This window comes from Liolophura sinensis, chromosome 7, assembly GCF_032854445.1.
Source record: "Liolophura sinensis isolate JHLJ2023 chromosome 7, CUHK_Ljap_v2, whole genome shotgun sequence".
Classification (NCBI taxonomy): domain Eukaryota; kingdom Metazoa; phylum Mollusca; class Polyplacophora; order Chitonida; family Chitonidae; genus Liolophura; species Liolophura sinensis.
In genome coordinates this window covers 16,911,805-17,033,443 of record NC_088301.1, presented here as the reverse complement: position 1 = coordinate 17,033,443, position 121,639 = coordinate 16,911,805, and the positions used below count along the sequence as shown (strand labels likewise).

The 121,639-nt window shown below is 38.6% G+C and overlaps 5 protein-coding genes across 10 annotated transcripts; 4 read left to right on the top strand and 1 right to left on the bottom strand.

Annotated features, from left to right (window-relative positions):
- Positions 1-14,264: 14,264 nt before the first annotated feature.
- Positions 14,265-17,323, bottom strand: LOC135471956 (uncharacterized). The gene is made up of 4 exons (XM_064751421.1): positions 17,114-17,323; positions 15,651-15,803; positions 15,147-15,259; positions 14,265-14,396 (listed from the first exon to the last, which is right to left on the bottom strand). The coding sequence occupies exons 1-4, from the start codon at positions 17,281-17,283 to the stop codon at positions 14,320-14,322; spliced, it is 513 nt and encodes a 170-aa protein (XP_064607491.1). The 5' UTR covers positions 17,284-17,323; the 3' UTR covers positions 14,265-14,319.
- A 378-nt stretch (positions 17,324-17,701) lies between these two features.
- Positions 17,702-23,128, top strand: LOC135470694 (uncharacterized). The gene is made up of 4 exons (XM_064749729.1): positions 17,702-17,874; positions 18,574-18,726; positions 22,158-22,270; positions 22,990-23,128. Exons 1-4 carry the CDS (start codon positions 17,702-17,704, stop codon positions 23,058-23,060), a joined length of 510 nt encoding a protein of 169 aa, XP_064605799.1. The 3' UTR covers positions 23,061-23,128.
- A 1,964-nt stretch (positions 23,129-25,092) lies between these two features.
- Positions 25,093-28,428, top strand: LOC135471976 (uncharacterized). The gene is made up of 4 exons (XM_064751445.1): positions 25,093-25,252; positions 25,830-26,006; positions 27,545-27,663; positions 28,239-28,428. Exons 1-4 carry the CDS (start codon positions 25,116-25,118, stop codon positions 28,292-28,294), a joined length of 489 nt encoding a protein of 162 aa, XP_064607515.1. The 5' UTR covers positions 25,093-25,115; the 3' UTR covers positions 28,295-28,428.
- A 4,755-nt stretch (positions 28,429-33,183) lies between these two features.
- LOC135470693 (selenoprotein N-like) lies at positions 33,184-47,228 on the top strand. Its single transcript, XM_064749728.1, has 9 exons — positions 33,184-33,429; positions 35,633-35,743; positions 36,638-36,969; positions 37,721-37,872; positions 39,526-39,725; positions 41,128-41,233; positions 43,275-43,443; positions 45,035-45,145; positions 46,037-47,228. Exons 1-9 carry the CDS (start codon positions 33,184-33,186, stop codon positions 46,110-46,112), a joined length of 1,503 nt encoding a protein of 500 aa, XP_064605798.1. The 3' UTR covers positions 46,113-47,228.
- Positions 47,229-50,514: 3,286 nt separating this feature from the next.
- On the top strand, positions 50,515-90,287 carry LOC135471182 (uncharacterized). Of its 6 annotated transcripts, none has more exons than XM_064750282.1 (17): positions 50,515-50,649; positions 67,370-67,603; positions 70,017-70,289; positions 71,906-72,050; positions 72,965-73,143; positions 74,617-74,762; positions 77,443-77,596; positions 78,173-78,264; positions 79,357-79,570; positions 79,849-80,003; positions 81,439-81,616; positions 82,840-83,004; positions 83,933-84,082; positions 84,732-84,825; positions 85,791-85,866; positions 88,017-88,169; positions 89,046-90,287. In XM_064750282.1, the coding sequence occupies exons 2-17, from the start codon at positions 67,507-67,509 to the stop codon at positions 90,264-90,266; spliced, it is 3,492 nt and encodes a 1,163-aa protein (XP_064606352.1). In that variant the 5' UTR covers positions 50,515-50,649; positions 67,370-67,506; the 3' UTR covers positions 90,267-90,287. The 6 variants fall into 6 exon arrangements, with proteins under 6 accessions (XP_064606352.1, XP_064606354.1, XP_064606350.1 ...); XM_064750284.1 differs by having other exon boundaries at positions 71,906-72,056; positions 89,061-90,287; XM_064750280.1 differs by having other exon boundaries at positions 71,906-72,056.
- Positions 90,288-121,639: the final 31,352 nt, after the last annotated feature.

Genomic DNA, 121,639 nt, shown 5'->3' with positions numbered 1-121,639 from the left:
TTTTTGGACGATGCATAAATGAAACAGTTCAAAGTAAGAAAATCGCACACATTGACGAAATCAAAGCGCTGTATAGAATTATGGGCTCTCTTTCGAAAAACCAAGCTTAAATTATTTGTTGTTTTGTCTTTCCAGTATTTTGTAACCACATACCTGTTGGAATACAATGTTGTAGGCCAGAACATGCAGAACACTCCACAGCGAGCCATGTATCACTCCAAGACACCCTACCAGCATTTTGTGGAACTGCTACAAATTATAGTGCAAAGTGTATCTTTATTTTTACGAGCTTAGGTAAGATAGCCAGTGGCATACACCATAAAACGTCCAAAAAACTGCAAGTAGGGCGTGCCTCAGACGAATTATATGTACAAGTCTACTGCTGCACCATGTAATTCACGCCTTTATATCAGAACCGGAAAGAGATCTACACGTTTTAGTCCGAGCTATTGTCTTAGCAATCAATGTATATATTGTGTCAATTCTCTATGTGATAAGGAGTATTTAACTAGTCGTGAGATGGTCAGTCTTAAAAAGACACTAGTCGTGCGATGGTCAGTTTTAAAATGACTCATCTACAAATCCCCGGAATATAATTAATGACGCACAGTATTGAGAGTAAAACTAGAGCATAGATATGTGATGTTTGGGAAATGTTGACCCGTAACCCGTGATATACGACCTCTTGTCAGGTTCCTTCAGTTAGGGTTTTATTTTAACTGTTCATGTAAGTACATAAATAATGTAGTAGCAAATTACACGCCTCCTACCACCATAGCTTTAGCAGAGTTGTGTAATAAATTGAAATTAATATCGTTGCATTTTTTTACCTATCAGTGATCTAGAATTACTTAAACTGCTGCAATAGCATCACCCTTAACATACAAAAAGACCCAAACAGCTATTATATTATTTTGATTATAAATCATCCTTCCCTGTTAATCTAAAGACCCTTGGTACCTGAATCGATCTGAATTGCCCATATTTTAACTACACTGTTGACGATAAAGTTGGAATAAATTAATTCGACGACTCAATTCGGAGTTATTCTAATTGTACGCGGTATTGAATGCTTGATTATGGGGTAGATATCAGCATAACACCAAATGTTGGTCTTTTCTACACATATCAGCCTATTGTAATCTTTAATGGATCGATTATAGGCTGTAGAACGGCGTAAAAACAAAAACTGGCATTTCATGACGAAAGGATTGAAGGCTTTACTGCAATGTCTCCATATCACAAACATAAACGTATTTGTTCCCTTCGTATTATAAGTTACAGACAATACAGTTTGTAAGAGAAACAGTCATTAATATCTCGTATGACCACCCCTGACACGAATCAATGCGTCAAGACTTCGTTGCATGCTGTCGACCAGATTGTTAATGAATTCAATGGGCAGAACGTTCCACTCATTGATCAGAGTCTGTGCCAGTTCTTGCAGATTTTCAGCAATATTGTCGCGTGCGTTGATGGCTCGCCCTAACTTGTCCCAGGCATGTTCTATTGGGTTCATATCAGGGGAACACGATGGCCAAGGTAACTGCTCCACCCCTTGTGCCCGAAGAAATTCTCGTGTTGCAGCGGCCCTGTGTGGTGTAGCGTTGTCGTCTTGCAAACGAAAATTGTCTCCATAAACCCTTCGTGCGTATGGAAGGCAATGGTTTTCAAGGATATCAATGTACACGACGACGTTGACGTTTTCGTCGGGTACCACCAACGGCGTTTTTCCACCACAGTGAATACCGGCCCAAACCATTACTGAACCGCCACCCCGTTGATTGTTTTCCAGCACACAGTTATCTCGAAGGCTTTCTCCTCGCAAACGACGAACCCTTTGCCTTCCGTCCACAGGTTTCAGGAAGAAGCGACTCTCATCCGTGAAGAGCACATGTCGCCAATGCCCTAACTGCAATTGTCTGTGCTCCCTAGCCCAGCGAAGCCTTTGGACTCTATGTTGGGCGGTTAGGCGGGGACATTTGGTCATACGTCTTGCTCGATAACCATGCTGAAGTAATCTGCGATTCACCGTTGTTCGGGAAACATTGATTCCGTAATGCCTCCGCCACAAACGACGAAGATGGTTCGCAGACATTTTCCGGTTTGTGCGAGAGAGATTGAGCAGTCGGCGGTCATCCCGTCTCGTAGTCAGTCGTGGTCGTCCTGGAGTTTGACGTGGCCGCAAATGACCCACGCCTCGATGACGTCTGATGATTTTGCTGACTGTACTTTGCGATATGCCTACAAAATCGGCAAGATCGGACTGTTTGTAGCCTTCTTGATGGAGGGCAATCACTCTCCGGCGTATTGGCATTGGAGTAGCACGAGGCATAGCCGGAATCCCTGCTACACTACTTTTTGTTCCATGCGAAACCGAGAACTCCGTTATGCGCGAGGTAATTTGACCTCTCTCTGAATGAAGATCACTGGAGAAGCACCAGGCACAGGGCTTTTTATCACTACCATCAGAGCCTCTTATGTAATTCTCATATTAGCATAGAATAAAACATTTTTGTACACGTAGTAGAGAGAGATTATGTATCAATTCGTGTCGGCTTATATTATTTTTGAGGCGAAAAATAATATTAAACTTCTGGGATTGTGGCTAAAATATTTTATTCCAACTTTATGGTCAACAGTGTATAAAAACACAAAGCGAAAGATTATTGCTTGTAATCAAATTATCTTTCAGAGTTAATTTTTAGGGAGATGAATTAAGCCTACATTTTTGAATCTATCTGTCCCACTGTTTGATATACTTATGTTAAGCGTCTTCCTTGCTTTCATAATTTAACAACAACAACAGCAATGTATTTAATTTTTAAACAATGTACAGATCCCAAAAATTTCATGTGATTGTTTGTGACATATAGAAGTCGAGGTCAGGACGATGTTATAGGAGTTCCCAAAAACAGTTTTCCTGTCGGATTGTTAAATTTATCCGGGGCAATCTGGTTTCTCCGGATAAAAAATAAAACTTTCTGTCTCCGTATATATTTGAAAAATGTTTACGTATGGCGTTAAGCCACAATTAAATCAATCACTAAATAAATAAGTAAATCAATAAATTAATACAACTTAAAACCAGGATTTATGCAATATACTATATATTACAAAAAAAAAAACGATTTCTTGAAGTACTTTCTCCACTCCAGTTTTGTCAACTGCGTTTCGAAAATCACCCAGCCAGGTCAAGGCGATGTTGGTCTTTCAGTGTTTCTAATGTCTTCAGGTATTTGTTGGCTACGGATATTTCTGATGAAAAAAATACAAATTCCATTCATTTTACTTAATCACTATTAATCAGACACACACTCAACAATTTTCCCTTACACCAAAACCTCCTTGTCCTGAGGGGGGGGGGGGGGGGGGGCGGTGAATGAATTCGGAGTGCCACGGGTAAAACAAACACATCTGGCAAGTTACTGATAAAGCATACTTGTAATTCCTGTGATATACTCAGCTTTGGTGGCGCACACGAGCTTCTTCAACTGGCATTACACTCCGCCAACGGCCACATAGGCGATGTCGAAAAGTTAATGTCACCAAAACAGTGAAAGCGAAAGACAGAGCAGATTCACTGCTGAATATAAAAGACTACAGCAATGGGAGCAAACCAGAGCATTGTGATACTTGGCAAATGGTCACACGTTGAAATCTGGCCTCTTGTCAACTTACTTCACAAAAGTTTTGTATTAAAATTGCTTAATCTTAGCAATAAGTGCTTAATATTAGCAACGTAGACTCCCCTTGCACTAATACTTAATTCTTTTTCAAAAATGCAACGATTTTAATTGCAATTTATTATACGCCACTGCTCTAGAAATAAAATTCCATGAAAACAACAGAAAGGGACAAAACTTCATGGATGCTTAGGCCACGCATCAGCAGAATCCTTGTTTGTGCAGAAATACAATGTACTCCCCTTAGCACCATTGCTTAAGCGGAATTAGGTTTCAGAGATACAGTGATGTGAATTGTAATTCATTATATGTCTCTTGTCTAGACGTAGAACCACCAGAAAACAGTCAAAGGGACCAGGTCTGTGGAGGCTTATGTCACGCAGCAGGGCCTAGTTTCACAAAGATTTCGCACATGTACGATAATCAGATATTTAGTATTTATTGATTGATTGATTTATTTATTTATTTGATTGGTGTTTTTACGCCGTACTCAAGAATATTTCCCTTATACGACGGCGGCCTGCATTATGGTGGGTGAAAACCGGCCAGAGCCGGGGGGAAACCCATGACCATCCGCAGGTTGCTGGCAGACCTTCCCATGTACGTCCGGAGAGGAAGCCAGCAGGAGCTGGACTTGAACTCTCAGCAACCGCATTGGTGAGAGATTCCTGGGTGATTACTCTGCTCTAGCGCGCTAACCAACTGAGCCACGCAGACCCGTCACCCATTTTGCAAAATATTGCACCACAAATGTTTGCTCCAAAATGTCGTTCGCCGCTTTGTAAAACTGGGCCCAGCAGAATCCTTGATTATGCAGGAGTACAATGCAACATTAAAGACTATAGCATAGAAAATAAAACCACATCAGCAACAACACTGTGACTGTAGGCCAATGGTCGCACGTAACAAAGCTACCCTTCATTACTCCGACATTCGCGGTAGTACTCGTTATATTTTACTATAGACATCTCTGTTGACACATACCCATGCAGTTCCCCGCTATCTCCACATTGCCTGGACAGCACTTTATGTCCTTTTCAGCACACTTACTCTTGTCTGGAACCGTGTAGTACGCTTTTGAGTATGTTACTATGTTCCTGAAACAAAGGCGGTAGTTTTGTACCTTTATCATTTCCACATAATGTTATATGCCGCATGAACACGTGCGGCAATGTTTGCAGCCTTTCGGTTTCGGTTGAATTAGATCGCTACGAGGGATATAAGAACAACTGAACATCAAAGCATACCTGAGATACGTATTTTGATTATCGACAACTTATTTGGACACTGATTTCATTCGTTTGCCTGGAACATTCATTTTGTCTTCATTTCGTCATTGAAACCTTTGACTGCTTCTGTTTGTATGAATCCTTTTTTATCTCCTTGTGATTATTGCCTTTTCGGTTGACAGCTGGTATATTGATGTCTGTTTTGACGCTTAGGCTTACACTAAAAATGGCCGGTAAAAATTTCATTTTGGGTCAGTTGGTTTAGTCTTAAGGTTTTGCGAATATGGAACTCCACGGTTAAATGTCATAGAGCCCATCGGAGTAAACCCATCGACCATTACGCCTGGGAAACATACATGTATAAACACGTCTGCATGGTGGACGCCAAAATAAGAGCATGAGGGAACGACTGCAAACTACCTGATAGCATCTTTGTACATCTGTACTGTAGTTGGGACATATAGCGACGGAATTAGGCCGGCATGAGACATGTTTCGTCATGTACATACAGCGTCCATGTCTGATCTTCCAGTTTGTCTTACCCATGTCTGTTTTACTCACACTGTCCATTTACTGTTTTGGGTAAGTATAAATGTCAGTATTGGGTTAAAACAAAATCTAAAAGTCATTTGAACACCACAGCATTAGGTCTAGCTGACAACCTACCTAGTATGTACATTTTGTTCAGTGTAATATATAGCAAAGCTATCATACTCACTGGTATCTGACGGCATAGGTTCCGCATCTTTTCCATCCGCCAAATCCACATTTTTTGTAATCCACGTTGACACTCATCGCCCCCTTAGTCGTCTGTGACACAATCTTGACTTCAACGGTTTCTCATGTGCACAGCACCAACTACAGGTAAAATATGAAAAAGGTAAAACAATGTTACGGTACAAATTCAGAAATAATTACTCTATATCGACTCACTGTGGTTGATGTTAGATCCGTAAATGTGGAAGAGTTGAAATTTTAGAACGAGTCATTATTTCTATTCTATATCCTATTTATACGTACTTTAAAGTTCCATATTTATTTGACACAAAAATAAAGGCAAGTCCAGGGCAAACTGCACAATCGTAGTCCCCCATTTCGTTGCAGTCTCTCTTCCGCTGTCAACAACTGCCTTAGAGAGTCATGAAAATTACAACACACGCAAAACAGAGGACTGAAAAATGTTGGCAGCAAATCAGTTTGTTTTTAAGTATTTCTCCCATTTTTAATCCGCTTTTTTATATATCAATTAAGAGCTGAAACGCCAGAAAATACATTTTGTCTTGTTTATAGATTAGTGTGAACTTGTTGTCGCCTGCGTTAATGATTGTGTGGCCTGAACACCTGTAATAACCCACTACTTGGAAATGGAGTTGCCCAAGTTCGAGTGACGCAAGGATATTCCGAAGTGTACGTCACAGACTTGACACGCTGACGCCCAACGTTGCATGAAGTAGGAAAATCCTAAGTATACTAGACATATAGTCAACCTTAAATTTGAGTGGCCATGCTTGTGGGAAGAATATAAACGTGCGATGCAAAAGGCGAGAGAATGGAGAGTAAAACCAAAGCACACGTGTATACTATGATAGTAGGCATATTAAATGTTTACATTTAACAGTTGAAATTCTACTTTTTGTCAATTTACCTCAGCAAGAGCTTTACCCTCACTGTTAATGTAAATGCTTTAAAAAGCAGAATAAACTTCCGTTAGACCTATCTTGATAAAGGTAGAATAAATTTAGATTATATATGGTTCTAATACTTGCTTCAATAACTTTTACTTCAATGGTAGTGATCAATACTTCATTGTTTCCCATGGAATGTCTAAGCTTTATGCCTTACCGCCATACCATGAAATGTTTCAGATCACCTCAAATGTACTAAACTATTTATAGCAAATCTTACATGCGTGTATTACCAGCATAGTTAAAATCCCCGTACTTCACTTTGAAGTCAGTCAGTATTTCGTATAGTTCACATACCCTGACACACTACTTCTTTCCTTCTTCATTAAGGCAAGTTTCAGGTCTTGAGGCAACTGTTCAAAGTGGATTTTTTTAAACAACTCTCGTTCATCCTCTGTGAAGACATGGGCGCCTGTTAAACAGACGATGCAGAAAACAGCGAAAAGGAGAGCGGCGAACGTCTCCATTGTCCCACAAATGAACGCAGCGTAGAGATAAGAGCATTGATTCAGTGTGTCCTGTCTGAAGATTAGCTCTACTCATTTAGGTCAAGGCAGAGCGACATATATCAATAGGCAGGCGCGATAAAAAATGTCTGTGGTTTATATATTGCCACCGCAAAAGGGAGATTTGAGGACAATTGCCAACACAAATGGAATAAAATGACTTGCACACGTATTCTCCCTAGGACAGTGTTTTTATGTCCATTGTTGTCATTAATTTCGAATGACGTTCATACCATTATGTTACATGATTTTTATTTGCCAAAACTATTGAAAATACTGGAGCATATTTTTTTCATTCAGTTGTAGTTGTTGTAGTGTTTGTTTCTCTCTGGAGCTGGAGATTCAGTGTTGCTCGATTCTTGGTTTCGTAACAAATTCCTCTCCCCTGAGAAACATTTTGATCCGTTACAAGGTAGTCATGGTTAGTGATACCCTATATGTATATTTTTAGAAAGATACTCCACTTTGGGAATACACATGTGACGTTCTCATGTCTCAAAAAGATAAATACTTTTGCCGGTGGCATATATTTTGACCTGCGCATAATCACCCAAAGTGCATTTCATTCGTGACAATTCCCACCACAATTTTACACACTGATATATTAAACGCTAATATAATTCTGAAAAAATACAAAAAATAAAGAAGTCATATAAACGGGCGTGAGTGTCCACCAGCCTCTGTCCAGTTTCCTCCCACCGTAATACTGGCGGCCGTCGTATAAGTGAATTATTCTTAAATACCGCGTAAAACATCAATCATATAAATAAATACATATAGGCAGTGTTTTGTAGTAAATGCCGTCTAAACTCTTCATATGTTTTTCAACAGACGCTACCATACCAGGACATGATGAGCGAATAGTTTTCCTATAGTTAATCTTGTTTTTCTATGTGGCGCAAAAATCCAAATTTAATCAATTACATAGCCCGGGAGAAACCCATGACCATCTGCACGTTGATGGAAACCTTCCAACGTACGGCCGGAGAGAAAGTCAGCATGAGCTGAACTTGAACTCACAGCGAGAGATTGGTTAGAGACTCCAGGATCATTGCCCCACCCATCGGCCAAGGGGGGCCTCTGAACACATCGATGTCTTGGCAAAATAAGTTTTATCAATAATCAGCTCGTTTTCATCTGTATGCTATTCCTGATACTCAACACTGTGACAACCATTGGTTCAACATTAAATCGCCTTGATTGGTCAGTTTATTTGGCTGGGTGTTGCCATGGTATGCCGCAATCTAGTTTCTAAAACTTTCTTAATCTCTGAGTATGCAATTTAAAGAATGGCAGACTAGTCGGTGTCGAACTTTGTTCGCTGATGGGACCAAAATTAATTCTTAAGACATCCATTCAAAGCGTAAGAGATTTTTCGAAATGTATAGTTTCATTCATAAATCGTCACCATTAGACAGTCAAAGAAGAACAGTTTGGAGTCCAGACCAAAACTCGCCTCAATTACTAGAGACGACACTGTATGTCCTAACTGCGCTTTAGAAAGTTTCAAATTTCGTTGCGAAAAGATATTGCGTTTGGTGAATTAAGTGTTGCGTGTAAGGGATGATATAGCGCTGGCGATGAATGTCACATGATAAACGTAGTCCATCTCTTGTACATCTGGCGTTCAGATTGGAGACGACATGCAGTAAAGACGGGTCCCTTTGCATTGTGTTTGTATTATTGTATGTTAAATATGATAGACAACACAGCGTTTTGAGTCATTCTAGACCAGAGAAGCCCAATAAATTACAATTAACAACAATCGTTTGTGTGTGCTTTGTTTGTTTGTTTTGTTTTGTTTTTTTTTTTGGTTTGTTTTGTTTTTTTGTTTACCTTCTTCTTCTTAATCCATGTTGCTAGGGGACGTATAATTTGCTACTGATTAAGCATTTACATGAACAGTTAGAAGAAAACCCTGACGGTGATAGACTGAAAAGAGGATGTATTTCACCGGTTAAGTATCTGCCATTTGCCAGATATCACACTCTCGTCGCTGCTCTAGTTTTATTCTCCGTGCTGTAGTCTATGTTTTTAATTACATCGTATTCTTTGATAAAATCTCTTTATCGGAGATGTGACTTTGTCGATTTTATCACCTTAAATGTCCCATGGATGTAAGCATTTCTATCAGAACTCAGTACCCGGTATCTTAATTTAACCATTCATCTCAAATGTGGAATGGGGGCCTCCGTGGCTCAGTTGGTTAGCGCGCTAGCGCAGCGTAATGACCCAGGAGTCTCTCACCAATGCGGTCGCTGTGAGTTCAAGTCCAACTCATGCTGGCTTTCTCTCCGGCCGTATGTGGGAAGGTCAGTCAGCTACCTGCGGATGGTCGTGGGTTTCCCCCGGGTTCTGCCCGGTTTCCACCCACCATAATGCTGGCCGCCGTCGTAAAAGTGAAATATTCTTGAGTACGGCGTAAAACACCAATCAAAAAAAAAAAAATCAAACGTGGAAGAGGACAGGACATTATTGTAATGAAAATAAAATAAGAACACTCCTATTTATAATGTTGAAGTCCATACCATGGTTTTCGACGGCAAGAGCCCATTGCCTAGAGTGACGTCATAATTATTCAACGTATAGCACTTATGTTGTTACGTGTCTCGGATTATAGGCATTTTTGGTAGCCAGAAAGACTGATTTTACAGACAGTTGAAAATAGGCCACCCTGTAACAGAAATAGACCACAGTATGAGCTATGTGTACAAGATGACCCAGAACACTAAGCTGTGGTTAAATCATAAGGTTTAAACGCAGTTTAAAAACAAATTCCTAAACTTTGCGAGTCATGCCTCTGTTGATATTTCGGAAGATTCTAACAGCTTTTAACCCAAGCCAGTGCAGTGTAATATTTTGGTGTCACCCCGACCTGATGTTACAAGCTCATTAATGTGCCAGGAAAATTCGTTGGTGTAATCTTTACATTTTCTGCAGATAATTCATAATATGCTAAAAGAGATTGCCTAGCCACCAATACATATATTTATTTATTCCATTGGTGTTTTACGCCGTACTCAAGAATATTTCAGTTACTCGACAGCGGTCAGCATTATGGTGGAAGGAAACCAAGCAGATCCCGGAAGAATCCCACGACCCTCCACAGGTTGCTGGCAGACGTTTCATTCGAATATAAACAGTAAAAACAGTCTTAGTAAAAATATTACGAGTGTACTATGTAAGTGTAAGGAAGTGCTAATGCTGACGTTTTAGATTTTGTTACAGCCAAAGTTACAATAATACGTCAAATAAACATCAGACTGTTATTATCTCTTTATGCTCTCCAACACAGCCCACGTGTTGACAACATCGGCAAGGCGTATTGCAAACCTGTGGTCCGGAGCGGCTACTGTGCCAAGTCCAACGTCTTCGGCCTTGTTGGCACGTTGATGCAGGACAACGTCGTAAATCCTGCATGCTGAATAGAATTCCCAACGACTATAGAATTGAGATTAGAGATAGAGGAACGGGTTATTGGTCTGATAGGTTTTCAGTTTTTAACCAAGGTTTTAAAAAGGCTTTTAGGGTACTTGGAAAGGTTCTGTTTCTATAGGTGTTCGCACTGTTTCCTTCACACAGTGATATCTGTTGAATGTGATATTAGATATAATATTGATACAAACATTAATAATGGTAATTGTCATGCTTTTCTCTGACGGTTAAAGCGATGGCACTTTGCTATTGAGATCGAATGTTCGAATCCAGCTCTTGATAGTTCGGCTGAGGCTTTAAGTCAGAAGGTACAAGGCAAAGGGCTATGGTTTATCTTGGATAATCCGGTTTCCTTTGACTGGCAGCTTCACCGTCGTCAGACGTGAAAAAGTTTTGAGTGTGGTTCTACATACTAAGTAATTAAATACATCAACAAATATCTCTATATTTTCATTTTAGGTTTTGTTGAAATGGCGAATATCTTGTCCTGCAGATATCTCAAGTCCAACTCATGCTGGCTTCCTCTCCGGCCGTAAGTGGGAAGGTCTGCCAGCAACCTGCGGATGGTCGTGGGTTTCCCCCTGGCTCTGCCCGGTTTCCACCCACCATAATGCTGACTGCCGTCGTATAAGTGAAATATTCTTGAGTACGGCGTAAAACACCAATCAAATAAATAAATAAAAATCCTGCAGATATCAGTCACCATGTATCTGTTTGAATAAACAACTGGTTGACATTGACCTCTTACGACCTACCGCATTCAAAATCATCTTTGCGTAGAATTTGGTATCTGAAGATTTTGTATTTAGAACTATTGCATGTTCAACAATTAAAACAACACGGGAATCCGATTCCACAAAGTCATTTCTCATATAAGTCAAAAATTGAAATACGATCATAAAGCTTATTTTCCGACGTTAGAAAATAAAATTTTGTCCACCTCATAACTATTAGCTGAAGACAAATGTCCAAATTTCCACTTTCAGAATACCGGAGGAAGAAAGCGGGGTGCCTGGTTGAATGTGGCAGCGTACAGATATGCACACCATGTTTATTTGTGGAAGACAAGTGGTTATCAACGATGATTAAACTGAACAAGCAGACTGGATCATCTCCGGCCGCTATTTGTTTGCATAACTTTAAGAATACTTTGATGGGAAAATGTCAAAATTCCTGACCAAGGCCGGGATTGACCTCGCACTTCATGTGTTCTTGCGAAGACATGTATCATGGCCTTGTAGGCAAACAAATATTATATAACAGTACTATCTTCCTCGACAATGCCAATTCTAGATCAGTGAGGTCTAATAAATTGTGATTAACATCACCGCTTTGTATACCTAATTCTGCTTAAGCCAAGGTGCTAGGAGGCGTGTAATTTGCTACTATTTATGCATTTACATGAACTAGTAAATAATTCTAATAGAATAAAAACTTTAATGAGGTAAACTGACAAGGGACCGTATTTCACCAGTTACATGTGACCATTTGCCAGCTATCACATTGTAGTCGCCGCTCTAGTTTTTCTCTCTATGCTGGACGTCTTATTAATATAGTATAATATTTCCATCAGTGAATATAGGCCAGTTTTTTTAACACAGCGTCACATTTAGCTTAACCATGTCTAGTTCAACCAAATTATGCAGATTGCTGAGGTGTGAGAAATAATTCAGTGAAGTCAAAGTTATGGGTATAAAAAGAAAATCGCGATAGTTAGAGAGTGGGAAGGAAAATCTTGTCATCGTTAGAGTTTTAATTCAGAATGTCGATCCAGTCCTGATATCTCGCCTTCTAATAGCACTTCTATTCCATATGCCTGTATATACATATGTACTTGGGGCTTTACATCTTACTTCAAAATTTTTCAGTCATATGACGTGGAGGAGTCAATCGGTGTCTTCTCTTGGTAGAGCGACTCCAAGCTGCCAAAGTGCTGCCACGACGAAGACACAAGGCATGAGGAAGACCTCTCCCAGTAACATTATACTCACACCGAAGAAACCAACCAACCTGTCTTGTTTCCTTGTTTTAACCTCTCTGTTCTGAGCGCCAATCCTGTGGTATAAAGTCTGTGGTATAACCAGACAAGGTTTTGATCCCAGTTCTCCCGACTTTGAAGCGGTAGCTCTAACGTTGCATTAAGCCACCGAAGCGGTCTTATTAAATATGAGAGAATTTTGACGGGACGCGCCCTAGACCGAAATGGCAATATTGAGGAGGTGTTCATACAAACGTATAGAGTGGTGTTGATGGGAGATTTTTGAGCCGACTTTTGCAACTTCCGATTGAGGTGACACGTCCACAAGATAGACACACAGTCTTTTAATATAAACATGATCCACTGGATATTCATAATAAACAATATATGACGTTGCGGAACCCAAAAAAGTTCATTCGACAGAGAATGAGGTGACAATTTACAAGGCAATTCATTACGATATTATTGTTGGTGTACATATATTTATACTGTGTCTGGAAATATTCAAGAAACTATGTTCAGGGCATTTTTGGCGAGTGTCGCAGCGTCAGAAATTGGTAGTGTTTTATTCAAAACCGCTCACCTAAATACCTAAGTAGTAACAACTTACACTCACCAGCAGTATACACTCTCTAGCATCAGTATTACATGTAGATAAAATTCAATCTGTTAAGGACGCGGTCCAGGCTATATAATAACGTGTTATCCACTATGGTACGTGTAGTCCTCTGCAAACAAACACTCAAAAATGAAAAAAGATAATTAGATTTAAACTTGAGAGTGCTACGTAGGACATGCAGTGGGAGTTTTTCTGAACCAGTGAGAAGAAAGAACTCACGGTTTTCTTATGTCGGCGCTATTGTATTTTACGTTTCATCTACACTTAATCAAAAGTTTGGCGGTTATCCGAAAATAAATAAAAAACGGTACATGTGTCATACATTTTTTTTTTGATTTTGTGTTATTCCCGCGTGTTCTTCCCGGTTTCTTCTAACCATAATGCTGCCCGCCATCGTATAAATTCTTGAGTACGGCGTAACACACCAGTGAAATAAATAAATAAATACATATTTTTTTAAAATGTCGGCAAATTTTCGTACTTTCTCCCGTAAAATCTTGCAAGTGTTGACATATTTCAATTCATCGTACAAAGTGTCATCACATGAAATCAAATGTATATTATTCTAGAATAAAAATAGCGAGAAAACGTGAAAAAAAACTATAAAAATGTCTCATGTGGCCTGTGAAAAATGGCTAGAAATCGCAAACTAGCTTACAGCAATTAAAATTATATGTGATTTAGTAAATAAGGTAAATAAATGTCAAATTGCAGAGCTTCGGAGTTTAGTTTGGGCATCTTTAGCCGTTTTGGTGATATCTGAGCTTTAAATTATCCTAACATTTTCTATATGCGCATTTAGTCCAGGAGGAGTTCCCAAGAGGAAACCAAAATCCACACATGTTTTACTCTATCTCTGAGAGGTCAGAAATTGATATTAAAAAATAAACACTTAAGCAGATACATGGCCTTCAAGCATTGCAACTTTTTTATTTAGGCTTTCCGAAGATTAGTCGTGTCCCCACGACGCCATAAGCCGAGATGCGATGTTACTTCAACCTGTATAAAATTAAACTTTTATTCTCCATAATGAAGATTCCATGATTCAAAATTCTGTGTAGAAGAAACTATGGATGGTGTATGCGTTAAAATAAACTTAAAAGGTAAGTGACAGAGACACAATGCAGTAATTTGAAAGCTTTTATTCGATTTTTTCACCACTTGTTACACTTTATTATGGCTTATCCAAGGAGGTCAAGCAGGCCGTTATCCTTCAGTTTGGTTAGGGTGTCTACGTATTTGTTGGCTTCGGACAGCTCTGTAAAACAGAAGTTATCTTTATGTAACAACACCAATCAAATAAATAAATCTTAATGTAATATTTTATGACTGAAAAACGCACACACAGGTACGCCATAACGACTTCGCGGTTTCTAGTAGAATCTAGTAGAATAATACTATACATGGAAATCCAGCTCCTGGTGGTGTGTGTATATATATATATATATGTTGTCAAACTGGCACATTTAAACGTTTGTTGTGATCGAATGGCGAAAGGCAAAAAATTAAGCTACTAATTCTTCCGACGTCTAAAACAATATAAGGGTTTGGCAGATTTAGGAACTATTTGTTTGTTTCATTTATCTACTTAGGGTTTTCACAACACAATATTATATTTATATCTGCTTTATGGTGGGTGGAAACCGGACAGAGCCAGAATGAGTTGGACTTGAAGTCATGGCAATCGCATTGGTCAGAGGCGACTGGTTCGTTGTGCTGTTCTAGCGCTTTAACTACTAGGCCACGGAGAGCCCGATCTAGGAACTATTTAGTAACAGCCAACGTTAGGACCAGACTTGCAGTCTGAGACCAATCACTGTTGTCAAAAGCTATTTAGACAGAGGTTTCAAAACAGTGTTCACACCAGATAAAACCTGAGAAAATCACGTGACATAGACGTAGGTTGATAAGCATCCCCATTCGACAGGAAGATGGTCTTTTTTAAAGGCTGTTGTAAATGTTTTAGAGTGAAAATCACTATATTGTCAACCCAGATACGTATACATACCCAAGCAGTTTCCTGCTATTTGCAAATCGTGTTCACAACACTTGATGTCCTTTTCGGCACATTGACTCTTATCCGGAACTTCGTAGTAGGTCACGGCGTACTTCAGTTGGTTTCTGAAACAAGCGGTGAGATGATGTTTTTTCATTCTGGGTTTCCATATTCTTGATTGTAAAATTGGGCGCAGCTAATAAAGGTGTACATGTAATTCTTCATTTGTGGAAATTCAACGGTGTAATTTTTTCATTTATTGGATTCATGTTATACTAAAGAATATTTCTATTATAAGACACCGGCCAGCAGAGAATCCGGAGATTGCTGCCAGACGTTGTCACGTACAGCTGGAAAGGAAGGCAGCATGAGCTGGGCCAACTCACGGCGAGCGCACTGGTGAGAGCTCTTTAGTCACTGTGTTGCACCAGACGGTGTAAATTCTTACAGAGAATATAAGTGTAGGTTTTTCCGTTGATGGAATGGACCTGACTTCCGCAGTATGCCTATACTCACTGGTATCTCACGTCATAGGTAGCGCACATATTGGTGGCCAGGAAACCACATTTTGTGTAACCGACCTTGACCCTTGACGTCACCTTGACCGTTTCTGACACAACCTTAGAGTGTTGGATGGACTTGATTGGCTTGTCGTTCGTACAGCACCAGCTGGAACAAAAGAAGGGTTCAGATACAAAAGCAGATTAACGCCATTCATTCCAAGACAATAAAAAAAAAACATTGAATTCATGGAATTTGAACTTTTTCGATAAATTTTTCTGCATTCCTAAAAACAGGAGGTAAATAGAAAAATAAATTGGATTCCTGGATTTGAGTGTTTTTGGGCCTCAATCCTAATTTATTATTTACACCATAAAAAGTGCTCAAGGGAAAAACAAACAAGATGTTCTGTTCCCTCCCACTACCATGCCTATTTTTTATGACGGAGTGAGCGTTTCAGTGAATCTTAAATTTACCGGATTTAGTTCATAACAACAAACATTTGCCATGCTTATAGCTACATGGTAACTGTAACTATGAATATTCATCACGACATAATCACAAATATCACCACTTAAGTAAATAAATATGTATGCATGCATCTAAAATAACAACATTTTGCTGGCAAATTTGGTGATTTGCCAATTATTTTAATTTCCATGAAGCAGCGGACGAGAGGGTTCTCCTGCACCAATGAATTCCGCTAAAAACAAATATGACCAGATTCATGTCCACACTAAGTTCCTCATCCCCGAATGCTCTCTGGCGTAAAGGTAAAGGCTTCTAAAAATCGAAGTAGACATCACTAATTAAACCACTCAAAACTATACATAAATAAAGTTTCATTTTTTTAAATATTTTTTTTAGATTTTTGTGAAAAGAGTTATTCTAAGGGGAATTCTAAGGTAGATTTTCTGAATCACACTATCAGAGGTTAGGAATCCTGGCGTCACAAGAAATTTTTTGAACTCTGATCAGGACTCTGGATGTTAGAATAACTCTTTTCACTCATTAGTGAAAGATTATTGAAATAATATTTCCAAAAATTTCTTCCTTCAGGTGAACACCAGGAAAAGAGGCGATGTGGAGACAAGGTTCCCAGATACCGTCAGTATAGCGCATACAGTCCACCATAGTTATGGTATATAGTCCAACATTTGAATGTCTTTTCAACACTCTTAAAAAATTTGAAAAAAACGAGAAAGTATTTTTACCCATAGTTTTCAGTTGTCTGTATGACGAACCTTACTTCATATTTTTGTTTTCTTTTTAAACAAACAATGAAAAAAATGAATAAAAATTGTCTCGCCTTTTGCCTCCCTCACCCCAGGCTCTTAACAAGGCCAAGCCCTTAATTTCTGGAGTATTTTACACATGTATTTATAAATATTATCGCCCAAACACAAACGTTTCCACATCATTTTCTTATATCTAAAATATAATGGTCAGGATTTTACTGCCAGTACTCAGTGACATACCTGGACACCCCATGTCTTGTCCTCTTTCTCAAGGCAACTTTCAATTCTTGGGGCAACTGGTCAAACGTGAGCTGTTTGAAGAACTCCCGTTCTTCTTCCGTGAAGACATGGGCGTCTGCTAAACAGACGAAGCCGAGAGCCACGAGAAGGAGAGCAGGGAACGTTGACATTGTTCCACAGAGCCTGTTTGTAGTGCAGAGCGAAGCTCAGGGGCTTGAGCGTGTCTTATCTAAGACCTAAACTACACCTGTTATAAGGAAGGACGCCATAGCTGATAATAATCAGCCTAATTATGATAAAATACTTTTTAGACTGAACACATGCTCTTTCCTCAGGGCCACAAAGATATGTCTTGATCTTGCTTACGCTGGCATTCATTTTTGGAATTTAATTGGCTTAATTTGCAATTAAATTAGTAATTTATTCCGCTGTACCATCTAAACTCACAGTAGAGAATATATCTGAAACATGTATAGCGTAAGATGACTGAATTCCCTTTTTCACATTTTCCAAAATTTCTTATCACTAAAATCTCGCGGAAAATAGGTGAGAAAGGACGAGAGAAGACGTGAGAGGAAATCACCAGCCATGGCGGACTTGGTGCGGATAGTTGCAGGTCTGCTGATCCCTGTGTGCCTTAGTCTGGCAGAGATAGACGACATAACATTCCTCACCGTTGGAGAGAAGCGCTCTTTGGCGAAAATAGACATAGAGAAGTTGCCAGAATCAGTGAAGCGAGCAGTTGACGTGGTGAACGCCAAGTAATTAGTTCTATGGGCAATAATTAGCGAGTGTAAAAAAATCCAGTCTTGCATTCGTTCCTGTTTTGAGTCATCAACTTACTAAAATTTAAACGGCATTATAATACAACCTTGTGGCTTTTGCAAAACTTGATATGTTGGATGTGTGAATTCATGATTCACCGGACATAAAATTACATATAGGCCTACTTACCAGTGGGTACATACACAGTATATTTTGTTTTTGTGCTTAAAGTAAAAGAGCGCTCAAATATGAAGTAAGGTCCATTGAACAGACAACTGAAAAACTATGCGTAAAAATTCTTTCATTTATTTTTCAGATGTCTTTTAGGAGTGTTCAAAGGCATTCAAACATTTGAATACCATCATAGGCTTTCTGAGCCAGATGAAGGTATCTAAAACCTCTGATGTCATATCACCTTTTTTTCCTGATTTTCACCAGAAGGAAGGAATTTTGGGAAACATTATTTCAGTAATCTTTCATTCATAACATTCCAACATCCAGTGTCGTGATTAGAATTGGAGAAACTATCCACTGATAGTATAGTTTATAAAGCCGACCTTAGAATTCAAATGTTTGAGAGCCTTTAACTCTTTTCACAAAAATCTAGATTAATATATGAAGGCATATTCACGTGTAGTTTTAAGTAGTCTCATTAGTGATGCCTGCTTCGGTATTAAGAGGTCTTTTCCTTACAGAGAGCACTGGTGCTGTAAAATCCATCCAACCAAGGTGGTGGTGAACTCTCGGGCTGTGCAACAGTACATCAAGCAATCTACCCAGCACACGAACTACGGCAAATGTGGCTTGTGGGGGTGGAGGCGATGTTCACGGCACTGGGTTACCTATTAGTAAGTGTAACACCCTCAAATGGAAGAGGAGACGAGGTTTATGGCATAGGGCCTCATATTATTTAATTATTTATTTGATTGGTGTTTTACGCCGTACTCAAGAATGTTTTTCTTATACGACATCGGCCAGCAGTATGGTGGGATAGAACATGGCCGAAATGAAGGCCAGCATGAGCTTGGAGTCACAGCGACGGCATTGGTGAGAGGTCCCCGTGTCATTGCACTGCACTGGCATGCTAACCACTTAAACCACGGAGACCCCGGGTCAACCATTTATTTCTTTAATTATTTATTCATTCATTTATTTATTTATTTATTTATTTATTTATTTATTTATTTATTTATTTCATTTGTTTTTTAAGCCGTACTCAATAATATTTCACTTATATATCGGCTGATAGCATTATGGCGGGAGAAAACCGGACAGAGCCCGGGGGAAACCCACGAAATTCGCAGGCTGCTGACAACCTTCTCGTGGGATCAAACATTAGTAAGTTACAAAACAACAGATAGTCAACTGGGGGCGGAGGTACTGGGACACCTATTACCAAGTAGCCTAATAACACATTGTCAAATGGAGCGGAGACGAAATTCACGCTACTGGGTCTGCTATTACCAAATGGCCTATTGACACGTTTTCAAATGGGGGCGGAGACGATGCTCACGGCACTGGGTCACCTCTTTGAAAGTGGCCTCATATCAGCTTGTCAAACGGGAGCGGAGGCGATGTTCACGGCGCTGGAACAATTGCTAGCAAGTGGCATAATTTCACTTGGCCAAATAGGGGCGGGGGCGATTTTCACGTCACAATTAATAAAAACATTCAAAACTTGCAAGTCAAAATACTAACAAAAGATATTGTTACAGTTATCTGACGTGCATTTATCAAAGGGCAATCACTTTTTATAAGCTGAAAGAGCTAACAGAAAACTGTATACGGTGCTGATGACTATTTAAACTAGGATATGGTGTTCCTACATGGAAACATTTTACATTGTAAGACTCACATTTTGATTTCCTATTTGTCTTAACAGCTACGCTAAAAAAAAATAACCTGTTAAATCTAACAGGTTAATGCTAGAGTGATGCTAGAATGAATTCTGTTTTTATAATACAATATTGGGTCAACATAATATCCCGTTAGCCTTGTAGAATCGTTATGAGGAATTAAGGGAATAGCTGTGTTAATTTAACGAAATTTTCTGCTGCAATAACCGAATATATTCTAGCATCAACATTAAATTTAACAGATTATTTTTTAGAGCAGAGGAGTAGATATATGAATGCGCACTACGAAATAAGTTGGGGCGCCATCAATTTGGACCTTGAGATGGTGTCCTCTAAGGGAAACAGTAATCTTTTGTTTTATTATTCACCAATCAGAAGGCTTATATTTGTATGCAGCCACACTTTCGCCCTCACCTCTGCTCGCATTTTATACGTGTATTTGTACTTTAATTCATTGTAGTTGCTACTACATTTGTTTTTCAATTCACGTTCCGTCGTCCCCGTTATTTTCTCACTATATTCTTCAATTCTAAAGTATTTAGCTACTTTATTAAGTAGATTTTCTATACATAATTGTCTTTTTATTCATTTTTTTCTCAAAAATCCATTTTTTTTTACTAGTATGAGTAAAGTGTTTATCATTGTTTTTTCGCTTGAATAACCCCAAAATTACTGCAGCATTGTCGATTTTGCAAAATTCTTTCCATTCTCGGCCAAAACATTTTAACTATTTCACACTGGAAAAATTAATGTTCAGTGGTTCTTTTCCTTTGTTACAGGGTTCACAAACGTCATCATCTTTTCTGTCAGTTTTGTACAGATAAGTTTTTATAGGACATATTCAGGACATATAAGGACAATTTTTTTTACATTAATATCATCAAACTGTACGATATGCTCCAGTTTACTTCGTATTTGTGAATCACAGTCACCGTATATAACGTAAATATTGTAAAAAAAAAAACTAGTGTGTCTGGCTTCCACTTAAATAGAATGCTGTAATACACAGGATAGACAGGTGAAAGCACCCCTGTAATCCGTTTTATATCAATTAGCCACTCCTTTGGTATACTTTTGACTAATTTATTGTAATCTAAAAATGTACCTATTATTCCCAGTTTGTCCTTAACGTCTTTAAAATTCGCAATATCACCATTAACATGTATAATGCCAGTCATATATAACATCGTACTTTATACCAAGTCTGAATGAAGAGCAATGAGTTTTTAAAATTTGGATGGTACCATAAGTGTTCATCTGATATGCTTCTCGGTGTTCTACTTTTGATTTTTCCACAAAAAACTTTCCAAGCTTCGAGTGTTTCAGTCCAAAAGAGTTTTTAATTGTCTGTACAATATCTTTCACGTATCTACCTCCAACGCTATTCAACTTATCCAAGTGTACAGGTGTAATCGAAATTGTTTGAAATTTTTTTTCTTCAAGAAACAAAGGCATAATCTTTTGTTATAGCTGACCTCTTTATCCTGTCTGGCCCGTCGTTCGAATGAAATGTATACAGTAAACTATTAATTTCTTTTAAAACATACCACGGAGTGCAAGGTAGTGATAAAAAAAAAAGATGAATCATGTTGAAAAGTCTCATAACCCTTATTTTACCCAGGAGGGTGAGATTTCTTAATCTCCATTTTTGTAATTCTACCAAGAACCTCAGCGCACAACAAAAAACGTTCGGCGAAATTGGATCTCCTTGCCTACAAACCCCACTAATTAAGAATGGAGAGGATATATTTCCATTTTGTAAAATACAAGCCGAAATATTTGATTCAATCTTGATTGAATTTTTGGTTACCCACTGTCTCTTAACAGTCATTATAGTACAGTACATTTAAGACTGTGTACACGGGGACCAAAACTAAATTAAATTTGTTAGGGCCTCCGTGGCCGAGGTGGTTAGCGTGCCAGAGCAGCTGAATGACACAAGAGTCTGTCACCAATGCGACCGGTATTACTTTAACTCCAGCTCATGCTATCTTCCTCTCTGGTCGAAAGTAAGACTGTCTTGCAGCAACCTGCGGGTTGTCAAGGCTCTGTGCGGTGTCCTCCCATCCCAATGCTGGCCGTCGTCATATTGATAAAGTCGACATAAAACACCAATCAAATAAATGAGATAAAATATTTCTGGTTTTTCGTTTCGCGTCCTACAAATATAGATGGGCACCAATAAAACTGTGTACAGCAGACTAGGTGTGGTGTCGCCACCTGTACATGTAGGTGTCCATCAAGAGAAATGCAGTAGTCTCGTTTACAATTTTCAGTTTCTTTTGCTATTTTCTTACATGTAGAAGTTAGGAAATATCCTAAACTGTATGTTCAGAAATGAAAACTAAACGTTTCAAATAAGCCTTAAGGAAGTCATAATAGCCTTGTTTACATTTTGTCTTTCTTCGTCTGTCCTTTAACAGTCAGCACAGTACGTATAAAACTGTGTACAGCAGACAGACCATAGTGACCACGTGCCCTGATCGCGATGTCGTCTGCTGTAAGGGATTCCTGCAGGTGGCTCACAACTGCTTACGTAAGTAACAAGTCAGACAACTCTTTACCATCTCTTTTCCATTCTTCTTATTGGAAATCTTTCCCAAGTTTGTTTGTATGGTTAAATTTTATTGCGACGTAACTACTTAAGCTCTGCACACCACCTGCTACGACAAAACATTTTGTAGGTTGTAAATTTGATGACAATTAAAGCAGAAAGTCTCTGTAAACTCGACACAAAATCAACCATACGTTCCTTCCATGCATGCTTCTCTTCTAAACATCCGGTACACAATCTTCCTGAATATTCTGGAAAACAACCGCCATAAAAGCTGGGAAACTAGTTATAATATCCAAGAAAAAAATTGTTCCTTTCGTCTGTAAGAGTGTGTCCAAAACCCATGCGTTTACTTGTTGGAATCCATGTTGTATTGTCTCAACTGCGGATATATGTCAGGAAGAATTCGATGCAACAAGTGAGGCGATGAGATTTATTCTGGTTTGAAAAGGTTTCCTCCAACCATAAATTTGAATCCTATGATATAATTAGAATATTCTGTCTCATGGCTACATTAAAGCAACTGACATATATTTCAAAAGGTGACTCTTTCATAATCTGTTTCTCTTTGAGCACCATCGGATAAAGTATTCTAATACCTTTCTTTCGAGCCCTACTCTGTAAGACAAGACTGTTATTCATTTTCAGTTGACTAGTGGAAAGAACAATAATTTCGATTTCTTTTTTTTTTTTCGATTTAGCGCTGAGTGAGCTACCTAAAATTAAAGATGATCTAAAGAAACTGAAGGACAAGGGTGTCTTGGTTGGGTAATTCCCTTTTTTCTCCGGTGGCTACGTGCAAATCACAAAAAAAACGGAATATTAAAGATAATCGAATGAAAATACCGTTTTGTGTATTTTTAGATGTAAACAGATAAATAAGATGTACATACGTATATGCATGCGGCGAGCGGAAAGTGACTCAGTAGTAAGGGTTACACCAATGCCTCGAAAGAGCAATTTACAAATTCCCTCGATTTTGCTCCCTGGTGGGGCTCATTCAACAGACTGTGCAGACATTTGTTGGTCAAGGACTTATCTTTCACCAGTATGGCGTGCGCATACGTATTCTGCACTTGAGAAAACTCGTCACGTAAGTTGACGAATTGGTGGTGGTCTACCCTGGACACCAATATTGTCACTGTGAGTTCTTGTCCAGCTCACGATAAACAAATCTGGCGATAACAGCTTGTGTCTAGGTGACCACCATTCTTACTTTCAAAGCTTCAGTTAGGTAACTCCGAGGAAGGATTTTATTGTGACCGGGTTAAGATTACAACGATCAAACTTCATGTTATTCATCAAATGAAACTTGAAAATAACATGAAATTTGAAACTGTAGTCGGAATATAACAGAATGTAGAAAGTTGAGAGGGCGTTTTATTATTTAATTCCTATGTAAATTCTCTTCCACCAGGGGATTTTTCTCCATTTCTTCAGTTATTTTCCAACTACAGTTTCAAACTTCATATTATTTTCAAGGAACACCATATTCCTTGAAAATAACATGAAGTTTGAAACTGCAGTTGGAATATAACAAAATGTAGAAAGTTAAGAAGGCGCTTTATTAATTTTTTTTCCTATGTAAATTCTCCTGACCAGGGGATCTTTCATGGTAAAACCTTTTTTATATAAGTTGAGATGCCAAATGTAAACGTCAAATACGACCTTAAACAGTGTCAGATATTTGCAGGGTCATAACACTTCCTGTAAATTCATATCTGTTAAATAAATATATAAATACGATGTTGCGTTAATGAAGTGCTCGGCTCCAGCATCATTTCAGTTAACATTTTTAGGTTGTGACACCACAGAAATAGAATGCTTAAAGTATAATAGCTATATCTGTGAAACGTTTTGTGTTTATTTCTTTGATATTTATTTATATCAAATTTATATGATGCCGGTCATAAGTACAAAAAAATACGCTAAAGTGAAGTACTGTCCCCAAAAATAGCTGGATATATTTTTTTTCGAAGTTTTCCAACGTCGGGTTCTACGCTGGTGTGTAGTGACCCAGATAGCATCATTTAAAACACAGTCATATTTTTTCCTGAAATAGTTCGTTTCGGGATCCATTTGCGAACGCTGTCATAAATCTATATGTATATGTATTTTGAATGGTGAAGTCTAGCAGTTCATGAGTGCTGAGTAGCAAAACCCTATGTGACGTCACAGGCCCGAACGTTGTAAGAAAAGACTTCCCTAGAATCCAAACTTTAAAATGCATTTTACTAGGTTGACAAAATTTTACCAAAATAAACTAATTTTTCTCTACAGGGTTGAATGGTCTTTCAGGTTATTATATTTTTTTTGCCTTTAAACCATACTATGGGAGCTAAGTCGAATATTCAGTTCAGTGCGGCGGTAGGCAATAAATGGCAGCCACACGAAGTGAGTTGTCCTGTCGCCATATCAAAACATGTGAACTATCGAATTCAACATGTCCATAGGACAAATCGCGGCTTTAACCAATGAGTGTCTTAATAAGCATATGGCATACAAAATTTACAATAATTTAGCCTTTTCGGGGATGGCTCCTTAATCATAGTGCGTTTCCTCCATAGGGCAAGACAAATGAAGGACAACGGATTCACCAAGTCTATAAGCCCTAAATTTACAGCCCTGTCCAGTCATCTGGCTGTTTTCCCAATAAGATAAGACTGAATTATTGCCAGGTTACTGGTAATTTAGAAAACGCCGGAGCGTCCATTGGTGAAGATATCGTTATTGGCTTAACCTTTGGTTTTTTTCGTGTGCGTTATATCTTGATAAGCCACCAAGCTGCCCAGTGTGAACTTCAAACAAGACACAGGCTGTTTGCAAAATGGCGTTGCAGAATATGTCCGTGGTGGCACCCATCCTGGCTCTTGGCCTTTTCTTGACAATTCAGTGTTTCCAGCTTCCTACACCAGCATTACTGAAGGCCAGCAGATCCTTGTTTGAAAAACGAAAAGGAGACAGGTTAGAATGTTTTTATTTCTGTAAGCCTACACTTCATGTTTTCTTCTCTCTCATTGCTAAAATGTGTCGCCTATTAATCCCCGTTTCCACAATGCGATTTGTCACGTTGACTTGGGAAATTGGGCAAGTGAACTGAAAAAAGTGCAAGTCTATTTCGTCAGCCGCGTTCAAACGAGAAATGTCTAACGCTACAATGGCATGATGTAGTGCATGTTCTGTTTTCAATCCTTCTAATCGAATTCGACGGCTAGACTCAACAAACGCAGGTTGTGAACCACGGCTTTAATTTGTGTTTTATATTCATTTGATTGGTGTTTTACGCTGTACTCAAGGTTATTCCACTTATACGACGGCGGCCATCATTATGGTGGAAGGAAACACGGCTTTTAAGAGACACGTACACGTAGATGAGGTGATCATTATGATGAGGCGCACACACTCTGTCAAACATACATGTACATGCATCTCTTGTGAAATGTTCTATTTGATTCCTCATTTATAACCATATTTCTTGTTTCTTTGGGGGGGGGGGGATATGTAGAATTCCTTCTGACTTGATGATAATTGTTCTTACCAGGTCTCACTGGTGCTGTAAAAAGGATTTATCCCCCGTTGTCACTCAGTTCACGCGGAAACAGGTGCAGAGATACATCGTTTCCAAGAACTACACGTACGTCACGGACTACAAGCCATGTGACCCAAATGACGTGAACAACACGCTGCTGTTCTGTCCAGTTCACAAGACAGATATTGTGTACGTAAAAAGTACTTTAACTTGATTCAGAACGAAAATTTGAGACAAATTTATCGTCTTTTTAGGCCTGTGGCCATTATACGCCCTTAATTGTTTCTACGTGTGCATTGTTAAACATATTTCACTTCCGTTGCAGCTAAAATCAAAATGAAAAAATCTTGTCTAAAACAGTGTTTATATTCTAACGTTTTATTCAGGGGTGTACGGTCGTTATGATATACCTATTAGTATTGCTATTTTATAATCCTGCTTTAAGATGCATCATGATTCATATGTATTACCCATTTCGTTCCACTCAAACCGTACTATCAGAGAACGCTTACAGTGCAACAGTTCCGGCGTTTGCTTAAAGTGTTACCATAAACCTATGTGCCCGTACGATTATTAGAAAAAACACGGCCGTCACCAGCCTAGCCCTCGTTACTCTCCGTGATTGGTCCTTATGGACTGGTGATACCGCTGTTTCCGAATAATCGTAATTGCCCTCAGATTCGTGTCAAATATTCCGGTTTTGCTTGGCCAGACAATGAGTATCTCATTGTCGGCACTTCTTCATTAAGAGACTTTCTGGAAGAATAAAATGAAGTGGACTACAAAACCTAATGACGAGCTGTAAACAAACTTTATGCACTCTACTATTTCGAAATTGAATGACAATATTAATGTTGTTGAATATCTTAAATATCAATAAACTTAACACCGTTTTACCCAAATTACTGTATAAACTAAAAAAAATTACATTTAAATGGCAGGAAAAGTTCATTTGAGCCAAACTTATAGCTTTCTCGCTTGGCGTTCAGCATGAATGGGATAGTGCAGCGACTGGTTGACCACTAGACAAAAAAGCGGTGGAAATCTGTCCTGCAACAAGGAGAAAAACATTACACGCACATGCAGCCTAAGGACTCCTTCGTGGTCATACGACTGAAAAATTGTTAATTGTTATTTCTTCAGACTTAGGCATTTTAAACAGATAGACGTGCTCATATAATTTGGCAGTCCTTTGCAAATATACGTGTAACGGAGATGATTAGATAATCTAAAATTACTATATGTGCTGTTCATCTTCGTGTGTGCCAAAGTTCTTGTGAGACGCTTTTGTCACATAATGCCTGATTGTTGTTAGCTGTTTCATCTTATTACTGGGACGTTTCCAAATGTGGAAATTTCTATTTCACCTCTTCCCTATAGTATATTGAGAGAAGTCATTGTTTTCGCACTCCATTCCTTTATGTTTAGGTGGTATCGTGTGTCATGGTTTTCAGACATCCCTGTTGTTTAAGCTAACCTATCAGTCGTGGTTTTGAGGCAACCCCATCGTTTAAGCTGAACTATCGGTCGTTTCTTTTTCTAGCAGTACCATCATTTAGGATGAAGTATCTGTTCTGGTTTTAAGGTAGCCCTATCACTTAAGCTAAACTATCAGTCGTAGTTTTCAGGCAGCTTAATCACTTAAGCCGAATTATCAGTCCTGATTTTCAGACAACTCCATCACTAAAGCTGAGGGAGTATTGAGTAAAGTATTGTTCGTCTTTCAGGAAAACACCCATGTATAGGATGGTGACCGTGATGCTGAATCGCACGGAAACCCCGTCCTGCAAAGAGAAGGACCTGACCTGCTGTAAAGGTTTCTCGCTGTACCTGGATAACTGTTATGGTAATGTCGCAATTTTCAGATGCTCAATAAAATAAAGCGGCAAACATCGAGGGCATATGGGAAGAGATTGTAAAAGTTTAGCACGTACTGCACTATGATGGTGTTACCAGTAACATTCCGACTTGCATTACAAGTTTGCATGTTTAAAATGATTTCGTGGCTGATCAACTACATGTATACATGTACATGTGAGCCCAGTTAACAGAATCAACTCTGACTGTTGCAAACTGGGAACGCTAATTTGGATGAAGTGGAATTATCAATATTGTACTCTAAAAGTTATCCGGATATGGAAATTTGCCGCCAAAGCAAGTTACGCATTCTTACTCGAATGTGATTAATGCTAAAATTCATAAGGCTACTGTTAGAGTCTAACAGTTATATAAATATCAAAACATAGCATTGGCATTAAGCCAATTGTAAGTAGATGTCTAAAGTGGTTTACTTGTGGACACGATTTAGTGATTTAAAAGTTATCTGAAATAATTAGGAAAAATAGTGGAAAAGCCAAATTCTGTGATGATGAATTTCAAGATTTGTTTGATGAAATTTGATGAATTACATATTTATTTTAGAACCAGAGGAGTTGAAGACAATAAAAGCCCTTGCCCAGTTGGGACTGACAGGGTAAACCAGACAACATCTATGCCCATAACTGCGTTAAGCTGATGTCCAACCAAAGCGACAAACATTTGTAAATTGTATGAAATAACTGCGAATGAAATCTTTGCTGTACGCTGCATTACTTATTAAATATTTAAAAATCACCACATTTGAGGTGAACAAATTTCTTATGTATTTTCTTAGGGGGCGAGTAGCTAACGCGCAAGCGCAACACAATAATTCATGGACCTCTCACTGACGTGGTTACTGTGAGTTTAAGCCCAGCTCAGACTGGTTTCCTCTCTAGTCGTATGTGCAAAGCTTTGTCCGTAACATGCGTATGGTAGTGGTTTTTCCCCGAGCTTTGCCCGTTTTCCACTCACCATAATGCTGGACGAGGTTGTATAAATGAAATACTCGAAAGTACTCGAAATGAAAATACTAATGAGGACGACGGAGATCACAAATCAAATAGATAAATGAATTAATATTCTTTCTGTGACTTACAACGGTATGAGTACAAAATTATACACACATGCGTTTCACATCCGTCTCATTTATTCCCATTAATTTTCTCTATAGAACAAAGATATTCGGTTAATACCTGTCTCTAATGCTGACTTTCTTACACTCCTATTTCTGCATAAGCAGTTTTATCATCCATATCTACATCCTGTAAATTTTCCAGTCCATTTTTAAATAATTTTAGATATTCACCACCGCACAACTAGGCACTCTACACTAAATCTCTCTCTTTATTTGCCCTGTGCGCCAAGTGCCACACCAATGGCATAAATTGCTTCTCAGTCTTAAACTATGTCCGTCCGTGTCCTCTTACAAAGAGAAGCTCGGGGAGACCGAGGTAAGGTGAGCCACTGTCTACAAAGTGTAATCAGAAATACACAATATTCCAGTTTATCAAAGTATGCTGATTTAATAGCCATTTATCAATGCATGCACAGGACAATAGATCCAAAGTCAAAAGTGCTGGATTTGTGGATGAAGTAAGTTGGTCCATAAGGTGAGGTAAGTCGGGCCGCCACATAAAGAAGCAAGTACCCTTTATCCGTTATTAAATAAGCTGTTTCATGTAAGCATTATTACATTTACTAAGCTGCAAGTATCTATGTTTGGTTCTTTCAATGTCAGACTAGACGCGCATTGTAGCGCAAGCTTTTCACTGTTGTTAAAACGACAGATAAGCAATAATTAAAAAAGACAGTACCTTGAAGATCATGAAAGAAAAGTTTTACAAAGACTGGATAATGCGCAGTCGGTTAAACGTGCCTGCTTTATATTGTAGTTTTGTAGGTCCCACGGGAGTAGATAAATTTGAATACATATTTGGGCAGATCCGACAAGTGTGGTAGGCTCAGGAAGAGTTTGAACAATGTTATCATTTATCAATCAGGTTACCTGTTGACAAAGAAAATCAATGTTTCAGCTGCTTCCGAAAGAATACATACTCGTTAGTACCATTTTCCTCGGGCTTATCTTAGGTTTATACTAACCAGAGTTGATCTGAAATCAGACCTCTTCACCCTAAATTCAGTGAATAACTAGGATATGTTTAGGCCCACATGTATATCACTGACAAGATGAGAAATGTGTGACCGCGGAAGATAAAAACCAAGCTGTATAAACATATTCCACAAATAACCCAGATATCAACATCAAAATATGTCAACAACAGTCTATGGGGTAAGTTGGTCCATGGCTCATCTTACCCCATCCTGTATGGTTCATCCTACCCGATCTAACCGCACGACTACTTTTTTCTTGAGAGCTACAAAACTAGTAATGCGAGTAAAACTGATTTTACATCACAAACCCAATGATTAAAGTGTATGGTCTTAGATGTGAAATTAGTGTCAAGCTAACTCTTATTTGTCTTTTGACCAAAAGAACACCTACCTGTTTCAACAGTATTCACTGTAACAAAAAAATGGAATTTGTTGTTTTTATTTCCCGTGATGTTGACAGATGCTATTATGAATCTAGGTGGAAAAGAATAGCATGTTTTTGACAATACATATGGTGATTTTGTTTGCGTTGTACATCCTGATGCTGTCCTTTAGGATGGGTCATCTTACGGTTCGGCTCAACTTACCCCGGTCGCTCCTATTTGAAATGGTGACTTAGCCTGTATTTTCTCCCTTATACTCTACAATGAGTCGTATTTATAGGCATAACACTACAACTGATTTTCGCCTTTATCTCAGTTTCATCAAAACAGGTTTTATTAGAATTTTATCATGAACAGAACAGGCCCACAGGGTTTTATTCTCACCTTTCCAACTGACATATTGTGTAAACAGGTTGTATGTATTTATTTATTTCGTTGATGTTTTACGCCGTACTCAAGAATATTTCACTTATACGACGGCGGCCAGCATTATAGTGGGTGGGTTGCTGCAGACCTTTTCACGTACGGCCGGAGAGGAAGCCATCATGAACTGGACTTCAACTCACAGCGACCGTATAGGTGAGAGGCTTCTGGGTCATCACGCTGCTCAAGTGTGCTAACCAAGTGCGCCATGGAGGCCCCTGAACAAGTTATAAATACCTGGTGAAATAAAATATCAAATCAAATCACACAGTAACCTGCAATACAGACATAAGAACTGGCAGGTGTGAAATATACATTTACAATTGTTTCCTGTAATACAAACTTAGTCACATGCAGGTGTAAAATGTACATATACCATTACGTAACACTAACATAAGCATATGATGATGTGACATATAAATGTGGCAGTTTTTCCTGTAATAAAAACATATTCACATAGAGGTGAGAAATATAAATGTAGCGCATTTCCTATGGTAAAACATAAGTACATGCAGGTGTGAAATATGATTTTGAGAGTATTTCCTGTAAACTTATGCAGATGCAGGTGTGAAATATAAACGAGGCAGTATTTCCTGTAGACTTAAGCATATGCAGGTGTGAAATATAAACGTGGCAGTATTTCCTGTAGACTTAATCATATGTAGGTGTGAAATATAAATGTGGCAGTATTTCCAGTAAAAAATTAAACAGGTCGAGATGAGAAATATAGATGTAGCGGTATTTCCTGTATTATAAACATAAAAACATACAAGTTTTATGTATCAGTACGGTAGAAATTCCTGTAATACAAACTTAAACACATGTAGTTGTTGAATATAAATGTAACAGCATGAACTGAATACAAATGTATACAGGCTAATGCATCTGCAGGTCTGCAAAATACGTACATGTTCACCAAAAAAAGAATTCGAAACACAAACGCTGAGTAACCTTAAATAGGGTACACGTAACTTCTGAAAAGGTCTTTCCTTGTCGTTTATGGTAAATATTTCATGGATATCCTTGCGGTTTGTAAGCAGAGGAAACTTTGTAGAACATATAAGGGAAACTTCTGCATATTTGGAACAAGACTTTCAAACTTGCATTCTTCTTGTTTCCTCGCCTGACCATCAGCGGAAGTCATGTATTGATTGATATCATACATGTATTGTGTTATTGGGTTGAGACCTTCACTGCTCGCTATGCCCAGTGAGCTGAACGGAAATATGCGTGAATTTTAGATCAGTTTGCTGCATATGGAGACATCTCCCTAATATGAGTGAATTAACATAGAAGAATGAGAAAAAAAGGAAAGAAACGCATCGGAATTCGCCAAAGAACTTCATAACATAAACCTTTTGTCGATTTTTGCGTAACAAGATGCGAACTGTTGATCGTATTTGTTAGGGTAGTGATCGTAGGTACACGTTCCCCGCTCCTCACATGATTTGGTTGATCCGTGGCTTAGTTGGCTAACGTGCAAGCGCAGCGTAATGACCCGCAACCTGCGCATAAGGGATGGGGGTGGGGGGGGGGGGGGCGTTTCCCCTGGGCTCTGTCCGGTTTCTTCCCACCATAATGCTGGCCGCCGTCGTATAAGTGAAATATTCTTGAGTACGGCGAATCAAATCAAAAATAAATAACTATATACATGTAGTTTTGGTGGTAGGGCAAAGCAGTAGTTCAGACGCAAGGCAGCGTTATAGAAGAGTGCTGTGTGTTTACTCAGTTTGGAACCAACTTGCGTAAACCGAAAATGTTGAGCGATCAAACACTTTATTGATCGGTTTGCCTTTAGCTTGGAGCCTGCAAACAATGTAGAAAATAACTGCTTTTTCATACTAAGACATTTTTCATTACTTATACATATTGACTATATTTGTCACGTCCAACATGCGTGAACTCGTTTTTTCGTGTTCCTCTAACAGGGTTCGGCGATAGGAAATACAAGTAACTTTTCGATGGCAAATATTTTTAGCTCAGACAGGAAGGCTTTAGACCGCTTGGTATGCTTAGTTATATTCTTTGTATATTCTTTCACTCTAAAAACGGATATTACGTTAATTGTAGCATATCTTGTCCCACTGAAACTTTGTTACTCCGGTCAGCTGGTTATTTCTTCGCTACCACTTTCTGACAAAGACATTACTAAACACGGCAAATTCTGTTTTCTTATAATGGGCCATTAAGTTTTCTACCTACAATTTAACAAACAAATTTGCATGAAAGGTGTTAAGACCCAATAAATTATACATTGTCCCATCAATGAACATTATGAAGATAATTCTTTCATTGTTGTAAGACAGCCAGATGTTTCATAAGTCATCTATTTGTTCAATGTGGGCAATTTAAGTGGTTGAATTGGTATCGCCAATTATACTTTATACTGATATGATGTCTGGACTATCAGCGTTGGAAGCCGACCATCTGCGCTGTTCTGAGACATGTGCGTACGTGTTTGTCTCGGTGAGTACAGCAACATACGGAATAACACCTGTTCACAAGGAGCTTTCCTCCAGGACTACGTGAAGGCATTTGCTTGGTTACGGAGTCTTGTCTTCAGGTTGTAGCCTGGACACAGCGGCGTCATGGTGGCCCCCAAGGCGGGCTCATCTTGTGCCACGGGCTGTGGGATCATCATCGGTGTGCTGGTGGCTCTTCTGGTTTTTGTTGCCGGAGTCTTGCAACATTTGGATAGCCTCTATAATATAGGTTTCGATCTTGCCAAGTATTACTCCTATGAGGAGATCTTGTTTAGGAATTTGGACGTCAATGAGGATGGCTGGCTCAGCTTGGAAGAGTTCGCCGCTGTGGCTCATAAAATTACACCTATGGTAAGACTAGACTATATTTGGTAATATACATGATACGCGCATGTAGGGAAGTTACAAACGGCTTTAGTTCACTAATCTTCATAAAATTTGCGCATTGCCTAGACGTCGGAGTGGAAGGGGTGGTTACAGAGGGGGCACTGGCCTACCGTGTCCGTACCGAGGTGAGGCAGAGAAAAATGGGAAGGCAGCCGTCACTTCCTTCTCCCCGCATGGTCATGGAAGTTTTGGGTATACGTCGTCTATTACATGTATGTATGCTTTGGGTTATACGTCGTACGTGCAGTCACATTATGCTGATATCGGGCCAAATAATCATGTTTACTTGCTCTAACCTCTCAGAGCTGAGCGCCAAAAGACGGCGACAAGTACCGTTTCAAAGTCTTTGGTATGACCCGACAACGGTTTGATCCGGAGGTCTCCCGACTTCGAGGCCGACACTCTAACCATTAGGCCACCGAAAAGGACTTTACAGCGTAAATCAGTCAATCCATAATAAGTAATGCATGATCAACAAATCATATAAAAGCTTCCCACTTATTCCCAGCATTGGCTTAAAATTGTTCAAAGCAGGTCAAGGATTGGGGTATTTGGTGGTCCCAGGAGCGTCACCCAGTGTCTTACTGGGTGTCTTACTGGGTATCTTATATGGTGTCTTACAGGGCATCTTATTTGGTGTCTTATCACGTGTCTTCTCGTGTGTCTTAATGAGTGCCTCCAAGCAGTTATAAAGTCATATTATGAAACTGACGATGTACTAGCCGCACTAATGTGGATCAACTGATCTAACGATCTAATGTGACGAGCAGGTCAATACGGCCGTACATTGTTAAATCTAGTGTCAGCTTCACTGGTGGAACTAACGACGTACAAGCTTATGTGTGTACATTGTACACTGGTACACCAAGACAGTCATATGGTTTACTTTTGGCTTATTCAGTTGGAGAGCTTTCAGCACCTTTAAAAATGTCTGTAGTCATTTTTAGACCTGTTGGTTCGGGAACTATTGATATAAAAAAGGGCTATAATGATTACCATATCGCGTATGCACAGAAATATTATCTTGGTAGCATATAGGATAAAAGATGTCATTACTGTCTGTAGCCCGTGCTAGTAATACTTGTACAATATCACGAAAATGTACGACATATATGCGTGGAAACTGACATTGGTATACCAGCCGTCAGCCAATAAGGATATCCCAGGTCAATAATCGTAAGACCAATTCCCAAAATGACGTACAACGCAAACCATCCAAGAATTAAGTATGTTTATAAAATAGGACGGAATCATGCAAAGAGAAGCAGTCAACAGTTATCAATGATGCAGAAAGACGCAACGTGTGTTCTAGGCGTCTGAGTGAAATCAGCACTCAAATGGTGTACCGTGCTAGAATATAAGTTCTCATTAACAAAATAAGTATCTCAGTTGCTCAGTTGCGCTCTGATTACAACTGTTCATATATTCAGACTGACGATCTAATTCCGCACGATTAATACATCGTCCCTAGCCCCTGGTTAAGCGGAATTAGGCATAATCCTAAAGCAGAGCGCCAGGGATTCTGGACGCTCTGTCCCTATTTACTTACAAGACAACTATACTTACTGTAAAACTTAAGAAACTTAAAGTGAAGACTTTTGCAGTAATAACTTGTGGCGTTGAGTGAAATCGTCACGCAACACACAGGATCTAACACATACCACAAGGCGAGATAGGTACACGCCATATGCAGGACCCGAAGTAAGGAAATTTTACAATGTCAAAATTGAAACTATCCCTCTTGTAGTAAAGTCTGCGAGAGAGGAAACCGTTTTGGTCTTTGTACAAATACAGATCTAGATAAGATGTACCATCTGTGGTTTCCTGTAAATCCAACGAAGGTGGGTAAATATCTATCACAGCTTTTGCTATAAATGGATTATTCAGAGTTAACAGATTGTCAATATACCATTTAGTGAATGAAAATACGAGAACAATTTGTACTCATCGAAATATGCTGAGCTTTAAGGCTGTCCTCAAGATTATTTCACTCATTTGATGGCAATGTTTCTGTTGTAGCGTGGCGAACAATGATCAGACTTGACCCTTGTCGGTGTAGAATCGTCCTGAAGAAGAAATGCTGTTTCGCATTTAAGTTTGCTATAGAAATTTAGACCGCAATAAAACGATACCCAGACTCGAATAAACTTTATACTTTGAATTTCAGCAAAGGGAACGTGTAGACATAGAAGAGAAAAACGTGACTCTAGAGACATTTTTCCAGCCTTTGGATATGTCCAGTTTGAGAAGTTTTTCCGATCCGGAATCTCAGTCTCAGGTAAGTCTTTATTTTTGTACAGGCCACAGTTGGCGTCGGTACCATGTGTGTAGCTGAATCACATATAGCAAGCTGAGGTAATGCTTTCCAAACCTGGATATATATGTTGATAACATACAAAGTGGTTTCTCATCGCCCTGCCTCAGATAACAGTGAACTAGAGGTTGCAGCATGCTACCGTATGCTGTTCCATGGGATCCACAAACCAGTGATGTAGTTCACCAGATGAATTCTGCTGGAAAAGGGGGAGAAAGTGGTCAAAAGTTATGGAGTTTGCCAGTCACCCGCCAAATGTCGGTGCTGTAGACGTACTTTGAGCATTCTGGTATCCTTCACCCATAAAACTGACCTTCATCAATAGTTGGAGTGAAAAATTGAGTTGTGTATGGCACTAAACAACAATTATAGATAACTAAATAACTAAATAAATAAACTCTAAATAAAACGCGCAGAATGTTCACATCATGAATAAATTAGTACAAAATGTTCTCAGTCATTGACTAGCTCAGATCCAGCAAAATTACGTTGTACTTCATGCAAGACAACAAAAAAGAGCACTGAATACCACTTTTAGTCGCAAATGAACGGAAGCAGGTGACCTTGTTGAGATTCTTCGGGATACCCCCTCCCCCCCCCCCCCGAACTACATGCTTTTAACGTGCAAGTTATTGATTGAATCACAAATATTTATTAACCGTGCATATATAGAGTGATATATAATACATTGTCAGACACGACAAAGAGGACTGTACATATGCAGAATAAGGGATTAAGAGGAATCCGTCGATTAATACATTAATACATGGACTTGCCTGCTTTATTATAAAGAATATTTCCCATATCGTGGGCCCTCTCTTTGACGAATTTAAGTCTTATTTGGAATATATTTCACAGATGAAGACCTCCATAGAATGGCAAGGCCTGCTCCAGTGGAAAACCGCGCCACAAACACAGCTGAATACAACAAATAGGAAGCTGTCTTTCTTCCTTCCCCAAGCAATGTCCATTGACGTGGGAGTTCCATGGCCGCTTTTTCTCACGAGTGACGTCATGGAAGACGCGAACATGCGCTATGAGCCGCCTCCGTCGCAGGGTATCCAGGCTGTCATAGAGGATATTCTAAGCGGACTTCACCCAAGACCGTTTCTACAGCTACGCTTTGGCCCCCAAGGTGGTCACGCTGTCCTGAAAGAAAAGTCCCTTAAACACTTTGACATTGCCTTCAGGTGAGTTGACATGTGTAATAAGGATTCGTGTCAGAAGAAAAACCGTTAGTGAGCTTAAATGCATGGGTTTGCCATTTGTAAGATACGACATTCTGTATATCTGACAACATACGCGTTGTCAGACATTCGTATCAACTCCCATTCCTGTACATTTAATGTACATATTTAATCGTAAAATGATATAAGTTGACTTTATAGACGAATGTTTCACATTCACGATGTTATTTTCCCATAATGAAGTCTGCACTAGTTTCACACCGCTTAATACTAATTGACTTGAACGTCTTACTGTTGAAATCTTTGTTTTATTTGTGTTTTATCTTAATACATAAAAAATTAACTAATAATGAACTAAATAATATTTATTTATGAGCCTATAAAACAAGGCTTGCAATGCCGGGTGGGAATAACCCGACAAACCCAGTTTACCAGTGTAAGTTTAACTCAGACAAGATGTTTCTAATTTGCTGCTATTTGACCGCTGGAATAAAAGTCTGATTGAGGTAAGTTGACAAGAGGTGTATTTCACCGGTTATGTGTGATTTTTCCAGCTATCACACCGTCGACGCTGCTCTAGTTACACGTAATAAGGCTGTGGCAAAGTTACCAAGAGCTTTATATAGGAAGTCGACCATACCCTGTGACTCTTTGGTCGTCATATGACTGAAAAGTTGCTAAGTACGACGTTAAACCTCAAGCACTCACTCACCATATACTGTGTTCCAAAAAAAAAATCATCTTATCTTTTTAGGTTTCACGCCGAGTTTCAGTTAAACACTCCACCAGCACCGCCGTTTTGGTTCACGCCTGCGCAATTCTCCGGAAATGTAATTTTGTCTCATAATGGCGAGGAGGTTAAACATTTTCACATATATGTTCCAACAAAAAGACATCTCAATGTTGGTACGTATTCAATCAAAAGTCACAGTTTATAGCTTTGATCAATAAAGTAATGAGGCTTTACTGCAGGAAATTTGGAGAAAATTAAATTGATGTACACGAGATTATGTAAAATTTATTAGTTTTTATTGAGGCAACTGTTTAATATTTGAAATTTGTTGTGAAAAGATCCAAACACATCAGGTTTGTTAACGATCCTTTATTTCTTTGTTTACATTTTTTGACATGTTTGGTGTCGAATCTCAGGAATAGTTTTACTAATGCGACAGCTATCATTTATATGTTTGCTGTAAGATTCCAACCCTTTCTCCAGGTAGGAGTGGCCTATTCATGGATATTAATGCAACACGTCAGCACTGGAAATGTGATTTTAGGGTTAGGAGATAAGATTCATGTTAGGGCTAGACGTGTTTCGTTAATATTCATAAACAGGCCACGCCCACCTGGAAAAGGGGGGAGGAATTTTACCATTATCCAGGTATATGAGTGCAGGAAACCGTTGGGTTCGGAATAAATGTCCCCCTTTCACGGGGTATCGGGCAAATACTCGGACCTAATGCCGCTGTCCAACAAAGAATTGAGTCTATAACCTTGTTCCTCATTGTTGGATAGACTGCGATGATAACAACGATTTAGTGTAACAAGCTAACGAATGCCTGGGCTACTTTGCATGAAACGATAGTCAATGCTCCTTGCATGGCTAAACTGATAATGGTGTTGATAAATATTTCTTTGTTATACTGAAAACAATGAATTTTGAGAAAGGCGAGTGGTCTTTTAGATTTCATTGATGTTTCACGGCACACTCAAGAATATTTCACTTATACGCCAGCATCATCGTGGGAGTCTTTTAGATTTGCTTAAAATCGAAAAATGTGTGGCGTTATATATTTGAGTAGTGTGAGTCTGTTGAGTTCAAATGTGAACGTAGGACTAGAACGAAGTGTTGCTGGGATAAAAAAAAAATGAGGCTTTTTAGTACGTGAATATAAAAGTTCTAACACAAATTGCATAAAATGCGATATCTAAGAGAATATATAACATGAAAAGTAATTGTACTTAAGCTCAGTATAAACCGTTTTAAGATCTGCCAGAAACCAGCCGATGATTGTGAGTTTCCCTTGGACTTTGCACGCTGTCCTACCATAATGCTGGCCGCTGTCGTATAAGTGAAATATCTTTGAGTACGGTGTAAATCATCAATCAAATAAATACACTGTAAATAAATAAATAAATAAACCGTGTACACATTTTAAGGTGCTTAATGGTGTATTAAATATCTCAAGGAAAGCAAAAAGGGTCCACGCCTGTGCATAATTTGCTATGATCAATATCATAATTTTATAAAAAAAAATTCTTGTGGATAATAGCCACAATATAGTTGAAAGACTGCCAATGTGGCGCTTAACCTCATTCATTCCACGGTACAGTAAAACGTACGAGAAAAGTTCTGAAAGCAACCTGCGGATGGTCGTCGGTTTCCTCCTTGCTCTACCCGGTTTCGTCCCACCATAATGCTGGCTGCCGTCGGATAAGTGAAATATTCTTGTGTACGGCGTATAAACACTAATCAAATAAATAAAATCAAATGGTAGAACAGATGGGAAAATCAGGGGAAGACTACTCCAGTTGCCATAAGCATTTTCTGTTTTTTAGATATGGAGATCGTGTCCAACATGGACTCGCCTGAAAATGTACTCGCTGAAATTGGTTTCATTCCTCAAATGGAAATTAGGACGAAGGACACGTCAGATTTTGAAATTTCCAGAGAAGACGACGCCAATCTATGGCGCGAATCCATTACATCTGAAGAAGCGGATAAGATCTTAGACAAAGCCTTTAATCCATTCAAACAGGTGAGAGAGTAAGTTGATACCTGCTGATTAATTAGCTGATGGTCGGCCAGACAGATGTGCCTCGAGTGTGCAGGGAAAAAAACCATTATAGGTTAAACTGTACAGTCTAGAACCACATCGGGCCTCCGTGGCCTAGGTGGTTAGTGTCAGCGCGGAGCAATGATCCTAGGGCCCTTTACCAATGCCTTTCATGTGACTTCAAGTCCTGCTCATGCTGGTTTCATCTCTGGACGAACGTGCATGAGGTCTTCCAGCAACCTACGGATAGTCGTGGATTTCGGCCGGGCTCTGCCCGGTTTCCTCCCATCATAATGCTGGCCGCCGTAGCATAAGTGACATTTTCTTGAGTACATTGTAAAACACCAATCAAGTAAATGAAGAGAAAAAAGTTTGTAGAATTAACAGAATTCTCTATGTTTTCTAGGTGATGGAAGATTATATAGTTTATGTTATTGCTTCAGACTATTGTCTTATATTTGACAGACTTATTCAGATTATTCCAACAGTATTATATTTTCCATAACATACATGTCATATTATTTTGGAGTATAATATAATCTGTTCTAACGTCTGTTAGAAAACATTCTATTAACTTAAATTTCACGGATTATTTTCACGGATGCAGGGCGCCGTAGTTTATCTGATTTTTATGTATATAGCGCTTTGTGGCCATCAAGTGAACTTCTACATATCTTTTAAAAAGTTGCAAGAAATCTGTGATATATAATTACTGTTATCCGTTTTGCGGTTTGAGGGGAATTCCACCACTGCTAAATTTATCATATGGCATATGTGATTCAGGGTTTCGTTAAGTTTTTCCTCAACACCATTCGGTCACAGTTTTCTAAGTAAACTTCTCTTGATATGAGTGCGAGTACAGTGGCGGATGAGTACGAGTACAGTGACGGATGAAGTTTAAATGTAACCTTAGGTATTTCATAGTTCGGGGAATCCGTATACTCTAGAAACTCATCGTGGTCCTTCTAGCACCTTCATACCAAATCACAGCCGCCTTTTTTTTTACCTTAAAATATACCAACAGAAAATAAACCTATCAGTAATCACTGGCATATTAGATGGGTGGACCCCCTATATGTCTTTTACAAGTTATTTGGTAGTATGAATACTATCTTTATTAGGCAATAAGCTTTCTAGATACGTATAGCAGAGATTCTAGTGCTGAAAACAGGCTGAAGATCATCCAGAATGTCGAACTACCGATTTAGTGCCTGCCAGTTAGGTCGCAGTTTGAGTGGCCTGCGCATAATTGTCAACACTAGACTCTCTGCTGTATCCAGAAAGTGTGACCCCATAATAACAATAATTCTGTTCATCAATTATATATGTTTAGTAAATGACTTTTAGTAAGTGATTCTCTGCAAAATATCTTTTATACGAATAGGTGGAATACTTACCGTTTAGAGAAGCGTTCGAGAGAGCCAGAGAGGAGAGCAAACTGGTGCATTCCATCGTGCTCTGGGGGGCATTGGATGACCAATCATGCTGAGGTAAACAACCCAGGTTACAGTCGCGTTTGGTGTGCGTTATTTGACAGGACTCTGTTGGCATAACGGTTTAAGGATTATTAGCATGCGCAAACGTACATCCCGCTTTTTCTGATTTGAATTTAAATTTGCCAGGTACCAGGGGCTCACTTGAGACAAGTACATGTATGTATTTTTGAGTAGGCCTATGACGCAAAACACTAATAAACTAACAATATATATATATATATATATATATATATATATATATATATATATATATATATATATATATATATATATATATATATATCTGACTTGACAGTGGTTATCAACTATATAATCACTTCAGGAACATACGGGGAAATATCAAAATATAGAACAATTTATATGGAAAGACTACTAAACTGTTTTGAAAATCAGTTGGATTGTTTTCTATAGAATCACTGGTGTCAGTGATCGGGACTTTTACTTGATATAGCTCGTTTCGTTCAGCGAATGGATTTGTGGATCTATGTAGACATGCAGAAGTGTAGCAATGTGTGTCCTTAGTGGCAAAACCGGATGTGACGTCATGTGTGAATTATGGACATAATGACACAGAGACCACTGTAGAATCCAGTGTTTCAAATGAATTTTACTTGGTTGAAATAAATTCTTTCAACACTACAAACAACTCAACCTATTACTCTGAGTAGCTGTCTTTCTTCTAACGAATTCATCACGCTGATGTTTTCTTTACCCTTAAAACAAATCTAATATTAAAATTTTGGTTTGTTCATTAATCTGGCTGATATATTGTAACCTTTATGTTTCACTTTTGGGATAGCAACTGTTTGGCACAAACACCATAACGTACTTATTATTCACAATATAAACTGACCACTCTTTGTTGTTTACAGTCTCAAGCAAACACATATAAGACTATAACGATATTAACACGATCAGATTACATTTCCTGGAAAGTTACAAGAGCAGTCGTTGTGTGAGAATAACGGATATAACCGATCTCTCCAATTTTACATATAGCTGCGTGATTACGCAGGCCTTTTCAAAACGCGCTCGCTCCTTTAGTACTTTTCTTTCATGTATAGATATAAGAAGATCCCGTTTTGTACTCACAACAGAGAATATGTTATGTTTGAATGGGATATGTACATAGGCGAAATTATGTAGGGTTATTTCCCTTAGCTTAACAATATAGGCTGATGAAACAAGCATAGAGAATTTTGAATTTATAGGCCTATACATTCATCGATGTTCAGTGTATATCTACCACGCAAAGTCATATTTCATCCCCAATCGTCTTTCATACTCCCTCAAAAATATAATCCGGGTGCGCCCTGTTAAATTTAGCAGAAAGTCTGTTATAGTGTATTCATGTTCTATTAATTCAACATTAGTACTGTATTATAGACTAACCGGGTATTATGTTGAGCATTTCTCAGTATTATGTTTTATCAGAATACATTCTACTATCATTCACACAGCAGACTTCCTGTTAATATTTTTTTTAATTTTTAATATAAATTTGTATTTCATTTGTAAGCTGACCCATTTTTCGATGGGAATCTGGGATGCGGAGTAATTTAATAAACATGTATATAATAAAGAAAAAAAATGATTATTTACGTGGGAGTTATCATCCTGATTGGAGAAATAAGTCAAGTATTTATCTCTGATTCAGCTTACACTGTATCATAACTGGAATATATGATAAAATGTAAATATATATATATATATATATATATATATATATACTCGCAAATTTGTTTCACGGGAATGTATGGGAATCCGATTATATATATATATATATATATTGTTTCACGGGAATGTATGGGAATCCGATTATATATATATATATATATATATATATATATATATATATATATATATATATATATATAATCGGAAGAAAATTGGCACGTGGTTCACAAAATTTGGGAAAGATAAATTTATGTAATGTTTGGAAAAGTGGGTTCTGCTGTTATCCATCAATAATCGAGTAATCTAGACCTGCATTATGGACTGCCGGGAAATAATTGGATTGTTTTGCATTCCACAGGTTCGGGGCGGACTCTCCGAGCCTCTGCTCTGAAGAGTTCGCCCGTTGTGTCCATGCTGCAGAACTACTTTGTTAGTACTTGGTCTTTGGAAGCAGAGATCCAGGAGCTGACAAAGAGCTCTGAGGAGCCAGTAGCCACACTGGCTCAACACTCGCTGGAGGCATACACGTGAGATAATTTGTGATTATACCTAAATTAATGTGTGACTACACGTGAGGTAATGCGTAAATACACCCTGACGTTGACGTCGTTGGCGTCCAGGAAGTTCTGCACAGTTCGAGCTGTATGGGGTCTGGCATTGTCATGCTGGTACAGGGCACCACCTGACTGCTTTTGAAGGAATGGTAAGACGACAGGACGTAGAATTTAATCCTAACAACGTTGAACTGTTAGGTTCCCGTAGATGATGACCAGTGGTGTTCGTTTCCGTCCACAAATCCCACCCCGCCACCAAATGGTACCACCTCCTGGACGCATGGTACAGCAGTTCGTTCGTCTCTTCGACGGTAAACTCGCTGTCTGCCATCGGCTCGGAACAGGCAGAAGCGGCTTTCATCCGTAAAAACAATACGTTGCCAATCAAGTGGCTGCCAGCGGCATACAATCGCAATCGCAGTCGCGGCCTATCGCAACCTCTGGCGACGATGTTCGGCTGTCAACACCTGCCCTGTGAAAGATCGATAGGCCCTTATTCCGTAAGCCATGAGTCTCCCGGACACGGTCTGCCGACTGACCCGGTGACCTAAGGCATTGATTGACGATGACGTCACTGTCAGGAAGCGGTTTCTCAGGTGTGAGATGCGCAGGTACCCGTCTTCTCTGGGCGTAGTTATTCTAGGCCTGCCTGTTCTTGGCCTGTCCGATGTCTACCCTGTCTCTCTGTAACGTTTCATCAAGTTTGACACACACAAGAGGAGCCGAAGGTCCTTGCAATGTGGGCATGGGTGGCTCACATGGATACCATACACAGAGCCCTCTCGTGTTGTTCTGGAGTCAATCGAGGCATTACTTTGGTGGTTATTAGTCAGTATGCAAATCAAGCACACTGTGTGTAACGTTTTACACGTGCAGTTGCGGCAATCCATGGGTCACGTGATTTTTCAACTTTCTCCGTTGTCTCAGACAAATTCGTGCGGGCGTATATGACGCTTGTCGCACACGGGAATATGCTTCGTACAATGTTTTCCTATAATAATTTGATATTAATTTGCTGAAAAGGCTGGTTAAATTCAACTCACGTAACGTTTCTTTTGGCCGTCAGTTTACTATCATATTTCATTCAATACATATCTTTGGACTTAAACAAGAAATTCACATTGAAATATATTTATAAGACATGCATCACGTTCTTATTTAGAACAACATAATGCAAAGACGAAAAATGTGATCCTATATACCTACCATACAAACATACATACTTTCAAATACCCTCTTCTCCTCGAAAAAATATTAGACCATATTTGCAAATAACTTTATCACGTTCTTTCATCTGATATTTGCATCGTTTTCTTCTCCTCTAACTGTTGTAATATGTGTGGTATGGAGTCTGGTTTTGTTAGATGTGACCTTGTGTTAGGAGGATATATATATATATATATACATATACACTGTTTCTGTTTAATAGGAATCAATTATTAACCCTCACTGAACTGAATACCCATGAACATTCCATGGCTTTTGGCGTGTCTTGTCCCGTGTCTGCATTTATTATCGATTATCGGTATATATTGACTTGCATTTCTATATATTACATATACAGGTTTCCGGTCCAGATCAGTGTTCACCACATAAACGGCACTGTCGTGTACACGGAAAACCTGAACTATTTGCTGGAGAAGCCTACAGATACTGATATGTTCATGAAAGACGGGTACGACACTTCTTTTTAACAATTCCAAAAGCCAAATCTGACATGTTCAAGGCAATAAAGTGTTGTTTGTTTACCGTAACGGTTGCCATAACAACACATATAATCAGACAAGCACTCCTAAAACGGAAATGTTATGGATAGTTTGAATAATGTTTAATCCAACATTTTCGCAGTGATGGAGGAGGGAAAGAGTTTACAATGTTGAAACAACGCTTTCTTGAGTGTGAGAAATTTAACTGTTTACAAAATTGTAAGAAACTGATTGTACAGTAATCTAACAGTGTTCTAATGTCAAAGTTCTTCCGTTGCTTTCTGCATCTGTGTGATTAGTTTTTACCGTATAAACGTGAGAAAAGTCTTGTGATCTATTGGCTACATTTTGTTAAAACTTGCAAACTTTCATTAGGCGTTGAAACATTTAATGAAGTTTGTGCATAGTACACTTACATTTTAACGCATTCTACATGATTTAAAGGCTTATGGAAACTTCAGAAATTTTAAAATGTTTCTTTATTGTATGTAGCTTTGTCCACGGTAAGAATTGTTAGAAAAGATAGAAAAAATAAATAGAGAGAGAAACCATTAGAATTTATCAGTTGCCTCTGGAGAACATCCAGAAAATATATCGGAAAAGAATGCCTTGTTTTCCTTTTTCCCACAGGAAGAACAAAATTAAAAATTTTGGTGCGTCTATCTGAATAAAAATAATAAAATTTATGCATTAATCTGCGATACAATTCGCCAAATATGAAACAAAGGTTTTTGTGTAAGTTTATATGTAAGATGGTCGGAGTATAATAAAGGCACAGTTATAGCTGAACTTAAATAGTTGACCGTTCTTGCACATGTAATAGCATCTTCAGTTAGCGTTGATTTGAATGTCGTTTCCAGTTTTCAGGACAATATTTCGTACAACTACTATCAGCTACTGAAGAAGAGTCTAGAACTGTCTGGCACCGACTTTTAAACAGCCCGGATATCAACGAGAAGACAGCGCATGAGCACTCTCCTTCCAGATCTTTTCAGCGAAGAAAATACTTGTATATTCAAAATCATGTGAGCGAGTGATTAAGGCCTTATTTATATACATGTAAGCTTATGTTTGCTTACCTGGTTGATTGTTGTGTTAAATGCCTGTATACGTTTTCACATATCAGTGTATGTCATCATGAGGGTTGTATGAAGAATGGTTAATGGCGGAATGACGTGTATCTGTCTAAACTCCCAGTGACTGACGACACACTGATGCATGGCTTAACTATCGCTTTACCTTCTCATTTGCTGCAAATGCACTGATGGTTTAAACGTATCTAATAGAACCGACATACAATTAAAAAATAACAAAAATATTATTGATTATGTTCACTGAATACTGTGACCTCCAGTGTGATCATACACGATGCGATGTTTTAAAATATTACGCAGATTTCAGTGTTACTTTTCTCATTCAATAAGTTAGAAATTTTCAATTACAAACCAGCCACCAATATACTCAGAACGGCTGGCTCTCGTTGGAACCACATTAATTTAGAGGCTCCACAATCTGAAACAACTTATGATACAAACAACGAAGTGCCGATACATTGAACCGATTCATTAAAACCAGTATTGCTTTTTTTTTTCTTGTTTTTACGGGAAAATGTTATTAAAGGAATCAGTTTTCTACCTTTGAAAATTCAAAACCAAATGCATTTATTTAACCATCCAAATTAGTCAGGTCAGCATACCAGACCTGAAAGCTTTTCCAGTAGAAGGTTTATGCAACATGTCTGTACATGAAGAACGCGACTGGAAATGAAAGCCTGGCGGTCTATGGTGCATAACATTGCATTGCAAATTGAACTCTTGCCAGGTCCCAAACATTTGTAAATTATAATGCATGGGGAGTTTTCAACTTCGCCAGCCTTGGCATTAACCTGTGTTCACGTGAAGTAATTTGTCGTCATTTCAATGTTAACATCCTGTTACACTCATAATATAAGCGTACGTGGGAAGGTCTGTCAGTGACATGCGGATGGCCGTAGTTTTCCTCCGGGCTCTTTCAGGTTTCCTCCCACCTTAAAGGTGTGAGTGAAGCATTCTTGAGGACGGTGTAAAACACCAATGAAAAAAATTTAAAAAAAAAACAACTATGTTTGTCAACAGGAATTGAGTTATACAGTGTTTATGTAGTATTCTCTTAATTTAACACATACATTTATGTCAGGTAATTCCCATATCCCGTTGGCCTGCAGAGGCTTGTCTTTTATTTTTAATGCACCTGATGATATCTAATAAAGTATTTACCCTATATGAAAATCTGGTTTTGCTTTAAACCAAATGTATTCCTTTAAAACAAGTGCATTATTTCTGGAACATTTTAATCCGTTGGATTTATCGGACAATATGCAAAACGCTGCAAAAGAAATGCCCGGTATACTTCATGCAGGAATGCTGATAAACTATATCATAAAACTTGGTGTGCCTAAGGTCTTGTTGGACAAAGCCATCACAGACTAAGTTGATTGTAACAATTTACAGCATTTTATTTTCAACAGGATTATAATTATACGTTTATTAGTACGGTGACTTGCCAATAGCTTTATCACATATACCCATGGTACACTAAAAATACAATCTGATAATTTTAACAGAAAGCCTGTTTGTCTGAGTGATATTCTGTTATAATAACATAACTTTCTGTCATGTTCAACATAATATCTTAATTAGCTTAATAGAATCTTTATGTTGAATTAAGGGAATATGCGTGTTCTCTAACAGAACAATCTGCTGTAAAAACAGAATACATTCCAACATCACTCAAACAACTGACTTTCTGTTAAAATTAACAGATTAATTTTTTGAGTGTATGAGTGGAATATTTGTGAGTATGAAATAAAAAATTATTTTCTGTATTAATTTACAGTCAAATTAAACTAAGCCTATATGTGATCGCTTTGAACCTGCGCATGTTGAGATTTCGCCTGACTGCCCAGTTTTCATCCACCATATAATTGTGGCCGCCGTCGTACATGTGAAAATGAAATACTCCTGGGCATGTGATTTAAAGCACGCAGAAAATAATAAATATGTATGTGTGTGTGTGTGTGTGTGTGTGTGTGTGTGTGTGTGTGTGTGTGTGTGTGTGAGTTTATGCTGTACTTAACAATTTAACCGTCATATAGCGACGAGGTGACATAAGGTGTTGTACATACACTTTGTCTTCTTGTGGCAGGGCGTGTCCATATTGCCAAAGTGATGCCACCACTGAAGTGTCACGCTGAAGACACCAGGCATGACATCCTACCTAGTCTCATTATAGTAACACAGGACCACTCAGTCCTGTATCCTTTCAGTGATGAGCTCCAAGCGAGGCAGCAACAAGTACCATTTTAAGCCTTTCGACCCTAAAAGGCACTCGTTTTTTTGTAAACAGGATCCAAAATTCGAATCCACCTCTCGCCGTTGACTTTACTTGAACAGGCTTATATTTTCTCTTTCAGTTATCTATGGTTTCTTCTCGTCTTGTACATCGTTTAGACATTAATTGACACAAACTGTTACCGTGTCTTCGAAGACTGACAACATGTGATGCAATGTGACAGGATTTTGGTTTGGAGTATACGCCATTTAATGATTTGCTTGCGTATTAGCAGAGAAAAAAAAATTCAAATTGTGTGACTTCAGCCCTGTTATAAAGATATTAAAATTTGATTTTAATTGCGTCAGGCTTGTAATTTTCTACTATTTATGCATTTGCGTGACCAGATAGAATAAAACCCTGACTGAGGTAAGCTGACAAGAGGTCGTATATTTCACCGGTCATGTGTCAGCATTCGCCAGCTATCACTCTGTCATCTCTGCTCTGGTTGTTCTCTCTATGCTGTATGTTTTTGTTCTGTTAAATACAACAGACATATTCTATTAATTCACCATAAAGATCCCATTTGACCAACAGAATATTATGTTGAATATGACAAAGTATTATGTTATAATAACAATACATTCTAGCAACACTCAGGCAACAGACTTTCTGTTAAGGTTAACAGATTAATGTTTTGAGTGTACTGCGTAAGCAGCGACACGAGCGTCGTAAATCACTTACTGTCACCAATGGCCCACGGGCAGTGAGAACGGGGAAACAATATTCCATGTCCAAGGTAGGGTTTGAACCCTCGTCTGTAGCGTGACCTGTAGAGGCTGGAAGGCAGAGGCTTTAACAATTAGACCACGGCCTGTTCCCTAAAACATTTATAGGAATTATTTAATACATGACAGGAAATTTGTATATATAGATTTTCCGCTCTAATTTGTCATGGCTCCTTAGTGAAAATGAGCATTCGAGAGCGTTCGTGGGGCCTGTACTGAAGTTTTACTTGTATCTATGCACGTTGGACACTACTTGTCTTCCATCAATAGTCTACGTGCCCAGTTCATATTTGCTGGTCTCCTCTCCGCTCGTACGTACGTGGGATGGTCTGCAGAAAACTGCTGATGGTCGTGGATTTTGCCCTGTTTTGCCCTGTTTTGCCCTGTTTCCTCACAGTAATGCTGACCGCCGTCGTATAAGTGAAATATACAACACGAATCAAATAATCAAATAATAATAAGGTCACCAAGCTGTGGACCGTCGTCGATTTCCCCCGAGCTTTGCCCTGTTTCCTCCAATCATAATGCTGGTCGCCGTCGTTCAAGTAAAGTATTTTTGAGTAAGGCGTAAAACTCCAATGAAGTAATTAAACAAAAATAAACCCTTTCGAGGCCGTTGCGCGCAAATCTGCATGATACCGCGTGTGAAAGTTTGACGACCCTGGACTATTCAACTCACAATCTGACATACGTGTATATAGGCCAACATGTAAGTGCGCAAATCTTGAATACCGTATTCGTTAAACCTGAGACAAAAACAAAACACTTAATCTCGCAAGCATGGATTTTTTTTTTTGTTACAAAATGTAACAAATTGGGGATTAACCGATTGATTTGATCATTAAGTGATCGAAATTATGATCGAGTGAAACATTGTTGCTTCACACACGCAACAATAGTTTTAAAGTCCAGAAGCCTAGACGTGTCTTACTAAATTGGAATAAACTTAGGAATTAACAAATTATGAACCAGTTCAAAGTTATTTTAATGTGAAAATTTCTGCTTCACATGCATGAAAGTTTGCCAGTAACTCCACCCATAAAAGCTATTCGGGTTGTTTAAGTGCAAATTTCTTCAGTATGGCGTTAAGCAACAATTTGTAAAACACCGTTACATGAATATAGAAGTCCTTGTCCGCAAAAAGAAAATATATCAGCTACGGTTTTTAGATACCCATCTCGGCTAGTCCTTGTCCGACAAAAGCATTGATTTCTATTTTAGGAGCAGCCCCGCTTAGGTTGGTGAACGACGCTCGTTACTGTAACTTAAGCTTTCTGACTTCTGTGAACCGGATACAACTTATCTGAGCAAAGAATCGGTGATTATTCGATTTCACTCACACAATGTTTATCTGAAGAAGTCGTCAATGCTAACAGGTGAGTGGAACCAATTCAGTTTGTTACCTTTTGTGCCTCCTCACCTGTAAACATTAGTTTAAATGAAGCCTTTCGGGGATTTGCTCGTCTCGGGCTCCGCTAAAAAATTAACTTTATGAAGTTACGTGTACCGCGTTGTGATCACAGTTTATCGCTCCCTAAATCAAGTAAAATGTGTTGAGCTATTGTACCAACAGTACTGTAACAAACAGTGTTTAATATCCTTGCAGTTTAGCCAAATAGAGACTTGTACAGGAAAATCATCTTTACTTTAAAAAAAAAAATTTTTTTTGAAGTGTCATTCGATTAACAGGTTGTTGTGTGTTATGTGAATGTTGAATTGCTGTGCTGTCCAGCTAGTCAGCAGATTAGCTATGAGAATTACAGTGTATTGACATGCATCTCAGTATAAATATGTAAGGTTTATTTTTTTTTGATTGGTGTTTTGTGCTATACTCAAAAATATTTCACTTACATGTATACATGAGGTTACACGTGACATCCTCCGCCAGGAAGAACCATAGCCTGTCAGCCATGTTGGAGTTCCGTTAACATGTACTGGTGCCCTATACTTATAGCCACAGTACTCCAATATGGTGCCAAAAGTAGGTCACACATCCACATATGTTATAATAAGATGATACATACACAAAGTAGCTCTGAAGGCTCTGATGATTTTAGTCCAATTAAATTAAACTGTGAGGTCTATTTTCAACAATTTTTGCTATTTGTCTGTTGAAGCAGGTAAATATCAGAAATTGTTTAAACTAGACTTCAGCGTTTAATTTAATTGCACTATCTTTGTTTTTGATGGTCAGCATGCAACATTAAATTTGACACATATGCATGTTCATGCATGCTACAGTACACAGCACATCACTGATGTACAGATTATAATCCACACGCGATATCATCATCATCTCCTATCAGATTCCAGAACCTCACATTTGACAGTAATTTGTTTTCATGGACATAATTATGCCTGCAAGTACACTTGCTCATGTAGGCCTTCATGTATATGTATCATTAGTGCACAGTTCCTTCTTATCAACTCAGGAGTTTATGCATGCAGTTTGTCTTGATTATTTTTGTTACACAATTTACATTCCCATGAGATTGTTTAGAATGGAAGTTCAAGTAACTTAGGGAGGTGCAAAAAAATATATATATATATATGCAGCTAATGAATACATGTATATAGCCATGCCAAGGGTAGATACATTGATAGAGCATTAAACCATGTGCTAAAATTCAATTATCACGCTGTGTGTTTATCACACGTACACATCATACATTCCGCTCTGTTTCTTCATAGTGACGCCTCAACCAGGCACTGCTGGGGTTTCCAAAATGGGATGGTGATTTGGTTGTATAAGAGGATATTGATTAGAGCTTGACTTTTCACCCCTAACTGCTGTCTGCTGCAGAATTCCCCAGTCTTCCCAATTGTAGTCCTCTGTCAGAGTCATCCATCAAACATGTATCTGCCATCTGCCCCTTTTCCCCCTGCCTTTACCAAGCAAACAATATTACCACCATTTCAGGGTAGTCTCTGTTTCTTCTTTTGTGCCTTTGCCTAAAATTGGACATGTTCCACTGTGACTGTCTGCATGCGGCTGCAGGAAGCTAAATCCAGATGGCCAATTATCTAGCTGTCCCAGTCTCGTTCAGAGGAGTCTTGTGAATAGATAGCAATTATTTTGTAAACTGCTTTGCCCCATGTGTCAGCCATTAGGATTGCGAGGGAGGACTTGATTTGCTCACTATCACATGATCTGTCCTACTGATCTCTCCGGCTAACTTGCGTTTCCTATTGATTTCTGCTATGGCATGTATGGAACGTGGAGATATGGTAGCATACACCAGCTCACTGGCCAATACCATGCAACCTGTACCAATCTTTATACAGATTGCTTTCAGCAAACTTACATGTAGAAGGAAAACCACCATGTTCTGTAGCCATGTTACCCTGCTGTTACTAAAACTGCTGCTGTTATACTCATTTTTTTTGGAGAACTGCGTTGGCTGCAGAGTTTGGCTAAAACTTTAAAGATAAAGTTTGACTTATTGCCAGTATTAGCTAATACACTTTCAAACAACTCTTGGCCGTGGCCCCAAACTATAAAGATGACATTGTGACAGGTCGCGTAAAGAAATTTTAGGAAACACAACAAAATGATCCTTTGTGGGAGCTTCCGAGTCTGTGAATGAAAGAAATTTGTATGAAAACCTTACTTTTTTTATTGGTAAACCATCATATTTACATGTACTTGTTAGTGTTAATACAGGTTGATTACATGCAGTTTTGGACGCTTAAGACTTTGGGAGCAAAAAAACGTTTTCCAGAACTAAAATGGCTCTAGATATGGCTATGTCTCATACTCTCATCTTTAGTAAGCTTACAAAGCTTTTAGTTGTTCACACTGTTTCTGTGTTTTGTGTTGGGCCATTCATGTAGTCCTACATGAAGGTTATAACTGTTAGAAACCACTAGCCCTAATTTAAGATTGCCTAAATATACATGTACATATATCTACTCCTGTACATATCGAACTTGCACTGTTGGTTAAAATCTGTTTGTCATTACATACATTTTGCACATGTACGTATGTCTTGAGAGCAAGGTTAAATGATAAGAATCAAGATAGCCTGAATTGCTTTCCTAAATTAAAATTGCATTGTGTATTGTTATTTTTGGGATATACAATGTAGTATGGAAACAAAAGTTTTCTGTCATTTCCAGTTTTGCATGCTTGATGTAACGTGGTGTAAGAAGACTTGGTGTGAACCATCGTTGACGTATATGTATACATGTAGCCACAAATGATGTAGTTTCAAATGCACATTTTGATGTGTTCCTAGTACATCTACCTTACTTACGTCGCATCTACCTTACTTACGTCACATCTGCCTTACTTGCGTCACATCTACCTTACTTGCGTCACATCTACCTTACTTGCACCACATCTACTTTACTTACGTCACATCTACCTTACTTATGTCACATCTGCCTGATACTTTATTACATATAAGGAAACTGGTACGAAACTGCTTTTTACTTGCAGTTTTATTCATCTTAAATCTTTTTGAACTTTGGTGTTAGTTCTGTACCATAGAGTGTCCTGTATACATGTATCAATTCAATATTTCTGCTTGGTTTCTCTTCAGACTGAAGTAGTACAGTAGCTGGTGGTTTATGTACACTGTACAACTGGACTCTAATTTTTTCACCCATGGCACTGACTTCTAATTTTTACAAGTGAAATCTTGTTGAGTATACTGCCTGGATTTTACACCAATCAACCCATTCCTAACTGTCGGCTGATGTACATGATCCTGTTCAAGAGTCTGTATATGTGTGTGTTGTAAACAAATATGTTGTCAAGCAGTTAAAAAAAGTAAAAAAAAACCTAAAGGGTCTTGATCGGTGTCTTTGTGTGGCAAGAAATAAACAAAAGAGAACTGGTTGTTCAAGTTGTACTGTGGCAGCAAAAAAGAATTATATTTGTGTTCTGGTGATTTGTGTGCATATAATATTTTTGGGAACAGTTTAATATGTATATTACATAGCACAGTATGTTATGTCAGTATTTGGGTCCGGCAATATATGCATGTGGATACTCTTTGATCAGGGCAATATATTATATATGACAAGATGTTCCTTAATGTGCGTGTGCAACTTGTTGGTTTATTAACACGTTTCCATTATTTGAACTCGTGACAGTGTTCGCATCTACATCAAAACATTGTGTTAATAAACCAAAATATTGTACTCATATTGAGACGGAAATGTCTTGTTAGTGTACTTTACCAACTTCTTCAGTGCATACCACTGAAAGCAGGGAGTATATCTGTGAACTGTATGTGCCAAGAGGTATCATTTTTAGCATGATTTTCCTGTTTATTTTGGAAGGATAGATTACTGTACCTGTATATGTATTGTTTAAAATTTGTACAAATATGTACATGTACATAGGTGTGCATGTATTGTGCATGTATCATATACTGTACATACATGTATATGTACTATAAATCTTCAACTTTTTCAACCTCTAAAACAATTTTTCCAGTAGAATTTATGCATACATGTAGTTATTTTGAAAGTGATGCCAAAAATGATTTGTTTGTGTCACAAAAGATGAAACAGTTCAGATTATTTTTCCACACCCCATAGTTCTCCATTGAAGAAAGTTTCAAAATATTCGTCCCCAAAAAATGGATGAAAGGTTGAAGAATTAGGGTATTTGGCTTAAATTACTGCCATATGCTTTAAGATTAGTTCTAGCGAATGCATGCAGCCGTAAGATTTGTAGGAAGAATACGATGAATGCTGAGAAGAGCAGAGTTTGAGGAAAGATTGTAGTACTCTGGACAAAAATGTATCACCAGCATTGTTTCAGCTGGATTGGATTTAGTTTATATACACATCATGCATTTGACTGCTGCCTGACCATTGTACTCATGAGTTCTTCACTTACCCTAATTCTTCTCATATTTGGGACAGATACTAGTGCTGGAAGCAGAATATTACATTTCTTTCCCAGCTTTTTAGAAAATAAAGGTACATGTACATGTATGAGTACATTGTTCATTAGGTGGTCTAACAATGTGAGAAAGAGGAAACTAAATACACCTGCTACAATTACATGTATGCTGGCTAGTAAAAAGAGCATACCAAGTGTCACAATAATTAGAAGAAATATGGTACACATATATGTACACAATAGCATTCAGTTTAACAAGTGGAGTGCTCAAGTCCATGTATCATTGCGCTGTACATGTATACCTGTGTAAGCTGCCTCCACCATTGGCAAGTTACTGATCCACATGTGACCCGCATTGTGTCTGGACGCCACATTGGAGGAAGACAAGTTGTGGTCACAAATGTAAAACAGCACAAACTGGTGCACCCTGGGCTGCTTATTGTCCTCAGTTATACTTACACACAGTGAAATCTGGATTGGATTTGAACCTGCAGTGGTGTGGTTGCATAGTCTTGTTCATACGTCTCAAGTGACTTGACGATCATTACAATAGCAAGTATAGACCAATAACCCAGTGGATATACCTGTACCTTAATTCTTCAGCCTGTTCAACCACCTCAATGACCAGTATTTTGAAACATTCTGAGAGAAGTACAGGCTGGAGAGAAATAATCTGCACAGTTTTATGAAGCCTACATCTTTAATAACACAAACACATCACTTTTTGGTGTTATTTTTATAATAATTAAATTATGGATAAATTTCACTGAAAAAAGGTTGAAAATTTACAGTAGTGAATAATTTGGCAATATAGACCTGTGTGACATCTACAGATAAATACATTTACTTGAAAGCTATAATTACATGTAATATAAAATATGAGCGGAGGGCTGGCCGATTGACAGAAACACTGTATTTCACCTAAAGTTTAGCATTTGTGAGTGACACATTTTGCTGGATTCTGATTAATTCATCCATCATGGTTATAGGGCTACTTTATTGTGAAGCTTGAATAATTACCAAAGCAAAGAAAAAGGGTACATTTCTTGGCATTAAAAGTGTCCTTCAAAGGCCTCTATTTGCTTACGGACGTGCAATACTTAGCAGCTAATCTTTAGGTGAAATGCAGTATATGTAATATCATTTAAGACCAAACTGACCTTCAGTATTATACATGGTAAAGGCTAATCATGAGCATAAATGTACTACATGTACCAGTACAGCAGACTTGAGATTTGTCCTCTTTTTGAAGGAATTCATCTTTATTGATACAAAAAAAAAAAAAACATCAGAAAAATGTTCAGAGTTTAATTCAGAAATGCTGAAAATGACCAAATTAGGAGTGTGATGTACATGTACAGTTTCCTCTTTTTTCATTGCGGTGTCTGTCTCATCCCTGGTACAGGTATGATGTCCTGTGTGAAACAGGAGGCTGTTACAGGAACTCCTGAAACCTACAAGGAGCACAGTAGCAATGACTGCATATCCCTGTTTGCAGGCCTTGTGTGTACATTTATTATGGTATTGGTATGTTGATTTGCCCATTAAAAAAAAATAGTTTGAACTTGATATAAGATACTGAAAATAAGGGGATATTCTAATGTAATTGTTGGACCGTAAACCTGGCAAAATTGATTCAGAGATTACAGTGACATTTCTCCTTAAATCCTTAATAATGACATTGATCAGGGGGTTTCAAATTTCAATGTTTGTCCACTTCAGCTAACTGTAACAGCTTGGCAAACAATGAAATTTGACATATCATTAACTTGTTACAGGTACATGTGTATGTATGTATATATGTATACATGTATGTAAGTTGTTTTTGAGAGGCTTATTCACATTCTGAAGACCTAAAGTTTTGTTGGTGCTTGTATATATACTTTCTTTCACCAATATTAATAAGAAACTGGCAGCTAGCTGGCCTAAAACGAAAACAATCTGTAGTGTAGACTGTACAGTTGGGTGTTAAGTTTAACTGCATGTTGATTTACATGTGTTTGGGCGGCCTCAATGACTAAGGGGGTTAGCACGCCTGCATGGCACAATAACTAAGGAGTCTCCCACCAGTACAGTTGCTAGCTGTGAGTTCAAGTCCAGCTCATGCTGGCTTCTTCTCCAGATGTATGTGGGAAGGTCTGGAGCAACCTGCGAATGGTTGTCATGTGAGATTTCCTCGGGCTTTACCTGGTGGCTGCCGTCGTATAAGTGAAATATTATTGAGTATGGTGTAAAACACCAAGCAAATGAATAAATAAATGTGTGTTCGTTTGTACCTGCATGCAGATGGGTGTGTACATGTAACTGTAACATCTACATGTACATGTACCTGTATAGACATATTTATACGTGTATATCTTAAATCATAAAATTTGGTGTGTACATGTAACTGTAAATTATGCCAAATTCAGAGCAAATTAAAAAAATCTGTAATTATTCCAGCCAAAAAGACTTGGTATCTAATGCTATATTGATCTGTAATTGGACAAATGTACAGGTAATGAATCCTTTAATGTTGTGATGTGACATTGCCGTTAAACTTTATATTGCCACCACTATGGGGAAGTAACTTTCACGGTGTGAAAACTCAGCAAGCTTGCTGAGTAGCCAGTGTGTGTATGGCAAAATTGCACTGAATGGCTGCATGTGAGCTTGTCCCAATTATAAGTGTTAGACAGATACATGTACATGTGTTTAATGTCGGCTAAGCTGATAAACTTGTCCTAGCCCACGGTGTAAACCAATTTATAAACTGGGAAAACAACGCCAGGGTGTTATTATTTGACATTGATAAAATTACATGCTGTATAACCTGTTAATATGTCAATTATTGACACATTGTGCAATAATTGAATAACAGAGGACAATAGAACGTGCATTGTGTCAGTTATTATAGCTAATGGGTGACCAGCATATATAAGTATGTGCAAGTATATATGTATGTTGGCGCTCATATGAAATGGTGTACCGTAATATGTGAAATTGATACAATTTTCAGACTACCAGGATTCACATTATGAATTGTTTTCCACAAAAAATAATCATTATATTTTCTGAAAAGAATACATATTATAGAACTAAGCAGCCCTGTTGACCTATAACAATCTGAGAATAGCAGATGAATTTAGTATGTTGGACGAACATTGACATACACAAAACGTGGATTTCATTCACAACAATACATGTAGCTTTTCATAGAAAAGTTGATCAAAATGCATTTGTTTGAGAGCGCAAACCAATTCTAAAATGAAAAAGTTGGCAATGATTTCTGAATTTTTATATTTTATAGAAATACCTGCTTGTTCAGTGTTTTGCTTTTCTTGTCATCTACCTTGCAGTTGGCCCATTGTAGTCACACGACATGCACCGTAGATGACAGTGCTGTGTGAAGCCATTGGCACCACAATGATGGCATTGCCTATTCGCACATTTTAAATTTGGCAGAGAGCCCTTGGAGTAATCACGCAGTGTGATCTCTGTTGCCTCATACTTACTGACTTCTTCAATTGCTGATAATACTCCTTAAATGTGGTCATTGTGGACTCCAAACACTCCATTCTTCGCTTCTTACTGGGCCCCAAAATTACATCAGACTCGTGCAGGAGTTTTATTTTTCTTGGTGTACGACATGCACCTTTGATGAGCCCAAGGGGCACAAAGTTGAATTTCAGTGCTCAGGCGGGAAAAGCTTCTTTAACCCCGCTTTTCTTTGTGCACTAGGTGTGCTGCATGTAGTATTATGTTGTTTGATCATGTCATTAATGGGTGGTTTCCTGGCCAGTTCCCTGCCAGCTGCTTTTCCACCCCCTGTCTGTCTCTCTAACCCTACTCTTTTTTTTTTTAGCCACTAATGTTCATTCTGTTGAGAAAAAATACAAAAATACAGAAAAGCTTTAACACTTCACTAAGAATATTTTATCTCTTGAATTGTAAAGGTGTGCTATAAGTACAGGTATACACATGTACATGTATGTGGAATAATCTTTCACTTCGGTTATGGATTTGAGTCCATTTAGGAGGATGGAATTTTTAGGAATAAAACAACAATCAATCAGTCAATATTTTACTTGAATTAGAGGGTTAATGAGAAAATTAACATTAAATCTTGAGACTACTATCAAAGATAAAAAAAAAAAAACAAAGCAAATTTTAAGTTCTTTCACTTAGACTTTTGTTGAGCTTGTCTCCACTTTGACGTTCTAATTTCTTTTTCCTGGTGATTGACGATGCTACAAGTTTTGTTTTTTTTTTTTTTTTTTTGCTTTTACATGTGTTTCGGTCTGTTTGTCCAACTTCTGTTTCTTGGCTATCTGAATTTGAGCCAGTTATCTGTCGTGTGTTTTTTGTCCCTCAGGCCTGTTATTTGGGAACAGGTTTTTTCTTAGTTGTTTTGGGCAGAAAGCAAAGTGGGTTATTTTTGATTGTGTTCTCTCAAAAACGATGGAAAACATGACCATTCCTTACTGATCACATTAAAATCATTGCAGGCAACTGTAAGGACTATGGTGATATTTACATGTTGATTTTCACATACGTTCTGACGTCTTTTCTTTTCCCACTGTCTTTTGCTTTTACTGCACAAATAAGACGTTTATCATTCTAGTTTCTGTCACATGTGTCGGTCATTTATAAGACATTGCTTCACGATTTATACTTTTTGTTGAAAGGATTTACTTAACTTGTTGCGAAATGCTCTGGATTTGAACTGCCATCAGACATCATGTTGAGTCTGTAGCTGGTTTCTTATACCACCACATCATTCAAGCTAATGTTCTAGAATGTGGTTTTTACACTCCTTTAACACAGATGAGCGCGGTAAAGGTTGAATGCGCATGTGCAAGTGTGTCACATGCGTGTGTTACATGCCTTTCTCGCGTGAGCTACATCTGAAAAGGGTCTCTTCCGTATCTGACCAGCCTGAATCAGCGAAGCGTGAATGAATTGACGTAAGTAGTGACATAGAAAGTTACACACAAATATAACCCTAGTCTTTACAAGAGTCCATTGACAAATAAGACATACTGATTTCAAAAATTTCAAGTAACATTTATTTCTTACTCAAGCAAAAACTTTTGAAGATTTGTGTAACAGAAGATGTTCTTCCGACCAACAAATAATTTGGAGCGTTATTTTCGAAGGGAACACAAGGTAAACCGGTTTTATTTGCTGTTCTGCCCATAAAATGAGATTTCAAGAGAAGCAATGTATAAAGTAGTAAGGGAAGGTACTAGTTGACGATGCCAAAAATTACACCTCTCTGTATAACCACCCATGTATACACTTTATCAGATTGCATGTCTTTTAGAAAAGGGATTTTGCAAGTATAACCAGCATTATTGATATTATGCACGTTCTGTATAAGGAACCAATTCTATAGTGATGAAAACTATGCGACACCACACTTTGTTTTTGAACCAGTGGTGCACTAGACAGTTGACATGTATTAATTGCTGGCGATTTGGTGCCTGACCATGAGGTCACTGGTTCAAAACCCAGAGTTGTCTCCACTAGAATGTGTGCTCGCCAGAAAGTGTAATCCCTATATATTACAATAATGCTGCTAAACACATTATATCATCATAATACATTGTAGAGCAAGTTAATGTTTTTTGCATCAGGGCCTTCCCTTTTACTGTGGCCCTTAAATCAAGAGGTTATGTACATTTGGTTGTCAAGAGTATTAAATATTGCTGATTGGTGTAGTTGATATCTGGTAGTTTACTGTATTGCATAGAGGACTGTTGATTTCATTGTTACATTCATGGCATAGACGTGTACATGTGACAACTGGGCTAACTGTCATATGAGCTAGGAAGCTAGGAGAGTGTGGCAGCAGGCCAGCGTCACCCATATATCATGAAAGACAGGAAGATAGATGTGCCTGTTTTCTGTGTGCATTTACCTGAGGTGTCTCGACCTGGTACTTATGTTGCGTCGCCTCAGGTTATGAGGAAGGGGCCAGGCTGAGCTGTAGCTATGATGTACATGTACATGTACACCTCCAATTTATCTGGGTCGTTAACGGATCTCTTTGTGAGGTCATGCTTTATAGGATGTAGACGTGTCTTGTGTAAACAGATGACGAGGGCAGGTTTACATGTGGTCATGGACTCAGGGGCCAGCCCTGCTGTGCCAAAGCTTTTCCATTAAGTTATGTGGAAGTGGTCCACATCTTCATACAGTCCATGTGTGCTGGTACATGCCCATGTAGGTATGTAGGGCATGTGTGTAGGGAAGGCCTCTATAGGGTATCATGTACCTAAGTATTGTTTTTGTTACACTAGGGTTTTTTTTGTGTGTGTTTGCATGCATATATTGGTGACCTAAACACAGGCATGTCAAACATTTCCCCCATGCACACTCCACAGCCAACTTCTAGTTCATTTCTTTATTAATTTGATTGGTGTTTCAATATTTCACTTACATGTATACAACGGCCGCCAGCATTATGGTTGGAGGAAACCAGTCAGAGCCAGGGGAAACCCACAACCATCCGTTGGTTGCTGACACACCTTCCCATGTATGGCCACCATCTAATCTGTGCAGCATGTACATATGTATGTATTACACATGTATATATGCACACACACACAGATCCTGAGTAAACTTTTGTAATTATCATTATCTCGTTTGATACAGGATGTGATTCCCTGAAAAACACCAAGCCTAGTTACAGGAACCCCCAGTAATTTGTCAGCAAGTAATGCACACCAGATGAAGTGTGAATGTACATGTACATAACACTTAAATTACATTCCTGGAAACTCAGTGCGAATTAATGGATGTCTGCACGTGGCTAATCCCATTAGGTTGGGTGTCAGTGTGTGTGGCTGACAGTATTACGCCTGGGACCAAGTTGTAGATGTATTCGCAATGTATCTCACTTCCTGGTTGAGCGCATGTATAAAGTAGATGTTCAGGTATGTTCCTTATACAGTGTTCAGATGCACACAGACCTGACATGGAAACACCAGTAGTCAACATAGCTTTATACACTGTTCCCCAAGGAATGCCTGTGTGATAAACTGTATTGGATTGGCCATTATTCCCCCATGCTGATCAGCTGGGTGCAGGCTTGGCAGAACATGTGGGCCCTGAACATCTCACACAGGCAAAGTGAATTACTTGATCAATAGTGACAGAAGGAGAGGGGCTTCCCCTTGACAGGAAGTGCTTGTGAGGGGGCTAAGGCAGTGAACAGCTGTTCAAAAGGAAGAGGTCTAGGATTGAAGGAATTCTGTGTGGGGCCTGAGTCTTTCACCCTGCCCTAGAAGGTACAGTGTAACTGATGGCTGGTTTTTGTGTCAGTGGCTGTATGGTCAGTGTCGGGAATGTCTCATGCATGGTCAAAGCCGGTCAAATCCTGACCAGACCTTTTCTCTGCTGGAGTGAGGCCATGCAGTGTCCTATTTGTTGGCAGTCTGAACTGGATGTAGATGTATAATTTAGGGGTACATGTGTACAAATTTGACAGATAATGTCTAGGTGTATCATGATCATGTGCTGTACATGTATGTTGATGTGTGTACTTTACATGTACATGTATGAAATATACTGCTGTCGCATACTATAATGTACATGTGTTCATATGTATTTAGTTGTTCACTGCTCATCATGGGTGTACACATTCATGTGTGTGAAGAGTTTAGTTTCAAAGACAGGTAAAACTTCCATTTCTGTTTTTCATTTTGAATCAAATTAAATTAAGTATATAGCTACATGTACATGTACAGTAGGTCTGCCAGCAACGTGCAGATTGTCGTGGGTTTTCGCTAAGCTCTGCCCGGTTTCCTCCCACCATAATTCCTGCTGCTGTTGTATAAGTGAAATACTCTTGAGTATGGCATAAAACACCAATCAAATAAATAAACGAATACATGTACAGTATGTGTAAACCAAAATGTACATATTACATGTACGTGTAGATCCTTAGACTCATCTGTATGCCTTATGCCTGCTCCACTTCCTGGTGTACAACCCTGTAGACCCTACATTATACAGGTCAGGAATGTTGACAAGAGACTTTAAAGAGGTTAGGGAAGCACTCACGGTTCATGAGACAAAGAAAGGGGAAAAACCAAGGTGATTTTACACCTGGGATCTCTGTCATGACCTGTATACTCGCAACATGTGTGATTGGCATGTCCTTACTTTGCCGTCACTGAACATGTGGTTTCGTGTGCAGATTGAAACCAGAAAATTGTGTAGTGTAACACGCTACTTGTACATGTACATGTATATATGTGCACTTGAAGTAAAAGAAAGCTAAAATATGAAGTTCATATGTAAGGTTCATCATATAACGAGCTGAAAACTATGCTTAAATAATCGTTTATTTATTTTTTCAGATTTTTGAATGTTGAATGCCTTGACATATTTGAAAAAGTCTATCAAATTATGGTGGGCTATATGAGCCATACTGAAGGTATCTAGGAACTCTGAAGTCACATCCCCCTTTTTTTCTGAAGCATTTTTGGGAACATTATTTCAGTAATCTTTCATTCATGGGCAAAAAGAGTTATTCCAACATTCAGTGTCGTGATTAGGGTTGGATAAGCTTCCTGTGATGTCAGAGTTCCTAACCTCTGATAGCATTTTTGGGAACAACCTCTGAACCTTCCTAAAGCCCACCTTAGAATTCTAATGCCTGAGCGCCTCTATTACTTCTCACAAAAGCTAAAAAAAAAAAAAAAAAGAAATGAAAGTATATTTATGCCTATTTTTTTTAAAAGTGGTCTATTTAATGATGCCTACTTCAGTTTTTAGAGGTTTTTTCGTTGAAAGAATCTGTTGTTTACACATATATTTTTATAGTAGGGTATGGGGGGTTGTCTTGTTATGGGATTAGCCACGTGCAGACATAAATGTACTGTAATTTACCTAAAGTTTGTAATTTTTACTTTCATGCATGCTGTGTGATTCCTATTGATTCATCCATCTTTTAGGGTCAGATACATGTAAGAAAACTTGTGTGAAGTTGGATTAATTTCTTATCAGAAAAAGGTTTTTACATACATGTACTTGTACATGTATGTGCTTTCGAAAAGGGCATTTTGACATGCACATGTACTTGTACATGTACTCATACTAAACGTCATCATATAAATGATGAATTTATCCCTTATAGTTGCCATTTGTTCTGGGATGTAAATTAGCCTCTGTGCACAGTGTACATATGGCAGTCTATAATGCCTTTTGTTTTGCATTAGTCATTGTCAACACCATTGTACAGTGTACATGAAGATTCTCTGCCTTTAACTGCAGTGTATGCACTCCAGGGAACTGTCAGTGTCTACACCTATATGTACAGTGTACACGAAGATTCTCTGCCTTTAGCTGTAGTGTATACAGTCTAGGGAACTGTCAGTGAACTGTCAGTGTCTACACCTATATGTACAGTGTACATGAAGATTCTCTGCCTTTAGCTGTAGTGTATGCACTCCAGGGAACTGTCAGTGTCTACACCTATATGTACAGTGTACACGAAGATTCTCTGCCTTTAGTTGTAGTGTATGCACTCCAGGGAACTGTCAGTGTCTACACCTATATGTACTGCGTATATGAAGATTCTCTGCCCTTAACTGCAGTGTATGCACTCCAGGGAATTGTTCAGTGTTAACTGCCTCCATTGTTAAATTGTTGGAACCAATGTGTCTGCAGGGTCAGCAATTAAAGTCAACTACTGTTCCTGTAATCTTTTGTGATGTGTGGGTTTTGTCTGTGTGATAAATACCTTAACCTCTTGGAAATGTGGGATGACCATTGATCTCTTTGTAAACCCTGAATAGAGTTGGAGTTGTCAGCTAGACCTCTAGCACTATAAAGACATGGCGGGCAGTAGAGGTGCTGTACAGAACCAGAGTTGATAATACAATACACTTGCTAGCTTCATGCTTTAATGCATATACACATGTACAGTTAACGTATTACACTTACAAATGTATATGTAAAGTATGAACTGCCACCAGTGATTGCTCTGAGGCCACATTTAGTGCCAGTGTGAAATGTCACATTTGTCTGTTTAAGCTTATGGTCTTTTGAGACCTGGCTGTGGGTTAATGTTGGTCATTTGTACCCTGAAGGCTACTGTATGGATACTTGTATGTACCAGTTCAGACTATTTAACGTGTGGCATGCGCATGAAGTTGTACACACTTTTACATAAAATGTCATAATCTGTTTATACTTGTGTTTAATCTTTGCACATGGTCTTTTGAGACCTGGCCATAGGCTAATGTGAGCGTTGGTCGGGGTGGGGGCCTCTGTGGCTGAGATTGTTAGTGTGCCAGCACGATGCAATGACCCAGGAGCCGCTCATCAGTTTGGTCGCTGTAAGTTCAAATCTAGCTCATGCTGGCTTCCTCTCCGGCAATATGTGCATGAAAAGATCTTTAAGCAAACTGCAGATGGTCATGGTTTTCCGTGAGGCTCTGACTGGTTAAATTTCCTCCCACTATATAGCTGGCCACCGTCGAAAAAGTGAAATATTTTTGAGTATGGCATAAAACACCAATTAAATTGATAAATAAAGTAAATATAGGCTCTTGGCTACATGTGTTTAGATAGAGAAAACTGGTTAGAGTTCAGCCTTCAGGGTAAATCACATGCCCTTTGTCAATTTATACCATGCACACCATAGTACTGGCTTGAAAATAAAGTGTTGTAAACTTTGTTACATGTACATGACACCAATGACCATAATGATAAACGTATTTACAATATGTTAATAATAAAATTGGTGATGTAGTACATATAATGCAGGATGAACAAGTTAAAAAGTGTTTTGCACACCTATGGATGATCATCCATTTCTGACAATCAATGTTTATCTGTACATTTGTTATTCACATTTAAACTGTAATGAGTGAGTGAGTGCTTGGGGTTTAACGTCGTACTTAAGTTTTTCAGTCATACGACAACATAGGAATCTGTAGAGTGCATGTGATGTGCCTCCTTGTTGCAGGACGGATTTCCACTGCTCTTTTATCTGAGACGCCTTACCGAAGGCAAGTAAACCGCCCTGCCCGAGCCATTATACAGATACGGGTCAAGCAGTCGTTGTACTATCCCCTTCATGCTGAACGCCAAGGGACGAAGTTACAACTTCCTCTTTTAAGGTCTTATGTGTGACTTGACACAGAATTGACCGTGGATCTACCGCTCCCAAAGCAGACTTTCTACCAACTGTGCTATTGTGGCCGTTTAAACTGTGATGACAATCAGGTGCACGGTTTGAATGCCCTGATCTGTGTATGTGTATTCTAGTATGTATTATGTGTATGTGTGTAACTCGGTCAGACATAACTCTGCCCATGGCCATAGTGCGTGTAGTGAGATCTGTATACCCACGATGTTAGTTTACCCTCATAGTATAAGCGTAATCATTTCCTGTAATTTAGGCTGTCATAACTAGCCAATTTGACAGCCTAATTTTGCCTCTGGTGATAATTATAGTCAGCCCAGTTTAAACGCTATGCATACATGTGATTGTAAGTAAAGCACAATAGCCAAAGATGTTAGAACCTGAGTATGGTGTTACAAACCAACCTGTAACCATCACTGGTGGCAAACCAGCAAATTGATGCCCTTAATTCATACAGTATTCATGTGGCCCAGTTATGGCTGGATTCTAGCCTTCATTTGTTGGATATGTATGTGTATGTAGATGTATTGCTTACTCTAGATGCATGTGATGTTCAGGTAATCCTACTGTACATTCTACATGCAATCAGACATTGGTTGAATATTTGTGATAGTCTTCCACCATTTAATATTGTGTCAGAATCTTTTTGTTACACATACACTTACAGGTCTGGGAAGGTGTGTCATTAAACTTGCCAAGCATTTCTTGTTTGCCCATAGTATAGTTTCCTTCACCCATAAAGGCTGACGCCTTCGTAAGTAATAAATGTATGTGTATATATTAACCTGATTAAAATGAAAAAAATTTTAGTACCACTATGAAGTTGTAATCAGCAATAAAATGCTATGAATAAATACATGGACTCTGGCTTTTATCTCTGTCTGATGTTTGTGAAACCGGTAGGAATTAAGGTACACATACAGCATATCTCCTTCTACATATGTACATGTACCTGTTGAGCCTGAGGACTCTTTAATAGTCGTTTATTTACATGTACATGTGTCTTGAGATATTTGGCAATTAATACAACATCAACTGTTTAAATATTAAAACAAACAACTAAAGTTTTTTATGTATTTTTTTTTTTTCACAGGAATGATATTGCCTCATGCCAATGTAAACTAGAGGAGGCCATGTTGCGCTGGCAGAAAGAAAGTTTCGATAAAGCCCCCTGGAGTAGAGAGAGATACAAACTTCTCATAGCAATGAACAGAGATCACAGATAGTATCATGGGCACAACAACGGAGCACTCTTTTCTGTGTGCATATACTGTCTTCGTCTGGTTTCTCACTCAGGGATCCTCCTTATTTATACCAACGCATGGCAGTAAGTGTTGTCTCATTGATTGTACATACATGTATGGTATAGTATTAAAAAAGTGTGGAAATGTATTTCAGTTAAATTTGACCTGATCATAACATGTACCCAGAAAAAGAGTGGAAAGGAGCGATGAGTTCAATAGAGAATTTTGTTCTCCGCTGTGCTTTGAGAACATGCATGTTAATCCTAAATGTATGCTTTGTATTTAATAATTCATTCAGCGTCCTAGGTGTTACATTACATACACTGTAAAGTGCACAAGGATGTTAAAGCCACTGACCAGAAAGTAATATACATTTACATGCTCTAAATGTTTTAATATGTAAGTAGTTGCAGCACCTGAATATGTAACTCATCTATCTGTCAAGTGGTGCATCCAGGAGAGTTACAGTGTGAAAGCCTTCTTAAAAATATTGACTTTCTGACTGAGGAAATGTATCGGTTAACATTTTTAAAAATAAGCCACGCTGCAAAGCCACACCACAACTCTCAATTGCACTGAGAATCCACAGAGTATAGACGGACTTACATGTAGCAATGCCAAATAATCTCACTAATGAGCTCTTATTTTTGTCTTTTTGTGTATTTGAAAACATGTTGTTGTTGTTGTTGTGTTTGGTCTGAACTATGGTTAAAAAAAATTGATGAACACGAAAAGAAAAATAGATGCATGTAGATGAGTTACATGTACATATATTGCAGATAACATGTATTGATGTAAGTTTTAAATGTATAGAGATGTGTACTGCATACAGACTTATATAGCCAGCCTGTTGCAGGACAAGGGTAATGTTCTGTACCAAATAGTATTTTGACGTGTTCACAAATTAATTGAAGTTTAATACAGAACCCTTCAGGCACAGGTTTATAGTATCCTAAAAAAAAAAAACGTGTCAGCTGAATTTGATAGTCCGGCTGCCCATCTGATTATGCCATATAAAAAACAGACATTTTTCTCATCCTTAAGACTAAAGGTGTCCGTAACCAGGCATGCCATTGGATTAGCCACAAAGTGCCTGTGGTGTCCAAACAGACTTTTTTGTGGTCATTGTGTTTGAAGAGAATGCCCAAAATTCTTTTTTGCATTACAAACAGAACAGTTTACATGTAGAGATATATGTATTGTATACATGTATAAAGCTCTGAGCATTAAATTTCTATTTGACTGGTCAGAATAATCCTACAAGTAGGTCTGTAGCTTCAAGAACATGGTGCCGTCAACTCCACTAACAATAGTACATCCATGTCACTGGTTTTCATTTTCATTGTTAATACTACATAGTACTTCAAAAGACAATTTAAATTGGTTGTCCATCAATACATATATTTCTGTTGTTTATTCAAGTTACACAACATCCAATGCTTAGAGTTGGAGTCCACTAGATAAGATTTTAGCTTTCCAGTACAATGTAAGGAAAGACATTGTGAGAAGGGGGAGGAGAGGAGTGGCAGTGTTTCTCCTATAGCGGAAGATAAGAATGTTGATTGCTACTCGTAAATAAACAATAAATCATTGTTTTATGACGTGTTAAACCCTGCATACAAAAAACAGCATATTCTTGATAAATGGGAATGTAATCTGGAACTAAAAGAAATAAGTTGGGCAAATAAATTTTCTTCCATATTTCACTGTACACAATATACAAGACTGAGGGACTTTCAATACAAATTATTACACAGAATAATGCCTAATGCTAGAAGATCGTATCTCTATAAAATAGGTCTTAAAGATGACGATGTTTGTGAAATATGCGACACCACCAAAGAAACACTTGAACATCTTTTTCTGGAATGTCCAACTGTAAAGAATTTTCGAAAAAAATGTGAAGAATGGGTAAACGATAGTTCCAAACTAAACGTTACCTTAACGGGAGAACAGATAATTTTAGGATGGAGAAAGGGCCAGCCTCTTTACGTGTTAAGAATACCAGCGAACAAATGTATTTTTAATTGTAGAAAAATAGCCCAGGCCCTACATATTACTGGCTTTCTGAATAAAATGCAAGAATACTCTAAAGTAGGGAAAAAAAATTTTAAAATATCTGGGGGAAAGGGACACATTTTAAGGACAAATGGAAAAATTTTTATCACAATTTTACAACACACTTTGATCAGAACAGATATGAATGCATGAGATGAATAAGTGGGAGTGGTTAAAATAATAGAAGAATAAATGTATGAGATACAGCCTATTATTGAGATATCACAGATATTGTCTTCTGATTGGTGACAATAAAAAAAAGCGACTTCATAAGATAGTCTTACTTCATAAGTGGCCTTATAAGGTGGATGAATCAGTTAGAATTTAGCGTACTGTGTCACTTGAGTAGTACTAATCTTCAGGTGATACATGGGAGTGCCCACCATGTAAGCCCTAGTTATATTTGGTGTAGTTATTTGTTTTTTATGCCTGTTTCAGAATTGATGCCCAAAGATCCTCATGTGTGGATAGGTGATACGCTAGTGCTTACCTGTGTTATCACTGACAGCAGCGTCACTGAGAACTGGAGACACCTGTACTTCACGAGAAATGGAACACGAATACCAGATCGCTACATCACAAAGAATGCCTCCCAAGCAGTCACCCTGCGTTTACCTGACACGCAGATAAAGGATGAGACTACCTACTACTGCCGGGTGAATTCGTCAACGGGTCCTTTGATAGTGGGCAAACAGAGAATACATGTCTACCGTAAGTCACATCTGGCACTAAACGGTTAAAGTTACATTGTAAGTTGAAAGAAAATATAAGGCATCAGAAAATTTGTCAAAAATTGATCAGTGTAATTTATCCTTTCAAATTTTTGGTATTGTGGTAGATTCGCTCAAATAATTACCTTTCGCAAAATATAAGTTTTGTCTGTGCAAAATCAGTAATATGTACATTATGTACAGTTCCTAAATTTTATAAAGTGGGTAGCATTATAAAGTTTTCTATAAACTTTTGAAGCATTAAATATTATACATATAAGTTTTATGGTAAAGTTCGAAGAAAATGAGGCACCAATAGGGTATACCAGAGATTTGGGCAAAAAGTCCATTAGTGTTGTGTATATCCAATTGAATTTTTGCTAATATTTTAAAACCACCCAAAATTAACTTTCACAAAAAAAGTTCCTAAAATTTACACTGAATAAAAATATAAACGCCCAAAGCAAAAATGTTATGTTTAAATGATCTTTCTTGAAACATGCCGACACCCCCCAACCCCCACCCCCCAACCCCCACCCTACCCCACCCCTGAAAAATTATTACTTTGTACACTGATTGATTTGTTTTCCCAGTTTCAAGTGAGTAAAGTAACATAAAGACTGGTCAGCCAGTCTGACCAGTGCAAGGACATTACTTACAATTGAGACAATAAAAGGTCACCCATAAATGTGGGCTTTTGCCACTTGTCAACATGCCACAGGTGATTCAGATCATGAGGGAGCATGCCATTGGCATGCTGAATGTAACAGCGCTGTAACAGCATTGTAACAGCGTTGGCGGCACACTAGAATGTGAGTCATTCCAAGATTAGTCGCTTAAGAACATGTTTCCGAGAGACTGCTAGCACTGTAAACTGCCCACATGGCCAACGACCATATGTTACCATGCCCGTTCAGGATTATCACAGGAGGGTCTAGTACCTCCAAGATAGGCTCCGACCGGCGACACAAACTGCTGATGAAAAAGGCGGATTTCAGCTCAGACAGTTTGAAACAGCCTGAGGAAGGTGAGCCTCTGGGCCCGCCTACCACACCAGGGCCTCGACCTCATGGCAGCTTGGGCAGTGTCAGATGCCACTGATGCGACCAATATTCACGTCTACTGGACACTTGCACAGTGGAGGACAGTGCTCTTCAGAGGCAAGTCTCAGTTCCTACTGGATCGAGCTGAAGGCAGACTGTGTATGGAACTGTGTTGGGGAGTGTTATGCTGACATCAATGTCTTGTCGAGGGTGGCACTTGGTCTCATGGCGTGGGGAGGCATATACCATGGACATTTGAGCTGTTGTTAATTTGATTTGAAATATTGCTAAATAGTTGCCAAAACGTCTGATATAACCTCTTCAATGAAATCGGTCAATTCCGGGAGTTTTGTTTGAAGGTGAATCACGGTGTATCGATCAGCTGACCTTGTCAAAATGTGATGCAACTTTTGTTGACATCAGTTTACATGTACTCATGTCCAGCCTTGTTCCGAAGGTACAGATGACACCGCTTCCCTTTTTCTTTTTTGCATTATAAAATTTATACAAATATTAAGATCTTCACAATTGTGTTTCTGCATACATCTATATTGGCTGCTGTTATTGGTTTCAGGCCGTCCAGTGGAAGTCAAGTCATTTGAATGTGTTGTCCACAATTGGGCTTGGATGAAGTGCACCTGGGATCTCGGGGTCCAATACCACCATCCTGAGCTTGTCAATGTCTCCTTATACTGGGTGATAGAAGTAAAAGGCAACAGGTACACGTAAGTTATCATGTGACAGAAGATCAAGTATCTGTACCACCACCATCCTGAGCTTGTCAATGTCTCCTTATAGTAGGTGATAGAAGTAAAAGGCAACAGGTACAGGTAAGTTATCATGTGACAGAAGATCAAGTACCTGTACTACCACCATCCTGAGCTTGTCAATGTCTCCTTATACTGGGGGATAGAAGTAAAAGGCAACAGTTACACGTAAGTTATCATGTGACAGAAGATCAAGTACCTGTACCACCATCCTGAGCATGTCAATGTCTCCTTATACTGGGTGATAGAAGTAAAAGGCAACAGGTACACGTAAGTTATCATGTGACAGAAGATCAAGTACCTATACCCCCCATTCTGAGCATGGCAATGTCTCCTTATACATGTACTACACACTGTATACTATTGCCATTATACCCACCATATAAAAATATTAAAAAATGACCCTTTCCTAAAAAAGAAAGAAAAACATATTTGTGAATAACTTTTCATGCTTTTTCATTTGATTTTAGGACCTTTTTAATATTATTTTCTGCTTTAATGTAAACAGAAGATGGTGTGAAAAATAAGCCATATCTTGTCTCATGATCATTATAAATTAATTTACACTTCAACAGTTCTTAGGCTATGATCTATAATCACCATGTGACATGCTATAAGTACTGTTATACTGATAGAGTATATGTAGTAGGCTCATTGAACCTGCAAAAATCTGTGTTTATATATATTTTCCCACTGTGTTTTATCTTTCATATTCAGATGAGCAAAACATATCCAAACAGATAAAAGAAAATCCTGCATTCATATACACAATTGTAGCATATATACCTGTTTTTATTGGTTTTTTAATTAGGTTTTATTGGCTGTTAAAAAGTTAAAAGGTTTTCTATTGCACCTGTCTGTTACAGGCAATCAGACTGCCCCACTGAACACTTTACCAACACATCTTGTGAATGGAAGGAAAATGATGGCAAGAACTCGTTTAAGCCTGACATGACATACAAGATGGTAGTGGAAGTAATGAACACTGTAATGGGACACAGTGCCGGGAGAACAAAAGTCTTTACCATTGATACAAGAAAAATTGGTGAGCTGAATTAACTCACTGTTGTGGTTGTTGTGGTTGTGTATTTATATATCCTGGTTTTACTGCAAAAGGAAGATATATGATATTTGGGTCAGTTTGTCCGATGCATGTCTGTACATGTTTGTCACATTTGGCTTCTCTCAGCTACCCCTCCAAATAAAGTCTGATTACATTAAAATTTCGTGTGCAGGCTCACTTTTTGGAAGACGAGACCAAGTTTGAAAAACAGCTGATCTCTGCAGAAGTTTTGCATATTTAACGAATTCTGTGATTCCTTTTGGTTGTAATTAAATGTCAGTGCAATGATTGCTCCACATATTGTCCAAGTTAAATTGTGTGTTCAGATTCATTCTGTGTCACCTTAGATCAGGTTTGGAAACCAGCCTCATCAGTGAAGCAAGTGGGAATATCCATTGTTAATGCCCTTTACACGTATGATTCATTAAGTTTTGCATATTTTTTGATAGTATTGATTGTGATTATGTGTTCACATTCATTTTGTGGAACCTCACATAAAATTTACATAACATTAGTTCCTCTTGAACAGTTGACCTAAGTTTGCCAGTCTTACACCACTTCAGTCTTACATGTTGTCGTGCGGAAGAACCTGATTTATTTTTGGCAACCTTGACCTTTTTCTTCAAAGTCATTCAGATCATTAAAGTCAAACTGGATGAAAGGTTTGTTAACTCAGTATGTCTTGAGTAGTTCATAAAAAGTTCACTAAACCAATACACTTTGTCAGAAGGGGGAACCCTATTGATTTTCAGGGACCTTGACCTTTTTTGGAAGGGCTTAGGGATCATTTAAGTTATATTTTATAACACCATATCTCTTGAACAGTTGAACCTCGGTTGACCAAACCTGTATAACATTCTTAATACACCTGTGACCTCTTAATACGTCAGGAAGGATAACCCTGTTGATTTTCTTGTCACTGACCGATTTCAGTCTATTTTGTTTAAAATTCAGAAAACGAAAACTATGGGAACAGGTGATTGGTAATGTAGTTTGGAGGTAGGGCAATTAGTTCCCATGCCTGATAACAGTAATTCAGGAATATCATTGACTGCACCATTGTCTAGTTAAGTAGTAGTAAAAGACAGCCACAGACATTAAGGAACACAAATTCTCATCTTACGTTCACGTAAGATGAGTCTCCCTTCTCAGCGCTATTCCAATCCAGCTTCATGCAGCAGCGTTAGATCAGAAGCTTTCTCAGGTTTTTACAGGTGTGTGTCTCCAGGGTCTGTCTGTTTTGCCCCACCATAAAACGAACTGCAATAGTATTAGAAAAATTCCAAATCACTCTATCTGTATAATGAAAAAGTATGCACTTTATCTATGAACACAAGTACGAGAGAATCATTTTTTTTGTTAAATTGTACATCAAAAAAATTTAATTTTTACTGGTACTTTACACATTTCTACCTTGAGAAAATAATGACATTATGGCTTTGTTACTGCTTTCAGTAAAACCAGCGAAGGCACGTGAATTAGTTGCCCAGATTAGAAGTAGAAACACCACCTGCCTGACTGTTAAATGGCGGAACAGTAAAAAACATTATACTAAGACTTGTGAAGTAAACCTGACTTCCAAGTGGAACCTGGTGGAAAAGGTGAAGTATACATTTGATAGACTCAATAGATAATGTAAAATATGTCAAACTTACCTGCTTGTACCTGTATCTCAGTGAAACCCATTATTTTTATACAAAAGTCTGAATATGTCATAACTGCAGGCAATGCCAAAGCTGTGAAGTATTGAATGCAATGATTAATTTTATACGCTTCTGGTAGTTCAGAAATTTTATGTATGTGCAAACGAAAAGGAGGCTGTCATTGTCATGCTTAAGTGTATTTGGACAAATGTAATCATCAGAAAATTCTCTCGCTTCACAAATAGAATATTAAAATGGCTTCTCTCCTCAAGAGCATTAACATCATGCGTGTGATTTTGTGAGTGATGTTGTACTACTGCAGTATCAGTGGTGTTCTACTACTGCAGTATCAGTGGTGTTCTACTACTGCAGTATCAGTGGTGTTCTACTACTGCAGTATCAGTGGTATTCTACTACTGCAGTATCAGTGGTGTTCTACTACTGCAGTATCAGTGGTGTTCTACTACTGCAGTATCAGTGGTGTTCTGCTACTACAGTATCAGTGGTGTTCTACTACTGCGGTATCAGTGGTGTTCTACTACTACAGTATCAGTGGTGTTCTACTACTGCGGTATCAGTGGTGTTCTACTACTACAGTATCAGTGGTGTTCTACTACTGCAGCATCAGTGGTGTTCTACTACTGCAGCATCAGTGGTGTTCTACTACTACAGCATCAGTGGTGTTCTGCTACTGCAGTATCAGTGGTGTTCTACTACTGCAGCATCAGTGGTGTTCTACTACTGCAGCATCAGCGGTGTTCTACTACTGCAGCATCAGTGGTGTTCTACTACTACAGTATCAGTGGTGTTCTACTACTGCAGCATCAGGGGTTGTTCTGCTACTGCAGCATCAGTGGTGTTCTACTACTGCAGTATCAGTGGTGTTCTACTACTGCAGTATCAGTGGTGTTCTACTACTGCAGCATCAGTGGTGTTCTGCTACTGCAGCATCAGTGGTGTTCTACTACTACAGTATCAGTGGTGTTCTACTACTGCAGTATCATTGGTGTTCTACTACTACAGTATCAGTGGTGTTCTACTACTGCAGCATCAGTGGTGTTCTGCTACTGCAGCATCAGTGGTGTTCTACTACTACAGTATCAGTGATGTTCTACTACTGCAGCATCAGTGGTGTTCTACTACTACAGTATCAGTGGTGTTCTACTACTGCAGCATCAGTGGTGTTCTGCTACTGCAGCATCAGTGGTGTTCTACTACTACAGTATCAACAGTGTTCTACTACTGCAGCATCAGTGGTGTTCTACTACTGCAGTATCAGTGGTGTTCTACTACTACAGTATCAGTGGTGTTCTACTACTGCAGCATCAGTGGTGTTCTGCTACTGCAGCATCAGTGGTGTTCTACTACTGCAGCATCAGTGGTGTTCTACTACTACAGCATCAGTGGTGTTCTACTACTACAGTATCAACGGTGTTCTACTACTGCAGCATCAGTGGTGTTCTACTACTGCAGTATCAGTGGTGTTCTACTACCACAGTATCAGTGGTGTTCTACTACTGCAGCATCAGTGGTGTTCTGCTACTGCAGCATCAGTGGTGTTCTACTACTGCAGCATCAGTGGTATTCTACTACTGCAGCATCAGTGGTGTTCTACTACTGCAGTATCAGTGGTGTTCTACTACTACAGGATCAGTGGTGTTCTGCTACTGCAGCATCAGTGGTGTTCTGCTACTGCAGCATCAGTGGTGTTCTACTACTACAGCATCAGTGGTGTTCTACTACTGCAGCATCAGTGGTGTTCTACTACTACAGTATCAGTGGTGTTCTACTACTACAGTATCAGTGGTGTTCTACTACTGCAGCATCAGGGGTTGTTCTGCTACTGCAGCATCAGTGGTGTTCTACTACTGCAGCATCAGTGGTGGTCTACTACTGCAGCATCAGTGGTGGTCTACTACTACAGTATCAGTGGTGTTCTACTACTGCAGCATCAGTGGTGTTCTACTACTGCAGCATCAGTGGTGTTCTACTACTGCAGCATCAGTGGTGTTCTACTACTGCAGCATCAGTGGTGTTCTACTACTGCAGCATCAGTGGTGTTCTACTACTGCAGCATCAGGGGTTGTTCTGCTACTGCAGCATCAGTGGTGTTCTGCTACTGCAATATCAATGGTGTTCTACTACTGCAGTATCAGTGATGTTCCACTAATGCAATATCAATGGTGTTCTACTACTGCAATATCAGTGGTGTTGTACTACTGCAATATCAATGGTGTTCTACTACTGCAATATCAGTGGTGTTGTACTACTGCAATATCAGTGGTGTTCTACTACTGCAAGGTCAGTGTTAAATTAAAAAACATTCTATTTGTATTAAGTCATATACTAAGTCCATAGAGGCTCTTGAAGAATTTGACATGCTATATAAAGATTCAAGGTCTGCCAGCAACCTCTTTTTGGTTGTGGGTTTCCCTAGCCCAGTTTCCTCCCACCGTAAGGCTGGCTGCCCTTGTTAAAGGCATAACATATAGGTAAAATATTCTTGAAGACAGTGTCAAACACCAATGAAATGACAAATTAAATACACATTATGATTGCGTAAACCAAAGACGAGGCCGATCAGTGTGTCTCCTACATAAACCTGATCTTATTGTGCATGTGTTCTCTTACCTTCCAGAGCTGGGACACCACAGAGGAGCTGGTTCAGATGGTGGACCTATGTGGCCTGTACCCCAGTGCCCAGTACCGTATTACTGTCAGGTGTCGCCCTCGCGATTATGACAAGTTCTTCAGCGACATTGCAGAGATTACTACCACTATGCCAGAAGATGGTGAGCCCCATGAACAAAGAAATGCTTTAGATATAAACCAGATTTTAAGTCATTCAATCCTCTCTTCTCTGACGCGAGCCTCTCTGAATTCATGGGTGTTTGTGATGTAGACTTACAAATGAGACCACAAAACTTTATTAAGCATTTTTAGGCCATATATAATAGCATTCTAGCTCACATTTTTAAGCATACTTCCACAGTCATCTCCTCTGTCAATGGACAAATTGCATATTTGACTTGACATATTGCATATTTGAAATTTTGTTAAAAATCGAATCTGGTACAGGAGTTCTACAGAGGCTTTAAGTGTATCTTTTAATTGCATCTATTCAGTAATTTACAGTATTCAAAACTGATGTCAATCTGAAGAATTATTTATTTCAGTGATTTTGAATGTTATAAGGTGTGAAGAAAAGCAGAAAAATTCATTTTCCTTTGTCCTGGACTGACAGTCAGCTGCATTTGGAGATGTACCTGTATGTGTTGTGATGTGTTATACATAGACTGATCATTATGAACGTGTGTGCATGAGTGGTGTGTCATTTTTTCCCTATTTTCTTCCCCTTTCTTAAATAGTACCCAGTGCTGCCCCTGTCTTAACACCTGGGAGCTACAGAGAGACCCCGTGTGCAAAACAGAATTGTCGAATTGTCACCGTCTATTGGAAGGTTTGTTGAATTTGTCACCTCAAAGTACATATACATTACTTTCGTTACTAACGTTTACAATGACAACTGTTCTTCCCCAAGGCTGTCATACTGGAAATAATATACATGCATTGTAATAAGTCGTATGTTCTCTAGTGTAACATGTCTACATTTCTGAAGAAAAAAAGTTCTAGATGGAGAAGTTATAGAAAGAGGGAAAGATTACCTGGTGGTATTAGAAGGGGTATACTGCTTCCAACTTGTTTGTCCATCTGTCTTTCCATTTGTCCATTTGACAGCATTTGCTGATGATGCTGTCTTTAAATATTCAAAGGCCACTGGGCTCTATATATAATATAATTTTTGGTAAGATATGCAGATAAATCTTGTATACATTTGATTTCTAGATGAATATTACATTTGTATAAAAAATGTTCTGTTTTTTAACTAAGGTTTGGTTCTTTTTTGGCTGTTTTTAAACATTTTCGTCTGTTTTTGTTATACATTTAGTTTTCTCTTAATCTATCGAAAACCCTTCATTGGCTGCTGTTTTAAACTTGTTCTCACCACGATATGGCTGAGAAATTGCCGACGTGGCGCTAAGCCATAATCATTCATTCATTCCACTCGTCCAGTTTCTCTACTGTATAGGGCTACATTGTCTAAACTTGAATTGTTTATATTTGTTTTCATTTATCCAGTTTCTTGGGTTTGAGTTTGAAAATGTGAACAGGTAACAAGTATACCTGCTCAGTATGTGAGTGTATTTCTCGATAGGATCAAACTGTGAACAGTTAGAGAGTTTGTAGTTCGACCTGACATGGCTGAATATATCTTCATATGGAGATATTATCAACGTGAGGTAATGTGTATAGTACATGTGTATGCTGGCATTCTTTTTGTTAGAAATTTGTCTTCCAAAATATGTGAAATAGCTTAATGCACTGCTATGTATATGTGCAAGGCTGATACTATTAAAGTCATTTTACATTGCTGTTTTAAAGCTGTTAAAATTCTAGAATAGTTGGACTGGTTATGTGAATTTGTGAAAGTGCATGTGAAGCTTTTGTGTTGTTTACATGTTCACAAGTTTTCCTTTTGTTTATTTTCCAGCCCGTACCAGAAAAAGAGAGGAATGGCGTTATAACAGCGTATCACATATCTGTGAATGGGACAGACGTGAATGTCAAGGTCACTAATGTCATCTCTAACCAAGGCGAGGTCACCCTGGATACTGATAAACACTATGTTGTCAGAGTCAGAGCCAGTACAAAAGTGGGCCTGTCTCCCAACGTCTCAACATTGCTCATCCAATCAAGCAGCAGAAGTAAGTACATTCAGATGTGTTCATTAAGCTCAATGAGAAAAGAGTAGAAATGCCACCCTTTAGCACTTTTGGGGTCGTGGACTCACCCTGCCACAATATGACACAGCATCCCCTGTTTCCTCAACCTTTGGGCACATGAGAAAGCAACTTTAATTACAGTTTATACACAATTTTAAGTTGATTTTGGAGACAAAACTACACCAGTTGAATTGGCCAATTTCAGAGCTTTCAACTTTGATTTTGTTTTAATTATTATTTTTTTTTCTTTGATTCTCCAGAGCCAGGCACCCCAGAAGGTTTTTACGTAAAAGGAAACGGAACAGATAGAAGAATTGTAGAGATATTCTGGGACAAGCCTACAGTTAATGCAGAGTCAGTGGAGACTTATACTATCTACTACTGCCAGGCTTGGAAGGGAAATAAGACCTGTCGGGTAAGATTAAAGTTTAAGTTAGCTGTCACGACCTTTGAGTTAGCTGTCACGACCTTTGAATGTAACAAGCATATTTGACCTTCAGTGGACTTCCAGCTGATACAATACATGCCATCCACCAAATGCCTGGTGGTCTATACAGCTAGATAGGCATGTAAGTGGCGATGCACAATGTGCTGTGATTTATTAGCTGGAGTTGTCTCAGGTTGCCCTACTGTATTAGCCAAGCTCAAACTGTCATATCCTCTTAAGTTAGACCACTGAAAACTGTCTATAATTACTTTACTTATATAGACATATTTATCTATAGACTATTATCCGTAAGTTTGGCCATTATATTCTCTCACTTGAAGACTTCCAATGATTCCATCTTTCTGTGTAAATTGAGACCGCTTCCGTGACCTAGTGCTTAGAGTGTCTGCTCAAAGTCGAGAGACCGCGGATCAAATCTGGGTCAGGTCGTACCAACGACCTGAAAAATGGTACCTGAAATGGCTGCTGTGGTATGCGCTCGGCATTAAGATGTTTGAGCAAAGGAGTAGGATAGGTTGGCCTGGTGTCATTATAGTGTGACTGGGTTGGGTGTCTTTGTGATAATACTTCATCAGCGGCAGCACCTTGGCGACATTGATTCGTCCCGCTGCCAGAAGACACAGTATATTTACACACACCTAAAGGCTCATAATATCGTCATGTGACTTAAAAATTGTGAAGTACAATGCAAAACCCTGAGCATACTTGCATAAAGTGCTTGTTTACAAGTGATTTGTACAACTTATTGAAATGAATTGAAGGTCTTGTTCACAGGCCTGTCTATGTCAATGGCCCATTTATTTATTTATTTATTTGATTGGTGTTTTATGCTGTGCTCAAGAATATTTCACTTATATGATGGGGGCCAGTATTATGGTGGGTAGAAACCGACTTGGGGAAACCCACGACCATCCGCAGGTTGCTGCAGGCCTTCCCACGGATCACTGGCCCATGCTAAATGACACATGTACATATACTCTTGTATTGTCCTACATGTATCATGTAAATAAATAATTACTTTGTCATTTCACATTTACATATCAGTTTGCGGGGCCTCTGTGGCTCAGTCGGTTAGCGCGCTAGCGCAGCGTAATGACCCAGAAACCTCCCACCAATGCGGTCGCTGTGAGTTCAAGTCCAGCTCATGCTGGCTTCCTCTCCGGCCGTAAGTGGGAAGGTCTGTCAGCAACCTGCGGTTGGTCGTGGGTTTTCCCGGGCTCTGCCCAGTTTCCTCCCACCATAATGCTGGCCGCCATCGTATAAGTGAAATATTCTTGATTACGGCATAAAACACCAATCAAATAAATAAATAAATACATATCAGTTTGCCTATATTTATATGTATATGGGTTTACTGTATATTACAGTGCCATTCAAAAGTGTTACAATGGTCTGTTTTCAGGGTAAGGATGCCTCAGTGGATGGAGACTTGCAGTGGGTGAGTGTGCCAGCCAGTCATACCAACCACAGCCTGGTCTTACCCGCAGTATCAGATGATTATTTGTTTGGCATTTCAGCTGACACCCCTAAATACAGCAGTGGTTTGATCTGGAGTATGTGCACTTATCTTCACAACAGGGGTGAGTGGCAGTTTGGTGACGTGCTCTCTGTGCATGGTCATACATTGTGTTTGATCATAACAGGGCATTTGTCTATACACAGACATGTACAGAGTATATGTACACAGCATGTATTTATGGTTATTTATGTCTTTTTAGGGTGGGGGCAATGAGGGGAGGAAATAAGTGAAAGTGAAATATTCTTGAGTATTGCATAAAACATCAATCAAAATAAATAAATAAATAAATAAATAGGCAAACAGTTTTGTTATGTTGTTATTAATCAAAACATTTAATCATAAAACCTAACCTAATTCTACTTAAATTTGGGACATATATTAGTTGTGTTGGAAGTAGAATATTACATTTCTTTACCAGCCTTTTAGAAAAGTAGAGATATGAGTATGTTGTTCATTAGATGATCTAACCATGTGAGGAAAAGGAAACTCAATATTCCTGTTAGAATTACACACACACACACATAGATAGATATATAGATATATATATATATATATATATATATATATATATATATATATATATATATGGGGTAAAGTGAGCAGACCAGGTGTCCCAAATTTTAGAAGAAATGAAACTCTGTATGTCTGAAACAATAAAGTTTGTCCCTTTTTACATCAAAATGAAAATCTATTATCAAATATAATTCAACGGGACTGAACATTTTCTTGTCCATCTGTTCTTCATTAGCTTGGGACAAGGATATAATGGAAACGTCTCAAAGGAATTCATGAACATTTAACAAAGTAAAAAAACATAACAAATATTGTATATGATACCTAAAAATCTGTAATATATAAACAAATACACTATTGGGATAGACTTGGTTTTGTTTAATCTGAATGATTTACAGCCTGATTTGAAATATGCACGTACTTGTACATTTAAGAAGCACTTTGAACTAAGTGTTAAAACCCACCTATGACATCAAACATTGTCCGTGTACATCCCTACATTTCTTTTACGGAATGAAACGATGGGCACAGGTCTGGAATGCCTGGGGCAAGCATACAGGTGATGGAGGAAATCTGTGTCGTTTAGCATGCATACCTAAGAGCACAAATGTGTTTTAGCCATGTAAACATACAATTGTCAGGAGAGTGGGTGATAAGTAGCGAAATGTCTGCATATCGCCCCACTGTTACAGTTAATTGTTATGCGTGCACTTTGTTGCACTCTGCCAATACAGTACAGTTTTGACAAAGATTGTCGTTGTTTTTATCCAGTTCCGACCAAATCACCGAAGAGCTTCAGGTTTGATGATGAGAAAGGGGACTTGTCACTAAAAGTGAGGTGGGATAGATATACCTGTGAGGAATCTGGACCTGTGTTGTACTACAACCTCACCTACTGTCAACAGGAAAGACTTATCATGGGGAAAAATTGTCTTGGTAATCCTTGAAAGAATACAGAATCGATTCTGATTGGCTGGTGTGAGAGATGCTGATTGGCTGACCAGCCAATCAGCGTCGAGTATGTATCCTTTTTAACTGTATTCACATTTCTTTGAATCACTAGCCCCCAGGAGGTGTGTGGTCAGTCCCGACTCTGGACAGCCCTCACCGCTTATGGTGCTTTGGTGACAATTAGCAGTAGACGGTTAATGAAGGATATGTGGTCATTAGCGTTTGTTGAAGACCACTCGTCTTCCGCCAGTATAGTCTGATGCGCATATTTGTACATGACAGATAGGAAAGTTCATCAGTAACTTGCTAAAGGTCGGTGGTTTACCATGGGCAGTCTGGTTTCCTCACTGACTAAATAGTGTTGAGTGTTGAGTTTAGTAACAAAAAAAGTATATATATATTCAGGTTTCAAATCAAAGAATCTTGTGAGTGTGGCTCTCGCATGCCAAAATCCAAAAGGTTTGTCTGATTTCTTTGGCTGTGTAATGAATACTCTATGCAATTACAGAGGCAAGGAACCACTGTGTATTAATTTAAACTGTAGACAGGCCTGTGTAAAAATATTGAGTAAATTTCTCAATATCTGAGTTATTCTTGTATGCAGTGCTTTGCAAACAAAGCAGTTTTTCCCACTCTTGCATGTTTCCTATATCAACATGTATTTTAGGGTTCAGATTATCCATGGCAGGGGTCTAATTGACTGCAGCTTAAAAATGCTAAGCAACCGTACGAAGTAGAATTTTTCTCCTGTCAAATTTGTGTGAAAGAAGTGTAGCTTTCTTTCATGGCATAGGTGGAAATTAGTTATCTCCCTTGATACAGAATAGCCTCTTTCAATATATAATTATATTTTGTTTTTTCTTGTCTTCTATGTTTGTAACTTCATATCTGACATGTGCTTGTTCTGCTCCAGGCAACACTATAATGATCAAAAAAGGCAAGACCGAGTACACTCTGGTTGACCTGAAAGACCAGAAGAGGTATTTCGTCTCTCTTCAGGCGGTCACAGAAGCTGGGCTGGGGCCAGCTACCCCATGGATTAATGCTACAGCTGTTAAGACAGGTGAGACACATTTTATACTGTACATGCATTTGATAATACTCCTGACTTCCATATATGGAAAACATTAACTTTTTCATTATTTATGATGAGATATTTCTAGGGAGAAGTGCAGCCTTCATCTGCACTTTAAAGGTGGAGAAAACATAAAAAAATACATAAAGTTAAAAAAAGAGTGCGAAAAATTAGTCGTAATTATAATTTAATTGTATATATTAATTAAAATATATAATTTTTAATATATTCATAAATATGATTATAATTCAGATTAAATGCACAAATTTACATCCAAATAAATTGATTACACATGCATCATATCCTTATTTAGAACATTATTCTGCAACAACCCGCCTTACAAAATCATGTTCGAATACCTATTTTTGCAGAAATAAAAAAATGGACAAAAATATAAAAGAACAAATAAGTTTTGATGCTCTTTCATCTGATTTTGGCATCATATTTATGTTTTCTGCCCCTTGTTCATTGTTTGAAGTTTTTTGCTAAATAATATATTATTATATAATATACATGTATTTTTAACATTTCCATTTAGAGCATTGCTCTTTGAATGCATGTAAAAACATGAAAACCAAAGCACAACTCCATTTTTCCATTTTGTTTAACTCGGGTGATTTTTTCTGCATTTAACTAGGTTTCCAAATGGGAAAAGGCCAGATGATTGGCATAGCTATTAGTGCCATCATTTTTCTGTGTTTCGCATTACTCGGTCTTATTGTCTGTGGAAGGTAAGTCTGATGTAAAATTATACTGGAACCTGAAGTTTTCCCTCTGACATATTTAGTTTTTACCCATGTTAATGAAGAACTCAGAATTGAGAATATAGGGAGACTACAGCATGGACAGTAAAACTTGTTACTTTACCTGACATTAACAGACAACATGGACAGTAAAACCAGAAGAGCGACTACAGGGTGAAACCTGCCATACATTCAAACATAACCAGCAAAATCCGGCCTCTTGTTACTTTACCTGACATTAACAGACAACATGGACAGTAAAACCAGAAGAGGGACTACAGGGTGAAACCTGCCATACATTCACACATAACCAGCAAAATCCGGCCTCTTTTCACTTTACCTGACACTAACAGAAAATTGGGTAAGAAAATTTATTAGACGTCACTTGAATGTCTGGAATTACTCAAAATGCTGTGTTGTGATCACATGTAACATATAATAAAACAAGACATTTTCAGACCGAATAACGTGCCAGTGCAATCAACACATGGCCGTCTTTATGTGTCATCGGCAGGGGCCTCCGTGGCTCAGTTGGTTAACGCACTAGCGCAGCGTAATGACCCAGGAGCGTCTCGCCAATGCAGTCGCTGTGAGTTCAAGGTCTGGCAGCAACCTGTGGTTGGTCATGGATTCCCCCGGGCTCTGCCCGGTTTCCACCCACCATAATGCTGGCCACTGTTGTATAAGTGAAATATTGTTAAGTACAGCGTAAACACCAATCAAATAAATAAATACAAAATGTGTCATCTGAGAGAATTGTTCCAATCATACTGTTCCCAGATCATTGGTGGCAGTAAGCAGTAGTTGATCATACGTGGAGTTCAGTACAGATTGTCCTCCTGCAAATTTACAAACACATTGAGCTTGCTCTGTTGGTGAAAGTCTGAAGTACCAGACGATGGTTTTACACTCCAGGCACTCCAGTTTATGTAATTATGTGTTCCTCTGTGCAGGCGGCTGACGAAGACACTGCTGGATCCCCCACAAGAAAGTATTATCATACCTCCCCCCTTACCAGACCCTGATCAGGTAGGAGCAAGCTACAAGGCTGTACACATTGCTGTTCACAGACTGATGTACACGTCTTCCAGAATCTAGTGTAAATCAGTTTATAGCTCTCGAAAATGAATCATTTTTCCTGTCCTCCATCTACACCTTCTCCCTTTCCGCTGCATTCCCAGCTTGGTTTTGTTACATTTGCATTACATGTATCAGGTTACCCTGTATACATGCAGATCTTCTTTGGAATGTTTGCATGTAAAGTGTGAACTGGAAATGTGGCGCACAATCTGGCTTAATTCTAAACAGGCTATATTCAGTAGTGATTTGCTTGCCTCTTTGTTGTTTACATCCAGTGACCTGCTATATAATTATGGACCTCTGTCAGGATTTCTACAGTTGGCTGGTCAGGTTGTACATAAACCCAGGTACTTTTCCTTTCTCCAGTACTGCATTCATTGCATATCTGTGAAGTTTATAGACAGGAGGCGTACAAGGGAGATAACTCAGGCTAATTCATACGAAAAATGTGTGGAGAAGAGTGATCTCTCTTGCACTGGGTTGTCTTGAGGACGTCCATATTATATTTTCCCATATGTATTTGATATTGCTGTTTCGTTATTGTGATATCATGTTACAAAACAGCATAAACATATGTTGTGGGTCAGGAAATTTACACACAGTCCCCTCTAAACTGGTATGAATTTTCTTTCCAGTTTATCTCAGACTTACAGGGTTTTTTCATACATCCTATAAAAGATATTGTTTCCAATTTTATAATGATCATGAATACATTAAGTCTGAGAGATGCTTTCCCACCTGTACATGTATGTATTTGTTTTGCTTGTCCGTGTGGCATTCAACTGCTACCCACTCTTTGTCATTCAACTGCTACCCACTCTCTCTGTCTTTAACGCCTGCTACTTCAGGATCAACCTACCTGCGGTAAGCTTTTTCCTGCTCTGTTGCGTGTGTTGTAGGGCCTACCCATATGTTGTTCTCTCTCTATATATATATATCTGTATGTATATAGTAGTCAACTTGATGGTCTTCACTTTTTTTATTCTGTTTTTTTTTTTTTTTTTGTTGGTGGCTTGAAATTCAAACTCATTAGATAAATGCAAGAGTCATTTGGCTGTATGTTGGAAGGTCCTTCAGCAACCTGTGGATGGTCATGGGTTTCCTCAGCCCAGATTTCTCCCACCATAATGCTGGCCGCTGTTGTATGAGTGAAATATTCTTAAGTACGGCGTAAAACACCAATCAAATAAATAAAGAAAACATAAATTAAAACCGCAGTTCACAAGGTGTGATTGTCAAATGTAGAGAACAAATTCGACTAGAATGATTGAAAATATAACATTTCACGCGACAGTAGCATTCGACATGTAAATAAATAGATAAAATGCAAGGTTCACTCTACACATAATATGCCTTTTATACTGTGCATGTGCCACTCTCTAGCTTACTTCACATCGCTGACACAACTATATAAGTTTGACCTTTGCACCCTGCGCTTTGTTTAGGCTTACCCTCACCACTAATGTTTTTGTGGCAATCATCATTAAAATTGTTTCCGGTGTCTGTTAGAATCATGTTGCACATGTTTTAGACCAAAATAATGAGTGTGTATTAAGCATAAATTAAATAGAACAAATGTTGATACAGAGTGTTTATATTTTCTGGCAATTACTTTCCTGCATCACCTCTGTAACAGGCAACTACCTTGGCATTTAAGATTTCTGTACAAAAGTTACTAGGCGTGGGTGTGATGTAAATCCAATGTAGACAGCACTGTAGGGAGTATGTATGTACTGTACAATGTACAAATCACATTTACTGTGGTGGGGAATATATGAACAAGGAATAGGTCCAAGCTGTGTACCTGTCTTTTCAGGTTCTTTTCCATAATGCGTGTGCATTAACAGTTTCTGTATAGTTATGGTTGTGAAGCAGGGAATTATGTGTTTTTGCACAGCTTGCAAAAAATGCTTACGGGTGTTGTGAAGTTTCATGCATTGGTTTGACAAGAACACTTGTTTTTGTTCTGTTATTTTGGTTTGGCTTTTCATTTTTTTGTTTATTATTTTTTCTCCATAATTATATCATTATATAATGACAAGTTATTTGTTTCTGTGTGAGTAGTACTTGTATCTCTGATGTCTGCTTTTCTTTTGCAGTTTGACAGCTACACAGATATACCTGATTACCAGAGTGCAGGACCCTCGCCAGCTGTGTCTCCCACATCTAGAACCTCTCTGCTGTCCAATGGTAACAGTACCGTGGCCAGTACAGGCTCAGACTCAACAGGAATGACAGATGACAGCTGTCAGGTAATAATCATATCCCACCAAATTAAATATCTTTCTAGATGTATAGATATATATATATATATTTTTATACATCCACATTCACATATGGTATCATGGTGTCTGTCCATCCATTAACCTTTCACTGTCACCACAGGCCTGCAAAATAATTTTCTGAGACATGGCTAACAAATTTCGAAACTCATTCAAGGCTATGTTATACACTCAAAAAAAAAGTCTCCTGTGTGAATGATGCTAGATTATATTCTGTTAAATATAACACACATATTTTATTAATTCAACATTTCCATTTCTTTAGTGGTTGAAAAGGTTGAAGATTTTTTACAGTGCTAGTTTTTCTTGTGAACACTGTGTGTGGAAAACTGTTTTGTTAGAATTTGAAATGGGTCAAATCGGTGTTCTGTGATCATCAATACCAAAAGTCTGATTGCATGGTCTGGTATTTACTCTGAACCTGAGGTTTCCAAACTCTTGTTAACCATAGAGGTAACTATTTTATGAATAGGCTGTTTGTGTAGTCTAACATGAAGGCCATTCGTTTTCCATCAATATGGTGGATATGTACAGTATGTTCATCCCCTGTAGTGTGGAAAAGTTTTTCAGTATCTTGCCAAAGGCTGTTTCTTTGCTCTGGGCATGCGAATTTCCTCCACCAATGAAGCTGATTGCTGCTTTATAATAGTAAAAAAAATTGTTGATTAAGCCAGGCATAAGAGAAAAATGTGTAAACATCTTATGAATACTGGAAACTATTATGGTGTACATGTGCCCTGCCTCGTAACAGATGTGCATATGAAAGAAGATGAAAGCTTTATGACTTGTATTAAGCTATTTCTTTCTGCATGTGCATCTATAATGTGTATATCCTCCTCATTGCAGGTCTTTATATTGCAGAGACCAGGGAACCCCTACTTACCTCGTGGCAGCACCAAATCTGTGGATAAACTCGGCAGGGGTTCAGACAAGAAGAAAAAGAAAGGCAAGAAGAACCTGCCACCTCAGGGCTACGTTAAGTTTGATACGAAGGGCGACAGCAAGTCGAGTGGCTCTTTGGCAAACGGGAGTGCCCTGACCTTGCCCAGTGAGCTGCTGAGGGCCGTGCCAAATTCTTCTGACAAAGATGCTGTTGTGATGTTTACAATGGGAAAAGCTGGCCCTGGGATCCTGGAGCCTCCTGTACTCCACAGCGGTGTGAGTGGACATAACAATCTACTTCAGGTCCCTCCCAGCCAGTATCAGCAAAACGTGATGCAGCATGTCAGTGCTAAAGCCGGTGGCAATCTTAAAGCTGGGTCGTTTGTGAGTGGCCAGGAAGGGGGCTCCGATCAAATCTTGCCTTACATCAAGGCTTCTGATGTACCCAATAACTGTGTGGGCTCAGCTGTGTCTTTAGCCAGTAGTGGTGGAGTGCAACGTCACACCCCTCCTCTGGAGCTGTGCTCCAGCAGGGACCGAGATCTCTCAGACTACGGGGGTTACGAGGAGCCCATCACAGGCCCTCTCAGTGCCTCCACCCCTATTGCCACTTTCCCCCACATCCAGAGCCTTGAAAGAGGCTGTGGGAACCGAGATATTTGCCTAGATCAATCGTATGTTCAGCGCCCCAAACTTACCATTGACTCGCGGTCTCTCCCCTCCATACTGGAGTGTGGGGGCTCTCACAGACGCAACTCTTTGGAGGACAGTGACGTGGACAGCAGCACGCTTAGCATAGGCACGAGCAATGTATCTGTAGGATCTGTCAATAACCAGACCTGTACATCAGCTGTGGTGGCAGGCAGTAATGGTTATGTAGCTCATCCTAATGGTGCACCGGCGATAAATGTAAATGGATACGTACCTGTTCCTCAGTGTCCGTCTCCAGTCAGTAAGTTGACCATGGTGGACGGCTATCTGAGGAGGCCTGATATGACCAGTAGTGAGACCAATGGTCATGGGAACAGTCTTACACCGGTATTAAACGGTACTCCAAAGGCTGACCTCAGCAAAGCCAGTTGCTTATCAGTGGTCCGCCCCATCAGTAACTACATGAAGGACCTCCCGGCCCAGTACTTCCTAGATCCACAGGCATTTGATGATCTGCCCACCACAGAATTGTGATTCTTTTATTCTTTTGTGAATTTTAACATGTAAAGCATTTGTACATACCTCATGATTTTATATATAAATATATATATATATGTGTGTGTGTGTGTGTGTGTGTGTATTTGTATATTTAAGCTTACTGACACAATTATTTGAACATATTTGCATTTTGTGTATAAATTGGTTGAATATTATGTTAACTCATTTTAAAATTTTACTGTATTTACTATGTTTTATTCCAGAATAGAATGTGCCGGCATACATGACTCATTTTCAGCACACTGTGAACATCCATCTATATATGCACGCATGTACACCTACATATACGTATCAGAATTTCAGCATTTTAAAATAGATCTTTATAATCTTTATAAAAATTTTTTTTTTTTTTTTATAATACAGTGGCATCTTCTTATTTTTTTCGTCTATGTTTTGGTGCTTGAATTTACATGTACATGTGCAGGGGCTGTTGCTAGTATCTGTATATACATGTATGTATGCATATGTAAACTTTTTTTACCATAAATTCGCCTGGCATTATTTACTTGGACCAGAAAATTTCACACTTCCAGTAAAAGGTTTATTGCTTTTACATTTGAGTCTAGAAAATCTTGCCATAAGTGTTGAAACTGTAAGTGTTAACACGTAGTACCAGTAGTCTTGACGATGTGGTTCTTAACCATCTATCATTTTAGTATGTGCATTTCACATGAACCAAATGTTTTCTTGTATGGATTATTATTTTGTGAAGGTGGTGACATGCTCCAAATTATGGCTGGAAGGTGCACAGAACTGTAAAATGGCTGACGTAACTCTCACCCAAAAATTCCAAATCCAAAGTTACCACAGTATTCCATATATGCCATATTGAAGTTTGCCATCTTCAAAATGTAGCTTGTGAAGACACCAGAAGTGACAGGACATGTACAGATAATTTTGTTACAAATTCTGTTGCCATCAGTTAAAAAACGCTGCCCTGATTGCAGTGATATATTTTTTTAAATATAATATCTAAATCTTTCAGTCATATATGGCATTAACTGTATTTTAACTTTTTAAATATTGAATAGCATTTTACTGTGAATTGTAGCTCAGCAAATTAAGTGCTAGACTGAATATATTGCAAGCATTGGGACAAAGTCATATTAGACCATTCGGCAGAGATTTACGTCCAGTATAATTTTTTTAACAAATGCACGGGTTCTTGAACATTTTACGCCATTGTAAAATTCCCCACACTATTGTGACTGTCATATGATTTGGTGTACAGTTCAAGTGTAGATATATGTACATTTCAATATGATGATTTACGCTGAAAAAAAGCATTGCTTCTGCATTCCTAGTGTACATGACATGCTAAAAATCGTGGATCCTCTCTTTTGGATTTCGTGTACTTTTTGGCAAGTTAAGAACTAACTGTAGGCAAAATTTGCATATATATGTATATATCAACAAATTAGTCATGTCAGAACAGTTTATCCCAGAATTATGTGCACAACAGATCTGGGACTACTTTCACATTTTTTGGCAACTTTGCTCTAAAATCCAAATAACCTTGTATTACTGTTAGCAAAAGATAATATGATGTTGTGGTGGGGGGTGGGGGGGGGGGCAAAAACTTTTTCTGAAGTGAATGTACAAAGTTTTGCCCCTCAGTGAATGATAATGAAATTCTTTACACGGATTGTGTGGGGAAGTTCTTTGCTCTACTTGATACATGTACACATGTGTATGTATATTACTGTGATACTGAAGCCTATTGACTCTTGATAGGATTTATCTTATGTCTCCTTTAGATGCACATTTCAAGAAATCTGTGGATTACTTGCAAATGTGTTAATTGTACATGCATTGATATTAAACAAACTCCTCATTTTTTTTTATTAGCATAGAAAAATTCATAGGATGTATGGGAAGAGATGATTGGAAAAAGACTGTCGTGTATTACCACATATGCAATCCAGTATCTCACAGTATGCAATCCAGGGGCCAGTTTCACAAAGCGCATGCAGTTACCATAGCGATGTAATACCTGCAGTACTGGTTGCCATGGAAGATCTGGTCTCCAGCGCTGCGCACACTTTGTGAAACAGGGCTCAGTTTGTTACCAATATACTCCACATGTTTACTGCCAGGAGAAAAACTTTTGACAAAATACTTCAGCAGGCCAGGTTGTATATGGCATGAAAGGTACATGTACACAACACAGCGGAATCCTACCCAAAGGAAAAAAGTTTTTTTTTTTATTGTATGATGCATAGGCATAAAATTTGATTTTGAATTTCATAATTTTGTGATATAAGGGTATTTTGTGTTGTCACAAGGGTGCTCTGAATACAATGATTTTTTTTTTTTTTTGATTTTTTTATGATTAAATATTTGATTTTTTCACAGACATGGGATTTTTTTTTTCCAATTTTGAAATATTGAACAGCATTTTGTTTTTGAATTGCAAATTAGCAAGTGGTACATGTATACACATGTATTGCAAGCTTTGGGAGCAAGTTATACTAGATAATTTTGAAGAGATTTACATGTCCATTATGATTTTTTAATAATTGCTATGGTTATTCTTGAATATTGTGTTCTTTTGCAGTATTTGGCAATGGTCATTTCAAACTTCAATGTAAAACCTGGTTACAGTGTAAGCATTTGGTGAGAAAGGAAAGAAATTCTTAACATGAAGTAAATGTCATCATTTGCCCCACTTAAAAAAACACTATCCCAAAAAAATCTTTACCTTCCTTTTCAGATTGTTTTAAACAGCAATAAGTGCATTCAGATGTAGAAAAATTGGAGGGGTCCAACATGACATCTCCTGATTTTTTCTATAACCTCTACTATCAATGCTCGTGAGCGACCTGCTAGGTAGATCCTAGATTTTTAACTGCGACTATAATCAAGTCATTCGTTCTGCTTGTCGGCCTGTCAGATTGTTGACATCCTATCCTTTAACATGTGCCATTCACTAAAACCAGGAGCCAGATCGAGAGCAACATGGTATGGAATCCTGTCCTAGCTGGGACGGGTACAAAGGGTCTAGCAGCTATTGGGAATTTTGCCCTTGTTTTATTGTCACGCCAAGGTTTTAATCCTACAGAGCCAGTGGGACCAATATTTATATCAAACTTCTAAGGACAACATGTGCATCGTGCACTCGTTACAGCGCGCGAGCCGCTCGCAATGTTCGCTTTACATCGCAGCCACTATCATTAGTAAGTTTTGCACAGAAATCTTGAACAACGCTGAGGTCACCGGAGTCATGGTGATGAGGCAGGAAGTGATGTCAGAAAACAGCGAAACTCTCTGTAACCTTTAACACGTGTGTCCGGTTGTACAAAACTGTTTTAAGAGCTCTTACCAGATTTAACTTCAAGCCTGGTCTTTGATATAGTACTTACCTCGAAATAACTGCTTAACAGTGTATATTACATATACACTGATATAGGAACTATCAGCCTGCTGCTGTTATACTTTGAGTTTGGAGACCTACATTAGCTGCTGAATTTGGCTAAAATTTAACAGTGATGAGCCTAAGTCTATTAAAACAAACAAACTTACGCGAGTCGCTCAGGTTCCAAAGTTGAACAAAAATTAAACTTGTGGTGACAGTGATCGGAGCGAGTGTAGCGGCACATGCGCTCTAACGTGTCTAAGGCTCCTTTAGTATTTTGTCAGCGAAAAATGTCCTCCTTTTGGTTAAGCTTGTCCTGAGACGTGTACAAATACTTCACCTCCAGCATCAGAGAACTTAACGTCATGTGTGCTTATCCCCATGATTAAACTAATCCAAAAAAAATTACTTGATTCTATCTGGGAAGAGGACGTGCTCTGACAGAGTTATAGTTATCTGTACACGATCAGTTCTAGTCAGTTTTGGAGCTCAGCACTATTGCGGTTACAAAACCCTCCATGGCACTTTGTATTTATAAGCCTATACGTGAGTTGCATTTTCGACAGTCGGTGTAAGGGTTTCATTTTTCGAGTTTGATTTTCTTTTTGACTGGTGAGCGCCAATTGTTTCTATGTAAACCGTCATTGCATTCCACATGTTGTAACGTTTACATTTATGTGTACAGTGTATACATTTGCATTAAATGCATATATCAAGTAATAATGGGTCCAATAGAATGTTACCATTCAGTTATTATGTAGTGGTCACAGTGTTGCCAAAAATGCTAATATTCGTCGAAAATATTCATTTACTGGTGTAACCAAAAATGCCCTTTCATTCATCAATGCTTCATGCAATGTACTTATACATGAAGGTCACCTTCGTGATTTCTGTGGGAATCTGACTGATGTTTGTGTATGCTTTCTTCAAAGTCTGATTTTGGTGGACACAAAGGATTAAGCTTAACCTTCCACCCACGATCCCCACCCAACCTTGCTTGATTGTAAAAAGGGGCTACAAGTCATATCCTGGTCGTCATTTTAAAGGTGTCGGTAGATAAACTTTTTACATTTATAACAGGCTTGCATATTTTATTTTATTTATATGTTAACCATTTATATTCATTGTTTTATCTTAAATAGCACCCACATTATTCTAATGATACAAGCCTTCTTCTGTTAATGTGTTTTATCAGTGTGTTAGTTCTGACTGCACTCATACTCTCCGTCTTTGCATATCACGTGAGGCTTATTTGGTTGTGTAGAGAGAGACTCGCCTCAACTTGCACTACAAAGAACTAGATACCGAAAAGTCCTCTATCGGCGTCCATGCCAAAGCGTTGAAAATATTGGCTTATACGGCGGTCTGTTGAGACCATAATGGTGCCCAGTCACCTCCGAGAGCATGCTTGCCATTATACTCGTTCATGTACGTGCTTTATTTCTCAGTTTTTGAACTTTAAATACATGCACATATGGTCTCATGGATTTGCAGTAGTAATGACCACTGTTACAAACTGTCTACAACAAAACCATGCCCTCTCACCTGACTATATCGCACATAAACAGACCATCGTACAACCAAACCTTTGAAATCCTATCGATCTGGGGCAGAAAATCTGTGAACAAATCAATCAACTTATTATTTTTGACGATCTTTCTTTTGATGCCTACGTCATTTCTAACAGGCTGCATTTTCAGTGTGCAAAGTGGAACACGTTTCTTGAAAGTCGTCAGTTCTGAAGCAGTGATACGGAGCCACTTTCAGGGATAAGCCTGTAGGCCTATAATACACGAAGCCATAGTACATGTGTCAAAGTGCCATTTGTCGTCTAATACTTGTTTGAAAGAACATACCGTTAAATTCGGACTGTACAGACATACAAATAAGATGTGACCTGACTGCACTGAATACAGTAGTTGAGTTTTAATTACAGTATCGCTGTCAGTATCTTTTACTTTTCATGTGAATGCTAATTGTTGCTTTCTTTTAATTTAGCTAAGTTTTATGATAAATCCTAAGAACTTATATGCATGCATGCACTCTGCCTTGGGTATACAACTGTGATGATGATAGCCAGTTCAGCATGGTAATATGTTACGAACTGCCTTCCTTATGATAAATAAATGTTGGTTCATATTCAAAGTGTCTGTAATATCTAAATGCATTACGTAAAGATGCAAACGGATTCCAGGAGGACACTAAGCGCTCGATTACGTTCTCTTGTGTGGTCTTGCATGGAGTACACTGGCGGTAGCTTGCCTTCCACCAATATGACGAATGTCACGCGTGGTATTAGTCAGCAATGTGGGTGGTTTATTTAGAATGTAAATTCTGTTTTCCCCTCACCCATAAACTGGGCAGAGCCCGGGGGAATCCCACGACCATCCGCAGGTTGCTGAGAGACCTTTCCACGTTCGACCGTAGATAAAGCCAGCGTTAGCTAAACTTCAACTCACAGCGACCACATCGGTAAAAAGGCTCATTGGTCATTCCGCCGCGCTGGCGTGCTAACTGTCGGCCACGGAGGCCGCAATAAATAATTGAAGATGCGAATTTATAGTGACAAAATTATGATGAGTATGTGTTTCACTTTTTGATCATATCCGAGGTCGAAACCCGTCCATAAAATGTTGACACTATTTAGCTCCTTGTTAACTTGGCTTCCTCATCCTATCATTTCGTTTATATGTATCCAGTATCGTTACTTGACCTTGTACATGTACGTTCAATACATGGCGGACGAGGTAGCGAAGAAAAGTTTTCTGTAGGCCCTCGTATGGCACACCACCCACCAGGGGCCGATGCCACAAAACCATTTCGGACTTAACTTAGTTAAACCAACATTTGAAATAAGATTTTGAGGTTGTCTTTGGTATCTAGTAATTGAAAGTTTGACCTCATAAATGTTGTCTTAAGATAAAACGTGACAAAATTTCGACCTCACCTTACATGTGTTTATGGATACAAGTTTATTTATTTGATAGAGGTATTATGATATACTAAAGAAGTTTTGCATCCTATACAAAACAGATGTATAAGCGTACCTGTACATCTACATAAGACTGCGGATCGAGTCATACCAAAGATATTAAAAGTGGTACTGGTTGTTGCCTTGCTTGTTGCTCAGCACAGAGAGGTTAGAACAGGGCTGGTTTTCCCGATGTCAGTATCAAGTGACTGGATTGGATATCATGTCTGGTGTCTTACACCAAAATGATGGGGGCCAGCATTATGGTGAGTGTAAAGCCCGGGGGAAACCCACGACCATCCGCAGGTTGCTGCAGGCCTTCCCAGGTAAGGCCGGAGAGGAAGCCAGTATGAGCTGGACTTGAACTCACAGCGACCCCATTGGTGCTCCTGGGTCATTCCGCTGTGCTAAGTACACTAACCAACAGAGCCAAGGAGGCCCCTTAGGAATGCGGTTTTAAAGAACGTGTAAGTTTGCTACTACTTATGCATTTACATGAACAGTTCGAATGAAACCCTGACTTACATGACTCAAGTGCAGTGAAAAGAGGTCGTAGTGTAACTTGTGACGCCTTGGCGATATGACGACTAGCCAGCTATCACACTGTCTTCGCTGCTCTGGTTTTAACTCGCTGTGCAGCACGTCTTTATAATACCTATGTCTGTGTATTGGTCGGCATAGTGACAGTAAAGTAAGACATGAACAGTTCGAATGAAACCCTGACTTACATGACTCCAGTGCAGTGGAAAGAGGTCGTAGTGTAACTTGTGACGCCTCGGCGATATGACGACTAGCCAGCTATCACACTGTCTTCCCTGCTCTGGTTTTGACTCGCTGTGCTGCACGTCTTCATAATACCTATGTCTATGTATTGGCCGGCACAGTGACAGTAAAGTAAGACTACACGCCTTCCACCAGATTTCGGCCTTATCTGAGCAAACAGTACGCACAAAGTGTACTAGAACACAGACTGTTTTAAAATTAAATATGTGTTGTATGAATGAAATATTATTTTTGTGTGTTTGTGGACATAAAGACACGTGAATACCCAGCTAAAGGTTATTATGTGGGTTGTAAAAAATGGTGAAAATTGTGCGTATGCTAACAGTTTCTTTAGATACCATACAGATAGATTACCATACAGCAAAACCGAGCAGACCTAACATGGCATTGGATTTCCAGGCCAGGAATGGTGGACAATGCCTGATGCAAGTATTTTTTGTTACTTCTCACCTTTTTTTGTTCGGTTTGTAACACGTAGCGATTTTATAGCGCACTTAAGTCATTAATGTAAAACCACAACATGTCGTGAAAATGATCAATAATGCATCCGAAACAGAGTGATCTAGCCGCAAGGCGAGTGGCCCAGCCTGTGTCGAACTTAACCTTGGTGTTCCGAACTTAACTTGCAGAATTACATAAAAAGGTAGGCGTAAAAATGGAATGGTGGGTGGTGAAACGCTGACAATTTTGACTGCTCCAGAGGAGGGTAGCAGTGTGGGTGGTGACGAAAGTGGGGGCTGTAGAAAAAGGGCGATAAGAAGTGATTAAGTTAACATGCATTTAGTTGATTTCCTTGAGGAGATGTAGAATTTACGCCCTAACGTAACAGCTTGAATATGAGACATTTTCATAAAATATCACTTAACTAGTTTTAACTCGATGTTAGCTATCTACGTGCATAGACAACGGAATTTACGCCCCCTCCCCTCCCCTCTCGTCCCCCGCACCTTCCACTATTATCATTAAATCCCATTCCTCTCGCATTTAAAAAAATAAATTAGCACAATGTATCAAGACAAAGCGTCTGGCACTCAACTGTGTGGCCTTGAACCCACTGCTGTAAAAATAACCGCATCACTTAAGTGCTTCGTGTTGGGCGACATGGTTAAGAGGATTCTTATTTCTGACCATACTGAATATGACATAGTTGGGTCAATATTCAAAGCCTATGGAGCTATCTTTTTGCTTTATCCCAGTACAGCTTTTGATAATCAAATCGATGTCTTCCGTTTTTTTGGTACAAATGCTAAAGGAAAATAGAAAAAAAGATGGCGTGAACGTTGTGGTATTTTTAAATCAATACTTTTTTAATTTGGAGAGTTATTAACGAATTTATTTAAATGGTGTCTTTTTACGTATATTGAATATTTCCAGACAAAAGATTAGGGGCAGTGAATTCAGAATAAATATGTTTCTCACGTGTTTCGTGACCTGAGAATGTGTTACGAGGTTAGGTTTTTTATTCCTGTTTTTGATCTTGAAAACGACGAATTCATACCCAGATATTGCAGAACTTGTGGCTTCCCATCATTATAGGATCTGGGTATTGACTGAATTCTATCAGATATGTCATGTAATCAGTTAAGAATTTAATCGTTTCCTTCGGTATGTCGATCACGATTTTTAAAAATGAATAGAATGACACTTTGAGGAGTTTTTTTTTACAAAGACCAGTTATGAGATACGTGTACGTCTTGATGGAAATAAATCGGCCTTATATCATAGCATCTTCAATGACCGGTTAATATATAAGAACATGTTGAACAAAGAACAAATCAGATGTTTGCTTATAACACTGTGCTTGCCCATGTTCTAAAGAAGTGCATGTCAAAAATGTGTCGCTGTATATCACATGCCTCGGGGGCCATTTTTGATGTATATGAAAACCCTTTAAGAATAATCTTCATAGGAGCCACCGACCCGAGTTTCTTCAAATTTGGCACACGTGACTATAGTTGGGTGGCAATTAAAACTTCTTAAGGCGAACCCTTTCCGTATGTCAACTGGGCTCGGACTGGATACTAGTATTGTACAAGTAGATCAACTCTAAAAATTGCACATTTGAATGGAACAAAGCCTGACATCAGAATTATGAATTTCAAAGAAATTATTCCTGTTCAAATTGTAGTTTTTACGTAATCACCAAATGATTTTTTTTGTTCTTTTTTTTAAAATTTAACTTGTGGGCTATGTGCAACACTGCAAGAAACAATTTATCAAGCTTGTAACTGTGTTTCATTAGTGGGTTTCAGAATTCTTTCTGTCTTTTGTTCTTATCTCTGAGCAGGAGATCAAAGGCACTTAATCTGTATGTTGGCCTATAGGCCTATTAGTAGTCGCGTTGTTCTTCCACGTGATTTTCTTGTTGACTTTACCAATATTCGACAAAGGTCTTGCACAGCTGAGTTTGCTTCTTGACAGCGTTGCTGGCGAGGGTGTTATAATTCACGATATCCAGACAACCGACAGTTGGGCCATAGGCATACCATCAAATAAAGATACTTTAGATCATCAAGATATGTATATTTTAAAAAGGACATTAAATGCGTTTGACGTACTGTTACGACGTTGGTTTCGCGTTTACAAATGTAGTGGTTTACAGCATCTGTCACTTTTTTGTTTGATTTTAGATGCTGCCATTTTCATATCGAAAGTCATAATAACTCTTTGTGTTCTCGCCCCAACGTGGCTGAAATATTACCGACGTGGCGTTAAGCCCTAATCATGCATTCCTGTTGCATTCTCTGTTTTTGAGGCACAGTGTGATTTGTAGAGGTTTGTCATTACTCCTCAACCAAGGTGATCTGTCACACTACCCTGGAACTGTCAACCTCGAAAGATGTATTAGTGGCAGCTTTGTAGATGAGCTCTTCTCTGTCGGGAATAATACCACCTGAATACTCGGCCGTATATGTGGGGCTTGCAGCTCGTCAAAGAAGCCTGTTTTGGTTACCTCTATGTACACGTGTTATTCATGTAGGCGGTTCTCCAACCACGATTCCAAGGAAAGAAGCCGACCACGTGTACGTGTATCACGGTTTAATGCACGACATTTTACCCACATGAGCCATGTACAAAATAACAGAATGCTAGACTCAGCCCATTTATCACCAGGGATACACGTATCAGGTTATTCCATCAAGCGACCCAAGTGTCCAGGCCCCATGGACATACCACCTGTCAGGGCTATAATTGCTTTCCAAAATGCCACTGGTGCATACACTCTGAGCAATCTTCTGGTATATTCTTGCCTTGAACGATGACGGATTTCATTTTCGTCCACTTACAAACAATAATAACGAATTAATCCGTAGCTGAAAAAGAAGTTATCCGTTAGATCCACGGAAATGCAATTCGTCTTCCTTCAGGTAATAGAAGATTGCTTGTAGGTATACACGGAGCATGATAATGCCAAGCGGTTCCAAAAAAATTAACAATAACTAAGACTGATTTCGATAGTTTCAACACCAAAGTTCTTCGGTGCCAAATGATTTATCCAATCATATTGGATGGTGGACTATACTTTTATTTGATCGCACAAGTAAAAGGTATACATGTAGGGCTCCAGGTCAGTGACACCCGGTGTTATAAGCGTACTACAATGCTCAGTGGCGTTAAAGTTGCAGGGCCCTCCATGCATAGCCGAGTGGTTGGCAAGCTAGAGAAGCACAATTACCGAGGAGCGATCGTTGTGAATTAAAGTCCAACTCATGCTGATTTCCTCTCCGGTAGTAAAAGGTTTGCAGAAATCTGCGGATCGTCGTCGCCCCCCCCCCCCCCCCTTGGGCTCTGCCCATTTTCCTCCCACCACAGTATTGGTTGAAAGCTCATCTCTGCCATGGCCATGTGAATGGTAGTGGGTTTCCCCTGAGCTATGTCCAGTTTTCTTCCATCATAATGCGAACATGGGTAACAAATTATGCTCACATCTGTGTTCATGCAGGTTTGTCCATTCCAAATTAAAACACTTGACCCAAAACTATTTCAGTCATACGCAGAACTAGTGTATATGGCCGAATTACTTTAACTGTAACATCGATAGCCATTTTATTTTGCATGAAAATTGCGGCGTGGACGAATGTGCGTTGCAAAACACTGTTTTGTGTTTAGCTGTTGTGTTTTAAATAGTTATTTTCCCGTGCACCAAAAAAAAAAAAACTGTTGCTGTAAAATTGTTCAAGTCCTAGACGGGACAGGATCATATACATGCACATATTATAATATCAATACACCCACTCATCAATATCTCTCACATAAATAATTTTCATGTACTGGAACAGATAGAAAAGGGGTTCGTAAGTGGAAGGCGGGAAAAAGCCAAAGGACATTTGCTACTAATGTGCAACACACATGTACGAACCTGAAATTTATTCCATTCACTGATTCGCTTAAAATCCATCATCAGTTTTTGATTTTTTTGTTGCCTTCCACATGGTCTCTTTTCTTTGGCCTAAGACCTCACGACAAGGGTTATTCTAGGAAGCCTTCGAAGCGATGCAAGACAAAATCCTTTTCCTCTTGTCAGGACGATTTATGCTTACTGAGCCAGTAATATGTTCTTATCAAAGGCCGGATGTCTTCCATTATATAGATTCACCGGAAATAAGAAAAAATTCTTTTTGACAATAGCATTATATGACCCTGGAATATCACGGATACAGGAGCACAAATCAATATTACTCTCCCCTGTGCACAAAAACAAAAACGGTTAACACGAGTGAAATGAAAATCGCCCCCAAACATAGTTAACTAATGCTTTCTTTTCATTGCTAGCAACAACGGCGTGTCATTTGTGCGACCATGTTTATTCTTGCGTGAGCGGACAGGTTTGTGAAAGCCTAGAGACCAAAAGTAACCGATGAATACAAGATGAGGCGTGCCGTGCAAGGTTTAACAAACACATACTTTATTACAGGCTGACAGGTGATAAAAATCAGAATTTATTTTGCAAAGACTGAACGTTACTTTCCTGATGTTTCATATCTGCAATATCGATGACGTATTTTGCAAATCATTTTCAGTTTTAGCTATTCTCTCGGTTCAATAAAACGTGTAGTTTAAATTCTCAAGAATGTAAGGTTTTCTTCCGTATCAAGATTTTGACTTTTGATCACTGTTGCAATAGCGCACGGTTACTTTTGCAGTATTTGGATTTACATTGAAATATTACAGATGTAATCTGTTCAGTTGTCGTATTATATTAGGTTTTTTGTTTGGGTGAGGCGTATAGTTGTATGCAACAAAGCTGACAGTGTTCATAACAGTTTAAAACTATCTTTTGTGATTTATACCCAGTTAATTTTCCATCTCATGTCCAACAGATGATGCATCACCCGAAACTGAAAATGAAACTCATTACTCGCAACACATTTTTACTGAAGTAGATTTACTATTGATCTAACGGATGATTCTGTTCCACGTTACTGATTTATTCGTTATTAAGAACGGATTAATGTGCTGATCCTACAAGTGTGTAGCCTACAGAGACACCATCGATTTTAAAACTTTGATATGTTCAACCATCTTTCATTGAAACCACCGGTCGTTTTATTTATGACGCGTTTGTTGAAGAAAGTCATTGTGTGCGGTCACTGTGACATATCTACCAAACTCTTATGTTTTCCGGAGACATTTAGTATTCACCATATTCAAAAGCTCAGTTCTTGTGCATAATCCTTCTTGGTGTTAGCAGATTCCAATTGTAAGGTAAACTTACGCGTTATCTAGAAAACAAAGAATTACCTCTTCTCACTATAGAGTTTCTTTGATTCGTCCTCTTGTTGACATTTACACAGCCCACCACATGCGTTTTGTATTCTCTGATATGCTTTGTCAGTTGTTTGTTTCACACTACACTTCGTGTTGCTCCCACACAACTTATCCCGCTTATTGTTGTGTTGTCTCTTTTTGGTGCCTCTTTTACGTCTCACTGGCGTGTTAATCTTAAAATCTAGCAATATACGCTCAATTTTTGTGTAAAAGAGCTTACATATTTAAAATGCCATGCTCTTCGATGTGGTGTTTTCTGAATTTTCAAATTAAAAACCAATATTCAAAGAGTTAATGGCCGACTCTTCCTACATATTTTCATCAGTTTCTGGTCCCTTACAGACGCAAAGTACTTAGTATATAAATCAACAACGCTAGCAAATTTACTTCTAGATAAATTTACCTTAAGTGACTTTACTTTCTAACTTCTCATGTGCTCTAATCATTTTTGCTACCTATTTGGGGGAACATTTTCACCCACCTTTATAGAGTTCTGTTGTCAGTCACGATATTTAAAAGACAGCACTAGAACAAATAAACTCACAAATCCTTATAAAGTTTGAATGAATAACTTAAAATGTTTTGAATGCTGCATAACCGAGATATTGCAGTGCAAAGTAAGCAAAATGACGCACACTGAGAAAATTGAAGGCACTTCCATGTTATTAAATTTAACCAGTCAGGCGCTAGTTGTTTCTATTTTCACATACGCTCTGGTTTCCGGTTTCTCTAATATTTCGTATCCCATGACCTCTTAAGTCTTCCAGATTTAAAGTTAATTTATGGAGTTACCAAACACCTCAGAACAAATTGGCTATTGCCGGTCAGGTCTTCCGAAATAACTGAGGTCAAATTATTTGTTCTCTTTATTATATAATAATGCACATTGTGTTTCGTGATTGTCCTAGTGTGTTGTAAAACTAAGCTTGATTATTTGAACAGTTTTCTTGCAGAAATACTTCTTTACCATTGCTTGACATGCGCATACCCCCATGAACAGAGGTTAAATTATTTTTTGTCTTTTCTTTTAATTCATATTTCCATCCTCGTTTTTAATAATGGAACTGGAGTCATTTCCCCGATACAAACAATAAAAGAGATGCAATAAAATTCAATGCACAAAAAGTATTAAAGCAGAAAATCAGGCAGTCGTTCAAAATACCCACGAACAATTATTTAGCTTTCATGTGTTTTTACTGATTACTGTTCTCCTTATCCTTTCTTGACTTCAGACGACACCGAGTGATCAGATTCAAAGGGTTTGTAATGTAAGTTAACGGCTTGACGTCTTTCTGTCGTTTTTTAAGGCAAAACATATTACGCTAACACCAAAGCTTTACGTTGAAAGCACACAACAAAATCGACTCCTTGTTAGTGGTTTTCTTATTTTACACTCCGTTGATTGATCGGATTATTTACACATCTAAACAATGATTTCGCTTCTAGTCCATGAAATCGAGTTGCCTGTGTATGTTGTATCAAAGACGTTAACCTCGTACGATGTACATGTTACTGTCTCCAAAGAGTTGGGTTTTTTTTATTGGCGTTGGTGTTACAAGAAGAAAGATGAATCTCTAACGGCAGACTACTCTGTCTTGCGGAAGTGTATTAAAGCGACCATGGATAATGTCCCCACTTAAGCGAGGTCATTTGTGCCAGCAAATGGAAACCAATAGTAGTATTAACATCTGAGTTTGACGACTTAATTACTGTTAACGTGTTTTATGAACATAAATAACGGTAAACGTTTCTCGTATCAGGACGAGGAGATTCTGGGATCAGAATGCAAAGTTTATCAAAAACACAATTAAGAAACCGTCTTCATCATGCCACTGAGTTGTGTTTTTTTTTATTTACATTTTGTTTTGTTTGACATAAATTATAATTTTAGTCGAAAATAACCTCTATAGAATTGGTCCAACATATTATATATATATATATATATATATATATATATATATATATATATATATATATATATATATATATATATATATATTTAATGCTGCGTAACTCATTGATAATGAACATGCTGGCTTCGTGTCCAACAGTACGCGAGAATGTCAATGATTTCAATGACAGTAATCAGGTTTGTGGCCACATAACAGACTTCTTGATATTAAGCTTTAGAAGCTTTAGTGTATAAGCTGGTTTTGAACACACGATCGCAATGCCCAATAAGCCCATTCCAGTTCTACAGACATTTCTGGAGAGTGACGGGATTTTGCGAGATATAGGTAAAAGACTGCAGGACAGAGTGCCACTGTGTACACTATAATTGTATATGTACGACAGTTAAACATGTATCTCTCGGTTATTGTTTTGGGGGTGTCTCCCAATACAATTATTGTGAACTTTGTAAACAATGGCAGATTGAAGGTGAAGCAGACGATTTCTCTTCCAACATCACTTCATAACATTTCGAAATGACAGGCATTCCGGCAGCCTTTTACATCTAAATCGGACAATCTCGCGGTTTTCGTGAGAGGTCTGTGGAACGTGTTGAATGGGGTTTATCGAGACTGCCTTATTGAACAATTGTTCTTCAATCAGCGTAGGACTGCGGGAAAGGCAACGCGTCGGCTGTCGAGGTTTTTATTCCTCCAAGACCCCGTGGCGCTACATAAATGGAGAGTTGGGTAATTGACAAATTCCATATCTAAAGCCATGATTGAACTCGTACCTAATGCACAAGAGGTTTCAACCAGGAATATTAACATCAAATCTAATTGTTATGACTTTTATTGTTTTTGAGCAGTCGATGTCTGTACAGACCAAAATCATGCATCATCAGGGTTGTACGGAACTCAGGCGGGAGAAAGATTAGTTTGAGCTTATTATGTAAGGTCTCTCCCGGGACACTGGGCAAAAAGTATAGCGCAATCCTTTCAACACATGACCTAAGAACACAATTTATTTCTCGTCGTCCTCTCGCTATATACGCAAAAGTTGCTGAACATGAGTGATTCGAGGACGTTATGTTTTCAGGATGATTAGATTTACCAACGCTAGCTCAAATGTATCACATAGATCGGTGTCAAATTCGGCGACGAGTGCTTTATACTGGAAGTTGTCTAAAACGATCTTCAAAGCAGTATTTTGTATTTATGTTCATTAAACACAGACCAGCTGGCTTTCCTCATAACGATGACAAAAATGTTCTTCTGTGGGTAATCTCCAACACTTTGGCTTATCACTTTAATATGGTATTCTAGTTGTAGGAAACTACATATCTGGAACGGCCCATGTCTTAGTGGTTAAAGGTACTTGTCATTCAATTACTCGAGCGCAAGAGGAGCAGGTTCAAATTCAGCCTTAGACAATGCTTTGAATATTAACCCCCTTTTGGAGGCCCTTAGTTACACAAGGGATCAGTGGACCGTTCGCTGAAGGCCACTTGTATTGTTTTGAGGAAAACTTTGTCAGGAACAAGTGATTTTTTTACAACGGGCCCTCCCATTTCATCTTACAGTAAAATTGCCTACCATTGTATAAGTGAAAATTTTTTGAACATGTCGTTAAAGAAAAATCAAATAAACGAATTATTTTTATAATCTTAGGCGGAAAATATGCGATGGGATGCAATATCTCTCTCTCAGTGAAAGTGTACGTAATATAATTTTTTTAAAAAGGACCAGCAGTTTTATTGGATTTGTTAGGGAGAGTCTTGTTTTTTCTCATTGGGTTCATTTTGCAAACACGCATGCGATGTAGCTTGACAATGAAACTGAGGAACTACTTTTTCTTTCATGGCCAAACAATATGAATGAGGCTATCATCTGTTCACGACATGTTTGTGAATCACCTAACACAAAAAACAAATGTGTTGTTAAACATTTCTTTTACCGTTTGGAATGACTAGTTATTATTCATACAAACAATGTTTAGTAACTAAGGAGATGTGTTTATTATGGTAAACATGTTAGATCATAACGTTGTAATAGAGTGGAGCCTTTTACACTTAATATAAACACAAAGTCATGTTTCACTGTAGTTTTGACAGTTTGAAAATATTCACCCCCAGTCTATGTTATCACCTGACATGTTTACTATAATAATCATATCCCTTTGCTGAACTTTGTTTTATGTTCAATAATCCACAGCGTTTCCAAATTGTAAGACGTGTTTAAAACGAAACGCTTTTTATGTGTTTATCTGAACAGCCTGTTGTAACTTACCCTATACATTTAACAGTTTATCCGATGCCAGAGAAGCAATCTACATTAACAGTTATAAAACATCGAATGCAGGAAAAGCATATTTTTCCATTTAATTTCACTAATCACGTATCTAATTCTTTGACTGAAATAATTTGCTTTTTATGAGATTCTAATCGAGAAATATAACTCCAGTATATCGAAATATGATCTTTCTAATCTTCCTACCGCTTGGTGATAGCAGGGATTTTATTTCATTTTCATCGATTGTGTGATGTAACTGTAAAAACTGAGTGTTCCCAGCCGTTATCAATGGCAGTCGTCTATAAAGTCAATAGAAGTTTCTAGATTTGTGTTACATAACCGATATAGTTGTCACCACATTTCCCAAAACGACTCTTAATCCCCAAAGAACACTTCATCAAAACACCAGACTTGTTGAAAGGAAAGAACTTCATCAAAACCAAACTCAAAAAACAGATCGCATCAATCAGGATGTTGGTGCCTTTCTTCAAAAGGCATGAATATGTCTCAAGTTTAGTTCGCCATTGAATCCAGTCGCGTACCCAGGATCGCCATACTTTCCTACCAGACTGCATAGTGACAATGAAAGTGAAATTCGTTGCCGCAAGCGCTAAATAGGCGAGATCGATTTCGCTGTCGCTCTTGGAATTGACAGATGTCAGATCTGCCATTTTGAGTTATGACTTGTCACGTGATAAACTGGACGCTTCTTCCGATTTTCAAATCTATAATCGATGAGTGTGAGCGCGTGATGTTGGAAGCAGCTTACGACTAAAACCAAACGATAATCGGTAGCAACAATCGGACGAAAAATTGAAGAAATTGGTCTAGACGTGACTATGATGCAATCAATAACAGTGGTGCCAATCGGACCAGGTACATGTTAGTCGCTGTCTGTAACTAGTGCCAATACGTAATGATAAATCTTGATAAAGCCAGAAACTTAATTCTCCATCGAACACGCTTAGATTTATTAGAAATGTGAGGCTGAGAACTTTTGTGGGGAAAAGGAAGCAAGTAGGTCCCAGTATAATCGACAGTTTTCATGTTCTAAATTATAATTATGAAATAAACACAGGAAACATACTAAAGACTTCACTCAAGTACAGCCGGACATCAAAGGGTGAATGGGTCGCGGTATGGTCTGAAACATCCATCTGAATGGTGCCATGTGAAGTGGGCGTGGATTGGACTCCGATGATTCCGATTGGTCCGTTGAAGCTTTAATATTGTCAGATACATAGGCAGTGCTTTTCAACAGCCTAACATAAACCTGGATGTTAGTATATCATGGGAAATATTCTTGAATGGTGACTAAAACCCTAATGATATAAATAACTTAATGAAAAGTCTTATATTAAATTCTCATAATGTCAAAGGCCTTTCACAGTAATAAAAAGAAACTTTGACTGTACACCTAATTAAATTATCTCCGGAGGACGACGTTTAAATCAAAACCGCAAGTTGATCTTATATTTAAAAAGGTCACGTAAGCTTTGCCTCACGCTAAGTCGATGCATATATTATCAGTGTTTGATAGATGCCGCAAGAGCGATGTGATGATCTGTTTCGTGCTTTGACAGGAAACGTCCGCTACAAATACAGGCTTCATGTCTGGATCGGGAAATACGGCTTTTCGTTTAGCGCATTTACACGTTAAAACAAGCCAGCGATATTACTCTCTGGTGGCTTCGTTTTACAATTCTTAAGGGGAATAACACGATGTAGATTTTTGTTTTTATTGCCCGTCCAGTTATTATCCCCATTTTTTTTACGTGAAGGAACTATTCGCGTTTCTCCGTCTCACCTTTGGCTTCTGACAACAACACAGTCATTTTTCCCTACTTGGGACAAATGATCTGCAGGGTAATTGGGAGCGTCCCAAGAGCTCTGTTTCTTGATTACATCAGGCGTGAACAATTTCCCGTTTTCTATTTCTGTCTGGGAATTGGCCAGTTTTTCTTTCATCTGTAAAGAATTCAAAATCAGTGGATTCGAAGTCTTAACTGCAATATGGTCTCTGTGATAGAAAGACAACCAGATTCACATTGATTTAATGGTCATTTCAGACAAAGGTCGATATATTTTGTTCTTCATGGAGCACTGTTGCTCAGCCATGGGAGCTGACGTGCATTGTACATTGTAAGAAATCTTTAGATATTATCAGTGTATGTAAAGTTTTGTGATGAGGATTATTACAAGAGGATTACAAACACAAAGGTGCTTGAAAGGTCTGGTTTATAAATAGATCATTTATAGAAGTCCAGAACATGACGTTAGATTTTTACACCCCGGGGAAATTTAGTTTTCTGTAAGGCGTGATTGGAGTGCCTAATGATGACACGCTGTGGCTGTTTCAAACCGACAGACACTTGGTATACTTTGGACTCAGTTGATAAACTAAGTAGACAAGGACAATCGATGTGATTTCAAGAGAATACATGTCGTTGCGACTAGTGCAATCACAGACTGTTGCTCTTTTATTCAACATTGTGGACAATTCTCCGAAAAGTACGCTTAACACGACTTACTTTTCATCATCAAAAAAGTTATTGCAGTCACTAAGGGCAAGGATTGCGCGATCTCAGAACGTAACGTGCATTTGCGTTCTACCTTACCTGACAGATCACCGTTGTAACCATAAAGAGAAGCGTGTTTTTCTTTTACAGAGATGTACATATTACATGTGTAATGCAAAAAATGTCTTCTAGCGCTCGAGACAGCAAACGGAGTTTGCGTGTCTCCAGTGTACACGTGTATAAACAACTCACCTTTGAAGTATAGTTTACGTACATTATGGAGTCACCCTGATTTTTCTCTATACTGCATTGACGTATTTGATTATTGTTTTTAACCTCATACTCAATAATTTTTCACTCATACGATATCGGTCAGTTTTACGGGCAGAGGAGACAGCAGTAAAGGGCGTAAACTGTGGACATTTGGCAATTTATTGGCGAACTGTTTCACTTGTGACTTACATATATGCACAGATAGAGTTGGTCGTCAACTAACGTAAGACTGAACAAGCGCGTGAGAGCGTCGTTAGTGACGTACTCCTCACCCCGCTTACTAGGCCTCCCCTGGATAGTTATGCTAATGCGTCGCTTTCCAAGCAACTGTCGACATTTCTGTTGCAGCTCTGAGTCTGGATGTTTGTTAGGAATCAGTTAAAGGCCAATAGTTTATTCCAGCTTTCTCCAACTATAAGCCTAGCCACAAACATACAGGTGGAAAATTCTTGAGTAAACTTAACTAAGTAACACACAAGTGGTATAAAATACAGAATGATTGCCTGTCTTACGTTCATCGTATATTACTGCCTTAACTCAACATTTAAATGTTGTCCACTTTATCGTGTATCAAAAAAGTCTTAAATATCCATATGAAGTTAAACTCCTGGGTCCAATAGACTTCACCAGATGCTTTCGTTGGCTTTGGCAAAGTGTACTTGGATAAGTCATGCTGAGGCCAATTTCAGGGCACTTGGTATTGCAATCAGCCACATTATGTGTTGCTGTGAAATACTCTTTTCGCAAATATCACGAATATTTCGACGAATGACGCGAAATTGTGTGAAAAACTGTGAAATACTCTTTTCGCAAATATCACGAATATTTCGATGAATGACGCGAAATTGTGTGTCGATTTAAACACAGCTCACTTTCAAAGAACATCTTCAAAACGGAAGAGCTCAAGTTTCTAACTAACTATTTCGTTTGACTTACTTTACCATGTTATTACCCAATATCACAAATCGAAGAATACAACAACTGACACGTGATGATACCTGTTGGTTCCTTACCTTAGTTCTTTAATACGTGACACAACTGAGAACTGAAGACTTCTAGCTAATATATGTCTGGCTGTGCTTCAGAATTTCTTCAGAATTGTATTTTTTCCTGACCTATATCGGTTTATTTCAGTTGAATTTGTATTTTATTCAAGTAACATCTAAAGATCTAAAGGCCAAGGTATGAGGACTAGTTATCAATAGTTATTTTTGGAAAACAAAAATAACTATTGAACTTTTTGAACGAAGAACCTTGAAAACTTGCAAGGTATATAGTAGCACGATCAGAGCTGACAGTTTAAGTCCGAGCTCTCATAAGTGCCATGCGACTTATCATGTATCGTCAGCAAGTCGTTTTCACCCCGTGTTTCTTCTTTAACCGAAACCAACACATGGAGGTGAGCTTGCTGTTACATGTGTAACATTTCTACTAGAATGGAAATTTAAAGTTTCCGATGTCCTTCGTTCAGTGCACATGTGTGACCAGATATGTGTACCAATTGTCTTACTTCAGAGCCAAACGAGACACAATTATAAGATTCCATTCCAGTTGACCATTGAGGTTCTGGTTCAAGCTATATGGACATTAGGAAACTATATTTGTAAATCCCCGGCTCTAATTGGCCTTGGACCCTATAGCTGGTGACAAGAAAGAGTCGACAGAACTCGTTTTGCAATTCATTTTCAAGAATACGATGTGCATCCTGGCACATGTCAGTGGCTTAGAAGTAACTTGCCAAATTTCGGTGGTTTTTGCTCTGCATCATCCAGTTTCCTCCACCAGAAAAGATAAATGTCTTGGTATAAGTGAAAAATTCTTCCCTTATGGTATTCAGTATGGCGTTAAACAACATTTTTTTTTGTTTTTTTAACAAATATTTACATTGTTATACAAACACAACACTCTTTTGAAATGCTGGCAAACACGGATAACTGAGGACAAGACCAGACATTTTATCAAGGGCCATGATTACTTAGCTAATGGAACCCGTCCATTCACTCTGATAACATCGAATCTGCTTTTTCAGGTGCTGAAAGCTGTTACCAAAGAGTGCAAAACGATAGACACCATTAAAAACCAAAGCCAATGGAGGTGACAAAATTGAACGATTTGAACCGTGCGAAGTGATCGACCTCATTTATCCTCGTGACAACATGTCCACTAACAGACCATTAAAACAGGGATCACCAAGGTAAACACGTGTCCTGACCGTGAAATAAGAAGAATTCTTGTTGTTTCTGAGTCTCCCAGCTGTTGCTTATCAAAATGGAATCAGTGGGCGAGGCGGATAGAAGATCAATGTTTACACAGAGCTATATTAGAGATATCGGGCTCTGACGGATTTTGCTGTCTATTATACATTCGCTTGGGTGTTCCCTGTCACCAAGTCGGGACACTATGTATTTACTTCAGGAGAGGAAAATCAAAGGGCTAGAACCGATTCGATTAGGTACTCATGTACTAGACAGAAGCGATGGAGACGACTATAATCAGTCTCCAAGACAGAAGCTGATTTTGTAGACTGGGGTTTCTGGAGGTTTTATTTCCCAATTAAAAGACAGAAACGATGTATTCATCATGTTTGTATAAGTGATCAAGTTTGATGATTTGTTTTTTTTTTAACATGATCTTATTAATTTGTAATTTGTTGTAGTATAAAAACTATTCACCCGGTTATTTTACTGAGAGTTTAACGCAATTACGACGTACGCGTCTACTTAAATTTTACATGAACAGAAGGAATAAATCATAAACATAGGTGAACTGAAAAAAGGCCACATTTCGCTGTTACTTGTGACCATTTGCCAGCTGTCAGACTCTCTTCGCTGCCCCGTATTTGAAACGTTTCTCGAAAAAAAATTCAGTCAAACACTACTTAGATATGTTATGTACACTGCTGAAGATCTTTGCTTATTGAAAAAAAACATATACAGTTTCTGGAGATCTGGTCTGTTGCCTAAGGATACATGAGAATGTACTATAAAAAGAATGTGGTTTTAAGAGAAGGGAATACAATGTCAAAATAATGAAAATTTGTTTATCATTTTTTAGACATCCTATATCTCTCAATACCCCATCTATCTTTCGTCAATGATCGGGAATTTTCGGAAATGACGTCACAGATCAGCTGAGCCTTTTCCAGTGTGAGTCAACCCTAGCATGTGTCTGCAGTCCCGGCACGAGTCAGTTTTTAACGAAACACAGTTGCAGAATTTTGGATATCTGCTGTTTCGTTTGTCCGATTGGCCAGTCATGATTTTAACTGATGCAGACAGTTATAATACACATAGTGGGATATGTGCAAGCGGGTGTTTCGTCGTGTTGATAATTTACAGTCTTTCGTAAAGAAAGTCTTTGTAGACATACTACAAGCCTACTAATCGGCGGATTGTCTACTTGGTGCCTTTAGGAGTAGTGCTGTGCCAGGCGTGAATGGAGTTATTTATTTCAATCTGGGTTTATTTGAGTCTTGATACGCCGTACCCAAGAATGTTTCGATGATACGACGTTACCCAGCATTATGGCGGGAGGAAATTTGACATAATCCATGACAAACCCGGATGCCCAAATCATCTACATACAACAGGGAAGGAAGTCAGCATGGGCTCGAACTCACAGCGTAACTGGAATTGAAGATCCCGGTTTTTGCAGTTCAGGGTGGGGCGTTTCTTTGTGCCGGTGCCGGTAAAATTCCAGAATATATTGCGTGTGAGATATCCCAACTTGAAAACTTGAAAACTTGTAGTTCATTGTGACAGAGCATTCTCTTTGCATAATTCCGCCCTAATCTCGTAGATTCGTGTTAACCGTCGTTTTGGGAATAAACTTGCGATCATTGACCACGAACGTCCATATTGGTTTGCGCTGGTATACGAATGTCAGATTCGATACATAGATTCAGGATGATAAAAGTCAGCGGCATGGGTCGGCAAGTCCAATATACTGGTTAAATAGATTCATCTGGTGTTACCGTATTATCAGTTTTATTTACACCTTGTTACAGTCCGCAAACACTCAATTAATTAGCAATCTTACAATATATATATATATATATATATATATATATATATATATATATATATATATATATATATATATATATATATATACATATATATATAGTGTTTTGGGATTTACGACGTATCCCGCCTACTTCACAGACACTGCTCTGCTTCTGTTCGTGGGCAGTCAAAGTTCACCGGGGCAAATTTCATGCGCTGCCCACAGAACTGGGTACATTATTGAAGACAGCGACGTATCCAGGTGACAGTTTCGCTTAAAGACTCAGTCAGGCCCAGCAGGACTGTTGTCTGATATGCCCGGCTGTTTCCCTTCACTTAACGCAATCATCACCGGGTAGTCGCTCGCGGTGATGTACAAGACGTTCTAATTGCCCCACATCACCGCCACCTCCATTCCTCTCCGTCAGATATATTTGGTTACTCCTTGACATTTATGGAACACGAAAACACACACCTGAATGCAGGATAAGCCCTACTTTACGACAGTCTACACAAGGTTTCTAACCGCAAAGGCAGGCTGGTAATGTGATAGGCCCACATTCCAAGTTCCAAGGACTATAAGTATTTGAGGGTAACACTATAACTCTGTCGTTGTGAAGGACAATGGCACGGCGGAAAGAATCAATCAAATTACAACTGCCTCCCTCCGGGAGCCCAGATGGGATTCTAAAATAACAGAGCAATGCTCAAATATCGCAAATCTGGGTTGATTCTCAAACTAGTTGTATTGGTACTCCGGGAGAAGATGTGCTTTGAGCAAGCGAAAAGGGTTTTAAGTATCTGGCCCTCTGTCTCACATTCACCGGATAGATTTAACCTGTGAATGCAAATTATGTATTTATTTATTTGATTGGTGTTAGGGTGACATGTAAATTACTGCTTTTTAAGCATTTACACGAACAATTACAATAACAGCATAACTGAGGTCAACTCAGAGGAGGCCGTACGTCACCTGTATCGGATGGCCATTTGCCAACTCTAATACCGTCGTTGTTCCTGCTCTATTTTTATTCTCTGCTGTAATCTCTCGCATTTTTTTAATCAAGAATATTTGAATTAACCTAGACGACGGCGGCCAACATTATAGTGGGAGGAATGCAGTTTGTCTAAATTCGTCTCTTTTGTTACTGTGTCTGTATTCTAATTTAACCACACATCATCCCTTCTGGAATAAGCAAATCCACTCATTAAATTACTTGTAATGTAGCACTCCTCAACAGTTAGAATCCAAACCATGCTAGACTGTACGTCACGTTGTCATACTTCGCTGATTAGTGTCTCTAGAATAGTATAGTATAGTGGCAATGTTTGCAGACAGCCTTTGGATGGAAATTTCTATTTGTTTGTTGTGTTTTAGTGTTTGTGTAATAGCTTTCAACGCATCAATCCCTGATGATCTAAGGTTCGTTAGAGGACTTAGAGTGCTCAGAGTATTTGCATCTGACATTTGCCAAACACACAACCCAAATCCGTTGGCTTAAATCCACAGCAGGAAATGAGTAGTCATTTCCGGCCTGAAAGGCCATTCATCGGAAGCCCAGTGGCCACAGCAAGAAAATATCTACAACCGGAAACAAAATAAGAGTAACATAAGGAATGTAACAATCACAAATAGACACCAGTATGTTGTAGACTTGTGTGATAAACGGGCAAAGAGGGAAGTGCTATTACCGACCAGCCCTGTTTTGGTTAAATAATTTAAAATCGTGTATTGTACATGTAGGTTATCATTTTGCATCTGATGAATAATTGCGGAAACAGTCAAAACTCGATCTGCGTATTATCATGATTATGTGTGAATAGGTAACCACATCGAAAACTCTACCTTTTGTGAATATTTTTTATTACTTCCAGAGAACAAACAAGGTTGGTAAACAACGCGGCATTTGTCATAAGTTAGATGAGTTCATGTGTGAATGTTGGCGCATGTCGTGAAATCCTATACGGATGATTGTCGGATCCTGCGCCCCTCCTATGCCTACCCTATGCGGATGGTATACCCATCTTGGCTGTATGATCGGCATATGATGTGAACATCTTGCTGTGATATTACGGGTGTTTTGATCCACATCCGTAAAAGATATGTCGTTAGGATCGAGCGGTACTGTGCAAACAGACTTCGGGCCAACAATCAGAAGTTACAAGGCAAGTGAAGCGCTTGTTCATTTATTCACTGATTATAGTCACTACTCGGGTGTAAATGTATCTGCTGGTTTTCATGCAGTTGTCTACGTGAGCTTAAAGAAACACCGGTAGAATGCAGATGAACGTAACACGGGCAGTCAAAACTGTAAAGCTTTTTTCAAACATAGCTTACCATCCGTGATGACTGGTTGACCCGTATCAGTATAATGGCTTGGCTGGGGCGGCGTACTTGCCTTTGGTAAGGCGTCTCAGTGAAGCAGCACTAGATAAAAGAGCGGTGGAAATCCGTCCTGCAACAAGGAGGCACATTGCATGCACTCTAAGGATTCCTTCGTCGTCGTATGACTGAAAATTGTTTAGTACGACGTTAAACCTCAAGCACTCACTCACACAATCATTACGTTTTGTTAGATCTGGAGCACTGTCAACCTCACAGAACAAGCCGTCACAACCTGAGAATAAAGGACAACTTCTTAACTTAAACCAACAGTCACGTCAACGATAGCGCCGATGGAAGGTCATTACTCAGACCTATGCTAAAGATTTCTTCGTCGTCATATGACTGAAAAACTGTTAACTACGACGTTAGACCCCAAGCACTCACTCACTCTAACTCAGATTTGTGTGATTGTATATACAAAAAGTCTCTTGTCAGATTACAGTTAAATCATTTATTCGACCAAGTCTGACCGAGGCGTTACCATGAACAGCGGTAAATTAAGTGAGGATTTGTCAAATCTCCTATGATTTTCATCTGATTGGAGTTGATTGAGTCTGGTAATCACGTCTGTAGTCGGTGACATGGTAATTGCATTACCTCAAACTGCGTAGTGGTCAAGGTGGGCCAAACCTGTCTGTGTCACCTTCCTGTAGGAGTCGTGAATTTGACCAGGGCGCTGTGACCGCAATATACGCTAGACAAGATATGACAGCAATATAGCCAAACTGACGTTAACCTACAATGATAATTTCCTTATAACCAGTATATACTAAAAGCACAATGTGATAAATCGTCTGTTTTTTTTATACCTAGACTGTAATTTACTTGTAAATGAAGGATTCTTTGAGGATGATTAATGTATCTATCTCATAAGGAACCCAATGCCTGACTATAAACCTGGTATTTACAACCGGTGGTCGATGCAAACCTTTCAAGCATAACACATATGGTCATAAATTTCCTTACTAGGTTAAGACTAACTTTATCTCAGTCAGTCATGGTCGTTTGATAATTAAATAATTCATGGCGAGAAGTGAGTAATAATTTCATTCTGAAGGCTCTGCTAAATCTTGAAATTTATCATGGATGACAAGATAAATAAGGTTGGGGAATATTTCATTATCGTTTGACTCTTGTAGTTACCATTATTTTGACTTTAATACGTAGTTTCCAAGCTTATCAGTTTACCTCACTGAAAACAGCACGGAATAATCCAGTGGTTAGCGTGCCACCCCAGCACAATGGCCCATGCGACTGTTACCTATGTGATCGCTGTGAGTTCAAGGTCAGGTCATGGTGTCTTCCTCCCCAGTCGTACGTGGGAAGATCTGTCTGCAAACTGCGGATGGTAGTAAGTTTCACTTGCAGATCGTTAATCGTTGTACCATACACGAAAAAAGCGGTAGCCTTTGAAAAGCCGTCATCTCACTCTTAAAATGTTATGTTATGTTGAAATATACATATACCTGAATGAAAGCCTTGACTTTCTACGGAATAACAAGTTTACTTTACTCTTCTCGTATTAACCCAGTCAACATGAAAGTTTACAACGTAACTACAATGTTACACCGTTGTGTAGTCAATTCACAATGCCCAGGTAAACGGTACAAAGCTACATACTAGGTATATCCCAAGGCATTTGTCCGATACCTTTAGAATTTTGCACACACCATGGAGACATTTAACGATTATCTGATAGACACAGGTAAGCTGCAACAGTCATGCGCAGTCATGAGATTAATTGTTTCTTTTTATTATGTTTTATTTATTTTTCAATGTAATGTTGCAGCGTTGGCCAAGTTGTTAACGCGCCTGCAAAGTCCAGTGACCCAGTGACACCAATGCGGTCGGCGTGAGTTCATGCTGGCTTCCTCTCTGGCCGTAAGTGAAAAGGTCCTGCGGATGGTCGCGGGTTTCCTCCAGGCACTGTCCGAACACCAATCAAATAAACAAACAACGCAACGCTTAAGAGTTTATGGATAGAGGAAACCGGATTGACCACGTGGAGTAACCCATCAGCATTCACCACGTACTGCATATGTCTACTGACGTAAAGCCGCAGCTAAAGTAGCAAAAGCGAGATTCCAGTGCATGGGAAAGTGACTGACGCCCGTCGTGAAGCGCTTTGATTATCATAGCCAGCGAGTCCCCCATGTTCAGAGGTTGTTATGTCGGCCAGTACAATCATTGCCAGGGCGCTGTATCGCTGCACGCCAACTAGCAGGTTGTTATCGTCGACCAGGAATGGGATCAGATTTTGTACTGAAGCGTGTTTCAGGGGTCAGCCATTAAACAATACCACAACACACGTCTCATCAACATAATGCAAGCTAGTTGTTTAATGTGTATATTGTGGTGGTACTTACACACGGTTAAAAAAATTATTGCATATGGAAACTATTCCACCAAAGGCTTTCACTCTAAGTTTCTTGGGAGTCTCTGTGGCTCTTTTGGTTATCGCGGTAGCGCAGCGTAATGACCCGAAAGCTTCGTCTCCCGCCGAACGTTGGAAGGTCCTCAGCAACCTGCGGATGGTCGTGGGTTTCCCCCGGGCTCTGCGCGGTTTCCTCCCACCATAACGCTGGCCGCCGTCGTACAAGTGAAATATTCTTTAGTACGGCGTAAAACACCAATAAAAATAAATAAATCTAAGTTTCTTACGTTTCATGAGTGTAATTCGCATGTAAGTAAATATAAACAGAGAGTCTAGAATCTCTGACAATCTGTCTCATAACTGTGTCTAATTTCGCTTCGTTTGCGGCTATGACCAGTATATTCATCATTTTGAATTTGATCAGCGCGTTGGATATACGAACAGTTATAATTAAAGCGCTATTGGGACATATTTTCATTATCAACATGAAGGTATACTATCATAGTTCACGGGTTGAATACGGATTTCACTCATTCACCTGGAGCGTTTCTCGCGTCTTTAAAACAGCACTGGAAACTACTGACTTCTCTTCTTTGCATGATTCCATCCTAATTGCATACTCTGTATTCTTTCTCTTTGGTGATTTGCGTTGAACATCGATTACTGGCCTGGTTCATTTTGGTTGACGGCTGGTACATATATACGAATATCTGTTTTGACGTATAGATTCACAAGTAATTTGTTCAACGTGCGATGAAAATTCTGGTTTGATCTATTTGTATATTGAGTTTAGTATCCGACATTTTATAAGTTTGTACATGTTTTAATAAACACAACTGCATCTAGGAGACATTTCTGTATACATCACGTCCACTTATTTAATGGGATATCGTGTGCAAAATTGTAGACATGGGGCCAATGTTTCGGGATCTTACACAAGGGTTTGAAGGCAACTGGTTCTTGCACATTTTCTATCGCAGTGGTTATATATAGATGTGTTTGTCTTCAAACCAGACACCACAATCATAGACAAACATCGGTAATACCATTACTTTGTACAGTTACAACAGGATAAATTCGGTCTGCGCTCAATACTATACAATAATAAAGGCAACTTTTAAAAAAAAATTTGAATCACCTTACGTTAATTAAAAGGAATGAAAATGAAAGTGTTTAAAGAAAATCCCTATATTTAGTAAACTTTTTTTTTAAATTATACTCTAACTAAGATGTCTAGAAGCGAAATCATTTGATCAACTCACCCTCCTCTCCACAGACATGAGTTACAAGCCTCCAGGCACTGCCTTGTCTGAGAAGCAACACAGGAAGAAGCCCCGGTAAGCTCTTCTGCAACGGACTCGGGTAATTGGGTGGTTCTTTTGACGCAGGGAAGGTATCATGCAGACCATTAGTGATCAAGCTTTGCGAGACTCAATCTTCCGAGACATGTCTTTTCCCACGCAAAAGACAACTGGAATCGAACAATCACGTCTACGTGACAGACTGTGATGCCTTTAGGGGGTACCTAAAAATAGTTCCAAAAAACATTTTTTAAGAAAAACATATTATATATGCATCTAAATAGAATATTAGAAACTAAGCAGATATACTGGGTCATCGTGTGTTACAAAGTGGAAAGTGACAAATTCGTTCGCGAAATGTGACCTCAAAACATCGTTCTATTATGGGACTAACACGAGTACATCGATTCGTACCTGCCAATGAATGTTCACTTGGTGTAGATGGTCACCTATGTTAGTAAGGCCATTCAGTTAGTGTTACACGAAGTACGTTGAAGATTCCAATAACGCAGTGTCTGATGCTCAATACGTTATCAAACATATTCTTGTTGACTGTATGTAGACTGCTAATATTCAGCAAAGATTCTGCACAGTCTACTCTGTATTCCATTTATTTAACAGCATAGCTAGCGATGCAGTCATTAAATATTTAAACGTCATTGGCCTACATAATAAAATAATTTTTTGATATATATACAGATAAATCCTACATGCATACGATTTTCAACATGATGTATTATAAAATGTTATGGTTTTCTAGTTTTAACAAAGGTTTCGTTTTTTTAACTCTTTTTAATCATGTTCGTCTGTTTTATATTGATGTTTTCATTCTGTCGGAAACCAGTCACTGCCTCTCTTTTAAAGCCTGCTCTCTTCACTGTATGGCTAAAGTCTTAATGATTCGTTCATTTCTATAATACATGTGTATATCATATATCTTTTCTCCACAAGTACAGTTTTAAAGAGTTCCTTCCAACTGATGAAGTTTTCCTCGGAGCACTCTGTGCTCCTTCACAAATAAAACCGATGGCTATCGTATAGGTGAAATAAAAATCCCTTAGAACGCCGTTAGATCTGAATCTAATCTAAAATTTATTGCTGACCAGTGAAAAGCAAATCTGTCTTATTTTTTATATACTATCTAATAATCCATCAGTCAAGTCTGAAATTCATCATGTCAATTTAGATCAATTTATTGTGTAAAAACTTGTCACAAAAGTAATGTCACAAATTTAGCACAGGAATCTTTTCTCAAGCTTTTACTAAGTTCTTTTCATGTGTCTGGACCATGGATTATCTGTGGTTATTTCCGAGCAAAAATATTGTTAATTGGAGTTTAACCCTCTGCTTAAAAAAATCTTTAATATGGCGGATGTTATATTGATGAATGGAGGAAACCTGGCTCCCCGGAGTAAATCTTCCGGCAAATTACC

What these genes read in the sequence shown, in the direction of transcription:
- LOC135471956 (XM_064751421.1), bottom strand. Translation starts at nt 17,283, where the DNA reads ATGTCAACGTTCCCTGCTCTCCTTCTCGTGGCTCTCGGCTTCGTCTGT. An exon ending in ACAAGACATGGGGTGTCCAG is followed by an intron (nt 15,804 to 17,113) that starts GTATGTCACTGA and finishes CTTTTGTTCCAG; the next exon opens with CTGGTGCTGTACGAACGACA. An exon ending in AATAGCAGGAAACTGCTTGG is followed by an intron (nt 14,397 to 15,146) that starts GTATGTATACGT and finishes TCTGTTTTACAG; the next exon opens with AGCTGTCCGAAGCCAACAAA.
- LOC135470694 (XM_064749729.1), top strand. Translation starts at nt 17,702, where the DNA reads ATGGCGGACTTGGTGCGGATAGTTGCAGGTCTGCTGATCCCTGTGTGC. An exon ending in CGGCACTGGGTTACCTATTA is followed by an intron (nt 18,727 to 22,157) that starts GTAAGTGTAACA and finishes GTCCTTTAACAG; the next exon opens with TCAGCACAGTACGTATAAAA. An exon ending in GGTGGCTCACAACTGCTTAC is followed by an intron (nt 22,271 to 22,989) that starts GTAAGTAACAAG and finishes TTTTCGATTTAG; the next exon opens with CGCTGAGTGAGCTACCTAAA.
- LOC135471976 (XM_064751445.1), top strand. Translation starts at nt 25,116, where the DNA reads ATGGCGTTGCAGAATATGTCCGTGGTGGCACCCATCCTGGCTCTTGGC. An exon ending in GTTCACAAGACAGATATTGT is followed by an intron (nt 26,007 to 27,544) that starts GTACGTAAAAAG and finishes TTCGTCTTTCAG; the next exon opens with GAAAACACCCATGTATAGGA. An exon ending in GTACCTGGATAACTGTTATG is followed by an intron (nt 27,664 to 28,238) that starts GTAATGTCGCAA and finishes TATTTATTTTAG; the next exon opens with AACCAGAGGAGTTGAAGACA.
- LOC135471182 (XM_064750280.1), top strand. Translation starts at nt 67,507, where the DNA reads ATGGGCACAACAACGGAGCACTCTTTTCTGTGTGCATATACTGTCTTC. An exon ending in ATTTATACCAACGCATGGCA is followed by an intron (nt 67,604 to 70,016) that starts GTAAGTGTTGTC and finishes TGCCTGTTTCAG; the next exon opens with AATTGATGCCCAAAGATCCT. An exon ending in CCTTACCAGACCCTGATCAG is followed by an intron (nt 85,867 to 88,016) that starts GTAGGAGCAAGC and finishes TTTCTTTTGCAG; the next exon opens with TTTGACAGCTACACAGATAT.